This window comes from Lepidochelys kempii, chromosome 25 (assembly GCF_965140265.1).
Source record: "Lepidochelys kempii isolate rLepKem1 chromosome 25, rLepKem1.hap2, whole genome shotgun sequence".
Lineage (NCBI taxonomy): Eukaryota > Metazoa > Chordata > Testudines > Cheloniidae > Lepidochelys > Lepidochelys kempii.
In genome coordinates, this window is record NC_133280.1 from 14,929,493 (window position 1) to 15,069,443 (window position 139,951).

The following is a 139,951-nucleotide window of genomic DNA, read 5'->3' on the forward strand; positions in this document are numbered from 1 at the left end:
CCCCTTTCTCTCTCTAGCGACCAGCACTGCAGATCAGGCAATGAGTAGCTATTACGTGATTGCCTAGACTGTGAACCCCACACACATCACCCCCTCCTCAAAGAAAATCCAAATGGCAGAGGTGGGGGGAATGCTGGGGGGGATGAGAATCCTGCCAGACAGTATCTCCAGAGAAACAGAACTACTCGTAAGCAATTTCCCCCTCTCTAAAGACTCCATCTGGTCCGGATTCTCACCGGTGGATCATATGTACAGCCAACTGACCAAATAACACAGGCCAAAGAAATCCTTTATGAGGCTGAGAGAGTTTGGCACACTCTGTACAAGGTGCAGGATCACAGTGCAATGCTCCCTAGAGGCCGGGGCCATGCAGAATTGCTTAGTGCATATACAGCGAGTGACCTATGGTGCCCCTGGGCATATGTCTGCCATTGAAGCACCTTGAGGCAAGACATATCAGCTGCTCTCCTTAGACTGAAAGAGTCTTGACCTTGTCAGGCCAGCCAGGTCACAGCAGTGTAAAGTGCCGTCAAACAAGCAGGGTCATGCGGAGCACTGGTGCCTACTCGCCCCTCTGTACAATGCTGGTGACGCCAGTTGCCCCCTCCTGCCTCAGTGCACAGGGGAGTCACTAAGTCCCCGCATACAAGGGGGACAGTGGTAGGGGCAGGGGCGATGGGAAGAACCCCTCCACCCCCATACTATTATCACCAGGGGTAGCAGCCTGGGCCTTTCCACTTGGCCCTGGTCCATGGCAATGGGGAAGGGGGTCATGCTCTGAGGGCACCGTTGCACCAATCTCGTGATTTTTTTGGAACGTGACTCATGAGTTCCGACCACTTGGCATTAGCAGCACTAGGAGGCTCCGGATGAAATCAGGGGACCTGGAAACGCTGTGGGCTTGCCCCAGCATCTGCGTTCCTTCCAGGTGGGGGCCCCCAAGGGGTAAGCAGGGGCAGAATTTACAACAGCCGTCGTGATAACCCTGCACATTTAATTCTAGCGCATTCGGGGGCAGAGACACTGTCCCATTATGCCTGCCACAGAAAACCCCTACCTCTTGGGGCTGGCAGACAGAAGCAGGGCTGGCAGCTGGGGGTTGCTGGGGTGGGGAAGTCACACCCTATGGGGCCACACAGCTGGGAGGGGAGGGTCCCACAGGGAAGGCGTCGCTCACTGGCCCCAGATGGTAGCGGCCTAGGGAATGTGCAGTACACAGGGGCGGGCGAGGGAGCAAGAGAAGAGGCGGAACCTCCGCGGCGCCGCGCGGGTTCCGGAGGGGCCGTTTCGAGCGCTGCACCGCGGAGCCGGAAGTTGCCCCTGGCTGGGGTTCCGGGCTGGCTTCGGCGTCTGCTACCCCCCGCCCGCGATGGAGGAGACCGAGATGCAGCTCAAGGTGAAAAAAGGTAAATGGCGGCGCCACGGCTTCCGGCGGGGGCCGTGATGGGCGGGGCACGGGGCGGGTCAGAGGGCCCCAGGAAATGCCCGGCGATGGGGGGGGGGGGTGAGGCCCTTGTAGGGCCTCCCATAGGTGGGATGGGGGAGGGTATTTCCAGAGCCCCAGGGCAGCCCCCTAGGGGGGTATAGGGCCCCAGCTTGCCCTCCTGGGTGGCCATAGGGCCTTCTCCGTATTGGGGCAGGGCAGTTATGGAGCCGCAGGTCAGCCCCGTGGTTCGTGCACTTGTAGGGTTTCTGTGTGGCCCCCGTGGGTGGGTGGTGCGGGGCTGACAGTTATAGCCTAACTGCCCCCCGACCACGGCTACTTTGTGTCTCTTCTCCAGATAAATCTTGATTTTTTTTGACCCGTCCTAAGCTGACCTTCCTGCAGCGAGGAGTTCCACAGACTGCTCCTGTGGCTCATTTAAAGAGCTTTTTTTTTTTAAAAGATACATTTTAAAATGTTTGTTTTGACTTTTTATTTCAGTAGACTGCCTTGACCTCTTGCAGTGTATTAAATCCATGGCTGTCTGACTTGCTGCAGGTCTGTGGTTAGCAGGCAGAGCCTTTGCATGTGAATTAAAACAAGAGGAAGGATTTGGTTAAAAGAATCTCCCTGGGGTTTTTTGATTTAGCTACTGATTTAGCTGCACCAGTGCAGATATGACTTATGTTGCTGCAGCCCAGTTTGAAGCAGACACCTGGAAATTGGGATAAGATGCACTAGTGCAACTTTTTTTGCACTGGTATAAACCATGTCTATGTTGTTGGTTTGCACTGGTGACTAAAACCCCAGTGTTGACAAGGCCTGAACAAGTAACACTTCTGGGCTTTGGTGTTTTGTGGGCATTTGGAAATATACAAAGGCAGCTGAAATGAAGCGGCAGGATGTGCAACAAAAGCTCTAGGCCAGAGATTGAATGTGTCTGTAAAAGCGTCTTGCCACAGAGATCCCCAAACGTGTGAGTCTGGAAGTAAAAGGGATTTCATAGGAAATGCCAGACTGGATCAGACCCAGCATCCATCTAGTTCAGTATCCTGTCTGTGACAGTGGCCAGTGTCTGATGCTTCAGAGAAAGATATAAGAACCTCCCAGTAGCAGATGCGGGCCTGCCTTATATCTTATCTTGATTTCTAATAATTAGAAATTGGCTTAAATCGGAGGCTTGAGGTTTAATATCTCTTCCAAAATTTTTATTAGCATTAACTATTATAACCGTGGATATTCTTGCTGTCCAGACAACTGTCCAATCCCCTTTTGAATCTCACATTCCAGTGCCCTACCATCCAAGGGTCTGTTCATCTGTGCTTAATAACAGTCACATAGATGCTACTTCCTCTTTCTCTCCCCTCCTTGCCATAGCACATTGTGTGAGTCCCAACACAAACATGGCCTCATATCTGCACGTCAGATGAGTAGTGGGTGTCTGTGTCCTTTTTGGAACGTGTAGTTGGCACGTGGCTACAACGTGTTTTGCAAAGCTTAGAATTTATCTACATCTGTATTCAAGCAGTTTGGAAAGTTGGCTAACAGAAAACACTGCAATAACTGAACACTTACAAATGAAACAAAAGCTGAGAGCAGGGGAAGCAAAGCTATTTGCCTTAAAAGGAACTTGTTTTTTTTTTTAAAAATGTATTCAGTTCCAAAAGATCAGCCAGCTCACGCTATGCGTGGGCTCAGGACTAGTTGAGCCATAAACCAGTGTATTTAAATATGGCAAAAAATACCCACTACTTACTTTTGCTGTGATTAAAAAAAAAATAAAATAAAAAATCTACATCCACTATTGAAAGGTTACTCCTGAAAACCCTCTCTGATCTTTCTGTTTCAGATAGCTATGATTTATAAGGGGCTGTAGGTGGATATGGGGCATTGCAAACCCCCAAAGAGGAGGCACTCTCTTCCCCGCAAAAGCTTGCAATCTAATTCACAGGATATGGAGCTTGTGAGCCAGAAGGCAGGGTTCACGTCTCCCCTTTGTGTATGGAGTCAGGCACACTGTCTGTGCTCATAAATAAAACCTTTTAAATCACAAGAAAGGTGTTGTCAATTATTTGTATTGCGGTCGTGTTTAGCGCCAAGACCAGGGCCCCATTGTGCCAGATGCTGTACAAACACATAGTGAGAGCGTGCTCCAGAAAGAGACAGATTCAGGGTGAGAAGGGAAAGGGGTGGATGCAGAGAGGGGATGTGACTTTCCCAGGGTCCCACAGTAGGTCAAGAGCTGGGAATAGACTTCAGGTCTCCTGTGCCCTGGTCCAGTGCCCTACTCACTAGACCGTACTGCCTCTCTAAAGAACATTGTGGGGATATCCATAGGGGAAGGTTTCCTAAAGGTATTGTGCTATTATGAGGAAGAGAGTGGTGTCAGTTTGCCCCAAGCACAGGGGGTGGTGAGAAAGATAGTGCAATGCTAGGAATGGAAGGAGAGGAGGATTGGGAGAAGGATGGGGGAGATCACAGAGGTGGTGGGTGTGACGCACAGCCTTCAGGATTGAGAGCTTGAAAGTAATGCAGCACTTTCAAGAAACAGCATTCAGTGGCTTTAAAAGCTGGTCATGGAGACATCAGCTGGGCTGGAAGGGAATTTGTTTACCTCCTGCCTCAAAGCAGTTTGCTGGGTTTTAAAGCCATTGTGCCCTAGCTGTCTAGGGCTTTTTCTGGCAGGGCAGTCTGTGGTCCAGAGCCATGTCCATACAATGGGTTTGTCACACTGACTGCATGCTACTGTGTGTTCATGGCATACTCCGTTAGGATCCCCATGGGGGCTGTTGAGATGTAAGAAGCATGATGCATGGAACTGGGTGAGCAGCCGGAAGGGAAGCTCAAACCCGAGGTCAGTCTAGATTTCTGTGATGTCAGTACCCCGATTTGCTCCCAGGCTGCTTGGGCACTCCACACAGGAACCAGAGCTAACTTTCCCCTTTAAGATTAATTTAAGGCTCTGCTAATCTGCTGGTTTGGCTAAAATGCCCCAGAATCTGTTCAAAGATGTTACTGATCCCAGAAAAGCCAGTGGTCTTACAGGACTGCCGGTGACCTCCCTGAATGATCTGTGGCTAGCAAACCTGGAAGAGCCAGCAGATTCCAGAGCCCCAGAGGGTATGGTAAACCCTGCTGCTGTGCTGTGAGTCTGGGGGGAAAGGTTCTGAACAGAAATAAGTGCTTTGTTTGATTTTGCGTTAAAGTATCTGCTGATAGGCTAGAAGTGTCAAAGGGGTTTGGAGCTCTGCCTTCTCCCCGTTTTATTCCCATTTTAAATAATGCAGCTGTTTTGCTTATTTTAGTTACAGACAAATTCACGGAGAGCATGTACATCCTGGCCAACGAGCCGTCTGTGGCACTGTACCGGCTGCAGGAGCATGTCAGGCGCTCACTTCCGGAACTCGCCCAGCACAAGGTGAGAGCCAGTCTGGGTCAGGAGTCCAGGGCTGGCAGGAACAGGGTGCAAGCTGCCTTTCTTCCCATGACACTAGCACCCCTGGCCATTTTTTCCTGACTCTGTGAGGTGGGAGAGAACAGGATAATCAAGTCAAGATGGGAGTACGGTGTAATGGTTAGAGGAAAGGGGTTGGGAGCCAGAGCTCCTGGGTTCTATCAGATCTGCTACTGAATTGTTCTGTGGCTTGGGAGAGTCGCTTTGCTGCTCCGTGCCTCAGTTTCCACATCTGTAAAATTGAGATGGTATGACTGGACTTCCAGGGCTTCTGTGAGACTTATCTAATTAATGTTTGTACAGCACTTTGAGAACTTCGGATGAAAGGATCCTCAGAAGGGCAAAGTCGTGTAACATAATAAGCTGCTTCAGATAGTTGCTGGCAGTAGTAGACCCAAAGTGACCAGAACCCCTTGGCCCTCTAATGACTGCATTTTGCACTGCCAGGGGGGAGCCTAGAGTACTGTGTTGGGTTTCGATTCCTTACTTCCTGGACCAGTGAAGGCTGGGGGTTGTCTAGGAGCGATGTGTTTCCCCCGCGTCAGCTTGAATCTAGGAGAGGTGACATGCCTTTCCAAGTTCACGCCCTGAGACAGTAGCAGAGCCAAGAGAAGAACCCAGGAATCTGACTGCCATCCCTTGGCTCTAACCACTGGGTGACAGCCCCTCCATTCCATACATGGAGACAAAATAAAATGAGCTACCTGCCTTGTTTGGAGAGAGGGGAGATCTTAAATCTCATTTCCCCTGGCTGTGCTGCAAGGTGTTTTTATTTCCTGCATAAAATATGGGGAGAGAAACAAGTAAAAAGAGCCCACCAGAGGCAAAGGACACTAATGAATCGCAGCCCACAGCTGCGCTTCCCCTTTCCTCCAAAGCACGGAGTGCTGACACTTTAATGCTAGCCCTGGTGTCCTTCTCCCTTTTCTGCCAGTCATGATTCATTAGGAGTGATGTCTCGTGAATAGATTACTGCTCCATGTGTATGCTAATGCACTGTCAGTCCTCATTTCTCACCTTTGCTTTACAACCTTAGTTTCCAAATTAACCCGGATTGTGGCACTTTATTATTCACTTATTTATTAACTATTTATGTATGTTTCTGTGTGCAGAGGTATATAGAGATATGTACATATGTGTAGTGCAACATTGATCTGGTCACATCACCAGGGTGTGCGGGACATGTTTGTAATACAATTCCCGAGTTGTCACTCACCTTGATTTAATCAGAATAGGCCCAATTTCAGGGAGTGTGTCCTGAACAAAAGAAAACTGAGCAGATTGTATGACAAGCCATGCAGAGGGAAGAGCTTGGGTGCCAGCATTGAACAGTTTGTGCCAAAAAAGGTAGGGGGGCACTGAAACCCTACTGGAAAAGACAGCAGGGTGAATGCTCGAGACACACAGAATGTTGTTAGGCAGTGGGAGCGGGGGGCGTTGAGGGGAGCCTTCTCAATCTTTAATTTACTGACTTCCTCAGCTAGCTGGGGTTGTCTTCATGATTATCCTCAAAACTGAGTGACCTTTCTGGAGGTTGCTTGAGTTCACGTTTGTAGCTACTTGCCGTCCCTCCTATTTTTAGCCAAGATAGCTGTCTTTTTTCACTTTCCTCCCACAGAAAGAAGACTCTCATCTAGCCAGATTTCAGTGACCCAGAGGGCCTTGTCCCTATTTCTGCCCATGCTAGTGTCACAGCTATAAGTATTCACAAGCAGGAATTGAGGCCTTGATGCTCTGCTTGATCCCTCTCCTGCGTTGGCCACCAGTCCTGACTCAGGAGTGACTTTTGCCTGAAAAGGGAGGAAAATAATTTACCTAGTACCTCTGTGAAGGCAGCAGATGAATGTCAGATTGCTCTTCTTTGTCCTCTGCTGGCCAGTATAGATGGGATTTAATAGGTCTCGTCTAGTTCCAGGTCATATGGTTCTCTGGAGATATGGCCTTAGAGATTCCCAGAGAGTTTAAATAGGAATAAACTGTTGGGGGTGATTTAGGAGGAAAGGTTGGTGCAGGGAGAAGGTCACCTCTGTGACTTTCAGTGATTTGATTAAAAATAAGCTTAAACCTTCATCCATCTCAAGCTCTCCAGGCAGACTTAACACCTCGCTGATAAGATACAGCAAGATGCAGGGCCCAGGGTGCCTCGCTGTGTCTGAGCTGCATTGCTAAGCTCTGCTCTTGTGCTGCACAAAGCCGCCTTTTTGGATTTCCCCTGATCTTTCAGGGGTGTAGAACTCCTCGTTAATTTACTGCTGAGCGACCACAATTCATCATTAGTGCTATCGCATATCATTAGCTGGCTTTAGCTGTTAAACCCCACGCAAGGAGATGTCCTGGGAATTCTGAGAGAGGACGTTGTGAAAAGATTAAAAAGACAGGAGCACGTCGGAAAGGCTCTTTTTCCTAATTAAGAACATGAAAGCCCCAGGAAGTAGTGAGAATGCTAGGAACAGACGTGGCCTGGCCTCAGATACAAGGCAACCTTGGAAACCTACTAGTGCTAGGGGATGTTGGGGCCAAAGCAAAGCCGCTCTCTGGAGGGTTGTAGCTTTGTAATTTCCTCTGTTCATCCCCCTAACCCTCTACCTCAGCCACTGTGTCAGCCCAGCCCAGCTCTGTCACCTTTTACTCTTACTCTGTTGGCTTCACAAGTAACTAGAGCAGAGCTAAGCAGAGCAGTGTGGAGCCTGGTTAGTACTTGCACTGAAAATCTTCCAGGTTTGCTAGCCATAGATCATTCAGGGAGGTCACCTGCAGTCCTGTAAGACCACTGGCTTTTCTGGAATCAGTAACATCTTTGAACAGACTCTGGGGCATTTTAGCCGGCAGATTCCAGAGCCCCAGAGGGTATGGTAAACCCTCCTGCTGTGTTGTGAGTCTGGGGGGAAAGGTTCTGAACAGAAATAAGTGCTTAGCTTGATTTTGCTTTACTGTATCTGCTGATAGGCTAGAAGTGTCAAAGGGGTTTGGAGCTTTGCCTTCTCCCCGTGTTGGGGATTCATATACTGGGGTACTTTTCCCTTAGAGTCCATAGTGAGCCTGTGTACCAGAATGGTGCTAAGCAACACGGTGCTGCCGGTTTGGGGTAAGAGCCATTGTGACCACTAGTGATCATTAACGATCCCCTGGCACTTTTTGCAAAGACAAGAGGTTGCTGGGTAAAATTTTCAATGGTGTCTAAATGACTTAGCTAGTTCTGTAAATTTTACCTATTAAGCCTACAAGTTCTGGCCAAATTTAAGCATGGATAATTCCTATCTTCCCCCCTCACTAAATTCATCTGTCTTTTCATTGTGCTTTGCTTTTTTCACTTTCTGTTCTTAGCTGTTCCATAGTGTTGCTGTGTGCTGTTACGTCCCACACCAGAGTTGCTGCTTATCAGATTTGCATGAAGTGATCCTATGCATAGTATGTGTAGCACTTACTGAGCCCTTGAGATGAAAGGAACTATAGGAATGTGCATTATTATTATTAATAGTATAAGTCTTTACTTATGCTCTGGCTCCGAGCGCACTGGGATTTCTTAGCAGACTGGAGGATGGAAAAGTCTGTTTGCAAGCAGGCTGTAAAAATGTTCACCAGAGCAGTTCCTGTGAGATTCCTGAATTGTGAAAGACGCTGATTGTCTGCTTTTCTCTTGGGGCTCTGGGTTGGAGTTGATGGGGACTGGGTCAGCTCGGATGGTAGCCGCACCAGCTGGAATGGACATGCCACCTGCGTGGAATGCTTTGGAACTTCCAGATGATCGGTAGCATTCGCTTTAGCAGCTCGTTGGTTCATCTGCCTCACCTTGACTCTCAGCTGTGTCATGGACGCATTCACAGCCAAGAGAAATTTTGCCAGATTGTGCAAAGTATTTAGCTCCAGGCAGCAGCTCCTTTTAAAAACAAAACCAGTGCACTCTTAGTCTGAGTATAGCTCTCAGAAAAAGCCCCAGCAGCGATGCTAACCTGTAAAATGGGAGAGGGACTCAGAATGTGATTCCCAGCAAAAAGCAGCAGAGGGCAAAGGTTGAAGTGATGTGGGATTCATTTTCTTAATGTGCACAACGTGTACCGTAACCTCAGCTTTGAATTCAGCCTGCCTCCTGTCAGTTCCCAGCTATAAACAATGAGACCTCAAGGCTGTGTGAGACAGGGGGACATGGGAACCTACAAGGAAGGCGACATCTGGCTGTCGGATGTTGCAGTGGATGGCAGTGAATTAAATGTTACACAGAATTTAAGACCTATGTGTGGTATTTATCATTGTCTGAGTAGTGCATTTCCAGTCAAGCCATGATATGTGATCTTACCAGCGCTATAGCGCTTTACAAAGGAAGGAAAACAGCATTTTACATATAGGGAAACTGAGGCCTAGAGAGGTAAAATGACTTGCCCAAGATCACTCAGCGTGTCAGTAAGACAGCCAGGAGCAGAACTGCCAACCTGCTACTCTAACCACTGAACTGCAATGTCTCCCTGCTAGACCACAGGTGGCCTTTTCTTCAGGTGTTCCCTATGCTTATGTAGTGTGTCGGTGAATGGGCTGCATTGGTGCTAGCTGTGTGTGTGATGTGGGTTGTATGTCTGTCTAGTACATAGGGGCACCTTCACTTTTCCTGACAAGAAGTTTCATTCTGTGTTCCCTGTGATCTGCCTTTCAGGCTGACATGCAGAGCTGGGAGGAGCAGAGTCAAGGAGCCATCTATACCGTGGAGTATGCCTGCAGGTACAGCAGGGTGCTGGGAGAGCTTTGAAGTTTGCACTTCTCTGGGGCAGCAGCCCTTCCTTTTTCAAACCTATGGTAAATCAAAGGAGCTGGTGAGGAGGCTCAGTTCGTTCTCCACCCCCATCCTGGTGATTTCACAGTACAGGTGTGTTTTCACTCCCATTGAAAGCACCGTTCAGCTCACTGTGTCGTGCCCAAGGTTTTCCCTGCTCCTGATGGCTAGTGATGAGAAGCTGTGTTGGTTATTTTGGGGGTCAGTTGCTTTGGGGGAAGGGGAAATATTTTAAGAACTAAACGTTAACTCCTATTTTCAAACCCGGCAGGTCAAAGCCAGGCACCTGCACACATGGGTCCTTCGATAAAGGGGGCCTGCCTTCCAGAAAGGCTGAGCTCCCTCAACTCTTCCTGGTGTAATGGGAGTAATCCAGCCACTTGTGTTTAGGAGCCTTATTATGGATTCACTCTAGGCACTTTGACTTGGACATTTTGGCCTCTGATTTAAAACCCAATCAATCCCAAACCCTTCCGTTTATGGGTGTTGCTTGGCTGCTCTCACACACAAGATTCTGTAAGAGCTTCCTGCCCGCCCATTCCACCAGCACAAGACCCAGTTCATCCTTCCCAGCCGAGCCATTCACACCACTGCAAAGTAAGTGTCAAGCAGCAGAAATCAGAATGGTGGCAGTTTGCACTCGCTTGGCACTGGTGTAGGTGCAGGGCAGTGATGAACTGAGCCCACAGCTGGCACTAAGTGGCCCCATCTCAGCAGAGAGTCAGGCCTGCGGAACGCTGACAGCAGGCACAGCTCTCTGAAATGTTACTGTTAGGTCTCGTTCTTTTCATTGAGTCTGATGCACCCTTTGTTGAGGGCAATACAAACCTGCCAGTCTCTCCCAAGAAATCCACCCCTTAGGTAGTGTTTGAAGATGCAAAATTCCATATGTAGCTGTAACTCCTTCTTAGCCATCCCCTCACTGGCGTGCATGTATATTCTAAACCCGTGAAGCTCTCAAAGGTATTAACTGCATCCCCTGTTCCACCTGGTCTGTTTCAGCGCCATAAAGAACATGATGGACAGCAGCGTGTATTTCGAGAGCATCGACAGGCTGCTCAAGCATGCCATCACTGTGAAGGATCAGCTGAATTCTGCTCAGGGCCGCAGGTAGCTCGGGAGTCTGACACCCTGAATTCTGATAACTGCCCTACCGCTTTATAGGAATGACTGTTCTGTGACTGCTGAAGGCTTCACTAGCTGTAACTCTGCAAACTACAGACAAGCCAAGCAGTTACACCCGTAATGTGACTCTGTGCTATTATTTAAAAGAATAAGCTCCTTGCCTTGCAGTGAAACTCCGGTTCACTTTACTTTAGGAAGAAAACCCTCTTGTTTACAACATGTTTCCTGCAAAATAACTTATTTCCATACATTTAAAGAAGGGAGTCGGGGGGGGGCTCTTTGGCTAATATGTAGCATTTTTGTGCAGTGTTAAATATATTTGTAGCATGGTGAGGGCCATAATAATAAATGAATGTTTTAGCGCTGAAGAAAGGAGTGTATGGCCAAGCAGGGTCCCCACCCGGATGGGATACTGTTCATTAGGTTGTTTGCGGGGCTCTGTCTGTGGATGGGATTTGCCACTAGTCAGTGTAGCTGGAGGATGCATTTTGCTGTTTGCAGCAAAAGGAAAGCTACTCCAGCATCTGCCAGTAGATGGGCTGAGTCTAGTATGTTCAGTCCATCGCCCCAAGAGCCTTAATGGCATGAGTGTCAGGGGCTTTGTGGAAGTGAAACTCACAAATGCTGCTCCATATACCTAACAGCTTTGAATTTTCTGTTGCAAGCACATGGCTAAAGCATGCAGAATGCCCGGTTCTGTGCCAAGTGACTTTCTGTGCTAGATGTTTGTGGCTACGACCTCTTGTATTTTGCCATGTTTCCAACTTTCCTGGGGCCATGCCTAATTTACACACAGTGGAGCAAATTCCAACAGCAGTTAGAAGTGAGGCCACAGAGACTGTGGGTCTTGACATCCCAGGAGGCAGGTATGGGGGCCATGTAGCCTCCATTGGCTACCCCCCTGTATTAAAGATGGGCATGTCCAATGGCTACAGTTAGAATTCCATGAGCCACACTTGCCCCTACATTGCAGATGGAGGGCTCCAGACTCAAAGGCTGTAGATGAGGAAGCCCTGGTGCTGCACGCTCCCATGTATACTGCTGTCCTTATCTCCTGGTGGATGTGATTGTTTTCTTACAGCGCTGCTGCCCTGCAAGCCCCGAATCCACCAGCCAGTTCCTGATTTCAGACCAGACTGGCCTTTTTCATCCAGCCCAGGTCAGTGATCTCTTTGGCCAGCTGGAAGGGTGAGAAATCTTCCACCCTTAAACTTTCTGGCCGGTCTGTGTGAGGTTTCTTAGAAGACTATTCCCCTTCAAACTGAAAGGCACTGCAGCAAAGGGCAATGATATTGGCTAGATGTAGTCCTTCCTACGTCAGTGGGAAGTGGTGGTTAATTTTGGAATGCACACGTCCCAGATCCTCAAAGGTAGTTAGGCACCCCAAAGACCTTCTTTAGACACCATAAAGAAGTGGGATGGGAAAAAGGCCTGCACACAGCTTGGCAGTTGGAAAGGGGTGTTGCTTAAGTTTTGTTTTTTCATTGGCGCCGACAACTCCATGTTTCTTTTCAGTGGAAAGGAATTTAACAAGCAGGTCATTTTTCCAGGGCTGGGAAGAAAGGGGCATAAGGGGGTTTGAGATCAGAAAAAAGGTTTTAGCCTGGCATTTCCTGAGAGTGGTGAATGACCCCAAACAATCACACCCCACTTCAAAGAGATAAACTCTGTATTTTAGCCATCGCTGTGTGCTCAGGAACACAGCTGTGTTTTAATAGCGTGATGCACAAGGTTTGTTAATCCAGAAATGTGGCCTCTGTCTCCACTCGCTCCTTGCAAGGCTACACCCATTGCTGTCCTAAAGCTAGCACCCAAATAATGAGACCAGGAGTCAGAATAAATAAATTGCGCTGCTGCTTTGGGCAACCTGGAATGAACCTTGCAGCTGGCAGGGCAGGAAACATGGCTTTAAAAAAACCCTGATTTTACTTATTGCCAGGTCATTGTGCTAGGACTCCTGGTATGAAACACTTGGAAATCAATGGAGTTATAACAGTGAAAGTCACACAATGGTGAATCAGACTCCGTTTAAAGAACTGGGTGGGTCTCACGGTAACCAGCACCATCTGTTGTATTTTTATTTTTTATTGTGCATTTCTCTCTCTCTTGTACTAGTCACGCAGTTGCACCAAACAGGGCTCTTGTTTCACTTGCTCCAGCTCTGTCAATCCTAGCCCTGTCTGTGTAACCACCAATCTCCTGGCAACCCCCACTGCATTTGTCACCAGGATTATCCTTTTCAGTGGGGAAACCAGCAGTAGGGCCAAGTGAACAAAGATCTTGTTCCCTTGCATATGTCCTTTGTAGGCAATTAAAGAACAAGGAAAAGTGAACACAAAGGCTGTTGTTTATGTGCAGGGCCATGTTTCTGGCAAACAGCAGCTGCCTGCATTCAGACACAGCTGTTCATGCTGGAGCAAAGGTTTTGCCACAGGAAGTGATCTTGTTGACTGAGTTGTGTCTGTGCCCAGTCCTGGAGACAGTAAGGAACCTTGGGCAAGGCCAGGTCAGTGAGCAGCGGGCCCTGCTCTCTCACGCCCACCTTCCAACCTCCTCTCCCTCAGTCTAACTCTCCAGCTGCGTCTTCTTCTACCCCTCCCATCAGTGGCTGGTTTTTCCTCTCTGAGTGGAATAGCAATCTCTGCTTCACCATAACATACAGCAGCTGCGTTGGGTGGTGAGTCTGCCATATGAACTGTCTAAACCCCCGTAGTGCTAGCAAAGGAACAACAGGAGCAGGCTGGAGAGGGACCAGCAAGGACAAAAAGCTTGGGGTACAGAGGGGAGCTGGGCTGTGGGAGAAGGCAGCACACAGGATGGCCACTCTCCTATGGCTGATACTGGCTGTTTTTTTGCCCTCTTTTCTCTCACACAACATGCAGCTAATGCCATTCTGCCTTACTGAGCCAGTTCCTGTCTGCCCCTCCCAGCTCAGGCCGACCTGGGAGGAAAGGGGTGATGGGGACTTTGAAGTGCAGCTCTAATTAGACAAGTGACGCTACCGCTCACCCCCACTCCCTTTCCTGCACTTTGGTACCTCTCTGTCCTGCAGAGCTGTCATGGGCCCTGTTCTGTCTCCTGCATCACCCGAGTTGCCAGGGTAGGAGCTTTACTCACAGGAGGGCGATGCAAGAGACAGAATGCAGCAGGCTGTAGTTTTTACGGAGCCACCTTTCAACTCTAATTGCCCACTACAATCATTAGGCTGGTTAACGGCAACCCCAGCCCAGCTGGGAAGGAGCTCTGATATAATCCTCCAGACTTCAGGAGGAGTAAGATATAATTTTAAAACTCTGCACCCCTCTCAAGCCCCTCCATCTCAGTGCAGTCCGGACAGGAGGGACGCCAAGTCCCTTTTATTTGGGTGGGACAGTAGATTTCCCCTCGCCCAATGTCTTGTCGAGTTCCTGGGCAGGTATCTTAGCTGTTCAGGTGGGGACGGAGCGGGGAGTGGCCCATGTGAAAGGCTAAAGGGAGATGCAGATCTTGGCAGCATTGGGATGAGACTTCCCCACTCCAGCCTTCACACCAAAGTTGAATCCTTCCCGGAGGCTCCTGGCTTCCGCGACAAAATATTCCTCATCTCCTGGGTGACGCTGTTCCAGGGCTTGCCCTGCACCTGCAGCAGGCCTGGCTCTGCCGACAGCGTCCTGTGTGTCCGGGGAAGGTTGCAGCAATCTTTCTCAGACAGGGGCCTATGGCTTCCTGGCAAGGTGAAGCTGCCTCTGGCTGATGAGGCAAGGTGGGGCTTCTGCTCTATGTATGGTGGGTAGGAGAACTCTCGGTGGATCTCTGGCCGCGGGCGGGCTGCAGCCATGTTCTTGCTGTTGTTGAGGTCACTGGCCGGGGTGTCACTGCGCCGGGCAGAGTCGTTTTCGTAGAGGGTGCGGCAGAGCTCAGACTGGCTGCGCCGTGAGGCTTGGGAGGCCCTGATGAGGGCGTGCGTCACCGTGATCAGCAGGACAATGATCCCGGAGGACAGGATGCAGGCACTGGTTATGCCGGTCTCGATTTCAAACAGCAGCAGCATGTAGATGGAGAGAGCTGGAGGGGAAGGAGAGCAAGGCAGAAATAAGAAGGCCAGTAGTCTGACACACAAGGGAAACAAGTCCTGGGCCAAGCCCACCTCTTGTGGCTGAGCAAGTGCCGAGCTCTTCGGGAGAGATGTCCCGTTTTGATTGAACGTCCCATCTCAATCTGAGCGAAAGCAGTTTCCTTCACTCTGCGACTGCCTCATGAGCCCGATTCTGGACTTCACTTACCCACAGGGCCCATTTCTGGGTGGGGAGGGGGTATTTTCAAAGGCGCCCAAGTTCCCAGTCCTCAAAGGTATTTAGGCACCTAGCTCCCTTGTGGATCTGGATCTAAGTGAGTTAGGAACTTGAGTCCTGTTTAGCTGGGTGCTTTGGAAATCCCCCCTCATTGAGGCATGCACAGTACCCGGCACGTTCCTGAGGCTTAACCGGTGACTAATCCCTGTGTGCTCTGCCCGCCTGTTCTTGGTGTTTGCTTTTCCTCTGTGCTGCTCTTCTGCTCACTCTTTACCAGCAGCTGGCGCCTGGCCATGCCCACACTGCCTGTTAAATAGTTGGATTAAATTTTTTATTTTGAAATCTTAAAAAAAGAAAAATATAGTGTCTGAATGCCCCACTCCTGAAAGGGCTCCATTAACAGAGCCGCAGCCTGGCCCCTGAAGCCTGGCATCCAGCTCATCAGAGATACAGATAGGGGCAGAAAGGGACTTTCCCTGGGTCCGGGTTATCCCACCCCAACAGCACTCTTACACTTTCCCTTGAGGCAGCTGGCAGCGGCCACAGTTGGAGACGGGAACCTAGGTTAGCTGGACCTTGGGCTGATCCAGCCTGGCAATTCCTTTGCTCCTAGAGGCAGCGAGAGGGGTTATCCACAGTGCTATCACATGGGGGGAGTCCTGGCTGTGCCACATTGAGCCTCCAAGGTGCTCGTCAGTCATGACACTTGCTAGTGAGCTCTCTGCTATTTTCTTGCAGCACTGGATGGCCTGGGTGCCAAGAGAGGACGCTGCCCACACGCCTTGTCTTTGGGGACATGCAGGGATGAGAGCTGCCTACTCCTTTTAAAAGCTTCTGAAGCCAAAGCCACAAGCGATTAGCCAGGAGTGGTGTGTAAAGGCCCAGTGGAGGACTGGGATCTCCTTGGGCAGATGTTGTGGCTCTAGGTGATGTTCTAGATCCCCCTAGCTCATTGACTAATGGCCCTGTTTGTGTAAAGCCAGGGGCTGGGTTTGGGGACTTGCCTGTCACAGCCACACCTGTCACAGGCTCCAGGGAGAACGGAGGTGTGCTCTCCCCACCAATCTCCGGGAGAAAGCCAGCACCGTGGAGGGGCATCATGGGGGTATTGGTGGGGGGTGTCCAGCCTCTCCCTCATAAGACAAATGGCAGAAGCATTACAGTATCTCAAAAACCAGGTCACAAAGTCTTTTAAAACTACTTGCTATTGTCCCCCTTTCCCCCTGCTCCCCCGAATCCCAAAACACCACAGCTGCCTTCTGCTCCTTTCTCAGTGTTATGGCCTCTTCAAAGGGAGAAACTGAGGCAGAGAGAAGCTAAGTGTCTTGGCCATGATTGCACAGCAGGTCTGGCTGTGGCCCCTCTTAGTGTAAGATCTGAGCACTTCCCAGCCTCCCATGAGCCATGAGAGGGCTCTTATCCCTGGTCTACAGATAGGAACTGGGACCCAGAGAGATGAAAACCCAGATCCTCAAATGTAGTTAGGCACCTAATCCCCCTTGAGCTCACTGATCTGGCCTAAGTGACTAGCCCAAGGTCTCGCAGGGAGCCTCCGGCATAGCAGGGAATTGAAGCCAGCTGGCCCTAGTCCTGGCACAGCACTGCTGCACCATCCTTCCTTGGGCACAGCCCTGCCCGGTGTCATGCTCAGGGTCTGTTGGCTGAAGGGCTGTCTAGAAGTTACACTGCAGCCAGGCTGCAAACAGGATTCCGGTCCCACCACTGCAGGAATAAACCTGGACTCAGGAACCTGGGGACGCCAGCTGGGAAGCAAGCGATCCTGGCAGCCTGACCTATAAATAGGTTTTCAGCAACCTCCAAAGCACCGGGGGGAGGCAGGTGCCAGAGCATTCTCGATGAAATGCGTGAGTTCTGTGTGGGGCCGAGCCCTCCCTCCCGGCGGAATGAGATCCCAGCGTTTGCAGAGAAATGAAAATGCTTGCCTGCTAAATAGACGGAAACACCGCAGCAGAACAAGCCAATGGCAAGGTGCCGAATCATCCGGCTGTCCAACAGGAACCAGTCAGCTCTGCAAAACAGGAGAGAGAAACACTTCAGTGGTAAACTAGAGCAGTATCTAGTGATGCCCACTGCCTTTATCCCAGTGCAGTATCATTTTAATCTGATCAGAAACAGCTCTACCAGAGGCCTTTCCTGCACCTGCAAGGGGATTGACTCTGTCCCCTAGTGACCCTAAGATCTTATATTCTCTGAGGCTATATAAAGCAGTGCAGAGCTTCTATACCAAGGCTCCAATATTCAAATAAATCTAAGAGGCTGGGGTTTGGATCTAGTTCGATGGCCCAGGCTAGTGGTTTCTACATGCTGTAAAGCACCTCAGTCCAAAAATCTGGACTTGGGGTGAAAAGTGCATTGGCTGCGGGTTCTAGAGCGTCTCAGAGATGCTGTGATGCATTTTAAGCCCTAAACTTGCCTCCTAGGGAGCCGAATTCTCCTCTCAGCCATGTGCATGGGGCCATCTCCTCTGGTCTCTGCGGCACAGAACACTGATGTTGCTGGAAGTGTCACGTGCAGGGGGAGCCATGTAACTAAGCCCAGATCTGCTGTGGAGCTTGGAGAGGAGAGGATTGCCTGGGCAGTTCTACTGCGATGAGGGGCAAGGCTGTCTTCATTTCAATATCTTTCCTTTCGGTCCCCCCACCCACTGATTTGTTGGCTGAGAAATGAAAACCAAAGACAGACAACCCACAGTTGATGAATGAGCTTGAGGTTCAGCCAGCCAGCAGAGGGAGCCCACATTCACCACCTTTCCAAACACGGATGATGCAACTACATAACAGAAGCAAACAAAGCAAGAGCCGTATTTGCTCAGCATTTCTGCAGGGAGGGAGATAAACCTAAAGAGGCTGCAAGATGGAAAAGAAGGCAGAAGCTGGTGGGAGAAAGAAATATTTCAACACTTCTTAAAGACTATTGCAAGAAATGAAGAGCAAAGAAACAAGATGATGCGTTAGTCCATAAGTCTATCGCCCTTTAAAAGAGCATGAAAGGGTGAAGTGCTGTTGCAGTGAACTAAGCAAAGCCAGGTTGCATTTTCATTCTCGGTGCTGAATTGCTTTGCTTAACGAGCTGTGTTAATTTAGATTCACATTTTGGAAGGGGGGTGACCTTCTTTCTGAACGGTGCATAAAACATCAAAGGCCAGCTCCTATCCAGGCACGTATTCCATGCTCCTCACGGTAGTATCTGAGCCCTTCCACTTGATAGATTCAGCTTATTCCAATTGTGACACTGGATGGTTTCTGTGGGCGCACAGACTCCCTTGAGACTTGCCAGGAGCCCTGCTATTAGACGTTAGTGAGCATGCACTCAATAGCTGTTCTTGTCCACCCTGCGAAAGCTGCTTGAGATTGTTTGTTCCCTTCATTACAGCTGAGGTGACCTACAGAACCTCAGCACTCCTCTTATGGCACTTCATGGGCCATCATCACCGAAGGAAGCCCGCACGTCAGCCTCTTGTTAATTGTGAGAGCAGAACATAGTCATGAAAGGAGGTGACAATGGGAAAAGGACACAAAGTGCTGTAGGCTTAAGCATGGTTAAAGGTTGTGATTGAAAGATGCTCCAGCACAACTGTCTCTGTAGGAGACAAGGAAAGGATTGTGTAGCTCATCCCGGAGAGACAGGTGGCGGATTGTGATGTTGGAATGACTGACACAGGGAGCGGTTTTCACATTGCTGAGCGGGATGGGTTGGCAACCCCTGGGGAGTGGCGCTCTGTATCTGTTCTGAGCAATACACGCACACACACCCTCCTTGGCAATGCGTGCGGTGGCTTTGACACTGAGTAACTGCCCCAGGGGTTGAAGGGCACCTCAGTCTCCTAGGTCCAGCAGTCCTTGGCCTCAAAAATTGGTGGCAAAGGGGCCAGTTAGTGCTGATAGTGGTGGTTATCTTTGTAATGTGGACATCTGTCCATTGGGAATTGACTTGAGACCTAACAACTCGTGACATGCAAGAACCACTGGATTGCCTTCAGCCGGGAATGAGTCTGGGTCTTTGTTCTGAAGTGAGCAAGTGTCTTACCTCGCCTTCTCCCTCCATCACTTCCCTCTTTGGCAAGGACTTGGGAGGGTCAGTGAGATCAGGTGCTGGGAAAAACTACCCAGGAGAGTTTGATCTCTGGCACTCAGCCCTGCTGGTTCAGAAGGGCTGGTCAACCTATGGTGTGTGTGTAGGAGTCCTCTAGACCCCCCCAATCTGAGAAAGCAGGAGAGTAACAGCTCTGCTTGCCTCTGGAGTAACTGCATAAGGAACAAGTGAGAGACAAGGGACTTTAACTCAGTTCTCTAGCCACCAGCTGATGAAAGCAGTGATAAGTCCACTTGAGGACCAGCCACCTCATAGGCAACACCAACGATGCTCTGGCCAGCGTGACCAAAATTGCACAATGCTTTTCTGCAGAATCTGGCTACCTAGGGTTTGCAGGCATGAAAAAGGCAATGGGGGAAAGCCTCCAAATGCTGTCCCTAGAACTGCCCCCGTAGGGAACGGCCCTTCCCCTGGCTGGGATGTTACAAGGTGGAGGAGATGGAGGCCACAGGGTCTGTTCTGTGCTGAACTCCTGGGATGTCTGGGTCTGCCTAGTGCTGGGAGTTTGCAGTCAGGAGCTGTTAATAGAACTTGGAAGGGCTCCTGCTCCTCGTTCATTGTTGGGGAAGAGAAGCCACTTTGTTTTATTAATTACATGATTTGGGAGATTAGCAGGGGGGAGGAACAGCCTTTGTTTAGAGCAGGCTGGGGCTATTGAGCGCAGAGCTGGAAACTGGAGCAGTAATTCAGCGTGACAGGCCCAACGTGGGAAAGCCTCCTGCTACGTGAGCAGATCCCCTAATGAAACCGGAGCCCCAGCTCCCTGCTCCCCTCGGGGGATAGGGCTGTCCCGCAGAGATGGAGATGGGCAGGATGAAAACACAAGTTCCAACATGGGGAGACAATAGCTAATTGCATATCAATGGGGGAGAAGGGGCTGTGAGAATTAACCCTTCACAGGCTGGCATTTTTTAGACTAACAGTATTTTCCATTCTAGGATCTCAAAGCAATTTGCAAACAAACATTATTTGAGTGTCACAACCCTACCGCCCCCCCTCCCCAAGTAGGGGTATAACCCCCACATTACAGATGGGGAGACTGAGGCACAGAGAAGTGATGTGCCTTGCTCAGGATCACCCAGCAAGAGTGGCAGAGAGAACAGGACCCAGGAGTCCTGATTCCAAGGCCTCTGTTCTAACCACACTGCCTTCTCTCAGCCCTCCAGGCCACTCAGCTCTCGAGACGCCCATGCCCTGAGCAGCAGGGTGAAGAAATAACAGCCTCTCACCTTGCTTAAGAACTGTGGTGGGGTGGGGGGTGCGAAGCTAATTTAGGACAAACTATTTAAGCCAAATTGGTTGTGGGGGGCTTTCCTGGAGCCTGGCCCAGTGGCAGCAAGGTGCATGGCCCAAGCACTGGGATTGGATTGGAGGATGGATCTAAATCCCAGGTCACCACCTCTGGTGCACTGGCTCCAGCTGTCCCTTAGGTGGGAAGCCCTTTGCTGAATGGCATCGTCAGAGCCGCTCTCTGCTGCCCCCCAAGCTGTTCTTTTGCCCTCGTGGGCTCAGAATAAATTACTGACAATTAAAAGAACCTGGGACATTCTCAACTTTTATACAGGGAAATCCAGAACCTTTCTGTATTCTGGTGTTAGAAGCAGGCTGAGTCCAGCTAGACGGGTCACAGAAACAGCCTCTGAATTTCCTTAGCTCTTTTAATTTCGAGCTTCTTAATCACATCAGTTAATTAAGTCTCTCATCCCACTGAGACAGATAGTTACTGTCCCTGTTCTACAAACGGGAAACTGAGGCACAAAGAGGAGAAGTAGCTTGCTTCAGGGTCACAAGGTGATTCAGTGGCAGGGCTGAAAATAGAACCCAGGAGTCCTGTATCCCAGTTTGCTGAGCTCAGATGGGCCGCTGCAGCTTGGGTCTGTTTCATTTCCCCTCACAGCGAGGCCACTGTCTGCAGCCGAAGAGGATTATTCTGCCCCTTGGGGATGTGGGATCAGGTGAGTGCCCTGTTTCCATTGTCTGAGGCCTTGCCTTTAGATGCTTAACCCTGTGTAAGATGCACCTGTAGTTAGCTAGGGCTCTCCTCCCAGCCCTTCCCAAGCGGTTGCACTCGGTCTCCCCTACGCAGAAACATGGCAGAGAGCTATGGCTGGCAAGCTCAGAGCTTAACAAGGAACAGAAACAGGAGCAATTGGGACTGGAGCTGGTGAGGGATAGGAGAACCCCCGTCACCCCAGCAGGGTTCAAACGGCAACACCTGCGGGCAGAGTGGGGCAACAGGCAGCCTATGTCACAGAATGGCCTGTGACTGCAGCAAACCAGCCAAATGGTGGCGAGGCACCTGCTCTGCTGAGACCCAAAGGCTCTTGAGTACTGTGCCCAGGACATGAGCAGCCATGTTTAGCCCTGCTTCCTTCTCCCACCAGCACACTAGGTACAAACTCGTCCTGTCAGCCAGTGCTGTGTTCCCATTACCCAGCCAGCCCCTCTTCTACAACCATCTGTCTCTCACTTTGGTTTTAATGGGAGCAGTTTGCACTAGGCTGTAAGCTTGACTAGAAGCCCTACAATAAAGACATGCTTCTTCTGGAGCATCCAAGGGTCTTCACAAACATGGATTAACTGAACCTTGCCACTTGTGTGGGAGGAAGGTGACAGGGGTCTTTAGCTCAGTGGTCTCCAAACTGGGCTGCGCGCACCCCAGGGGGTGCGTGGCAGCAGGAATGCTGCCGGACAGCACTCCGCCATTTTTTCAGTTCGGCGGCAGCTCTGCACATCCATGGCTGGTGTTCCCCTCCGGCGGTGCATCTGCGGCAAGTCTTCCAGTCTTCCGTCGGCGGCGCATCTCCTGCAGGTCTACTGGTCTTCACCCTGGGGGTGCACGAGCCAAAAAGTTTGGAGACCACTGCTTTAGCTCTCCGAGATGAGGCCTAGAAAGGGGACGTGACTTGCCCAGGGTCACACAGCCAGAGAGTGGCAGAGCTGAGAGTAGAACCCAGGAGTCCTGAGTCTCCATCTCCTCTATCCATTAGTGACATTCCATCCCTGTAAGCAAGGATCGAATTACTTCAGGATCATTCTGGTGTGATTAATAGATTTTTAAAAGCCAGAAGGGACTGCTGGGATCATCGAGTCTGGCCTTCTGACAGCACAGGCCAGAGAATTTCACTCATCACTCTCTTTTTTGCATCAGGCCCATAACTTCTGGTTGAGCTAGAGCATCTCTTTTATAAAGACAGCCAGTCCCCAAGTCATGGAGACTCCCCGATACCTGGAGGTGTAGGGAAGCTGTTTCAATAGTTTAGTGAAGGTAGGATAAGAAATAATGGGCTTACTTTGCAGCAAGGGAGATTTAGGTTAGATATTAGGACAAACTTTCTAGTTATGAGGGTAGTTAAACTCTGAAACAGGCTTCCAAGGGAGATTGTGGAATCCCTGTAATCTGAGATTTTTTTAGAACAGGTTGGACAAACACTTTTCAGGGATGGCCTAGGGTTCCTTGGTCCTGCCTCAGTGCAGGGGGCTGGACGTGATGATCTCTCGAGGCCCCTTCCAGCCCAACATTTATGTTTCTAAGATTACCCGCACTGTACAAATTGGGCACCTTATTCCTAGTCTGAAGTTATCTAGCTTCAGCATCTAGCCATTGGATCTTGTTCTGCCTTTGCTAAAGTCAAGTCCCTTCTGCTATCAGAAATCTTCCCATTACAGATTCTGATCAAGTCACCTCAACCGCCTCTCCGTTAAACTAAGTAAACTGGGCGTCTTTGGTCTCTCTCTGTGAGGCAGGTTTTCCAGACCTTGTATTGTTCTTGTAGCTCTTTTCTGAACCTTTCCAACTTACCAACTTTCTCCCTAAAGACTGGACACCAGAACCACTCTCGCCAATGCCGTACCCAAGGGTAAGAACATCTGCCTACATCCACTCAGTGTTTTAATGCATAGACGTTCTAGGATTGTACTTGCTCTCCTAGCCACCATATGGCAAATAACTAACTGAACATGAGCTTGCAATGACCCCTAAATCCCTTAATGAATCATTGCTTTTCAAAATACAGCCCCCAATCCTGGAAGTGTGACTTGCATTCTTCACACCTAGATGTATGACCTTGCATTTAGCTATCTAATTAGCTGATTGACCTGTTTCAGTTTTAATGGGGGATTTCACAGGTGAATTGCAGAGCTTTGAAAATAAATAAAACTTTTAAGAACTGAACTCAGTATTAGGTGCTGGGTCAAATTTACAGATGGTCAGGAATTTTGCCATCAATGTTTTTTCCAATGGAAAATGTGGTTTCCACAAAATCAGACTTTTCAACAGGACAATTTTAGTTTTGCAGAAGTGGTTCAATTTTCTGCTGGGAAAGTCAAATTAAGTTTTGGTTTGAATTGGATGGACCCAAACTGAAATATTTTTGGATTGTTGAACTGACCCAAAACGTTTAGTTTTTCATTAGTTCAACATTAAACTGTATTTCCCTATTATGCAGTTTGTCATATGGGAGTTGTAATTTGGGTCCCATTGTTTGCTATGGGCTGGACTCCCTGGTCCAACTACATATTCCATGATGCAATGCAGTTTTCCCTCCAACTCAGCGGTATGGTCCACCACAAGTGATGCGGCTGGAGACACAGGCTGGGAGATGTAATCTACCAAGGGAGCCTGGCCCACAAGTTTCAGAGTAACAGCCGTGTTACTCTGTATTCACAAAAAGAAAAGGAGTACTTGTGGCACCTTAGAGACTAACCACAAGGCAGAACAGGGTCATGTGGCTTTTGAACTACAACTCCCATGAGGCAATGTGCCCCCACAAGGAAATGAAGTTTAACGTTCAACAGACTTCAGTGAAGCTTTTCAGATTGGTGTAACAATCCACAACAAAATATTTTGATTCGAGAAATGTCAGTTTCATTTTGATTGGAAAGGCCAAAACAACATGTTTCGTCATTTCCAAATTGACCTTTTTTGAAATTCTTTGTTCCACGAAAAATTTAGATGTGTAACATTTTGTCTCGATGTAGGATGAAAACAAAATGTTGAAATATTGGAATTTCCTGCAGGATGGAAATTCTGAATTTCACTCAGCTGTAGTCCAATTGATCCCTAGTGTGAATCCACTGAAGTCCGTGGAGTTAGTTACACCGAGGGACCTATACATGCAGACGTCGATAAATTTTCAAACCAAATATTTGCAAATCGCTTTCTCTTTTTACGTCCCAGCCAAGGTGAGGTGTATGTGTTTGGCCAAAACCAGCCCTGCATCAACCATGCAGGTGACGCAGTGAACCCAGGCAGGGTTCCTGGCAGGCGAAGGAAAGAGGCAGTGTTCAGAAATGTTTTTGCAGATGTAAATGTGCTGGCAATTATTAAGTCGACACGTGTCTCTGGGTTAATGATTTGGGGGTCTTTAGTCGTATTCCTGTGCAGGTTGCCTTTAAAAACACCCAGACACCAATCAAGAGAATCCAGCTTGCCAATTCCTAAAAAATGGGGGGTGGGATGACTTATAAACACTGCAAATAAGAACAGAATTTTGGGCAAGATCTCCAGCTGGGGTAAACAGATGCAGGATCTGGCCAGCTGGCCTTCTTTTCTGACTTTGCACTTCCTACTATAGAATCTGCTAAGTATCTGGGATGCTAATGAATTGCAGTGTTAGCTGTGGGTGTGAGAGGCGGCAGGGGAAGGGCAGGGTATAAACCCTAAGATATCTTCTGTGTCAGTGTAGGTTTGAAGCTGTGGTGCCTTGAGGGCTGGCTGGGCATGGGGTGCTGGCTCCCCTCTCGTCCAGCTGCTTCTACAGGTGCCCAGGCTCTCCACTGCAAATGAGCCAGCAACAGCAGCTAGAAACATGGAAGAGGAGCTAAGCTGAGCCACTGCTAGCAGTCAATGGGCCTGGGACTACCAGCCACCCCTGGCAATCAGGATTCCTGGGTTCTCTGCCACTGACTCACTCTGTGACCTTAGGGCATGCCATTTAATCTCTGTACCTCAGTTTTCCTGTAAAACAGCTCTCATAGCATTTAGGCTCTTGGATGCCTCAGTTCATTGATGAAACAGATTGATAGAGCCAGAAGAGTTCCCAGAAGTTACCTACTACAGGACAGGCCTAACAAAGAAAATAACAGAACGCCACTAGCCGTCACCTTCAGCCCCCAACTAAAACCCCTCCAACGCATTATTAAGGATCTACAACCTATCCTAAAGGATGACCCAACACTCTCACAAGTCTTGGGAGACAGGCCAGTCCTTGCCTACAGACAGCCCCGCAACCTGAAGCAAATACTCACCAACAACCACATACCACACAACAGAACCACTAACCCAGGAACTTATCCTTGCAACAAAGCCCGTTGCCAACTGTGCCCACATATCTATTCAGGGGACACCATCACAGGGCCTAATAACATCAGCCACACTATCAGAGGCTCGTTCACCTGCACATCCACCAATGTGATATATGCCATCATGTGCCAGCAATGCCCCTCTGCCATGTACATTGGTCAAACTGGACAGTCTCTACGTAAAAGAATAAATGGACACAAATCAGATGTCAAGAATTATACCATTCATAAACCAGTCGGAGAACACTTCAATCTCTCTGGTCACGCAATCACAGACATGAAGGTCGCTATCTTAAAACAAAAAAACTTCAAATCCAGACTCCAGCGAGAAACTGCTGAATTGGAATTCATTTGCAAATTGGATACTATTAATTTAGGCTTAAATAGAGACTGGGAGTGGCTAAGTCATTATGCAAGGTAGCCTGTTTCCTCTTGTTTTTTCCTACCCCCCCCCCCCCGATGTTCTGGTTTAACTTGGATTTAAACCTGGAGAATGGTCAGTTTAGATGAGCTATTACCAGCAGGAGAGTGAGTTTGTGTGTGTATGGGGGTGGGGGGGATGTGAGAAAACCTTGATCTATGCAGGAAATAGCCCGACTTGATTATGTAAAGAGTTGTCACTTTGGATGGGCTAGCACCAGCAGGAGAGTGAATTTGTGTGGGGGGGTGGAGGGTGAGAAAACCTGGATTTGTGCTGGAAATGTCCCACCTGTTGATCACTTTAGATAAGCTATTACCAGCAGGACAGTGGGGTGGGAGGAGGTATTGTTTCATGATTTCTGTGTGTATATAAAGTCTGCTGCAGTTTCCACGGTAAACATCTGATGAAGTGAGCTGTAGCTCACGAAAGCTCATGCTCAAATAAATTGGTTAGTCTCTAAGGTGCCACAAGTACTCCTTTTCTTTTTGCGAATACAGACTAACACGGCTGTTCCTCTGAAACTGCTTTGAGATCCTCAGGTGGAAAGCACTACAGAAGTTTAAAATAGCCAGTGCTCAGCTAATGTATTGCCCCTCTCCCCCAGTCTACAAGGGATTGGGTGTGCTAATGTCTCCGCTAGCCCTCTGCTGATGCTCCAATGTGGTCTCTCTCAGGCAAGCATTGCTGTCTAAAGACTGGATTACATATTACAAGCCAGATCCTCAGCTGGTTTCAGTTGGCATCCCTCCACTGAAGTCAACGGAGCGACACTAATTTACACCAGCTGAGCATCTGGCCCTGGTTATTTATGCAAGTGCTGGGGAAGTTAAATACTGTGTTAATGTAACCAGATATAAAGGCAGCTGTAAATTTGCTCAGGTAGTCAATAAAGTTGCTAAGCACAAATACACACACATGGTATTAAATGGGTTACAATCCACAACCAGACACTCACAAGATGAATGTTGGCATAGTCAGGTAGCTAATAATGATGCTAAGCAATGTAGCTCATCCAGGAACTTATCTGGCCCCCATCCGTATGCTCTCCTGTGAAGCAGGGCAGGGCTGGGATCCCCATTATAAAATGGGGAAACTGAGGCAAAGATCCAGTTACTTGGCAGTGTCAGAGCAGGGAGTTGGAACCCAGATCTCCTGAGTCCTGGACCAGGGCCACTGTTAAAAAGACAGGGAGTGGGAATTGCATGGGTGGATTCTGGGCAAGTGGGAGATGGCAGGCTGCCGGGCCTGGCAGTGTAGTTCAGTGACTGGCTTTGATGTGGGCTCAGCTCAAAGGGCTCTTTGGGGGACTCTGCATCCTGCAGAAGTTGCATGAAGCTGCAGAGGAGGCTGGAGCGGAGGGGAGAGAGCTCCCATTTACCCCTTGCCAAGGAAGGTCTTTAGCATCTCGGAGTCCTCCTGCCCCTCCCCTCTGCACACCTATCCCGGGCAATCTGGGCGCCTTTAAACAGGTCAACTCCTCCAGGGGCTCCGCACGCAAAGTTCCCCAGCGGGAGGGTGACGATGCCCGGCCCCAGGGGTTCAATTCCTCCCGACTGGCAGGGGACAGAGCCCGGGGGCCTGGACCCAAGATGCTCCCCGCCCCTTTCCCCTTCCAGCACCAGGGGACCCTGCGATGAGCCCAAGCCAAACGCATCCTCCCCCGCCCAGCCGCTGCTCACCTGTCCGGCTCCGGGTCTCCCCGGCCCACCTCGGCGCTGAAGTAGCTTTGCAGGAGACAGAGCAGGAGGCAGCTGAGGTTGAGCACCAGGCACAGGGCGGCCAGCACGGCCGAGACCGGCCGCAGCACCCCCGCCACCCGCTCCGAGACGGCGCTGGGGGAGCCGGCCTGGGCTCGGCCCGCCTGGAGCTGGAAGAGGAGGATGGAGGCGAGCACCGCCATGAGGGCTGCCAGGGTGCCGAAGAGCAGGAGCACGGCCAGGGAGCGCTGGGTGTAGACGGAGGGCATCGCGGGGCGGGGAGATAAAAGAGGGTCCCAAAAAGTTTTGCTAAACTTTCCTCCCCCCCCGCGCGCCCTGAGCCGAGCCGCGCCGCGGACCGGGGAGCGGCGGCTGCCGAGCCCGGAGCTGTCCCGGGAGGCGCTGAGCTCCACGCGCGCTGCAGCTGATCTCGCCCCCCCGGTGCCGAGCTGTGTCTCACCCCGCCCGCGGAGCCCGGCGGTGCTAATCGCGCTGGAGCTTGTCTCTCTCTCGCGCACACACCTCTGCCCACGTGATGTTTCTATTAATTAGGGATTTCAAACTTTCCTGGCGATGGAGCGAAGCTCCCTGCGCGAAGGAGGCGTTTTCTCCAGCCTGGGAGCGAGGGCTGCCTGCCCCCTCCTCGTGTGCAGTTTGCGTCTGCTCAATTTCACTCCAACTCTCTGCCCTGCCCAGCTAGCTGCGTGGAAAGAAAAGCTGGTGTTTTAAAGGGGGAGCTAGACAGAATCTGTGTTGAAAGATCCAGCTAGCCCTGCACTTGCCCTCTCTGCTTCAAAAATCTTTTTTCAATCCAGCCAGGCCTTGTAGGATGCAGCTGTGTGCTGCTGGTGAAAATCTGTTTTGCAGAGAAAGGTTTGTTTGTTTTGTTAAAAGGAGAATAAGGCTGGAATGTTCTTGATGGGACCTTTAATTTTGGGACCCAGGATCTGCTCGCAGTTACCCCAGCTTTTACAGCACTGTAGTTCTATCCAGTTTAGCTGAGTCACTTCTGTTTGACATCAGCGAAACAGACGGCAGAACGGACCCCTTCGTTTTTAAAAATCAAGGGCCAGATTCAGAGGTGGTGTAAATTAGCATAACTCTGGATAGAGGTATGTTGATTTACACCAACTCCAAATCTTGCTCCAGGCACCTATGGTCTCCTGATCCAAAACTCATTGAAGTCCAGGGAAAGTTTCCCGTTGATTTCAACGGGCTTTGGATCAGGTACCGTGGATCAGGATTTGACACCCATTTAGCCAGTGCACTGGGCTCTTCCACAAATCTGGCTCTTGATGGCTCAGTGAGAGCTGCTAAGCGAGGAGCTCTTGAAAACCTGGCCTAGTAGTCTTCAATGGAGCCCTACAGTTTGTTCCTGGCTAGTGAAGGAGAATTTGGACCTGGTTCACCATTAAAGTCAGTGGAGTCCCATTGGTCTTAGGTCAGAATCAGGCCTAGGGCCTTTAGCGTAATTGAGCCAGAAGGCAGCGTCAAGAACCTTTGGCCTGTGTAGGAAGTGGGGTCAGTGTTACCTTCAGTTGGTTTGTTTTATCTATAACGGGCCAGATCCTCAGAGGGGTAAATCAGGGAATATCTGTTGGCTTCACCAGAGCAATGTGGATTTGCATCAGCTGAGGACCCCTGACCCATGTGCCTTTCTGTGTTGAAGGGGGAGGAGAGAGATGATATTCAGATGTCCAGGCTGCCACCTGGACCCCTGGCTGCCTGTGCAATGCACAGTGGCATCTCCAGCTCCTCTCTCCCTCTCACATTCTTCCATGTGTCTCTTTGTGCAGCCCTTAAGCTTCTCTCTGAAGTTTCTTGTCCACATTTTTTCCCTGCTATTCCCATGGCGACTCAGCTAACCCCGATTTCCTGTATGGTGAGAAAAGGCTCTCAAGTTCATGAAGGACTTGGATCAACCCTATTATCATAACTCAAAGGTCTAGGGCTCAGCACTTCTGCATAGCTAAGTGCCTGTGAGTAAATAGCCCCAGTGGACACCGGGTGATATTTAGTCCTGGGGAGGAGGATGGGGTAGGAAGAATGGAAAATCTGTCCTGACTCCTTTGTGAGAACAACACAATAGCCTAATCTGCCTTCCATTGGTAGTGATACAGCCAGTCATCTGGGCTCCTGAATGTATCGGGAGGATCTCAAAGCACTTTGCAAGCCATGGGCTCCATTCTGTAGTCCACAATCAGGCAAAACTCCTACGGTCTTGAACATGTTTTGCTTGGTTAAAGACTAAAATGCAGCCATCTCTGGGGAGGAGCATGGGAGCTGCCTACTAGCTTGCAGTGACACTTCAGTGTCATTTAGAAACGGAAAGGATTAATACAACGTATACGTCAAACTCCAGAGGGAATTTAAAGGCAGAACTGGGTTATTCAAATGGGAACTTGGTCAGGAATGTTCCATGCTTGGGTGGGTTCCGGTTGTGGGTGTGGTACTTGTGGCAAAAGGTGTCCAGTTCCTGCAGATACTAGCAGCTATTTCAGGAGGCACTGAGGGATAAGCCACTATTTCCATGTCTGCTTCCCTGCAGGTTGTATGTATTGTCTTTCCATGTGTCCTGTGCAGCATTAAGAAAGCCACAGAACCGTCATGTACAGTAGGGGGCAACTGGAAGGAACTGCGGCTGTGGAGGTAGCAGGGAGAGCAATACAGCAGTGCACAGACAATCCAGGAAGTTTTTGGAAAGTGCAGGGGACAATTTCCTGGTGCAAGTGCTGGAGGAACCAACTAGGGGCGGAGCTCTTCTTGACCTGCTGCTCACAAACCAGGAAGAATTAGTAGGGGAAGCAAAAGTGGATGGGAACCTGGGAGGCAGTGACCAGGAGATGGTCGAGTTCAGGATCCTGACACAAGGAAGAAAGGAAAGCAGCAGAATACGGACCCTGGACTTGAGAAAAGCAGACTTTGACTTCCTCAGGGAACTGATGGACAAGATCCCCTGGGAGAATAACATGAGGGGGAAAGGAGTCCAGGAGAGCTGGCTGTATTTTAAAGAATCCTTATTGAGGTTACAGGGACAAACCATCCCTATGTGTAGAAAGAATAGTAAATATGGCAGGCGACCAGCTTGGCTTGACAGTGAAATCCTTGCTGATCTTAAACACAAAAAAGAGGCTTACAAGAAGTGGAAGATTGGACAAATGACCAGGGATGAGTATATAAATATTGCTCAGGCATGTAGGAATGGAATCAGGAAGGCTAAATCACACCTGGAGTTGCAGCTAGCGAGGGATGTTAAGAGAAGGGTTTCTTCAGTATGTTGGCAATAAGAAGAAAGCCAAGGAAAGTGTGGGCCCCTTACTAAATGAGGGAGGCAACCTAGTGACAGAGGATGTGGAAAAAGCTAATGTACTCAATGCTTTTTTTGCCTCTGTCTTCACGAACAAGGTCAGCTCCCAGACTACTGCACTGGGCAGCACAGCGTGGGGAGGAGGTGGCCAGCCCTCTGTGAAGGAAGAAGTGGTTCGGGACTATTTAGAAAAACTGGACATGCACAAGTCCATGGGGCCGGATGCGTTGCATCCGAGAGTGCTAAAGGAATTGGCAGATGTGATTGCAGAGCCATTGGCCATTATCTTTGAAAACTCACGGCGATCGGGGGAAGTCCCGGAAGATTGGAAAAAGGCTAATGTAGTGCCCATCTTTAAAAAAGGGAAGAAGGGTGATCCTGGGAACTACAGGCCGGTCAGCCTTACCTCAGTCCCCGGAAAAATCATGGAGGATGTCCTCAAGGAATCAATTCTGAAAGCACTTAGATGAGAGGAAAGTGATCAGGAACAGTCAGCATGGATTCACCAAGGGAAAGTCATGCCTGACTAATCTAATTGCCTTCTATGATGAGATAACTGGCTCTGTGGATGAAGGGAAAGAAGGGGACGTGTTATTCCTCGACTTTAGCAAAGCTTTTGACACGGTCTCCCACAGTATTCTTGTCAGCAAGTTAAAGAAGTATGGGCTGGATGGATTCACTACAAGGTGGGTAGAAAGTTGGCTAGATTGTCGGGCTCAACAGGTAGTGATCAATGGCTCCATGTATAGTTGGCAGCCAGTATCTAGCGGAGTGCCCCAAGGGTTGGTTCTGGGGCCGGTTTTGTTCAATATCTTCATTAATGATCTGGAGGATGGTGTGGATTGCACCCTCAGCAAGTTTGCAGACGACACTAAACTGGGAGGAGTGGTAGATACGCTGGAGGGTAGGGATAGGATACAGAGGGACCTAGACAAATTGGAGGATTGGGCCAAAAGAAATCTGATGAGGTTCAACAAGGACAAGTGCAGAGTCCTGCACTTAGGACGGAAGAATCCAATGCACCGCTACAGACTAGGGACCGAATGGCTAGGCAGCAGTTCTGCAGAGAAGGACCTAGGGGTGACAGTGGACGAGAAGCTGGATATGAGTCAACAGTGTGCCCTTGTTGCCAAGAAGGCCAATGGCATTTTGGGGTGTATAAGTAGGGGCATTGCCAGCAGATCGAGGGACGTGATCGTTCCCCTCTATTCGACATTGGTGAGGCCTCATCTGGAGTACTGTGTCCAGTTTTGGGCCCCACACTACAAGAAGGGTGTGGATAAATTGGAGAGAGTCCAGCAAAGGGCAACAAAAATGATTAGGGGACTGGAACACATGAGTTATGAGGAGAGGCTGAGGGAACTGGGATTGTTTAGTCTATGGAAGAGAAGAATGAGGGGGGGATTTGATAGCTGCTTTTAACTACCTGAAAGGTGGATCCAAAGAGGATGGCTCTAGACTATTCTCAGTGACAGCAGATGACAGGACAAGGAGTATGGTCTCAAGTTGCAGTGGGGGAGGTTTAGGTTGGATATTAGGAAAAACTTTTTCACTAGGAGGGTGGTGAAACACTGGAATGCATTACCTAGGGAGGTGGTGGAATCCCCTTCCTTAGAAGTTTTTAAGGTCAGGCTTGACAAAGCCCTGGCTGGGATGATTTAATTGGGGATCGGTCCTGCTTTGAGCAGGGGGTTGGACTAGATGGCCTCCAGAGGTCCCTTCCAACTCTGTTATTCTATGATTCTATGACTTCTCCAGAATCAGTGGCTCTATAAATACCATTTTCCATTGCTCGTTGTATTTTTAGCAGGGGCCTTTGCCTGTACTGGGTATGTTTCTGCATGGCCCTCCTGCCCCATAGCGGCAGCATCACGGGTTTAGAAGCAGAACCAGGCGTGGGGGAGGGTGCAGAAGGGAGCAGGCAGAGTGGGTCAGTTGATAAAGGCTGGGGGGATTGGATGTTTGGACTCAGGAATTCCACTGCTTTACCAATCCCTTCAAGCTGCCTGGCGCTGCAAAAACCGGGCTAGAAATGTGACAAGGAGAGAGGCTGTGGGGAAACTCCCAGGGCTTTTGGCTGGGCCGGTCTCATGAATTTCCGCTGCTCGTGGGCCTGCTCGGAGCCTGGAAACACAGAAGCAGGAGCAATAGCAGCAGTCAAATGTCTCGTGCTTCCTGCGAGTTTGAGGGCAGCTTTGGGGTGCTGGTTATTTGATCTAAATGGATTCACCTGCCCTGTCATTCACCAAATCCCCCAGCACTTCAAGCTGCTCTGTGAGAAACCGGAATGAAAGCAGAGAGGAATTCTGGGAATGGGTTTCCCTCCTCTGTCTTTTCCCGTTGGTTGCATGATCTTGTGCTTAAACCCATTGCAATGCTCTATTTGCCTTGCTCAGCAGCGCCGGCTGAGACCTGCCCTCTGTCCCCACTACATATGACAGTTTCACTCCAAGGGGGGCATTTTTTGCAGGTCCCCAAAACAAGTGGGTAAATACTTCTGTCAGTCCCCTTCTCCCTTCCTACTCTGTGCAGATGAGATGTCTGCAGATTAGACTGCACCCTAATGCAAGGGAAGGGGACTACCCACAGCTTTGTTTTGTGTCTGTTTTTCTCATGCTTTTTCTCCCTTCCCACCTCGTCCCCTTTGTACCAGGTGTTAATTGCAAATGAACACTGCAGCTTGGGTGTCATTCCTGTTACTGATTAACTGGAAGCTGTAGAGAAAGAGGTGGGTTCAGGCATCAGCTGCTCAGCCAGGAGTCTACACGTGAGGAGCAGGGTCACCTCTGGCACGCCAGGGGCCAGAGCCCCAAAGGGTCTCTCATGCTCCCAGTGAGGCAGGTGAAATGTCTGAATGCTGTACAGCACCACACAGAGGCATCTGTGCACACAGCTCTTTGGGAGGACACAAAAATCAGGGGCACTGACTGCCCCCATCCCTCCCCTTTAATAGAAATGCCAGGAACCCTTTGCTGGTTTCAGAGCGGTAGCCGTGTTAGTCTGTATCAGCAAAAACAACGAGGAGTCCTTGTGGCACCTTAGAGACCAACAAATTTATTTGGGCATAAGCTTTCATGGGCTAGAACCCACTTCATCAGATGCATGGAGTGGAAAATACAGTAGCAGGTATAAATACACAGCACATGAAAAGATGGGAGTTGCCCTTTGGATGCTTCAGCAGTGGACACACAGGCATTCTCCTTAGCATGAACTGACCTAGGTATTTATATCGCCAGAATCACCAGTGTCCAAGCTCTGTCATTTAGCTGGCAGTCTGGAACTCCATAAGGAACAGCAACCCTTTGCAGTGGGGAAATCACTGGGTGGCGATGGCGACTCCTGTCCCATGAGATGTGGCTGTGACCAGCCGTTGTGACACAGGATGTGACAGGGCCTTACTCCTGCTGTGTGGGTGCCCGTTGTGTGGGCCCTTGGATGTGTATAATGAAGACTGACTCTCGGTACATTTCTGATTTTCCCCATGCTCTCCTCCTAGTTGCTTTTTCTGCTGTGCCCACAGCAATTTCCACCTCATTAAGCGCTAGAATAAATTGCCTAGGGAGGTTGTGGAATCTCCATCGTTGGAGATTTTTAACAGCAGGTTAGACAAACAGCTGTCAGGGATGGTCTAGCTAATACTTAGTCCTGCCTTGAGTGCAGGGGACTGGACTAGATGGTCTCTTGAGGTCCCTTCCAGTCCTACAATTCTATGATTCTCCAAGAGTCTGGTGCATTTCATTTGGACTTCCTTGCGGTACCAAATACAGTGCTTTGCTGCTTACCCTCACACCTGTTTGAGACCACTTTGCACTTGGGGGTGGGGGTATTTTGCACCCAGGAGGTTTAGGAGCACGGTGACTCTCAGTGGAACTCATGCTTAGGTTCTTTTGAAAATCAGACCCTTGACAGACATCTCTTCTTGCTGCTACACACAGCCTGGGGTATTATTACTAGTCTATTAAAAATGTCAGGAGCGAGCAAGGGAAGAGAGCCCTCAAGATACATCACTGAGCAGTGAGGCTAAAAAATGACAGGTCGGGACCTTGGCGTTCACTCAACAAAAGGCCCACTAGAGCCGACGGGTTTGCTATCTCTTATAAATATCTCTGAGAAGCAGCAGTGCCTTTCCCCTTGGGATAGCCCTCCTGGCTGATGCTCCCAGGAAATCACATTCTTCAGTGTGAAAGCATCCTTCCTCCTAGCAAGGCTGACCCTTCAGCAGAGAGCGGGATGTTTTTATTGCCCATAAAGAAAAGGAGGACTTGTGGCACCTTAGAGACTAACCAATTTATTTGAGCATAAGCTTTCTTAAGCTACAGTGAAGTGAAGTGAGCTGTAGCTCACGAAAGCTTATGCTCAAATAAATTGGTTAGTCTCTAAGGTGCCACAAGTCCTCCTTTTCTTTTTGCGAATACAGACTAACACAGCTGTTACTCTGAAACCTGTCTTTATTGCCCATAGTTCACTAGGAGTTTTGGCTGATCCCAGAAACAGATCCATGGTCCTGGTTCTGCGGGGTTGTGTCTCTTCGGGGGGTGAAACTCGTCTTCCTGTTGTGTGATCCCTGGAAACACATGTAAACATATTCCAATCACTCTGACTGAGCAGAATCCACAAGCTCTGAGCTGTGAACTACTGGAATGCCGAATAAGCAGGAAGGATGGTGCGATGCTTAGGACACTGGCCTGGGCATTTGGAAACCTGCCACAGATTTCCTGTGTGATCTTGGGCAAGTCTCGTTGTGTCCCTGGTCCCGTCTGTACAATGGGGATATCAAGAGCTGTTGGGAGGATAAATACCTTAAAGATTGCAAAGGGCTCAGATACTCTGGTGATGGGGGCCAGAGAAGTACCTAGACATAGAATGGGGATGCCCAGAGTGCTGTTTACAGGGAGCCTTGGCCAAAGTTCTTTCATTCCTAAAAGGATCCTCTGTAAATCCTAGCCCAGGAAATAACTAGCACAAATACTTCCCACTTGACTTCTTCAGCGTATGTCACAAATATTAGCATTGCTGGGGGATGGGCCATTTTATAGAATAGGAAAAGTGAGGCCAAGAGGTTATGAGATGCGTCCAAGGCCACTGATGGAGTCAGTGTGGGGAGCAGGGGTGCTGGAGCTCTGTAGGCACCTCCTCCTTTCTTTGCACGGTTAGGCCATGTTTGTCTCAGAATGAATCTGCAGAGGAAATGTTGTTCGAAGGCTGGGGGTTCAGTCATCGTTATTGTCCTGGCATCATGTCATGCCCCCGGATCGAAGATGTGCCAAGGAAGACACTTGCTGCTGAGATACTTGACACGATCCATCCACCTTTTAGGCGGTCTGACTCTGGGTCTGTAGGCAACCCAGTTTCCTAGCATCATCCATCATCTGACTTACACAGGCCTTGTCCAAGCTGCCTCTGGTTGAAACCTCTCCCCCTGAAGCTGCAGTGATCTGGTTTGTATGCCAGGATGGAACTATGCTGCAGTAACACCTGATGTGTCAGTATCCTGTTCACCTGCTTAGAGAATAGGATTGTATATTGGGGGGGAGGGCTGATTCTGGTGTAGTCACTTACACACTGGTACAAGTGACTACTCACGGTGTAGGGCAGAATCAGGCCCAGTGCCTTTCAGATTCTACCCCTCTCCATCCCCCCTGCAATGAGCAGGTGAGTGGCTGGGGCCAAAGGCAGCAACCATTGTGGGCCCAGTGGCATCTCACACACAACATTGGATCATGCTTTACTGAGAGGAGGAACGTTGGCTGGGACTCCAGGCTTGTCTCTGACTCTTTTCTAAATGTACCACATAATCGCTCTGTCCATGCAGGTAACCCACCAGAGACAGGGAGGGAGCTCAATTTAATGCCTTATAGTGATAGACTCAAGGAGCTAGATCTATTTAGTTTAATAAAGAGAAGGCCAAGGGGTGACTTGATCACAGTCTGTAAGTACCTACAGGAGGAACAAAATTTGACAATGGGCTCTTCGGTTCAGCAGACAAAGGTCTAACAAGATCCAGTGGCTGGAAGTTGAAGCTAGATAAATTCAGATTGGAAATAAGGTGCAAATTTTCAACAGTGAGGGTAATGAATCACTGGAACAACTTACCAAGAGCTGTGGTGGATTCTCCATCACTGATACTTTTTAAATCCAGATGGGATGTTTTTCTAAACAATCTGTTCTAGTTCAAACAGGAATTAATTCAGGGAAGGCTGAAGTTCTGTAGGCGGTCACACTTTTCGTTTCTGGCGATACAGCCATTGACAGCCTCTGGAGGCCCCTTCCAGCCCTGCATTTCTGTGACTGCACAAAGCTGTGGCTTGCATTGTACCATCAGCATGTGGGTGTGAGCCTCAGTCTTCATGGGAGATTTGAACCTGTGACTTCCTAGCTGAGAGGCAACAATGCTACTAATTGTGTCAGTGTAGAATTGGTCTCACCTGGGTGTGTAGCACGGTACCAGCCTGCCTCTTTCCACCTCTGCCCAGCAAAAATAAGGTTCTTGGACTATGTTGGAAGCCAGCCTGCTGACTTTGGCAGGAAGTCTGTTTTAGCTCCTGTTAATTTCCAGGCCTCCCTACATTTTTGCCCCGGGGGGATTTCAGCTCCTTGGCCTGTGTTATTGTGACATGGCCCAAGGTCATAGACCCATAAGCCTGTGCTATTTATTTCCCATCCCCTTCACTGCCATCTGCCTCCTGCACCAGACAGCAGAGCCAGGGCTGTCTGGGACAGTCAGTGGCAAGATGGGAGCAGAGCCTCCGAGTCTGCCTGAAGAAGTCTCAGTGATTTGGGAATATTTGGGAATATTTGTCAGAGATTCTGGTGGCCCTGGGGCATGCCAAGATTTACTCCATTGCTGTCCAAGTTAACAGCCCAGGGTCCGGCAGCCCATGGGAGGGCGGGTTTAGCAAAGTGACCAGTGGTCAATTGGATTTGCTTCTTTCTGACTCTAGCTGCGCTGCTTCTCTTGCGCAGTTCGGCCACGGGTCACAGAACCCTCTGGCAAAGAAAGGCCACGACCCAGAGGCTCCAGGGCATTTTGGCACAGAGAGCGCCCCCCCCGGAGGGAGAGCCTAAATGGGATGTTGTCCGAGTTCTTCTGGGTTTGGCCAAGGCTGAGAACACGGCGTGTAAAACAATCTAGGGGGACAGACTAGCTGGTGCGTGGCAGGGCTACTCCATATCCTGTCCTGGTAGGTGCCTGGAGTCAACCAGTGCAACTCCGTTGGAATCAGTGGAGCTGCGCCTGATTGAATGGCAGGGATAAGTTTATCTCACTAACTATAAGCACCACAGTCTGCTACTGACTCTCTCCTCCTTTCTGGATCAGCCCCTTTTCTACCCCTTCTGCCCTCTATCGTGCATGAAAACCCGCTTCCCTATTCTGAGTCTGGGCCTCTTTCGAGGTGGGTTAAGGCCAAACATTTGCTTAGCTCACTTCTCGGGGGAAAACTCCCAGCAGTGAGGGGCCCCTGATAGGCATCTTAGCTGTCTTCATCTTGCTAATTTATCTCCGTGATCTGCTGGCTCTCACTGAAGAGCAAAGATCTAGAGACAGGAAAGACCTCAAGAGGGAGCCAAAAGCTTCTGAGCACAAGCTCCAAGCACCAAAAGGCAGGAAGAGCAGAGACTGGGACTTGCAATGAAATGACTGGCCAGAGCTTTCTGAAAAAGCAGCATTCCCAGGCCACTAGATCGACAAAGCAGAGAGAGCTTTCACCAGCCCACCATCCCCACCCACAGCCTAATGGCACAAATATTGCAGCTAGCAACCAGCTCTGACCCTCAGGGACACACCTCCGGGCCACCCCAGGTGTCCACATTGCTGTGCCCCCTTTGCTGGCAGGCTAAGGAGAGATCAGACTGCCTGCTGTGGGTCATAGGGATTGAACTCCGGAATCTCAGGCCTGCAAGGGCAGGGGCATCTCAGTGCAGGTCAGAGGCAATGGGGTTCTCTCCAGGCCAGAGGCTTATTCTGTGGTCCAAGCAGCTCTTAGGAGACCCCAGGATACAAGGTGTCATTCCACACATGCTGACATATCCTCTGCACTCCCTCCCCTTCCAGGATCAATTAAGATTATGAGCGATGCTAATTAACACCCTGCTAATTGCACTCTGCAGCCCTCTATAGATCACAAGATTTATAAGCAGACAGCAGCCACAGGCCTAGGAAAGATGCTGCTCTTGTGTACCCAGAGCTGCCTGTAAGGTGAGCCTCTCCCAGTGCTCAGGATGGAGAGACCTTCCACCTTGCTCCCCTTTCACTCTCCCTGCTGCTCCCAGGACTGCTCCTTCATCCTGGGGCAGTTCATGGCCTCTCGGGAGGATCCCACAGAGTTCACCCAGTATCTGTGTTCAGGACATGGCCATGAGTGGCTAGGACCAAAGCCCAGCAGGAGAGCTGACTGTTGCTAGACATGCTGGACATGCCAGCATAGCAGGAGGGATGGACCCAGCAATCTAGGGTGCCCTCCTCATCGTGAGCGTCTGAGGGCAGCAGGCAGAGAAAGGTCCACACCCCGGCAGAGCTCTGAGTGGCAGCCAGACTTCCCTCCGCTCAGCAAGGTGATACTTGTGATTCGGAGTTCAGCAGTTTGAAACATTGCACCGACAGTTGCCTCTGCTCCCTCTTCCCCTGCCTCCGCTACCACCCGTTCAGGGCAAGAGAGCAGCCCCCGGGGCCCGTTCAGTCTCTGCCGTGACTTCCTATAGGGAAGCTGCCTTGTGCCACTGGCAGGTCTTTTCTGTGGACATCTGCCTGGCTGGGAATTGGACTGAGCTCCATCCGCTGACGTCACATAGGCCACCTTTCAGTTGTTTGGCATTTGGTCACTACCAGCACACCAGCTGGATTTGGACTGGTGACTTAGAGGTGTCCCTTCCCCTAAATCCTGGGCCACCCAGTCTCCCCATCACTAACCTTTCTAAGGAAGGGTCAACAGACCCTATTTTGGCCTTTGGAAGGGTTGGTTTGGGATGTCCCATAGGAATTTTGCCCTGTTGTTTATCTACCCAAGTTTATTTGCTACATGTGGAAATTGGATGAGTCTCAAAGCCATTGCGATAATGTGCCCGTGTCCTTTAGAGTTTTACTTTCAGGGCTGGGAAGTTTGGGTGAATGGGTAAGGGCATTCATTATGCACAGACTCTCCCTGGAGGCAGGAGCCATGTCAGCCCAGTGTGCCCTGCGTGGAGCTGGGGAGAGAGTTTATTTCCTGACAAGCCCTTTCTAATCCAGCATCCCACCTGGTAGCTAGGCAGCTCCTATCGCGTAACTAGAGCCTAGAAGTTGCATCAGTTCCATTTAGCTGCTGTAAACAGGGGTGTTCTCCAGGGCCCCCAGTGCTCCCCCAAGGCTTCTGAATCCAGCTGCCAGGACAGCTCCTTACTGCTGTCTGGAGCAGAGCTGGAGCCGTGCTGAATGCCCTGTGCAGGGGAATGGGAAGTGCCTTTCTGGCCAAACCCGTCAGCGTCCAACAGCACTCAGTGTAGCTCGCGAGGCCAGTGCAGACACACATTTCCTTCCTGGGGGGTAAGCAGGGTCTGCCGGACGATGGCCAGCAAACCAGCTGCTTTGGGTTTGTATGGCCTGGGACAAACCTATTCTCGCTTCTGCCTCATGGGATTGCACCTCCCCCAGACTGCAGGTCTGCGAACGCCCGAGGACTCAAAGTGAAACTCCACCAAAAGCCCCAGTTCCTTTCCCCCAGCCAGCCCCACCCTGAACTTCACCAGCCTCAGCCCAAATTTCAGGGTTGTAACCACATCTGAACCAAGAGTGATCACATATATTACAGTCACACCCAGAGGCACAACAGCCATCAGAACACCGCTGAGTAGGTGCTGCGCAGACACAAAGGGCTACCCAGTCCCTGTCCCAAAGAGCTCACAGTCTGCGTAGACAAAGGGTAAGAGGGGAAATCGAGGCAGAGAGAAGGGAAGTGACTTACCCAAGGTCACCCAGCAGGTCAGTGGCAGAGCTGGGAGTAGAACCCAGGTCTCTTACACCCTTGTCCAGGAACGAAGGTCCATTTCAGTTGCTCTCGGGCATCACCTGGTTGACTTCCCAGCTCTTGTAAGAAGCCTTGTCTGGAGCAGAAGCCAAGAGTTGGGCCCAGCTTTGCTTTCACACAGATGGGGGATTATTTCATTCACCAGCAACATACTGCCCTGGGAAGTCCAAACTTCCCTCAACTCTCAAATCCTCTGTAAAGTTCCCTGTCACCCAGCCCTGGCTCCCTTTGGGGCCTGTCGGCATTGGGGATCTTTGCACTGGTGTCACTGTGCTGATGCAAACCCCCAGTGTTAGAAGCACTTGATTGCTTTCAGACTGGAATAAGCTGCCTGGGTGGAAGTCTTGGGTCATGCTGGTGCAGCACATCTGCCCTGGGGGTGTAGCTACCTCAAAGCAAATATCCACCGTACTGATAGACCCTTGGGCTTGCTGTTTGGTTCAGACTTTTTGTTCCATGTGTGCTTGACATTCGTGTACTGATTGCCATCCAGCTAGTGGCCAGATGCCAGAGGGGTGGAAACCCTCTTGGCCCCAGGCTGGACCTGCAAGCCTGAAATGAATGAGGGCTCATTGAGGAGGTGATTGCACCAGAAAAGCCAAAGGGGAAATGATCCCGGGGCCTGAGCTGATCTGGTCAGGAGCTGTGCTGTGAAGTCACTCTGTGTGGCTTGAAAATGGTGCCTTGGGGGGGTCTCACATGCAGGCCATCTTCTTTTACTAGACAGCTGGGGGGAAATGTACCACTGGGAGAGTAGGGCTAAGAAACCAATCAGCCCTGTTATCCCCATGTGTCAGCGAAGTGGGCAGGGCAAATTTTGCTGGTGCTAAAGTTTCTTGCTGTGACTCTTCTCCCAGATCGAATCACAGGCCATGAATTGAGACTGGTGTCAGGGTAGAATTTTGCCATTTCTTTGCATTCGAGGTGGAGGGATGTTTTGCTGTCCAGAACTGACAAACTTTTTGCCTCTCTCCAGATTCTAAGCACCAGTCCTCGGGCGGCGGGTGGGAGATTCACCGCTCATGGTGGGAGTGATCATGGTGAGGTTTCACACAGATTTTATCTGCTTTTAACCTGATTAAAAGCAGCATTAGAAAGAGGCTGCCTGGGAAAAGCAGTCATGGATTGTAATATCCATCCCATCTGGGGCAGGATTCATCTACCCTACAACATTCCCTCCAAAAACCTTGCCCCACTGTGTCCCCCCCAAACCTACCCTAGGGCAAGATCACCGGTAGGACTCAGAGAGGAGTTTGAGTCATAGACCATTCATGGAGATTTGCTTTTGTTTGATGTCCCATCACGAGAGATGCTCAGGGCTCATTCTTGATCAGCTCCAGATTAGGTCCTAGCAGGATTCCAACAGGCCTCTCTGCAACAGCTTCCCCTCTCATAATATGAGGATAATGAGACTGACCTTCCTTCATGGTGCATTGTGAGATCCAGGGATGAAAAGCCCTGGCTGAGAGCTAAAAATGAATGGGGCACACCTTGTACTCAGCTTCTGTTTATAAAGGGTTAATAAAGGATTAGTAGATGTTTCTATAAATGGCTGATCAATTACCACAGGTCACTAGGTTACTTACAACCACAGTTGTAACCATCTGTATCACCTTCTACTCATGTCTAGCATGCTTCTATCCCCTAGACGTGTGACCTATTATTGTCATTAGAAAGGCTCAGTCAGTCTGCTAGTAATGCTGTGTAAAGTGTGAGGGTCAGAGATGAATGATGCAATAATACAAATAATAATTAATAATCATGAAACAGTTGTGTTAGGCACTATTAAACCTGGCCAGTGCAGGGTTGTTCCTTACACTGGGCCCGATTTTCCCATAGCCCTGCACCATTTCCAGTAATTTACCCCAGTGCAGTCTGAGTGTAAAACGCAGCTGTTCTGATCTGACAACACTTTGCACTGTTGTAAGTGTCTGCACAAGTTGGAGGGCAAAAGAGAATTTGGCCCATTAGATGTAGTGCTTTACCTAGCTGAGTTTTAAATGTCTCTGGCCCTAGAGAGAGATGCACTGATAAATACCCTATAACATTCAGAAGGGAGATTTCAGCAGTTTCAGCCTCAGCTATTCCACTGTGACTTTGCCCTGGATTATTTAGATCTCACTATTGTGAGGCCTTGATTGCAGTTTAGAACAATAAGCCACTAAAAATGGTTTGTGGCAATAATTAGCTCAGGCTTTGCCTTCGCTCTGGGCATATCCCTGGGAAGCCGGCTGGATCTTCCCTCACTGGAGAGCAGCAGCTTTCTGTTTGGTCACTCAGCCCATCTCTGGCACCCTCACAAAATGTACTTTTAAAAAACCCCTGTCCATGTTGCATTACTTTCTGGGCCCCAGAGGGGAGGAGGGGGTGGTGCCAGGCCAGGTCCAGGGTGTGTCTGGGACTGGACCTGAAAGCAAAGCGGAAGGGTATGGGTAGGAAATGGCTTTAATTGAAGATAATAAGGAAGTGTCGGTGTTTGTTTCTGCATGTGTATTATTATTTACATGTATTATGGTAGCACCGAAGACCCCCAGTTATGCCCCAGGACCCCAGTGTGCTAGGCACTGTGCGAACATAGACCAGAAAGAGAGTCTGTGCCCCAAAGAGCTTCCAGGTTCAGTAGGCCCATGCAATTGTGTCTGTCGGGGATTTAGTTCAAAGAATCGTGTGGCCCTTAGCACTGTGAAAGGGGTCGGACTGACAGCTCTGAAGCACAGAGCCCTGTTTGCACCACCATGGCACAACACAGATGGTGTCAGGGCAAACTGCCCTCTTCATCCACAACCTCCCCTCCGCCACCCGCCGCATTGCCTCAGCTTGTGAGTCCACTTTTAGGAAGGACAGGGGAAGTCAGGCCTGAGGGCGGCTCAGACCTGGATGTCAGCTCAGACTGCTGCCAAGGAGACAGTTATTCTGGCATTCCTGTTGTGAGGTTGGTCCTTGTCGTGGGCTGAGATCCCACCAACTCATTGCAGAGTGTCTGGCAGAATTTGAATGAGTGGCCGACAGGTGAAAGGCTCCACCTCCCGTTCCTGAGTTGGAGGCTCTGTTATTGTACCAACAAAGACCACATTGTTTGTGGGAAGGGGAGGGCCCTATCATTCCTTTGCTTGGTGGCCAACCCCATGTCACACAGCGAAGAGTGCCAGGATAGAAAGGAGGAGATTGGCTGCCAGGCGTTTTGGCATGGGCCCTGCTGGAAGGGGAAGGGAAGTCAGAATGGAGGGGGTTGGAGTGGGGCTTAAAGAAGGAGCAGAAATCCCAGGTGCTGATAAGATTTTCTGCTTGTTTCCAGCATTTTCTGGGTCTTGACTGTGTGTGTGTGGGGGGGGATCATTTAAAATGTAACAAAGTCAAAGAACAATAAGGCCCTGGCATTTGTGTCACCCTCCCCAGGGTGTTTGCAAATCTGGATTACACCTCATAGCCCCCCCTTTCCCCCCCCACACACTTGCTGTATAGGGAAGCTGCATTACACCCACTGTAGAGATGGGGAAACTAAGGCAGAGAGAGGGACTTGCTCTAGGTCTTGACTTCTATTTAATTCCAGAGCTGACAAGAGAACCCAGGTGTCCTGAGTTCCAACCCCTCTGCTCTAACTACCAGACCACACTCTCTCCCACTCAGAGGAAAGCACCCAGGAGTCCTGAGTCCAGTCCTCTGCTCTAAGCAATAAAATCTGTGTCCCACCCATTTCCAGTGCTATAAGCTGCCCAGTAAACCTAATCAAGTGAAGCACAAGGGCCAGATTCTGCACTGTGATGCCAAAGACATTTCACAGGGGGTCAGTCAGCCTTGGGTTTGGCCCCCAATGTGTAAAGCTGTGGACTCTGGCAGAGTTCAGATTCCCGACCAGCTGCTTGACAATGGCTCTGTGGCATTCATGATGTATATGTAAGCAGGGCTTTGGAGCGGAGCCCAGAGCCGGAGCACGGAGCAGCTCCGGAGCAGTGGAGCTGCAGGTTTTTGCCTGGATCTGGAGCAGAGCCGGAGCACAGCTCCAAAGCCCTGTATGTAAGAGGGGCTGCCAACTGCAAGGCTGATGCATTGATTCACTGAGACGTGGGGGTAAAAGTACGGAGATAATCGCAGCACGTCTATTGTCCCTGGAAACTCCAGGCATGAGAAGAGCTGGCCCAGATTTTCAGTGATCTCTCTGATTTGGGGCCTGTGACGCATGGATCCCTGGTTCGTTTTAATAGTGACTCCCTGGAAACAGACACCCTTCAGCAGCCTGGGCGCTTTGTAACAGACATGCCAAACCTGCCAAAAAAACCTGCAGAAACTGGGCTTGTTTTTGGCTTAATTGGCTTGTGAGTTGCTTGTTGGCTAGTTTTTGGCTTGTAGCTTGTTGCTTGTTTGGCTTGTAGCTTATTGTAGCTTGTTGCTTCTTTTCTTGATCGGCTCCCAGTAAGCAGGGCTAAGGGGGAGAGCAAGCAGGGGCAAGGGGGGGAGAGAGTCAGGGGTGCACAGCATGCCCACCACTGTCCCAGACTGCAGGCCGGGGGGATCTAGTCACGTAGAGTGTTGGGGTTTTTAGGGACTGGCTTGTTTTGAAATGGGATTTGCTTGATTTTTGGCTTATTGTGAAAGTTGGGGTGCTTATTTACTGCTTGAAAATTAGCAAGTGTGCTTTGTAGCTACTAGTTCCACTGCTCATCCTTCAAGCTTCCTCTGACACTCCCTCACATGATGTCACCACGGCACATCTGCCCCCACTCAGGTTTCCTCCTACCGCGGATCAGTATTATTATTAATCATGTTGATTATGGTAGTGCCAAAGAATGGAGCCCCATTGTGCCAGGTGCTGTACAAACATGGCATTGCAGATGGTCACTGCCCCACAGATCTTACAATCTACATCAGACAGCCACAGGGCAGGAGGGGAAACAGAGGGGCAGAAAGGGAGGGATTCACCCAAGGTCAGAAGTGGGCATAGAGCCCCATTCTCCTGGCTCCCTGGGGCTGGGGGAAGGAATATAACACACAGGCAGAGGGAGCAACTGTCATGTTAGTTCCACACTATTTTTTGACGGGGGAGAGGGGAGGTTGTCACTTGGGCGGGGTGGGGGGGAATAAGTTACATGGAAGGGAAGGGGAAGGAGTGGGACGGGGCAGGTGTGGAGTTAAGTTCATGTGACTAGGCTGCGTGGGAGGGGAAGGGTTGGAGCGAACAGCCAGTGAGCTGCAAGGGAAAGTCCAGTGTGGCTTCCTGTGGGAAGTTCTCTGAAATGACCAGAGGTCCTTGCTTTGGACCCCAGACTCAGGACCCCCCCAGATCCAGAAATCCCTCCCCGACCCCTGATCCAGAACCCGCCCCCCTGGATCCAGGCCCCAAGGTCCAGAGCCTCCAGCCCCCTGGATCCAGCCCTCTCCCCGGCACACAACCCGCCCCAGCCGCAGGAGTCATTCATGAGCGGGTCCCAGCTGCCTTGCCACAGCGCCGTCACGCTGAGGGGCGGAGCTATGACAGACACTTTTCCAGCCAGCCGCCAATTGAAACACCGCCCGGCCGTTCTATGCAAATAGCCTGCCGGAGCTTCTCCAATCAGCGGGGCGGGAGGGGGCGTGGCTATGCAAAGGACGGTCCGTGCCGCCCGGGAGCCAGAGGCAGCCGCGAGCAGGGCAGCCGGAGCCGCTGTGACTTTTCAAGCGACTTTTGCAGTTCGGCTCCCGCCAGCCAGTGACAGCGCCGGGCCGAGCCGAGCCGAGCCGAGCCGGGGCGGGGCGGGGCTGCGCTTAGCCTCCTCGCCACCCAGCCGGGGCCGCCGCCCTGCGGGAGCGGAGCAGCCGGGAAGGTTCGGGGCAAAGCCACTGACCAGGTGTGTGGGTGAATGGGGGGCTCCTTGGGCTGGGGGCACCCTGCGCCCCTGCAGGGTGCCCAGGGACGGATGCATGGAGGCGGGGAGATGATAGCTGATACCCGGGGCAGCGGCGCTTCCTCGCCTACCACATCCAGTCCCCGCGGACGTTAGGCCGGGCGTACCTGTCTCTGCCGGGGTCAGCTGCAGACCACCTGCCCCCCGGGAGCCTTTAACTTCCTCCCCCGCGTCTGCAGGACGCAGCATCTTCCCGGGTCTCTTCTGCCCGTCCCCGAGGTGCGCGGCTCCCTCTGGGTGAAGGCTGGGGAGGGTCCGAGCCTGGCATCCCAGGAGGCGCACACACGAGTTAGGACCTTTGGCGATACCTAGCCAGGCGCTGAGCCAGGAGGGCATTCACACCCGTTTCCTTTTGCCACGCAGATGCGGGTGGGGGTGGGGTTGATGCTGATTCTCCTTTGCAGAGCTCGCTTCCCCGTGCCCAAGAGGTATATGATGTGATTTATGCCTCAGGGTTCAGAGTGATCGGAGGGCAGAGGGACTAGTGGGAGTGGGGGGGTTGCTAAAGCCCAGTCTATGTTCCCTGTGGGTAAACTACAGAAATGCGATGGCACAGAAAGTTTGAGCCCTTGGTGGCCAGGCGCTGTCACTGAAACTATCCGAGGGACAGTGATGGCACAGGGCAGCCTGCCTGCTCCAGCATCACCGAGATACCCCGGGGAGCTGGGGTGATCCTTTTAAAATGCCATGCCTGGTCCCATCTCCTGAGCCTGCCCTGCAGGAGAAGGTTTTAACCATTAATCGCACATTTCCTCGCTGTCATCCCTACAGCTATGGCTGGGCTTTGGAGACCTACAGCCAACATTTCCACTAGTGACCCGGATTTTCCATGCCTTCCCTTTTGGGCAGCCCTGTAATGAGAAACCCAGGCCAAGATTTTCACTAAGTGGGGCCCATGTTTAGCCTCCTATATTGTACGCAGGCACCTAAGGGAGCAGCCGGATTGTCAGAAGTGCTAACACCCAGTATCGCCGGTGGGACTGCCTGGGAGCTGCTGGGTGCCTCTGGAAATCTGGCTATTTAGGTAGGCGGCTCTCGTCAACTTTGGCTGGCGTTTGGTTGCTCAGCTGCTCTGGAAATCCAGAACAAGGGTCTCTAGTTGGGCATCCAAAGTCAGTGCTATGAAAGAGGATCCAGTATTTAAACTATGTGAAGGTTGGACTGAGCAGGAAGTGGTCCAATAGAAAGGGGCCTGGCTGGGCACTTCTGGGACCCTGGTTCTGCCACTCACTGCTGTGTGACTTTAGTCAAGTCACTCCCCCTCTCTATTCCTCCTCCTGGTCTCTACCCATCAAGTCTATTTAGACTGTAAACTCTTTGGGGCAGGGGCTGTCTCTTACTTAGGATGAAATCCTGGCTATTAAAATCAGTGGGAGTTTTGTGATTGATTGTAATAGGGCTGGGGTTTCACCTGTTTACACAGTGCCTAGTGCAATGGGGCTCCAGTCTCAATCGGGACCTCTAGGTGCTACTGTTTCAGAAAGCTGGAGGCATTTCTGAGGCTACCAGATTTGCTGCTAAGTGCTGGGAGTCAAAGGGACAGCCAGAGGTATTGTAGCCATGCCAAGGCCTTGTAGCTGTGTGTTTGGGTACTACTTAAAGTTTTGCTGAAATGGCCTGTTGTTTTATGGATTGTGTTCTAAAAAAAGTCTGTGGTTAGCTTTGCGCTTCACAGTTATTTTTACTTTTGTGTCTGCTCAGAGAGGAACGTCTGAGTTTAACCCAAAAGTGCAGATTGTCGTAAAAACACAGTGCCCCTCTGTTAGTGCCATTTGCCATGGGTCTCCAAGCACCTTAGAGACCATAACTAATCAGCTAGGCCTCTCGACCTCCCTGGTCAGCTCTGCCACACCCATTGTACAGCAGGGTAAACTGAGGTACAAAAGGTTGACGGTATTTGCTCAAAATCACAGATATGCTAAGGCAGCAGCAGATCTGGCTCCCAGACTCCTGCTCCGACCACTAAACAAGACTGTCTGTCTCCCACTGTACACTACGCATCACTGCTACTGCGAAACTCAGATCACAGAGCAGTTGCTCTCCAAAGAATAACCTTCATGTCCTTTGACTTCCTTGGCATTATCTAAACACACAGCATGTAGCGTGTTGTAGCAGTAGGGGCTGAGTTGCCTTTGCTTCCTCCAGGTGTAGGTCTGGCCCCAGATGACTTACAGGTATCACAGGAAAACATTGAGGTCAAAGGTTCTTTATACTGATTCACTGATTTATTTTTTTTCCCTTGATTTCAAATGCCATCTGCTGCACTGGGCACTTCCAGTGGTAATTAAAACACACACTAGAAAACCATGCTCCCCACCTCACCTCCATAGCAATACTGACTCCCTTCTCCAAGCATCCTGCCACGCAGCCCTGACTTGAACTCCAAGGAAAAAGGGTGGCTTTGCAGGCAGTCTGGCCTCTGGCAGGCTAAAGGTCAGATACCTAAGGCCCTGATCCTGTCTCACGCTCACCTAGAGCTACCCCTAAAGCCTGTGCTGAGTCCCATTGACTTCAGAGGGACGCAGGATCAAGGTTTCATTCTGCTTTAATTTATCATCGTGGGTTGTGCTGCACAAAGAATATTGCACGTGCCCAAGAATCCACTTATAGGATGTATTAAGTTGCTGGTGGGACCAGCTTTGCTTCCCTGAGCAAGTGTTTACCTAGGGTCTGTGTTAGGTGGGCCCAGAATCTGGTCCACGGTCCTCTGTTTATTATAGGTATATGAAGTTTCCAGCAGAAGCCCCCGCTTGTCTGGTACAAGTGCATCTTATTACCTTAAACTTCCTCCCTGGGGACAGGTCCAGCAAATCTTCTGCTGTATTCTGCTGCCCACCTGCAATTGATTTCCGGCAAGACCCTGTCCCCGAGAGCTTTACTCTTATAGTGATGGAAAGTTTCCTAGGGCTGCTAACTTTAGAGAGGGGTTTTCACGGGTAAGAAATTAATTTTGCAGCTTGCTGGTGAGATCTGTGCAGCGTTTGGAAGGCAAGAACCTCCTGCTTCAGAGCTTAAACCAAACCCTAGCTATTAGACACCAGGATGACACCTCGTAGGTCCCATTATCCCTCATCTGCTTCTGCAGGGTTCCTATACCTACCCCTAAAGCATCTGATGCTAGCCACTGTCAAAGACAGGATAGACAACTAGATGGGCCAGTGGGCTGACCCAGTCCAGCAATCCCTGCATTCCTATCAGTGAATCAAACTGGTTACAAATCGCATGCAGTTCAGCTACACTCTGTGTACTGGGGAGACTTACGTTTAATCTTGTGCCTGCAGGATCAGAGCAGCTGACTTGGGGACTGAATTGGGGTGGGAGAGAGTGGATGACTCTGGGACTGTCCTGGGAAATTCTGGGCACCCTGGGGCAAAGGGAGGCAGTCAAGGCTGGCAGGCCTCAAATTTGACTTAAACTTAAAATAGTGTTTGGGGAAAAAAATCTTTCCTCCCCCTCCCACACCTTGAAAAATCTCTTTGGTTCCTCAGCTGAGTGCCCCCTTTTCACCTCTCCCAGGACACTGGCCCAGCCAGTATCTGTGGCAGCTCACCCTGTGACACACAGCACCTGGCTCTTTCAGTGCTGGGGCCTTGCCCAGCATGACACCCTGGAGTGAGCAGGGAGCAGCTTCTGCTGGAGACCAGGCTGGAACAAGGAGCTGTCCCTATATCCCTATAGGGACCATGAGACTCAGGTTCTGTGTCTTGAGGAGGCCCACGAGGTGAAGTGGAGAAACATGCAGCCTTCAACAGGGGTCTGCATGTAAAGACATGGAGTGAAATCCTGGCCCTGTTAAAGTCCAGGGCCAAACTGCCATTGGTGTTAAAGTGGCCCAGGATTTCACCCATGGAGCTGAGCAGAGGAGCCCCAAGCTCAAGGCGAGTTTGCAGTGATCAGGACAACCCAGGAGGATTCGCTCTGCGGGGCTCCTGAGGGAGGCGGGAAGTCTGATCAGCCAATGCTGGTCGGGGTGGTGGAGGGGCAGAGAATGAGGCTGGGCACCAAGGTGATGGGTGCATTAGAAACAGGCAGCCAGGGGGTGCTGGGAGCAGAGAGCTAGGCAGAGATCTCTGCTGTAAGCTGGCTGGCAGATGGGCTGTATGGCTGAAGCCACAGGAGAGAGAGGGAAGTGAAGGAGGTGTCAGGGCTGCGCAGAGGAAGGGAGGGTGAGGAGGGGAGCTGGGAAAGGCAGGAGGAGAGGACCAGAGTTTGGGGGTTGGATAAGCTTCATCACCAAACTTCTAAGGGTTCCCCCCCCCCCCGCACACCCCGTGACTGGTGACCTAGCTAGTAACAAACTAGCCCATGGCCCAGCGCCCATAACCTTACGATAACAAACCAGCGTGCACGGCCCAGTACCCATAACCCTACCATAACAAACCAGTGTGATGACCCATACACCTCTAACACATTGATGTGCTCAGCCCCTGGCCAGAACTCTACAACAAACAAAACAAAACTCCCGGCTGAAACATAGAAGGTCCCTGGTGCGCTATGTGCTGTACAAACACAGAACAAAAAGACAGTCCCTGTCCCAAAGATCTAATACTCTGAGGTTGTGTCTACACTACACGCTAGGGGTGTGATTCTTCTGCTCACGTACATGTGCTCGCGCTAGTGTGAGTATGAATAGCGGTGTAGCTGTGCTCGCGGGGGAGCAGCAGAGGAGGTGTGGCTGAGCTGTGCTGAGTACACGCCTGCCTGAAACCAGTGGGTACGTACTTGGCATGGCTCAGCCATGCCTCTGCTGCCACTACTCATGCGACCACGGCTGCACGGCTAGCTTAAGTATGTGTTCACAAGGAGGAAAATCGCACCCCTAGCTCGCCGTGTGAAGGCAGCCGAAGTGTGTGTGTGTGTTTATTTGGGTGCGTGTGTTTCATCCATTTCTAAAAAGACCAAGCCTTCTCCTTCTGGTACAATAGAATCCTTCCTGCTTTGAGCAGGGAGTTGGACTAGATGACCTCCTCAGGTCTCTTCCAACCCTAATCTTCTATGATTCCATCGCAGTTATTTTTGTAACAGAAAATACTCCGCCCTCTGCAGAAGTTTCACTGTAAGTGATTTGCAATGAGGCAACCGTGATGCATCGAAACAATGTGGGACTTTCATTCTGCATCACTGTCAGCATAGCTGGGCTCCTCTGTGCAGGCACCCCTGTGTGACCAGTGCAACACTTCACTGCACTTCTGAATGTGTGTAGCCATCCAGCAGCCCCTGCTGAGGAACAAGTGGTGGTGGTGGGAGACGGGATTCCGTTTTGTTGGCTGTTGATCCATACGATGGATCAGGATTTTAAGAGAGAGACTGTGGTAGGGGAAGAGCCAAGATTGCTCAGTCTATAGAGGTCTCCTGTGTGGGGGATGATGGATTTTGAAAAGGCTTTTTGGACCTGATTTTTAAAGGATTCTGCAAAAAAAAGTAAATGTGAATGCAAATCACATGTGCCCTGTTAGCCAGTCTGGCTCACAACCTGGGCTGTGGGTAGACGCAGGTGTCCCATGCAATACCCTGACCTCCTCTGATATTTTGCTCTTTTATTATTAAGTGCTCCCACTTTGTTTCGTCAGACTGAAATATTTGGGGGTTCTGTCAAGCGCAAAATGGGCTCCAGTTTCTTTAAAAGAAGGGAATAAAAGGATTGATGTGTATCTAGGGCCTATCACCCAAAGATCCTACAACTATAAAAGGTGATTGCTTTGCCCACTGCTGAAATGCAGCCACTTCAGGGTTGTTTCCCAGCTTCTCTGTAACAGCGCACAACAGTGCTACACAGCAGTCTCAGGGAGGCAGTGAAGGGTGTGCCCTGTATCCAGACTGAAGTGGGTGGGATTCTTAGGGAGGCAGAATGTAATTAGCATGTTGGAATTTGGCCAGGGCCCCACGATTAATGCCCTGGCTCTTGTGAAAATTTCTGGTGCTGCTTGAACATGTGTGTGTGAGAGCGAGAGAGAGTCCTTGCTGGAAGACAGAATATGTGCGGTCAGTGCATTTAACACTAGTCAAACTCCCAGGATCTGATCTGTGAGGTCTAAGCCCCATCTGTGCAGTAAAGCTATTAGATTCAAATGTTTTAGCATCTGCAGAAGTCGCTTTAATTTTTTTTTTCGTAGGCTGGAATCTCAGTAGCACTGATTTCCCCCCTCTCTCTATCTGCACAGTTCTGAGCTACATTTCAGACTCTCTGGTTGATTCTGGTTTGTTGTTTAAACAAGCTATAAAAAGCAGGAAGCCCTGTCAAACTCTAGCAAAAATGCTGGTAAACTTTGACTTTTCCTGAGCTGGACTTGGGATGCTGTTTGCATTATGAGGCCTCAGAAACTGAGAGCAACCGTCCCTTTGGGACTGTCAAGAGAAAGGAGCTCTGCTGGGTTGCAACATCTCTGGGATATGAAGGGACAGTTCAGCAGAGTCATTGTGCGGGGGATAGGAGCTAGGCAGGGATAAAGTGCTGCTTTAAGCCGAATTCGGTGTGAAACTCACATTAGGAGATGAAGCCCCAGGTGCAAAGAAGCCGATCAATAGCAGAACTTTCCCGGGGTGTACGGAGGGTTCAGATCTGGGTTTGATTCAGGCCCAACTCAACTAGTCAGCCCCCAAATGAAGCCAAAGATCCGTTTGGCATGATCGCCAGGATTTACTGGTTTTGGCTGGGAGTTGTCTCCCTCTGTCCGGGCTGGTGAAGGAGACTAGAGCTGCTTGGGAAATCACTTGTTTTTCCCAGCAAAATATTTTGACGAAAATTATTTTTTTTCTCATTTTTGTCAACGTTTTTCTTTGTCATTTTGAGGGGTTCTTTTGTAAAAACAAAACAAAAACAACAACCCCCCAAAACTCCAGGCCCCCCTCCAACAAGAATTAGTTTAAAACCAAAAAATCTTCAGGTTTGGGGGTTTTGACAAAAACCTGAACACTTGTGGCAAAAAAATTACATTTTTACTGAAAATTGCTTGTTTTTTCATAAATGCCGTTTTCCACTGAAGCAATATTTTGATGGAAGAATGTTGACCCAGCTGTAAAAGAGACACTGGTTTGATTTGCCAAAAAGTTGCTTTTTGCAGATGTCACAGAAATGCCCGTTTTTGGCATTTCAGCATCGGGCGTGTTAGGGAATATCCTGAGTGTGTGTCTCTTCTTGTTCTACCTTTCCCCCTGCCCAGCCCTCAATGTCAGAGCTGTAATCCTGGGATCTTAACAACAGGGAGAAACATGCAATTTCATCTCTTTCCACCCATAAGAGAGAGAAATGAGCTAAGAGAAAACTCCCCTGGCTGAATCCCACTTGGTGCTCTCCCTGGCTGTGCTGGAGAAATGCGGGCACAATGCAGGGTTTACTGGGCAAGTAGTTTGAAAACCAGAACTGCTGATCGTGACAGTTGGTCACCAGGTGACACACTTGCAAAAGTAAAGCCACTCTTGGCTAGACACCAGACTCATGTCTGTCACGTCCTGGTCTCTTCAGTCGGTGGGGAGCATTTCAATGGACAACCAAATAGCTGAGAGTTTTCTGCCGAGGATGGTGCCGTGTTATTTTGATAGGAGCTGTGGGATTCCGCAGGCCTTGGATTACCCTCCTGGCTGTTTTTGCTGCAGTTAGTTGGTTACCGCAGGGGATGGAGAGGGGCTTGGTGCCTCGCATCCATCCCTAGAGACAGGACTCCCTTCCTTTCTATTCTTGTGGTTTGCTCATTTTTTCTCGAGTGGTTTCCTGCAGAGGAGCTGCTGATTTTCTCTTTGTTGTTTTGTTTCTTTTCACACCAGAGGTGGCTTTTGTTTCAATATCCTGCTTTTCCTGGGTGATCTGCTAAAGCTCCAGGATCGGCAGAGGAAAAAACCTGCAACCCACTAAAGGAATTGGGATTAAAGATAAATAAAAATCTCCCCTGGCCCTCCCAGACAGGGACCCCAGCTCCTGTGGGGATGTACAATCCAATTCATTGTTGCCTTCACCTTGCACAATCATTCCCACCAGTGCAAAATGCTTCCGGTCTGATCTGGAAGCCAGTTACACCCCACTTCGCGCTGGTGTAAATCATGGGTAAATCAAGGATGAATTGGGGCCCCCAAATCCTCCAAAAATATAGGATCTGACTTTTGTTTTTAAAGGTGACTGGGGATTTAGGCTGCCTACGTTTTTGGACACCCCGGATGGGACAGCTGAAAGGGACCCGGTGTTCAATGCTGAGCACCTGCCCCTCAAAACTCAGGTGCCTCGAGCTTGGCGTCCAAACATCGAGGTGCCCCAAAATTGATGAGTCATTTGTAAATGTTTTAGACATGTTTTCTGTCCCCAAACTATGCAGCAGTATGCGGGAGCTGCCCAGGGCCTGATCTCTTTGCTAAACTCTTCACGGGACCCTATCTGGGTTGGGGAGGCTGAGATCTGGGGGAGATTGGGTAGGAGTTCTGGATCCAAGTGAAAGCTGTTGAGCTGGGTCCACTCAAACTCGATACAGAGGGTGCAATGCCCCAAGGACCAGAGTTGGCACCGCAGCGCCCACAAATTCCAGGGGATCAAACCTATGGAGCTTTTCCCATTATGGTCACCAAAATGTGAGCAGGGTTTACATCTACAGGGCGTCCCTGGCTCCGCTCCTTGCTACCTGTGACAACGGGACTTTGCTGCAACCCATGGAAAACCATTGCTCTCCTCAGGGGGCTCAGGCGCATCTCACAGCACTAATTAGGGCTTCAGATAGGAAGCTGATGCACTCTGCTGCGATGCAAATGACCCATCCATGCACACTAGATCTTCAGAGTTAATATTAATCCTCGTGGCAGCAGCAAGGCCATGGAATGATGGGTCGCGAGTTTTGGGACTCCTATGATGTTTCCCTGTCCCTGTAGAGCAAAGCTCAGAGCGAGGGGCAGAAGGCCTTGGAGCTGGGGCACGACTGTGTGTGAAGAGCTGCAAAAACTACAGCGCACATGAGAGTCAGCTTTGGTCAATGGACCTGTCAGCACGGGGGGTGGGGGGCACGTTGATCAGAATCACGCCTGCGTTTGACATCAGCCGGTTCGAACTGAGGGTGGAGACGGGTTCCAGCGGGGACTCAGGTGGAGTAGCAGAGGGATAGTGGGGGCTGGGGTGGCATTCGGCCCCGGATCCCCATGACCCAAGAGGCTAGAGAGAGCCAGGCCCAGCCTTTTTAAGCTTCAAGGACGTGCCCCGAGCTGTGTGGGGCAGCAGGGTGGAGCGCATGGTCCCTGGGGCTCCTGCTGGATGGGGGCACTGAGGCAAAATGAATCCACTCTCTGCAGTTTGCTGAGTCAGCATCCTGCCTTCAGGTTGTGTTCCGCCAGTTAGAGGAAGTTCTCATGATGTAATGCTTCCATCTTCCACTCTGTTGGCTGAGTGTGATGTCATTCAGTGAGAACTGGGCGGGAGGAGCTCCTCTGGAGCCAATCTGGAAAGGGTTGAGCGCTAGCTCAGACCAGGCACCAGTTTGTGTCCTGGAATGGAGCTGTTAGGAACTGCCTCCCCCGGCCCCCAACTTTTTACCCCAACTCGCTCAGAATTCCTGCTCCTCCAAATGCACCACGGATGAGCCTTTCTGGAGGGAATTAAAGGATGGGAGAGGCCACAGGATAGCACGAAAGCCACCCTCACTCATGCCCCCTGTGAGACGCCCCCTGCGAGACACCCCCAGCCCTCCGCACACCCGTCTCCGGGCGCTGAATGGCACGTTGAACGGAGACGTGCATTGTCTGCCAGACCCAGCCCACCCATCTGCTCACACCCCGCTTTGTCCTTTTACCCCTGGCCGTGTTTCAAGGCCACGGCCATCGTCATCGATAGACTTCACGCTCAGAGCCGGGGAGGCTGGGGTGAGCGAGCATGTGTGACTGCCGAGTGCTATTGTTATTCTCGGATGGGGCCGGTCCCTGGCTCCTCGGAGCAGTAGCCCTGCAGCCAACGCCCTGGGGGACTGTATGTGGCTGTGAAATGGCACGGCCGCAGGGCCCAGACAATGCCTTTTGAAAATAGGCTTCCGAAGGGCTGCTCAAACCAGAGCCCTCGGGACACCTCCGTCCGGGGAAGGGGGAAGTAGACAGAGCAGCTAAAAGGAGACGCTCTAGCATATTCTGAGTCTCCAGAGCAGAAGTGATTCAGCTTGCATCCGGGCTCCATTTTGGCCAAACCCACCGAGGGATTTATGGCCTCTGAGCTCGACCGGAATCTTAGCTGGACAAAATCAAGTCAGCAACAGGCCCTGCAGCTGTTTGTCTGGTAAAGTGGAAAGCCGCGTCTGCTCCGGGCACAGGGGCTGGGGTTAGCTGCCCCCGTGCAAGCCCCTAGGTGTCGACACAATTTATACGGGTGAAACTCGATAAGCTGCACAGGTGCGAGTGGCGCTGCCTTGGTGGGAATCGTGTCTGCACGAGGGGCTTGCATTAGAGTTTTGTATCAGCAGCTTAAGTTCCAGGGCCCAATGCTCAACTGGTGTAAATCAGTTTACACCAGTTGGTGCCTGCTGCCTTCGGAGCAGACGAGGCCTATGTCTGCTGCACAGGGCTGGGCTGGGAGCTCTGGAGTGTGGTGTCTCCTGGGACTGGCTCAAGAGGTTGACCTGAGCCATGGTAGCTGGGAGCTCTCATCCCAGCTCCGGCACCGACTCCTCAGTGCACAAGGTGCTTCTCCCTCTGTGGGCCTCGGTGACCCCAAGTGCGCAAGGCGGAAGGTATTTGTCTAATGCACAAGGGTGCCATGAAGGGTCTATGACCTTTGTAAAGTGCTGCTAACAAGGAGAGCTGAGGCCAGCCTTGGCGTAACCCCATCACACCCCTAAGAGTCACAGCAGGGAGGGGAAGGATTAGGGCTCAGGAGTAATATTGGCCCCAGAACAGCTACATCACAGGGAACAGGCTTCCCCACTCCACGTACCTCTGAGCCACAGCCACCTCCTCCCAGTGCGGAGCGGTGAGCTGGTCCTCAGGACCCTCTTCCAATTAACACTCGCCCGGAAGGTGGCTGCTGTGATGGGCATGGGCTGAGACCCCCCGAGCTCGTTCCAGGTAGGGGCCTCCCTTCAGCAGAGAATGATGCTGGGTCTCTAAGACCTGGAGTCTGAAGGTGATAAAAGTGACTAATTCTCGTTGAAAGTCAGTGGGACTTGGGGCCTGCCCGTGCTGCAGCAGGAGGCATGGCGGCAGCTCAGGTGGGCAGGCCCAGGCCAGCTTTAAGCTAGCTAGCGTGGCTACCAAGAGCAGGAGAGACATGGCTGGTGCGGGCCAGGCACTGAGGAGGTACCCACGGTTCCAGCCTGCGCACGTCTGTGCTCTTGGGGCGTTGCTGCCGATTTTCATAGACTATCAGGGTGGGAAGGGACCTCAGGAGGACGTCTAGTCCAACCCCCTGCTCAAAGCAGGACCGACCCCCAACTAAATCATCCCAGCCAGGGCTTTCTCAAGCCTGACGTTTCGCCCTGCTTGCGCAGGTGTGCTAACCCGAGCTGCACACACCTCTGATTGCAGAGTGGAGATACCGGCAGGCGTCTCGGTTGCTTTGGGCATTCGCCACCGCCTTCACTTATGCCTTGCAACCCTGAGCAGAGCAGTACTCAGTGCCTTTAGCCATCTGGGCCCACCTGAGCTGGGCTGGCTGGATTAGAACCAGTGACCAGCCCCGTCCCTTCTGTCCCCGCTCCTTGGTACGGTACATTTCATGGGGAGTCTACCTCCCTGCTCCTCCCCCCCGATTCACACTCAGCCTGTCCCTTTTGCACCATCTCTCTGGCTCCCTGCTGCCTGCCCTGGCCCTGTTTGAATGGCAGCAGCTCAGGGGGCGTAACTTCCAAAGCCGGGGTGCACTGGGGTGATGCTCTTCTGCACCTCAGAGCAGGGGGCTCCCCTCCGACGTGAGTCGCTCTTTGATTGGCAGCCAGGTGGCCCCCTCCCCTCAAGTCCTCAGTGGCAGTCTCTCTAATGAGGAAGCTGTTTGCCTGGCAGCAGGGGAGAAGGCTGCAATTAGAAGCAGCAAGGTTTCCCTTGGGGTCTATTCCCCACCCGCTCCCCTCAGTCCATGTTGCTGCCAAGGGGTTTTACGGAGCTGGGGTCCCCGAGGCTGGGGGACATTCCAGGCACACTTGGGGCTTGGGGCAGAACATCGCACCCTGCTGCTTTTTCACACCCCTCTGCGTTCGTCTTCAATCCCCGCCCTGCCCTATCCCGGTCACCACACCCCTTCTTTGCCCCAGCTCCCAAACAATTCATGCCCTGTATAATTTGACCCCCTGCCACTGGGCATCAGTGAGCAAGTGTTGGGAGTGGGGGGCTGCTGAGATGCTCCCAGCATGCACTGGGATAAGCAAAAGTCTAGGGGGAGAGGCAGTAGGGCTTCCAGGATGCACAGGGATGAACTCAGTCAGGGAGGTTCTTAGCATTCACTTTGGAGGACTCGTGGTCCATTCAATCCATGGCCTCTCTGCTGAAACTGCTCGGTTTGTGCCAATTGCAGTCTAGGTGATGCAGTGAGGGTCCTAGCTAGCCCTTTGTCCAATGGGAGCTGGAGTGTGATCCACCAGCCCACAGAACAGCTTTGGAACGGCACGAGTTATTCCTGAGCTGGGGCTGGACTGAAAGTGGCAGCCTGGAGGTGAAATGCTCTAAGCCCAGCCATGCATTGAACACCCGCTGCAAGTATCTGCCAGCACTCAGAGCTACGGGCTGCCCAGCAGGAGCAAGTCTGGAGTCCTTGGCACATCTACACATCGGTTGACGCTTGGAGGATCCTGCAGCCTGAAAGCCATGGAGCTGCAAGGTGAGGTTCAGAGAGCAGCTACTCCCAATAATCTGCCGCACCCCGCTGCCTGGAGATGGGAAAGGCAGCCTGGGCCTCTGCCCTTCGTGCGCACAATGGGATAATTGCCTGAGCACTAATGCTGCTTATCTGCTTATCAGCCAGGCAGGCGGGTGAAGCAATTAAAATCTGGAGTGAAAACATCTCCCTCTTTAATACCTGATGGAGCAAAGCCAACAGGAATACAGCCCTGGGGCCCATTGGGAAAGTGAACCAGAAACCTCACCGCAGTGACATGAGCTCGCCACAACATTAAAACAAGAGCGAAACCTCGGGCCTGCTCCAGACCACAAGAGGAAGAGGACAATGGAACAAGGAATGATCTTCAGGGGATACCCACTCCCTCCCACACTCATAAATGGCCACACTGGTCTGGTACCCTTCCGCCCAGTTCCAGGGTACCAGCGCAGACCCACCAACAGCCTGGTATGGCAGGAAGGTAGGAAATGGGTGGACAGGCCGGAGGTTTGATCCCAGGGAGGTGGGATTTCTGAGGCATGAGCCGCAGATTGTGTGCAGGGTCCTGGCTCTCCTGTCACTGATTTGCCCAAGCTGCGCCAGTGAACCAGCGGGTCCCAGCACAGTTACAAGGCTGCTGCATGGCCAGGCTGTGCGAGCGGCCAGACCTGTGGCTTTGCACCGGGGGCTACGCTGAATGGAAGAAGGAGGGGGTACGCTCACTGCACCAGGCAGACTCAAGAAGGAAGGGAGAGCAGAGGGGGATGCTGCTCACCAGGAGAGGATGAGAAGCTCCCCTCTGCTTTTAGCACAGCGTAGGAGCTTCAGTCTGCCCCCTTCCTCCCCCGCCGCCTCTTGCACCCTGATGGGGGAAGGGATGTAAAGGGCAGGGCAAGCTGCCGGGTGTTGTCATGGCACAAGAAGGTACATGCAGCTCTGCTGACTGGTGCTTCCCAAGTGTCCAGCGCAACCCCCTGCCTCTCCCACCAGCTAACACAGGGGTTTGCAGCAAATATCCTGCACTAGCTACACAGCTGGTCCTTGGCACCAGGGTGCTGGGGCTGCTCATGCTCATGAACGGATTTTTCTCTTCCCGACCCCAGGGAAGGGCGACCAGGGTGCTGGCCTGGGAGCTGAGAGAGCCACATTCAGTCCCCAGCTCTGCCCCAGGCTCCTGCTGGGACTCCTCCCTGCGTGGTGGGAGTGAGAGCAGGCTGCGGGCCTGGCAGGGGCCCTACGTTCTGGACTGGGAGGTGCTCAGATCCTGTGACAGGAGGGGCCAGGTCTGCACAGCATTTTGGAGCAAGCCTCCCAGTCTGGGCTGACAGCTACGGGGAGCTGCCAGCACCTGGAAGTTGCGGCTGGTGCTGGACTGCAAGCTCTGAAGCCGAGGGATGTTGTAGCTTTGGAGCCCACCCCCTTCCAAGCGCTGTCTCCACGGCTATTTTCAGAGCACTAGCACGAGCCCTGCTAGCCCAAGTCTGTTGGCCCCGCGACTCGCTCCCACTCGCTCCCAAATGCCATGTGGACAAACGCTGGAAAGTGAACTCCTGCTCTGAGACCCAGGGTGCTCATGGTCACACAGAACATCTCTGTGAGAGGCAGGCATTGAAACCGGCTCTCCTGATTCCCAGTCCAGTGCCCTCTCCGTCAGGCCACCCTTCCCTGCCCCACTCCCTTGCCTCTGGACCGACTAGCTCTCCTCCTCCTCCTCTGCTTCACCCCCCTCCGGGAGCCAAGTGGTGACTTTGCTTCTGGTGGGAAATCGCCCTTTTCCCAGGCTGCCGTGTGTTTTCCTGGTGCACATGCAGGACCCAGCTGATTTCACAAACCTCGGCCCCATCTGGCCTGTTGGTCTAGATCAGAGACACCCCACAGGCAGCCAGGCCCCACCCCTGCTGCCCCTTGCTGCCTGAGCATCAGTGAAGCTGCAGCAAAGCGGCTCCCTCTGCCCTGTAATGAGCTGCTCGGGGAGGCGGCTGATGAAACCAGCCTGCTTGTTGCATGAGCCCTCCCCATCTGCGTTATTCAGTGAATACCCTGTAGGTGATGGGAGCTGTGGGGTGGGGAGAGAGATGCAATGCCCAGGGATCGAGGCAGGACTGCGATTAAGATCCATCCTCTCCGCTCTTTGTCCTCGTGCCCCTTTAGCTGCCCTGGGTTGGAGTTCAGCTGCTCTTGGCTTTAATTTGCCTTGTCACTAAATACCCTAGGCCAGGCCCCGTGTGGCTCTGCTGAAGTCCAGGGCACGCTGCGCTGGAGATCCCGGCCTGGCTGGCGTCGCCCCAGGGCTGCACCACTCCCGCTCTCCAGCGACATCCCATCCCTGCGTGGTGGCTGCTGTAACTTCCCCTTTCCTCACTTTAGACTCCACGTCTCCTCCCCCTCTTGCAACGCTCTTGTTGTGATGCCAGCAGACCCTGCAGTTGCTGGTGGGTCGGGGGCCAGGGGACGTGACCTGTCACTCACAGGGCATGGGGTCATTTGAATCCCTTCCTTCACTGGGTTCTCCTGCTCTGCGGGAGAGGAAAGCCCGGCCCCAGAACAGGGTGGGCATAGGAAAACCTCTGGGATTTCCATGCCTTCGTGACCTTTAACTCGCTCCACTGGCCCTTGAGATGGAGGGATTGGTCCTTCCTAAACCCACTGACAACCAGCTACTATTTGTGTGATTGAATAGTAATATGATACATTTATCTAGGGCCTTTATCTCAAAGGAAGTCAAGGTGCTTTGCAAGAGTAGCAGGGAGATGCAGCCACCTCTGGGGAACAGCAGAGAGACGAAGGGAAATGTTTGGCCAAGGATAGAGAGGCAAAGGCCTAATTTGCAGGTCTAGCACCTGGGGGGTTGGGATGTCTGTGCAGGGCAGTGCTGTGCCCAGGAGGTCAGTTACCTGTACTGGAGTCCATGGGCCGTCCTCTGAGCTGGCCCTACTAGGAATAGAACATTGGGTCCAGGGAGGCTGGGCAGCTCAAGCCTGGGACCTGATTTCTGGTGGTCGTCTTGTCCCTGTATACCGGCTAGGCTCGGGGCTTGAGGCAAGCAGCCCAGGGCACAGTGGGCATGCTGGGGTGGAGAGTTTGCATGTAGAGGAGAAGCTGGAGGAGGCAAGAGTGGGGTGGACCTTCATGCTGGGGCTGGTGCAGTCTTGCAAAGCCCCACAGGGAGCCAGTGCAGCAGGGGGGCAACTTAGGGCAGCCTCGAGGCTGCTTTAGTCTGCGCTACCAGCCGCTGACTCTGGCGTCACAAACTGCATCCCCTCTACCCTGTACTGGCTCAGCAATGGCTCTGCCCCCTGATGCTTAGATAGCCCACTCCTCCCAAGCCGTCCCCTGTGTCCTTATAGCTTCTGGCCTGCCTGAGCCTGTGTTAAAGTGACCCACTGGCTCGAAGGGCGGAGGGGCAGATGCAGTCTGATAGGGGAGGAAGGAGGGACCAGCACACACAGGATTAAGTGAGGGGAGAGAGGAAGCCCTTGGGTGAGGGGGGAGAATTAATTAGCTGCTGTTACTTTAGATCTCCAGGCCAGATGCTCTCTGATGTCAGAGGGGCCCTTTGCCACCTCTCCGCAGATGCCACCAGAGTGATCCCTCCTGAGTGTTTGTAGGTGCTGGCAGGAACGGGGCTTGGAACTGGACCCACTCACTGTGGAGGGTTTTTTACCCTGTGCCTTTGGCCCAAAAGCATATTTAGACCCTGACGGTGATAGGAATGGAGAGCCAGGAGCATGCCGAGCATATAAACTCCTCCGGGTCTCCGGAGCTGACCAGCTCTGTAGGAGAGGAGGATTGTTTGGCTGGGGATGGGGCTTACGGAGTTTACAAGCACCCGGCTTGTGGAGCTTATAACCTAGTGGCTTTGCCTCCTCTTGTGTCCTTCCCCTGCTGGTTCTCTGGCTGAGGGGTGGGCTCTTCTGTGGGCTCTTCTGTTTATAACTCTGCAGGTTCCCTTTGAAAATCAATATGATGAGGTGACCCCAAGCAATGGCACGAGAATAAACATGCCAGACTCAGTAGCTTTGTGCAGGATCTGAGTCCCTCGTTTATCGTGGGATTGATTGCCTTGGTGTGGCTATGCCAACGCCATTCTCCTGGTGCAAATGCACTGCAGTAGTGCAAGCGAGGACACCGTGAGTCATGCTGGTGCAAGCCCCACTGGGAACAAATATAACGTGTCTATGTAATGGCCACCAGTTTGGCCAATCAGCCTTAAGCTTAGCCACAGGAGGCTGCAACAGACCTGCACCTCAATGACTTGGCTCAGAAGGGGACATGTAGCATTGGAGTGAGCTGCGTCTGCAGTAAGTGTTTGAACCGCAGTGCAGTGTCACTAGCCTAGACCTGCTCTGAGGGCCTGACTCCCCACGGCCTTGCATCCTGCGCAGCCTGGATGTAAAAGGCCACCACTCCTGGCCCTGCACCCTTGCTTTTCACCAGTGCAAGCAATTGCACCCAGGCAGGGCTACTGAAAGCCAGGTCCCTTCGCCCTTCGCAAGCAGAAGTAAGTTGGGAAACCTCCTGAAGTTTTCACCAGGGAATATCTGACTTTTTCCGGTAAGTCCCTTCCCACCGGAGCCGGAGGTCCCTAGCGCTGAGGTATTCTCGTCACCCTGGGCATACCTTCATGTCATGCGTGGGCTGAGGACATAGAATGGCAGTCGGGTCGTGGGAACTACAGCATAATTTCCTTCCATAAATTAAAATTAGTTTTGATCAGCTAAATATAGCAGCCGAGGAAGAGGGTAAATGGCCAGGGCTTGTGAGAAGGAAGCAGGATGAGAAATGGCATTCGAGTGAATGAAGGGTGGTGTGGGATGAGCCAGCCCCAGCATTTCCACCCCACCCAGAGCTTTGGGAAAAGTCCCAGTCGCTGCATTCAGGGGAAGGGGGCATGGGTGGATTTTCTGCACAGTGCCTCTGGGGAGCTGGGAGCAGAGCTATGGATGCTTCAACAAAGGACCATTCCCCTGGGAGTTCTGGCCTGGGAGCAACCTGCAGAGGTCCCCAGATCGAGGGTCAGACTGAGGAGGTTTGGGGAGTTTCTGTACACAGCTCTCAAGCCCAAACTGACCCAGGTCTAAATCCAAAATAGGAAGGAAGGTTTGGAGATGCCTGGAAGAAATGAATACAAGAATCCCTGCCTCCAAGTATCTTCCTGCCAGCTGCACCCTGGTCCTTTCTCTGTCGGTTTCCCTCCACCCTATCCCCTGGGGTTAGCAGCAGGTCAGCATGCACAGACTCCTTCCCCCACTTGGGGAGAGCTGGTCCACTCTGGCTGGTTTGCTTGCCCCATGGTGGTATAGCGGGTCCCAGCACTGAGGGATTTGCTGGGTCTGTCCCCAGACTGTTGTATAGCCGTATAGTATTCTGGGACTCCTGCAGCTCCTCTCCCGTAGTGCTCAGGGTCTCGTGGGAGGTGTAATATTGTGGGATGGAAGAAACAGCTGAACTAGGGAAGTTGGGAAGCTCATGGCTTCCTGGCCATGCTGAAAACCCCCACAAGTAGCACCGATTCAGCTGGACCTAGAATCATAGAAATATCCGGCTGGAGGGGACCTTGAGAAGTCACTGAGCCCAGCCCCCTGCGCTGAGGCAGGACCAAGTAACCCTAGACCAGCCCTGACAGGGGTTTGTCCAACCTGTTCTAAAAAACCTCCTGTGACGGGATTCCACCACCTCCCTGGGGAGCCTGGTCCAGAGTTTAATGACCCGGAGAGTTAGAACATTTCCCTAATGTCTAACCTAAATCTCCCCTGCTGCAGATTAGCCCATTGCTCCTTGTCCTGCCTTCAGTGGGCGTGGAGACCAATTGATCGCTGTCCCCTGTATAGCAGCCCTTCACAGATTTGATGACTGTTCTCTGCTCCCCCCAGCAGGTTTCTTTTCTCAAGACTAAACATGCCCAGGGTTTTTAGCCTTTCCTCAGAGGGCAGATTTCTTACCCTGTTATCAGTTTTGTTGCTCTCCTCTAAACTCTCTCCAGTTTATCCCCATCTTTCCTAAAGCGTGGAGCCCAGAACTGGACACAGGACCCCAGCAGTGCCGAGCAGACCTCCCATGTCTCACATCTAACACATCTGTTATACACCCCAGAATATCAGATGTTCTCCTAGCTGCATTGCATTGCTGACTCATATTCAATCTGTGATCCACTGTAACCCCCAGCTCCCTTTCAGAAGTGTGACAACCCAGCCATTCTGTAGTTGTGCGTTTGATTTTTCCTTCCTAAGTGAAGTGAATTTCATCTTGTTGATTTCAGACATTTCTCTTAAGTTGTCAAGATCATTTTGAATTCTAATCCTGTTCTCCAAACTGCTTGCACCCCTCCCAGTTTGGTGTCAGCCACAGATTTTATAAGTATAATCTCCACTTCGTTATGCAAGTCATTAATGGAGGTATTGAGTAGTACCAGAGCCAGGCCCGACCCCTGCAGCACCCCACCAGATACCCCTCTCCGTTTGACAGTGAACTGTGGATAACTACTCTTTGAGTATTTGTGGCACCTTAGAGACTAACAAATGTATTTGAGCATAAGCTTTCGTGAGCTACATGAAGTGAGCTGTAGCTCACGAAAGCTTATGCTCAAATAAATTGGTTAGTCTCTAAGGTGCCACAAGTCCTCCTGTTCTTTTTGCGGATACAGACTAACACGGCTGCTACTCTGAAACCTATTCTTTGAGTGTCTTTCAACCACTTCCACTCGTACCTTATAGTCATTTCATCTAGACCAGTGGTTCTCAACCAGGGGCACACGTACCCCTGGGGGTACACAGAGGTCTTCCATGGGGTACATCAACGCAACTAGATACTTGCCTAATTTTACAACATCTCTACAAAGCAAGCACTAGAGAAGTCAGGACAGACTAAAATTTCCGACAGACGTTGACTTGTTGATACTGCTCTGTAGACTATGCACTGAAATGTCAGGACAATATTTATATTCCAGTTGATTTATTTTAGAATTCTATGGTCAAAATGAGAAAGGAAGCAATTTGTCAGTAATAGGGTGCTGTGATACTTTTGTATTTCTGTGTCTGACTTTGTAAGCAAATAGTTTGTAAGTGAGGTGAAACTTGGGGGTACGCAAGACAAATCAGACTCCCGAAAGGGGGACAGTCGTCTGGAAAGGTTGAGAGCCACTGATCTACACCTCGTTTCCCTAGTTTGCATATGAGACTGTCATGACCTGCACTATTGCCCTCCCCCCCCGGGGTCATGACCAGCTGCTACAACCAACGCTCCTAGCAGCTGCTGCATGTGGAGGCCGGGGGCTTGTTAGGGATACTTGCAACACCTCTTTTACTTCAGCTCAAGCCAACTGGCTGCCATTGGGCCCATGGAGCCAGAGCTGAAACTGGTTTGGTCCTGTGTACACTAGCACTTTGGCCACTTTCAGCACAACTTCGTGGGGATTCATCATCGCAACAAGTCGATTTCTTAGCGTGGGCCAGGACCTTCACTGGAGTCAACTCACACCAGGGTCAGTACCAGGGACCTACTTAATGGAATTGACAAGATTTCAGGACCCAGGAGTCCTGCAGGAGTTAGTCATATCCTAAGGGGGATATGAAAGAAGAAAAGGGTCCCTGTTCTTTGGGGCAGCAGGGAGATTTGGGGTCTTTCTCTCTTCTGCCTTCCTGATCCCCCCCCCCACATGTCTAACAAACACACACAATGAAAGAAGTGGGTGGTTTGCATTTTACAACTTCTCATGCAACCACTTCCTGACCTGAACATGTCTGAGGTCAAATTTAGTCTGTATGTGAAAAAAAAAAAAAAAAAGTTGCTTAAAAAAAATTGTAAACCCCCTCCGCCCCCCCATCCCCCGCCGCAACCTAAAAACGTCCCCTTTGTCCTGTGGAGAACCCCCCCCTCCCCCCAGCCAGGTCAGTGTTCCTCTGTAACCGTTCTCCAAATAACCTAGACTCGGGAGTCAGTAATAAAAAGCTGCAGCAGATTATCTGGTGCAGCTCAAGAGGAAGCACACTGCTATTCTACACTGGGGCTGGAGTTTTGAAATGCAAAGATTCCCTCTTCTGGGGACTCTGGGTTAATAAGGCATTTTCAACTGCCTCGGGAGGTTAGGTGTCCAAGTCCCATTGAATGTCAACAGGCATTGGGTGGAGTTCAGCGAGACCCCCTTGGAGACCCTCACCTTGTGGGGTAGAGGGATTGACGCCGCTGGTTGTACATTGCCAATGATTTTTATGGGCATTTTGAAAAATGAAATATTTTTTGTCAAAATTCCCCAAGAAAAGTTTTCAAGTTTTTGATTAGCTGAAAATCATTTTTGGTTTGGATTCTGTTTTTTCATTGAAAAATTTCATCAAAAGTGATTTTCCCCCCTGAAAATGTCCTTTTGTGAACTCCATTGCCAGCTCGCTCTGGTGCTTGGCAGAGCATTCTAGGCCTCCAACCCAGAAGCGAATGGATCCAAAGCATCTCGGCCTAGGAACTGGCTCTCTTGGAGAGCTGTGTTAACCCCAGGATCACCTTCTCCACCCAGGTCAGGTTTGGATTTAGATCCGAGCCCCCACCTCATGGCCCAATGATGGTAGGCTCAGAAACCTGGATCCTGTGGTTCTTAGCACTATTTGCAAAGCCTGGTCTAACGCTCAGTGGGCTGCTATCAATGCAGATGCATCAGTAACCATTTCTTTCTCTATTCCAGCATCCCCTCAAAACAAGCAGTGAAAAATGGGCCGGAAAAAAATACAGATTAGTCGAATTTTGGACCAGCGCAACCGTCAGGTAATCCCCAGCCCCAGGGCCCATCCAGAAACTGGTCTGGGAAACACCGGAGGTTGGGCAAAGGAGTTTGGATTCAACGGTGGGGAAAGGTGCAAGATTGTTGGCTCTGGAAATGTAGCGCGCACAGAGGCAGAGTAAACTGCTCCTGCACTGCATCCCTTAGGCACTGAGCCTCCAGCCTTGCCCGGCAGGAACCCCCAATGAGATGCTCAGTCTTGCATTAGCATGGACTCTGCACGCTCATTTGGCAACTAGACCCAAGACCATCAGACAGGGGCAATGTCCAATCCCTACCAACCGTGAGCAGGATTGGAGTCACGGGGAGATGTGCTGTGTAGCCCACCACAGTGCCCTGAGCCAGCCAGTTCCTCAGCCTGGGGCTGGGCTTGACCCAGCGACCTAGTGGTAGCAGCCTCCAAAGGCTATTCCCAATGCACTGCAGCCTCTTGCCCGTCGCGTGTTACGGAGGGTTGGCCCAGGATGTGCCCCGGGTCGTTATGACAGCCATTGATGTGATGCATCTCCTCGAGCGCTGTGAGGAGCATGCAGCGTGCGTGGCCGCAGCTGATGCCGGGTCACCCTTGCTCACGTGACCTGAGGTCCATAAAAGCTGCAGGCAGCACGAGAGCCAGTGATGCCACGGGGCAGAGGTTTGCCTGGCAGTTCCAAGGCAGTGGGCACCGTGCCACCAATGCTATTCCAGAGCGGCGTCTGGAGAACACCTCCCAGAGAGCTCAGTTGTGTACCTAATGAGAGACGATATTTATAATGGCGCTGAGAAGCCACCAGCAGCAGCTGGCTAGCAGGAGGGGCACTAATTTAGCCCTTTCGTTGGGCGTGGCTGCTCCAGGTTCTGCCGGGCTGCATTCTCCCAGAGGACACTGTCCGTTCTGGGTGAGGGCTGGTGCAGATAGACACCCAGAAGCTCATCTGCTTAACTGAAAGAGCTGCACCTCAGCGGCCCCAGTCCTTCACGGTCATTTACCCCAGCGCCAGGTGGGTGCGAAAGGCTCCCCCGTCACTGGTATAAATGGCTACACAAGGAGCAGGGCGGTGGAGAACCGCGCCCAAGGTTCGAGCTGCTTGGGAATTTTTCAGTGAAACGAGGTTTTGTTGGAAAATGCCGATTTGCAGACTCCAATTGGCAATGCCCATGCTCTCTAGAGCTCTGATCCACTGAGAGCATGTCAGCTCTTAGAACGGGCTGCGGAAGCCATTGCTGCCCCCTTCGGTGCATCTGTGCACAGAGGGACGTGTTGTAGCCAGGCCGGGATGATACGGGGACTTGGCTGCTCTAGGACAAAGGGTGTGTTCTGGCCGTGTGACAGCCAACCCGTGGTCACTAACCCCCGGGACCACCCTAGTGAGGAGAAGTCTGCAGGTCCCACACCCATTGCTGCGTGGGATAAAGCCACCCTTCCCCCTAGGGCTTGCCTCACCCTGCTAGCGCGGCAAACTGCCTCGTCTACACTAGGATCTTACCACCGTTTTTCTAAGGCTTGGTAAAAATACGCCCTTTGTCCTAGCATGGCAGTGCTGTGTGTGCGTGCATGTGTGGGTGGTCACAGCAGTTGTGCAAACTGGACACGCTGGGGGTGTGTGCAGCACTTACCAAGGGGAGGCTCAGGCTAAGCGCCGAGCGCCGAATTTAGTTCTCAGTGCTCTGAGGTCGGTGCTAATTATACTCCCAGCTGACGGCGGGTCCTGTGTTGTCAGCCACACACGCACAGGGCCAGATTTTCAGACGCGCTTCCCACGCTGGGCGTCAGGCCACTGAGTGCCTGCGTCCCAGTAGGAGCAGCGGGGGCCGAGATGCCTACGTGGCAGTGGAGGTCTGTGGAAGGGGTGCCCAGCACCTGCGAATCTGGCCCCAAGCACTCGGAGAAATACGTCCTGCCACTGCGTCCCGGCAGGGGGGCATTGGTGTGACCCCACTCATGTCAGGGGAGTTACGCGGGTGTCAGTCTGGAGGCCAGTCCAGTGCAGCAGTCTGCAGGGCCGGCGCTCTGGTGCCTTGTGCTTGCCCTGAGCCCTGTGCCCGCCCCTCAGGTGACCTTCACCAAGCGCAAGTTCGGGCTGATGAAGAAGGCCTACGAGCTGAGCGTGCTGTGTGACTGCGAGATCGCCCTCATCATCTTCAACAGCACCAACCGCCTCTTCCAGTACGCCAGCACCGACATGGACAAGGTGCTGCTCAAGTACACGGAGTACAGCGAGCCGCACGAGAGCCGCACCAACTCTGACATCCTGGAGGTAACACCACCTGGGCTCGCAGGGGGCTGCAGGGCAGAACTGATGCTGGTTCCAGGGCAATTAGAAAGGCAAAGCAGCCAAGCTGGCCCGGCAGGCAGCTGCTGAGCAGCCTCTGCATGAAACGGGTTTTGCAAGGTCTCAGCCTAGATCCTAGCAGACAGATGACCACTGGCAGTAACTGACCAACCCCTTGCTGGCAGCCCCAGCCGAGAGGCCAGGTGGGGAGAGGGCCTTGGAGACGCAACTGCAATGGGGCAGGCAGGGAAGGACACAGTTGTGCCCCACATGTCCCTCCTGCCCCAAGGCAAAGCCTGAGTGTGCAGGGAGTGGGTGAGGGGGCAGCTGCTGTATCTGTGCCAGGGTCTGGGGGGAAGGAAGCTGTGAGGAGAATGCAAAGCGAGGGGTGGGGCAGGGCGAGGGGGCAGTAGTGGGAGTGGGGAGGGGCAGGGCGAGGAGACCCTGGGCACTTTCCCCCCACTCTGCCTGCCAAGGGAATCCCTGCTGGGCCTCCTCGCTCACAGGCTCCTTCCCTGCCAGACGCTGAAGCGGAAGGGCCTGGGGCTGGAAAGCCAGGAGCTGGAGCTGGACGAAGGGCTGGACCCCATGGAGAAGGTCCGGAAGCTGAACGAGGGGATGGACCTGACGGTGGCGCGGCCCAGGCTCTACGTGAGTGGCCGGATCCCCGTTCCCTGCATGGGATTGAGACCATGGCGATGCCTTGGCATGGCAAAGATCCACTCATTGCCCTTCCCCCACCCACCGGGGCTGCCTGGCAAGGTGATCCCCTCCCCCACGGGCCCCACTGTGACCCCCACGTCCCTGCTCTCCCTTTCCAGTCGTCAGCCCCTCTGCCCAGCCACGAAGCAGCCTACGCGGGCACACCGCCCTCTGGGAGCGACGGAGGGCTCAGCAGTGCCAACGGGTCCCCGCAGCACCAGAGCCGCCTGCCTGCGTTCAAGTCAGCGATTCCCAGGCACGGCCAGCCTTCGGGGCGCTCCCCGGGGCCACTGCCTCCAGGTGTGTTCTCCCCGGGTGGCCAAGCACGGGCAGAGGAAGTGGGGCTCAGCCACGGAATCCGGGGGTTGTGGGGGGGAGGGGGTGCTCGGCCACAGAATCTGGGGGTTGTGGGGGCGGGGCTCAGCCATGGAATCCGGGGGACGTGGTTTGGCTTCTAGAGGCAGCACTTGAGTGTTGGGTTGCTCAACACAGCCGCCTTCAGGTTGACGAAGGAGCCAACACCCAGTGAGTGTTACCCAGTCTTTGCCCTTCTGCGGTGGCCTGTGGAAACGGCCGAGTGCCCAGGGCCTGGATCTCCCCTGGTTAAAGTAGCTGGTCAAACCCAAGGGTGTCATGGTCTAGCGGTTAGAGGAGCCGGGGCTCTGTAGTCAGGACTCTTGGGTTCTATTCCCAGTTCTGCCACTGACTTGCTATGCGATCGTATGCGAATCTCGTCTCCCTCTGCACCTCGGTTTCCCCGTCTGTACCTTGGGGGATCACGACCCTGCCTCGGGCGGAGAGCAGTCATTCCACTGTGTGGGGGATTTCAATATCTTGGAATCTGGTTTCATTCGATTTTGCAACAAAAGCCAAAAATGTTGGAATTCTCTGTGAAAGGGGAGTGGAGCCCTGGCTGCGGCGTCTGCCTGGCTGGCTACCTGGGAGTCACCGACCCTGGATGGCCTGGAAGCCCAGACTGCTGAGAAGCCGTGAGCATGAGAATCAGGCTTCCAGGCCTTCTAGTGTCCGCTTGCTGTCAGGCTGCCAGGAGCGCTGCTGAGGAGCCAGGCAGGTGAGCTCGCAGAAGCCCAGCCAGTTTCCATTATAACATTGCTGAAATCGAACCAGCTCCGTTAAACGGTTTGATTCTGACAAACCGGCAGGTTCCGAGGACAAAGTGTTTTGTTGGAACTTTTCCGCCTGGCTGTAATCCTGACCTCTGCAGGGCGCTGGGGGATCCTGAGCTGGAAGGCGCTAGGGACATGCAGAGTGTTTATTACTGTAGCTTCTCCTGGGTAATCAACGAGCTCAAAGAGTGGACAGCAGGGATGGGCTAAGGTGCCGTCAGAGCCTGCAAAGCGACTGTAAAAATGGCCCCGTCTCACTCCATACAGCTGCTTCCTGTGTTTTGCTGAGTCATAAGTGCTGATTTTATGCACACTCACAGGCATGCACATGAACAAGCACCCACCTGCACACTCACACTCACCTGCATGCCCGCTCACACGCGTGCACGCGTGCTCACATGCCCACTCACACGCGTGCACGCGCGCTCACATGCCCGCTCACACGCGTGCACGTGCGCTCACATGCCCGCTCACACGCGTGCACGCGTGCTCACATGCCCGCTCACACGCGTGCACGCGCGCTCACATGCCCGCTCACACGCGCATGCATTTCTGATGGTGATGGGCATTTCCCAGCTCCCCTGCATTTTGGGGGGGTTTGAAATGTGCCCTGCAATCAGGATCTTCGGTTCCCCTTGGCCCCTTTCCCCAGCTCAGAGGGGTAAGCAGGGCAGGGTGGGGGACAGATGGAAACCTCAGCTGCTCTCAGTACAGTCGGGCTTGGAAGTGACTGTCGGCTGGAAAAAATGACTGAGGCTGACCAGTGGAAACTCCCCGGGCGTGGGGGTGAGGGGAAAGGGGGGTGGGTGACAAGGGTGTTGGTGGGTAACATGTGGCTTTGCTGCGGTCACGTAATGCTGGAGCCCGAACTCCGTGGGCGGGGCTTGTGTGATCTGTGCAGGGCCCTCGCTGCGTGCGGGGAGGTCTGATGTAATGTGCGCCGAGGAGGAGGTTTCCAACCACCCGGCCTGTGGCGGGGTCGCTGATTGGGCCGGATCGCGCTGCACTTTCCCCACGCCGCCCTGCCAGCCCTTGGCCCCGGTCTGGAGGGGCCCAGCCAGCCCTTGGCCTCTGCGCTGGGGCTGCCAGCCAAGAGGACAGTCATGAGGGGGGCCTATGTGATGTGGATTCTTGTCCCTGGGTGCTGGACTGAGACCCCCAGAGCCTGTCAACCAGCCGTGAGAGCGGGGCCCTGCTGCACCTGAGACCCTCTCCTCTGCCTTGGTTGTGGGGGCAGCTGATGGGGGGTTCACCCTGGCTCCTGCTGCCCTCTGTTCCTGAGAGCAGCTCTCTCCATCTTCCCATGTGTTTGTCTGCCCTGGGGCCAGCGGGGAATCAGGGTGTTTGTGGGAGATGCGCAGGGAGTGACGCCCTCCGCCACTGCAGGGCTCCATCGCTCCTCGGCGGGTGAGATAACGGGTGCAGAGTGGGTAGCAGCTCCCAAAGCAGCCCTGGGTGCGGAGCTCACGGGGGGCGAGGAGGAATGGGCGGCAGGGAGCAGCACTGTTGCCCATTCTACGTCTGCGTGTGTTGGACGGGGGGGCTGCCACCCTTGGGAAGCAAAGATCCTGGGAATTCCTGCCATGGGGATGTAGTACCAGCCTGGCATGAGTGCTGCCCGCTGAGCAGGGCTGCAAGTCCCAGGCTCAGAGCCCAGCAGCCGGGCCCACTTTAGCAAATCGTTTCCGTTCCTTGCTGGCGGCGTCATGTCCCCCACACCTGACCCTGGTGTCCCGGCCACAGACCAGGTGCAGTGCTGCTCGGAGGAGCCCCGGGGCCCGGCCTCTCTCAGGAAGTGGGTTTGCAGTCACAGAAGCAGAGGAGGTTTCCGCCAAGCTCCCACCTCCCTCCCCTCACACACACTTCTTAGATGAGTGGCCCTGCTTTCAGGCGCCGCTCCAGGAACTCAGGGCTTTCCGACCTGGCTCGGCCAAGAGACGGCATCCGCTTCCTCCCAAAGGGCCTGGGCGTCACTTCTGCTATCTGGACTGAGACTCCCAGAATCCTTTGCTTTCCAAGGGTGACGTTCACCTCTGTAAAGAGGCCTGGCACGGGGTCTGGGCACTACTGAAGTCCTGCCTGGGCTCCTTGTGCCAGCCCCTTTATCACTAACCCCAAGTATCCAACAATGATGAATCATGAGATTGGCTTAAAAATCGTGAGACTTTTCAAGCAGTGATTCAGGGTTTGGGGAGTGTTCTCTCTCTTTGAGCCCTTGGGCTGCGCTTGGGTCACAATTCCCAGCTTCTCTCCACAGACAGCAGGGCTAGACATTTTATATTTTTTAAGGAAAGCTGAGAGCCTCACCTAATCCCCTGACTCCCAGAGCTGGGGCTTTAAGAAAACCACCACGTCTTGCGAGACACCAGAGTTGGCAGCTCTGCCACCTTCCTAGGTTGTTTTGTAACCAATCCTCCTGCTCAAGTGGCATCTCTTCTCTGGTGGAGGTTGGGTGTGACGACAGCTGGGGACATAGAAAAGTAGCTATGAATTAAACACGACCCTGCTCGGAAGGAGATCTCTCTGGCCATGCCCCACGAACAAGGTCGTCGCCTCCAGTGCACTCGATCCCACTTCTGAAGGGTGAATTTGCCTCAAGGCGTGTTATCCTTATGACTATGCATAGGAAAGAAAGCGCACTGTGCCAGGCGCTGTACATACCCAGAGGGGGGCTCGCAGCTATGCTGTGCCTTATCTCAGACTCCAGTGCATTCACCTGCCATTCCCTGAGCTGGGCTCTCACCCCAGTGCTTCCCAGATGCACTAACCTTGGCCTGCTTCTCCCTGCCTAGGCCTCGGCTACCCTCTCTTCTCCCATGGCAACCTGAACCGAGCCCTGGCTACCAAGACCCCTCCCCCCCTCTACCTAGGGGCAGAAGGCCGCAGGATGGATGTCCACAGCAGTTTGTCCAGCGCCAGGAGTAATCTGACATCAGCGGTAAGTGACACACTCGGTGCGTCTGGTGACGAGGGTCTAGGAAGGGTCCTTCCGAAATACAGATGCCTGTGAGAGGCTGTATTTAATACATGAAATCCCTTGAGAGCTGCCCACTGTGCTCCAGCTTCCCCCACCATCCAGGCAGCAGGGCCCCTGGCTGGCACTGCAGAAGGCTCCCGGGTTGGGTTTAGGAGGAGCAGCACAAGGTTGTCAAGGGGGTAGTGGAGAGGGAAGGGTTAACAGGAGGAGGACACTGTTCTGAGATCTCACGATGCTCCAGCCAGGCTGCAGCTCTGCCAGGGGGTAAATCCGGAGTCGCTCCATGGGTGGATTGCAGCAGCACTGGGCAGATGAGTGAGAGGAGAACCTGCCCCACAGGGTGCAGAGGAGTCAGAGCGTAGGGTGTGCATAGGGGGTAAGGGGGCCGAGCACTCCTTTTGCAGGTAGTTTAGGGATCCCCAGTTTCTTGGTTTGTACTGGGGGAAGCGGGAGGGGGAAGGAGCAAGGCTCCCTTGGGAAAAAAACAGATCTCTGCCCGGCAGCCCCTTCTATGGGGAGCTTGGAGCTCTGGGGGTGAAGAGGGTCAGTGATGAAACCGTGGCTTTGAAATAGCCCAGAGTTTGGGGACGTAGTTCACACTCACTCATTTGCACTCACAATGTGCAGGCACACACACCATCTGGCACACACATGCAAGTTGCACACTCACCCAGCCACATGCATGCAGACAGGCCTGTCTGCACAGCCAGATACACGTGCCCAGTCATGCTCACACAAGCTCACACGCACATGGTCACGCACCTGCCCAGTAACCCATGCATTCTCACACAGCCTTGCACACCCATGCACACTGGACGTTTCCGGGGGGGTGAAATGGGAGGGGATGGAGGAAAACACTCGGCCATTCAGGAGGGAAGCGATCGCGGGCCAGGGGTCAGAGTGGCGTGGAGGGGAGCTGGGGAAGGACCCGAGCGGGGTGTTTATTGGAAGCCTGAACAGAGGATGCTTGTTTGTCTCAGCAGCGATCGCTCTACCCTGGCCTGCAGACGGTGAGCCCAGTGCTGCCCACCGGCAACGGCAGCATACCAGCCCATGGGCTAGGGGGCTTCCCCTTCCTCTCCTCAAGCCAAGCAGGTAGGCCCTGGTGGATAGCTCCTAGCCTGACGCCCCCGCTCACCCAGTACCTAGATGTCTCCCCACACCTTGCCAGGGGCTGCAGTTCGGATCTGGGTCGCCCATGACCCTGCAGGGAATCCCCGTCCCAGAGCTGAGCTGGTTTGTGCTCCTCACTCACTGCATGACCTCAGCCTGCAGTGGCTGCTGGACACCCTGGGGAAGGGAGCCAGGCACCCCCAAATGGCCAGATGGGAGCCCCGTGCCCCTGGAATCTCTCCCATGGGCTCAGTCCTGGTGTAAACGACACAGCAGGTGTAAACTGGCTGTGGACACGGAGGTCCCTCCACTTTCACCCGTTAGCCCTTCTCCTCCTGATGTCCGTCTGCTTTCTCACTGGCAGAGTACGGGCCCGGCGAGGCCTCCTCGCACCCTGGCTACCTCCAGCCCAACGCCATTGCCTCCTGGCAGCACCACAGAGACATGGCAGCCTCCGCGCACCTGCCACTAGGGTAAGAACCACGCCCAACTCCCAGCCTCGGCTAGGGGGCTGAGTGGGACTTCTCTCTGGGGGCAGGAGCCTGGGCTCCCATCCCTTCCCCAGCCTCTCTCCCCACGGGCCAGCAGGGCTGGGTGCAGGAGTTAGATCTTCACGACTGCATCCCCCCTCTCCCTTTCCCCATTTCTCTTCCTCCATCTCCTTTCCCCCGCTCCCAACACTGGGTCCCAGGTCCCCAGAGGGTTGGCCAGTGAAGCCCTAGCCCCGCTCTGAGGGTAAAACCCAGACACAGGCTGGGCAGGCGCCTTCTCCTTGTAGCTTCTGGTGCCACCTGGTGGCAGGAGCTCAGCATGGGTTGGTGACGAGATTGGTGCCTTCTGCCTGCTCCCCACCGGGAGTTTGTTACTAGCCGTGTTCCGGACACTGGCAGCCGAACGGAGGGAGCTGGCAGGGGGCCGCTCCGCCAGCGGCTGGCTGCAGCTTCCGGTGGCTCTGGCTGCTGTGCTGTGAACGCTTGGACTGGCAGATACAAGCGCCCTCTCCCTGAACGCAGAGGACAGCACAGCTCCCCCAGCCTGGGCAGCCGCTCCCAGCTCCTCGGCTAGGATGTCCCCAGGGGGAAATTGGACCCACGTCTGCCCCAGGCCTCGGGAGCAGCGACTCTGTGGCATGGGCCCAACAAACCATTGCGATCGCAGCTGGGCACGGATGGCCCTGTTTGGGGGTGGGAGAAAAATGCCCAGGGATTGGTTCGTTTCCAGAGCCCCCAGCTTCCGGGAGAGCCCCGCTCCTGGGAACACCCCCTGCCACCTTATCCCAGCAGGTCCGGGATGTTTGCAAAGCCTATTTAAAACTGGCTGTGCCCAGGGGACGGTGCCCCCCATCGCCTGAGCCAGGCTCCCAGCTGCTCTCCCAGGCGCGTGGGTGGGGGAAGCGCTTGGGAACCTGGTGCCCCAGTGGGTTGCACCTCGTGGGCCGCCAGTTCTAATCTAGCTCCGGCCAGGAGTGAGGAAGTCGTTAGTGTCTGGCGGCTGCTGGGGGAGACATGTTTGGTGGAGCTCAGTGTCTCCCTGGCACCAACGCTGCCCAGAGAATGGGCACAAACAGGCCACCCCTATCTGCAAGGGCTGCTATGGGCAGCAACTTCCTGCTAGAAGCCGGGGAGCACTTGCAGGGGGGCAGCGTGTGGGAACCTCGGCCCAGGGGGAATAGCGGGCACTGCCAGCACGCTGGCCACATGAGACATTTCAAAGTGGGCGGGGACAAAAGGGGATCTCCCACTAACCTGGCTTGTGGGGTCACCCTGCTGGTGGCTCTTGTAGGGAGGGAACTGGATCGCCCCCCACACACAGCTGGTTAGAAGAGGAGCCGCTCCTCAGTGCAAAGCCCAAGTGGGAGCATGTCAGCAACCCCCATTCCTGAGCCAGGGGATTAAATGGGGGAAATGCCCCCTCCCCCCACAAGCAGATGGGCTGTTGCAGGGTTGGCTATCTGCAGTCCAACTTCCTGCGTGGGATGGGGGGTGGGGGTGGGGGAGGGTGGGAAATTCAGCCAGGAATAAGAGGACATTTTTTTAAAGATCGGCAAACTTTCCCCCCCTACCCCCCAACCCCAGCCAATGAGGGAGTGCTCCGAATCCTGGTCAATGGAGCGGGTCAGTTCCGGTTGCCTTGGGATGGAGGCAGGAGTCCGAGAGCAGCCACAACCTAGCTGCTTGGGGCCGAGAGATCCCCTGGTGGCTTCCTCCTTCGGAGTCTCCCTCTGGCTCCCAGCCTGGCTCACGCCCTCCTCTTTCCTTCCCCAGGGCGGCCGGCAGAGGGCTCCCCACCGAAGAGGCAGCCCCGGCCCCCAGCAGCTCTCCCCAGCACCAGGCCATCAGCATCAAGTCCGAACGGGTCTCCCCTGTGGTCAGCTGCAGGTCAGCCACCCCCCAGCACTCCCTGAGCGGCCTGTCCTCCCTCAGCGACGTCCCCAGAGGGCCCGGGGACCCGCCCCAGCGAGACGAGTATGCCAAGGCCTATCACTACCCGCTGGTCCTGTCCCGGCCGCTGGCGGAGGAGCAGCAGGGGGGCGTCCCGGTGCGGCGCCTGCAAGTGACGGACGTTTGGCAGAGATAGTGGGGCCGGCTGTCCGGGGTGGGGGGTCGCCCGCGCTGTTTGCGTGTACGTACCGGCAGTGGCAGGCCCAGTCTGTCCCATGCCTCCTCTTCTGCTCAGAAGCACTTGTACCTTTCTCCTGGGGTCCCCTGCAGCCACAACCACCCACAGGCAGGAGGTGGTACCACAGAGCATGGCTGAGTGCTGCGGGAGGCGGGGGGATCCCAGAACCCCATGGGTAGTGACCCCCTCGCTGCCTAGCCCCAGAACCCCATGGGCTATGAGTGCTTGGGGGAGCCCCCTTTTTGCCCAGCCCCAGAACCCCATGGGCTATGAGTGCTTGGGGGAGCCCCCTTTTTGCCCAGCCACAGAACCCCATAGGCTGTGAGTGCCTGTGGAGTGACCCCCTGGTGCCCTGCCCCAGAATCCCCTGGGCTCAGAGTGCCCACGGGGAGCTCCCTCTCTCGGTTTGAAATACATCCCTACCCTCTTTCCCTCCAACTCTCTGATTTCATGTTAATCACATGTTTGGGTGGAAGGTCTGTTCCTCTGAGCTGGGCTGGGGCTCCCGTGAGCAAGGGGCACCCCCCCCACCCTCGCCTGCCCCCCACCTCTGCTCCTAATGCCCCAGACCAGCTGCAGGTGCCTCAGAAGCTCCTGTCTGTCTTGTTAACCGTGCCCACGTCAACACCTCCCAGCCTTCTGCCAGCACCAGTGCAGTGGGGCACAGCCGTGGCATGCCAGCGCGGGCGGGCACTGGCCTTTGAACCCTGCGCAGCGCAGGCTGGGAAGGTCTGCGTTAGAGCTGCCCCCCCGTGGATTCGCAGTGTTCAGGTGCCACTCTGGATTATTTTCTATTTATTATGTTATATCCAGCCGCAGGTTCAACCAATAAAGATTTGGGTTTGTCCGGCCCCCCGGGGTGATCTTATTGCCCAAGCGGCTGGGATAACGCTGGCTGGAAGAACGGCATGTGAGGTGCGTGGGGAGTGGGGTGGGTTTCCTCTCTCCTCTCCCCCCTCCCCCCCACAATCAAGTTAACAGCACCTGAATGTGGGGGCGGGGGGGGGGAGAGGAGACCAGCGGGGCGTTGACAGCCCCGGGGCGTGTTTGACTGTCACACAGAGCCCTGGACAGCCCCAGGGACGTAACCTGGCATCTCTGCATTTCGCAGGCACCGAACCCCACTTCTCACAAATACTTCCGGGGGTGACACAGCGGGGAGCGTCCAGCTATTGCCCAGCTGAGGGCATGGGGGGTGGGGCAGGATGGGAGCAAGACCCTCGTGGGCTGGGCTTGCCGTAGCCTGGCACCCCCGTTTGCTTCTCTTTCTAGTGCTGGACAGACGGGTGTTGTGAAGAGCTGGGGGCCTGCTCTGGAAGCCAGGAGTCCCAAGGGATGGGCATGTTCTGTGTTAGAGCACCCTGCTGGTGAAGCCGGTGTCACGGCCAGCGTGCGTGATGCAGAGGCCTGCCCAAGGGGACAGCAGCTCTGCCGTGCCCAGAGCAGTACAGCCCAGTACAAGCCAAGAGACAGGCATTCATGGCCCTGGGTAACTGAAACCTGGAACCCCATGCACCAGGTCGCCACGCCACTCACACAAATTTGGCCTGGCCAAACCTGAGTGACACTGTGACCCCAGAGGTTGCAACAGAGTGGGGAGCCGAGCCCCACAAGCCCCACCGGACAGGAGCTGCCGCTGTGGTGTTTAGTACCTATTACAGTGACGTGGCTGTGATCGATCCTGGGTCAGAACGAGTTACTAAGCAAGGTGGTTTTTACCCTAAATCTATTTACTGGGTGGCAACAGGCCATCAAGGTTTGCAAATGGGTCCTGAGCCCCACGGCTGCAGAATGTCCCAGCGCACTCAGGCCCAGCACAGACCCTGCCCCCAGGGCAGAGGCCAGGGCCTGTCACACGGGACGTTCAGCAGCAGCCGGGAGGGCTGAGCATGGGGTGCAGAGGTGCTGAGCGGCTCGGGGCCTGGCACCTGAGCAGTTCAGTGATGTGGTGGCAGAATGGCCAGCCGGGGTGGGGAGTGGGCCCATCACTCGGTGTGTAATGCCCCGCGGCCCGGGTCTGGCATGGGTGAAAACAAGTCTGGCGGGACGTCTGGACCTGAATGGGGCGTCCGAAGTGGTGACCTCAAGGGCTCAATGGGGCTTGTTCTGGGCTGGCTGCAGTTCTTCACTTTGCTCACCAGATGTCGCTGTCTGCTGAGCTTTGGTGCCCTGACACCCCAATTCCTTCATCACCGCTGGCTCAGGCAGCCCTGGGCGACTCTTGGAGGCAGGGAAGCCTCGGGGGGCTGGAGCTCCTCAGGGCGGGGTTTCTCCAGGCCACTTTCAGTGTCCGGCCTCAGGCGTGACCCCAGGGAGGCCTGGTCCCAGCCGCGCCTGGGAAAGGATGGAGCCGGGCGCCCATTCCACAGGCTCTCCAGGGTCACCCTCTGTTGTCCTGGGGGGAGCCAAGGCTGCGGGTGGGGAGAGCTGCTGCACAAGCCACTTGCCCTCCATCCCTGACCTGTAGCGAGGCTGAGCTGCACACGGGATCCTGCTGCTGCCTGTCAGTGCTGACACACAGTCCCCCTGCTGGTCCAGGCCCAGGCTCCCCTCACCCCCCCGCCATGCCCCTCAGTCCTGCCCTGCAGCCCCCTACTAGTCCAGCCCTGGGCTCCCTCCACTGCAGCTGTGCCAGGGCCTCTCAATCCTGCCCTGCATCTCCCTACTCTCCCAGCCCTGGGGTCCCCCCTCACCTGCAGCCATGCTTCTCTTCCAGTTCTGGGTTCTGCCCAAGCTCTGCTGGTGCCCCTCAAGCCTGAGCCACACAGCTCTGTGATGCCCCGCCAGGCTGACCAGCTATGCAGCTCCCTCCCCCTCCCTCTGTCAATGCACTGCAGTCTTGATCTGCAGCACCCCCTGCGAGGCATGAGCCCCACCCCCTGACAGGCCAGACCTGGATCCTTCTCCATTTGTCCTTTTTTTCTTTTCTTTTTTTAACATGAAATCAACATCATAAAACAGTCATTTGAACTTTGGCCACCAAAAATATGTCAATTTCTCTGTGAAAATGGTGCATTTCTACCTTGGTCAAACTCAACCCTGCTGTGTTCACTCCTATGCACCACCCTGGGCCTCTGCAGCTTGTTTCAATCAGCATTTAGAAGTTTGGCTGCTTCTCCAAACTTCACAGATCTGTAAAACGGAGCTGGAAAAACCACCCTGCCTCCATTGGACATCGACTGGCCCCCTGAGCTTCCCATCATGGCCTGGAGCACAAAGAAACAACGGAAGAAACAAAGTTTGAACCAAACTTTGCCAAACTGCATAAATATTTGGCTCGGGTTCAGTAACGTGTTGGGTGAAGGTTTAGGGCAGAGTTTATCCTCATAGCCTGGTGTCCTATCTCCTGCGTCCATAAAAGAAGGAGGGTCAGCAGATTGTCAGGTTAATTCACAGGCTCCATGCTCTGCCCACAAGTCAGAGGTTTGGAAATGGGGGTTGGCTTGGCAGAATTCCTTGTCAGTGCTCTGCTGGAGGGGGCTGCGCAGACCAGCCACCTCTGCCTGCAAAACTAGATTCTCCCCCGCCCCTCCATGTCCTTGGAAGCGATTCCATACTGTGCAGGCACCAGGCTGGGGTGGTTGTTGGCAGGACAGCAGGAGCCTGGCTGCTGGAGGTGCGGGAGAGTTAAATTGATCCCACAGCTGCTCTTCCACCACCCATCCCAGCCAGAAGGTTCTGGGTTCAGTCTGGGCACAAGCAATTCAGCTGATGTAATTCGGAGTTACAGATCCTGGCTTCCCTCCAAGGATTGTTGGTGTACAGAACAGGTTAAAAAAGCCACAGAGGAAGAATTGCTTAGTATGAATATCTTCATAGCTCTAACATTGCAGGATGCTCGTGTGGTCAGAATACAGGCCAAGGAATCACACCTGGGTTTTCTTCCTGGGTCTGCTGAGACGTCCTCTGTGACTTTGGGCAAGTCACCTCACTGCGCGGTGCCTCAGTTTCCCCATCTGTGGTGGAGGGTTAATAACACTGACACCTGGAAGACTGCCATGATGTTAGTGCTTGGAAAGTGCCATGGGATCCTCAGACAGAAGAGGCTACAAGAACAGAAAGAGTTCATATTATTTAGTGGATCATCGAAATTATAACTGGAACAGGCCTCTGAGCTCATTTTATCTATTCCTTTGCACCTGCTGAATCTGATCTAGTCAGGCAGAAGACATGTCCCCTGATACATTGATATGACACATGGCCACTTCGCCAGCCACCAAACTGCAACCAGCTCTGGGGAAGTGCAGCGTAGTTGCTATTTAAACCGCATACAGCAACCCCTCGCAACAGCTTCGGCACCAGTGATTTTTGATGGCACCCGTGCTCCAGATGCAACGTTGGGATTCCACCAGCCCTGCTAGCCAATGACAGAAAAGTTTGAGAGGCCCAGGTTTTATTTGCATTATGGTAGAGAGCTTAGGTTCTAAACAGATACGAAGCTAGGACAGCTAAGTGATCTGTCCAAGGCCTCTCAGCCAGTCAGGGGCACAGCTGAGATTAGAATGAAAGTCTCCTGACTCCCAGCCCAGTGCCTTATCTACTAGCCCACGCTGCCACCCGTTCATTAGCAGCCTTTATGTGCTGAGCCCCTGGAAGGGTGGAGAGCACGTCTCTCTTCATACACGCACACTGGGCCTCTCCCTGCACTGATTACATTTTAAAGATGACAACCCATCCCATGTGGCAGCAGCTCACACCAGGGGTGACTGGGCTGTCAGATCAGGGCCGGATACTTTAAAATGCGAATTCGGCCATTTCTCTCCTGCAATCTGCCGGGTGACTCATGAATAGATTATTGGTAATGGTACCTTGAGATTAAAACAGAAGGAGGATTAATCCTGGGAAGAATTTGTGGAGTTTAATACAAACCCAGAGATTGACATAAATCCTTAGACCAGATTTGGCAGAAGCTGAGAGCTCTGCTGACATCTCGGATGGTCGGGAACCCAGGACAATCCAAACGTAGCAAGCTAGGGCCAGATCCTCAGCTGGTGTCAATCAGTATTATCCTGAGCTATACTCATTTACACCAACTGACCCATAGAATTTACATCCCGTGGCTAGAGAGGACCCAAAGCTGAGCCCAGCGCATCACCTCACTCTTTACCCAGGGCATCTGAAACCAGCGGAATGACAATATTCATATTATATTATTTCCAGACCAGCTAGTCTGACCCGTTGCATAACACAGGCCAGAGAACTCCAGCCAGTGACTCTTGAGCCTAATAATGATATTGTGGTAGAACCTAGATGCCAAAGCCCCGCAGCACTAGGTGCAGTACAAACATAGAGCAGATACAGACCCTACCCCAAAATGTTGTATAAATCTGCAGACAACAGGCGGATGCAACAGACAGGCAGGGGAGCGCACAGTAGCCAAGAGCTTATCCTGAGCAGCGGGCGGTGTTAAAACCGCAGAATTGCAAAACAATCTTGAAATCAGAAGATGAAATTCCCCAGGAGACTCAGATTTTATCGATTATCTTAATTTTGGTCTCTGGGAGAAAGAAAGAGCCCCAAGATGTCCAGCAGATTCCTATCAAGATGACTTGGTGCATGGTGACCGTTGATTGGAAATGTATTTTGTTTTCTGGGGGGAAAAATTAATGAAAATTGAAAATGCAAAAAAAATATTACTTATTTTTTCAGAATGTGGATTTTCACTGAAAAACACCCTCCCCCTGCAGACTTCGTGTGTGACAACTGCATGGCAGGGGGTGGGGCATTGGACTGGGAGGGGGGTTGGGAGGGAAAAAACCCATTTTGTTCAAAAGTTATCAGCTTTCATCACAAAAAGTCCGTGCCATGTTTTGAAGGGCTCTAACCCGTGGCTGTGGTGTAACTAACTAGCACAGGCTGCAGCAAACTGCTGGCCTATCAGGACTGGATGCTGCCGGTAGACGGGTGATGGGCACCAAACCCCGAATATGGTGCACAGCCCTGAGCTGGGTGGATTGTCCCTTCCCCTGCTTAGGTCTGTTCGGGTAGCTCTTCACTGCAGAGTTCACTTGGCTTCAGGCACTGGGGATGGAGGCGCAGGTTAACCAGGCTGGCTATGAGCAGCCACAGGGCGGAGCTGCGTGCAGGTCTCACCCATGTAAACATGTCCACACTGGTCCAGCAATAACCTTCATAGATTCCAAGGCCATTGTGATGGTCTAGTCTGACCTCCCTGATCATGTGCTAGGATTTCTGGGGCTATATCCCATGGTTCTTAGTGTGATGCCAAGGCACCACCTGCGGGAGCTCTGATTGGAGGATCGCCCGGCTCTGCTGATTGGTCCAACTACGCTATTTAAGACAGGAGGCGGCACAGGAAGTTTGTCCAAGTAACAAGGTAGTTTCCCTTCTGGCTGTATTGGACCCTGCTTGCATCTGCCAACAGCCTGGCTTCTGATCTGGGCTCGATTCTTGTCTCTCCTCCTGCCCTGTGCCTCACCTCCAATCCTCTGTGACCAGTCCTGCCTCTGACCCTGACTTCGGCTTGACCCTTGGCTCTGGCATTTGGTATCTGACCTCGGTGCTGACCCTTGGCTTTGATTCCTAATTCTGACTCTGGCTCGACCCCTGGTTCTAGTAACTGGCTGTTGACTCTGGTGCTGACCCTTAGCCTTCATTCCCCAACCTGGACACCTGCTCTGCCCACTAGGCCAGACCACCTATGTCCCACTCCATAACACTTAGGCGCTCACTAACTCAAGCCACTCTAGGAGTTGTTTTTCAGTGTGTTGTAGGAGGACTTGTCGGTTCTAACTGAGCTCTGGTGCAGAAGGGTTCTTAGCCTGCCAACACAGCAAACTCCAGTCTATCTGACTCTGCATGCACCTCACTCTTGTCCCTTCTGGATGGGGCCAAGGCAGGGATCCAGGTGAGGACAATGATGGATTCCTGCTTTTGGCTGCACCACAAATGTAGCAGGATGCAGGCAGAGGGTACAGACAGGGTGGAAGGCACGGGGGACTTCAAATGCTGTGTGTCTGGGACACTGCTTTAATGCTAGCACCAGGATAGCAGTGTTACAAACAGTGCAGTGTAGACAGAGAGAGAGCGAGGGATGCTGGCTAAACTTGTAATGCTGCTTTGAATCCATTCGTTAGCGGTAACCAGTGACAGCCTACCTAGAATGAATCACTTGCTGGATTTTTCAATTTTGTTCCTTGCTTGGAATACGTCTAGGCTCACATGTTTGGGCGGGGGGTCCCAGGAAGTTGGCATGGCTTCTGTTACACTCGGGCAAGGCTGTGCACACCTGTCACAGTGCTAACCTTTCTCTGAATGTGAACTGGCCTAGAGAGAGAGAGAGTGTGTGTGTGTCCCATCAGCCAACTCCCCTGTCCCCTTCTCCACCGGATCCCAGCCAGCGAAGGGAGATCAGGGCAGAGTCTACTCAGCCAATGATACATAAGGCAAAGTTCTTAATGCAGAATCTTTATTCCCAGTGAGGCTGGAAGTGACCCAGTAAAACTGGCTGGATTTTTACACACAGCTGCTGGCAGGGGAGATGGGCTCAGCTGATTTGCAAATGGCACTCAGACATTAGTTGTGTATTAATGGTCAGCGGCGTGCCAGGCCCAGAGATGCAGCCCCTGCCCCACGGATGCATTGGGAGGGTAGAATGCAGATACACCAGGCAGGGAAGAGTGAGTCCCAAACTCTAGTTCATTTCAAGTCCCTTCGCTCAGGGCTGGCTCTATCAACACAAATCCATTCCAAACCCTTGGTACCAAACAGCAGAGGCCTTCCAGACAGCTGGGTGGGGAAAAGGCTCACCCGTCTCACCCAGGAGCCACTGATGCAGCATCTTTCCCTTTGCTTTTCCAACCCTGCATCCGTCAGCCATGGGCTAGACACATGGGGATGGAAGTAGCCCCGTTTATGCTTTGTCCCAGATGCCAAGCTGACGAGGATAACTTGGAGTGTGGGCCAGGGAGCGCTGAGTGGCTGGGGGCCAGTAAATGAAGGAAAGGCAATGGCCTGGTGCACTGGGCTGGGAAGGTCACAGGGTGACCTGCAGGAGATGATGGAGGGCTGAGGATGGAGGGCTGGGGATTAGGAGCAGAGCTGGAGATGGAATAGGAGAGCTGGGAAGGCTTTCACACCTATTGCCGGGGGGTGTGGCGTCCGGGGCACATGGGCGAGGCGTGCTCATTTCAGAGGGGCTGGGGGAGTGAGATGAGGAAACGGGGATCCGGAGCAGTACCCATGGCAGGCCCCAGCTTTGGGAGAGAATGAACATGGCTAAAGTGCAGCTGGCAACCAAGCCACCATCTCCATGGCAACTCGTTCGGATGTCTCCAGACAGGAGTCCCAGCCAGCGCACCTCAGCCCGAGTGGGAGTGAGGGCACTGAGCTTGGGGAGAGGGCACATGTAACAAGAGCCCCAGGCCCCCCTGGGAGAAAAGGCAGGATCCTGATTCATTACAATCCTACCCCCTTCCCCAGCTCGGCACCCCTTGGAGGAGATGGGCCTTCCTTCCAGCGCGGCCCTGCCCCCCACCCCAGGGTTTGCCAGGACAAAAGCAAGAAAGCTGGTGAGGGGCTCTGATGTTATGGTGATGTGGGGCCAGATAAGCACCTGAGAGATTGGACACCAGAGGCTTCCTGTGCAATCCTCCCACCCAGGCCCTGGTGTAACGCACCAAACACTGGATTAGCATGATCCAGTGCTCTCAGTGCTACAAAATGTGCCTGTGTGAAGGGGCCTTCATGGCTTGAGCTGAGACAGATTCTGCTTTTTACATCTTGTAGGCAAAGGCAGCAGTCTGGGGGGAGGGGAAGGGCTGGGGCAGAGGGTGGGGGGGTCTTAGCCCATTATAATGTAGTTCTAATCATAGACTTTTTTTTTTTAAATAAGGAGCAGCAATGGCTCGTGTAGCAGGAGCCCCGCCAACCCCTCAGGGCTGCCCTTGGGAAAGCTACTCCAGAGCCAGCAAGGGACGGACGAATGCTAACAGGCAAGCTGAGAAACCTAGGGAATGGGGGGCAGAATAAGGCAGGGGACGGGGTGAATTGTGAGACACTGATTGAATAGCAATGACTGCATGATTTATGGTTTGCATTATTGCATGGTTCATTTGAATATATGCTAATCAGGCTTTTCTCCTCGTTTTGTTTGTAAGATTTAAATTTGCTATGGCAACCTACTGGCATGGAATGAATGCCAGGAAATGTCAGAATGAGGTTAAGGCCGAGATGGCGTGCTGGAGCGGTTGCGGCCGCAGCTTGTGTGTGTGGCGGGGGATATCCTTCCAACCCAGCCAAGGGGGCAGGAATCCTGTCTTGAAAATATAAAACACAACAGCACGTGAAGTATTGGTGGTTCCTGCCAGCAGCAGGGTCTACCCAGAGAGCAATGCAACAGGCCTGGATCCGCCTGGATTTCTCTAGGTAAATTAACATCCAGCTATGTGAAACGGACCCTCATTCTAAAATGATGTGTAACTGGGTGAGGGCTGTGCTGTTAAACACAAGAAAACGTCCCAGTCCGGGTCCTTGTGATGATGGTTGGAGGCGTCTGGCTCCTGCAATTTTCACATTTCCCCAGGAAGTTATTGGCTGCTGGTTCCCTCCATGTTTGAACTGAATTTCAGGCCACCTTCCCTTCCAGGCTGGGTTTGCCCAGACACTGGGAAACCGAAGGCAGTTGCTTTCTCGGTGGCAGGGGCTTGTCTCCATGCAGGCTCAAGACGGGCCCCAGTCCTGTTCCCGTTTGACAGCTGCCATCGGGGCACTGGAACAATGTGTACAATGGGGGTGCTGGAAGCCTGTAAACTGTAAACCTTGCATATGATGGAAACCACTTCTAGCCAGGGGGTGTGACAGCACCCCTAGTTCCAGCCCCTATGCTACCATTGTCCCTTATGGGTTCAGGCTGTGGGCCTGCATCTGTTGAAGTCAATGGAGTGATGTGGGTTTAAAGAGGGGCACGAGGGGAATCGAGCCCAGTGGCCGGGGTGCCCTAGAGAGAGGTTACTCACTTTGTCCCCTCGCTTCCCGCCTAGAGGTGCTACCTCCTGGGACAGGTGCCGGGGTTTGTGTCCCTCAGCAAAGCCCTGCTCATCTGCTGTGCCAAAGGGGGCAAAGGGGTCTCGCATCTCATGGAGGAAATGGTGCTGTCTGTGTAGCCAGCTTATGCACAAACCCCTCTCCAGACCCCAGCCTTCCCTGCCTCCCATGACTGGTCCTCCCATTAACCTCCTCAGATTGACGCCCAGATACTGGGGCTGCAGAGCGGCTGTCTGTATGCACCAAGCTCTTTCTCGCTGGGGTTTTGTGATAGGATGCGGGATGGATGGATACTCCCCCACCCCACCCCAGGGATGGACACACAGAACAGACACACCCCCTCACACTTCCCTCTGCCAAAGTCACACAATGGTGTGTCTGTGTGTTCACTATAAATCCTGCCTCAATAGCTTCTCCCTGCACAGTGGGGTGGGGGGGGTGAACCATCAGTTCTCAGAACAGGTAGCAGCTTTGTGGGGGTGAATGATATATTCAAGGCGTTACTGATAGACTTTTCTCAGAGGAAAGCCATGGGAAAGTGACCGTCCAAACTTGTCTGGAAAGGTTAGCACATTTGGGGGAGAGGTGGGTTATGGCTACACTTTCTTCCACCCCCGAAACAATCCAGCCATGGCTGCAGAGTAAGGGTGAGGAGTGCAGACAAATCAATCAGTCGTTCAGTGATCAGAAAGGGAATTTTAAAATAAAGTATCGTCTCCTCCCCCCAATAAAATTCCTAATGCATCAGCTAATATCAGGAGAAACCCCCTTTCTCGACTCTCCAGAGCAGGGATTTTCTGGAGAAGAAAAAAATAAAATACAGAAAATCAACTACAGAAAAATATCCTTAAGGGAGCAAAACGTTCAAATTTTGGGGCAAGCCTTTTGGAGTTTGAAAAAGGGCCCAGCCACAGATACAAACTCCCCCCTCCTTTAAAAAATAACCATGAGCTGATGGGATTGTGTAAAATGATTAACAATCCCTTCTTATTCCCGAACCCCCCTGGCAGACCTATTGTCATGTTATTGGGGTTTGCCCTTGCCAAGCCTTGTGGGTATAGTTTTGGACCTGGCTGGCACCTGTTCCAAAGAGAAGTAGGCCTGTGGGAGGAGGGAGGGGACAGATTCAGCTGGTGTGAATTGTCCTAGCTCCATTGCAAGCCCTGATTCTACTGAAGGTGTGGTAGCTGGATCTGCCTGGGAAGGAACTTCTGCTTGTCTTTATGCAACTAAATTTGGTGTTTGTTTGGGAAGAAATAGAAAGGCCAAGTGATTCCTGCAGAGCCTTCCAGGTTAATGTAATTCCCTAGGAAAATGCTAAGTGCAGGTGGGGATAACTGGGACAGTTTAAAAAAAAAAGCAGATGTAGGGATTTAAAGGAATGGTCTCATTTTCTGTGTCTCTTGTTAATTTCAGAATGAATTTGGACAGCAGACTACGCTGATCGTCAGAGCTGTCTCCCTGGAGCTGTCCTGGCCCTGGTCTTTCTAAATGCAGCTTTAGAAATTAATTAGAACTGATATTTCCCATGAAAATATTTTAAAAGAATAAATAAAGACCCCCCCCTTCAAAAGTTTCATTCCAAAACGAAGTTCTAGTTGCCCAGTAAAAGCATTTTCCAAAATCTTCCCCCCTTTTTTTGTTTTATTTTCTGAAGTAAATCAGTCCATTTCCCCTAGATACAATCCCTGTAAGAACAGGGCTTCAAAGAACAAATTGCTTAAGGAAAATCCCTTTCCTACAGAATAGTCCACATTCGCCATTTACTAGGGACCTTGACTCGTGTCTGGACACACAGCACCACTGCTCCACATCGCCTGGTAGCCACGACTGGGCCGCAGCGGTTTAATGTGAAAAAACAAACCGGTTTTGCTCAGACTCCTGCACGCGGAGACCAAGACAAATCTTCTGCAAAGCGATGTTCGGGTGCGGTTTTATCGAGCATCCGAGGAGATGAAATTTACAAACTGGTTGGTTGTTTTTTCTCTCCCAATAAATAAATACAGACGGTAACGACCGGGCGTGCTCATGGGCAAGCTGAGGCTGGTTGAGCTCGGAGCGGTCTCCCGGGGCTCCCTGGACTCGAGGCACCGTCCCGGGGGTGGGTGTGAACCCGGGGAAGCCCCAGGCCTGACCCAGCTCCAGCAGGAAGGGGAGGCAGGGGTGTGAACTTTGCACCGTTACGTTTGTAGCGGAAATAAAGGATCCTGCCTCGGACACCGCATGTGGAGAGGATTTAACAATCCAGCCCAGCCGAGCGGGGCCCCGGAACGAACCGATGCCTGTCCTGACATTTCCCACGGGCAGAGCTCACGCCTCTGTTGGGCCGATCTCTCCCTCCTACAGCCGCAGCCCTTCTCCACTGGGGGCCTGGCTGCGGCCTAAGCTTTTCACTGTCCGTCCCTGGGAGTTGGTGCCCCCCCCCCCAGCATAAACCTCAGTCTGTCTGTAACTAGGACACAGAGCAAGGGCCACTAAAGCGTCTTCTGTGAAGCCAGACACAATCTGCTGGTGCCAGGGCGTTTCTGCAGCCTCTGCGTCTCGCGGGGCAAGGAAACAAGGACGGGACGGGGGCACTGCGTGTGATTTTTCAAAAAGGGACGTGCACGGCCAAGATTTACTCAAGACAAAATCAGTATCTTCTCCTCCCCTGGGCTCAGAGGAGCCTGGGCAGTTCTAGGCGCAGGGAACAAAGCGCGGAACCACCCAGGGTTCACGGTTCTTTTCTTTTCAAAAGGATCGTGTGAGTTTCTGCTTCAGTGTGGGACGGAGCAACAAAGTAAAACTTGATAATGCAGCATCAGCATCGCATCTCCTCTACAGCCATTTCCTGGGGATATTTGCTACCCATCGAACTTGGCATTACTTTGCTTACTGCATGTTCTTTTATACTAGCTATCTAGCTACCTAGCTATCCATCCATCCATCCCCAGGCACCCATCTAGCTATCCATCCGTCCCCATACACCCCCTCTAGCTATCCATCCGTCCCCATACACCCCATCGAGCTGTCCATCCGTCCCCAGGCACCCATCTAGCTATCCATCCGTCCCCAGGAACCCCCCTCTAGCTATCCATCTAATCAAGGTGATAACATTTGTAAAAATGACCTTTATATTAACTTGAAATTAACCCCAGCACATGATGGGGGAAACACAGATGTTTCCCACTATTCCTCTTGTTAGTCCACGTTCAGGACCTGAATGGAACCAGGTTGTGCTTTTCCATAGTTGCAGTTTTGCTTGTTGGTTTTTATCATCTCTCGCGTGGCGTTGGCTGGCTGTACAAGGAAACATCCATCCCCGCGTAGCAGGGCAGGTGCAAAGCGCGTGTTTCGCATGGGGCCTGCGGGTCGCTGGGAGACAGCAAAAGATCTTTTAGCAAATTCCCGTCATTTGCCAGTCAAATAGCGCCCACTGTTTGTGCTCCTCCCAGGAAAGACATCGGTCTGCAAGATTAAATATAACGCTAAAATCTGATCTTTGCCAGGTGCCATCTGGTTTTTTCTCTCTGTCTCCTTTCTTCTCTTTCGTTTCTGGGTGTATTTCCAGATGCGCCTCCTGCACTGGAAGAAGCTGTAGCTGACGAAAGCTCATGCTCAAATAAACGGGTTAGTCTCTAAGGTGCCGCAAGTCCTCCTGCTCTTTTTGTTTGAACAGTATAATTTTAATCTTTGCATGACGATAAAAGGGACCTGGCGTAGATCTAACATCTGGCACTTTGTCTTGCTCTCTAAACGGTTACATAGCTGCAAGGTGTGTGGATTTGAACAATGAGCAGCTCCCTGGAATATGATCGGTCCTGAAACCTGCTTGTCCCATTGTTGTGAGGATACTGGGGAAACAATACCTTTGCCCTCTTCGATCTGTACAGACAAGGTTCCTTATATTCTCCAGCGTGTCCGGGGTCTGCAGGTTGCATTGCCACGCAGTTTAACGCTATTTTTCTGTAGATCTACACTTTCAAGTGATCCCCTTCTCACCCTTATTCCAGATCACGTATGAGGAAAGGCAGGGAATGCTGATGTTTAGGACAGCATGTATAGACCAGGCTACGTTGAGGTAGCCGAGTAGGTAATCTGATGAAAAAATACACTCGTAAGCAATTCAGAAACAGCTATGATTTGGCCAGCTCTGACCCTCATCTATTTATCGCTGAGAGGATAAGTCGCTCAGTTTCCCCCCACAGTAGAATAGGTGTCGGACTGTCTTTATTGGTTGAAAATAAGTAAAGGTCTTATTTCTTATATGTATAACTGCCTCCACTGGGACAGCTGGGGCACACGAGGGGCGGAGACCGTGTGGGGAAGACTTAGGGCTGGATCCTTGCAATGTGATCTGGGGAAAGAGGGAGACACAAGAACAGCGAGAGAGAAATGGCCCTGTGTTGAGCCTCGCCGTATAAACATTCAGCGCTCCCGCAACAGGAGGTCAGTTTTCGGAGGGGGGTTCAGTGGAAAGGCAATGAAGGGTAACATCCTCCTTCAGGGAGGGTCTTGGGAGGGATTAGTTGGTTGGTTGTTTTTTGCACGCCATGTATATATGGCAGGTATCAGCCCCAAGCCCTCTGGAGCCCCGTTGGCTCCTGACCAATCTGGGAAGTGGCTTGAGCTGCGCTCCGGTCTAGTCCGTATGTCAGGCCAGGTGGGTAGTGAAGGTTCCTGGACGGGTAAAACGGCACCAGGTTGAGTAGTGCGAGATCACAGATGTTCCATCGATCGCTAGTGGGATGAGGGCCGGGGAGGCAAAGTCGCTAAAAGTGATTTGCAGCGGGACTGCCTGTAACTTTCTCCCCACTCCGGAATTCTCTCTATTGACACCCGAGCCCCTTCTCCTACGTGTAGATTGTGTCCAGGTTACGCTCTCCAGCTGCCTTTGCCGGGGGATCTGGTGTCACACGTGCGTTGGTTTGTTTTATATTACAACAGAACTTGGAGAGACCCGGGGATCTATCTGGTTCCTGGGGGTGGATCGGACCTACCAGCCGCCCCTGTCCTGAGCAGGGTAGCTTTTCCTTCTCTAGTCGCCTTTGTGAGAACAAAATATTCGGTGTCCTCACTTATGTGGGTGCCCACAATTGGTTTTCAAATCTCAGCATCCAGGCATGGGCCCCACCCTGTCCCAGGGACCTTCAGGGACAGAGTTTTCACCCCAAAGATCAATGTGTTTTGCGTGACGCATTAGACGCAATGGCAGGGCCTGGTTCCTGCGGGGAGGCGGGATTGATAATGATTTTATTTCCCTTTGGTTCCTTCTTCGAAACTCAGGACCCATGTAAAGATCACCGTTCAAACCCGAAGGCAGCGGGTTTAGTTGATATCAAGACCTATTTTAAAGGAAATGTATTTACACCATGAGGATGTTTGTGGACAGGAGGCAGCTGACTTCCCAAGGGTCTGTCTGCTCTCCATTGATACTCCAAATTTACTCCCAAATCCAGTCTGAAAAGAAGGGAAGCGGTGTTGAGACTTGATGTGTAGAGCGCCGGGACATTTGGGCATATTAAATAGGTCTTAAAATATGAAAACAGCCCAATGTACAAAGTCCTTCTTCCTGGCTCCACCCCGGGGGCGTAGGCAGGTCTCGTGCGCTGAGTCTAGGCCCGGAACGGTCCTAAAGGGCAGCTGTGTCCGCTAATGACCCGCTTAGTTGTAAAGCGAGTGTGTAATTGGGCACGTGACTCCACACCAATCTGCACAGAAGAGGCAGGTTGGGGGGGCCTGAAATGCAGCTCAGCCGCTCATGGCGGCAAAGAGGTTAGGGCCACGTGTTAACAATGTGCTTGGAGCTGGAAGAGGGGGTGCAGGAGGTGGGGTCTCTAGGCAGGAGGAGAGAGCTGGGTACTGACTGTGCGTCAAGAGGCTGTCTCGGGTTGCAGAATATAAAGGGTTTAAAGTGGTGGAAAACAGCCTCGATCGACAGGAGAATTTGCAGCCCCATACATTGGGCTGGCGCGAGGGGGGCTGTTGCACCCCCCGGCTTGAAGTAGTTTCCATCATATGCAGGTTTGCAGTTCGGTTCCAGGGCTCTCAGTACCCCCACTATACACACTGGACCCCGGCCCTGGGGGGTGTCCGCTAGCTGGACCCCGGCCCTGGGGGGTGTCCGCTCAGTGTTTACAAACGGTTCGCTAACCCCAGTTAGCTCCAGTAACGAACTCCAGACTAGAAACCCGGTGGCGAGCGAGCGTGAGAAGAGGGGGTGAAGGGAGGAGGTGTAGAACTGGAAGCAGGGGCGGGAGTGGGGCAGGTTCTCAGCCGAGCGCTGGGAGCTGGCGGGCCCAGGAACTCCGGGAAGGGGGAGGAGCAGCTTGCGGGCTGGGGTGTTCCTCGAAAACCATTTGCCACCCGAGACCTGGGGCCAAGGCCCGGTAGAGTCTGGGAGAAGCGAGCCTGGTTCTGTGGCCGAGACCTGGCGGTCGGGTTACGAGTCTTCTCCGGGTATTGGCCGGCGGGGTTTCGTTGCTGGCCCATGGGCTACGCTGCGCAGGGAGAGTGGAGTAGGCGGTGGTCGGTCCCAGCTGGGAGGGGGCGTATTCACCGGTTTCAGTAGAGTAACCCCCCCACCCCAGGCCCAATGCATGTAAGTGCCCGAATCTTTCTTGGAGGAAAAGCTGAAGGAGCAAAGCCGCTAGCCAAGCCCTCGGGGCGCGCCCAGGGCCCAGCTGCTCCCACCCTCGCTCCGACGGCTCGAGTCCGCTAGAAGGGAGCTGCGGAGATGTCCGGGTTCCAGCGACACCCGCAGACTAACAGTCGTTGGATGTGTGGGGGCGCCCTGGTTAAAGTGGAGACGGGGGAGAGCGGTTCCCCAAGGCGGGACTGGCTAAGGTGAGGGCAGCTGGGCTCTGGCTTTGCACGAGGGAAAGGCTGGTGCCCCTTCGCTGCTAGGCAGGGCAGTAAACACAATCCCGGAATCCCACGCGACACTGGGTTTTTTGCAGACGTGAGGATGATTTTTTGTGTGAGCTGCAGCTGAGTGTATTTAAGCTCTAAAGTGCTGCAGAGCCCCCCAGCTCCGATCTCTGCCCCGTCACAGTCCTGCTCCCCCAAAGGTGTCACTTGAAATAAACCTTTCTCCCAAGATCACTCCTAAAGTTCATAAAACTAGAAATAAGGACAGGGCCCCTCTCTTATGACTAAATACGTTTATTTCCAAGTCCTGGTGTTAACTTGTGTAAGTCCGGAGAGAACCGACCCATTGTTTCGATGACAATAGGCTAAAGATTTTGTGGGTTTCGTTAGTTCTGGCTTTTCCGGGGGTCGCTTTGTGGTCACTTTCAGGGAGGGGAGATTTGCGATTGTTTCTCCAAGGAAATTTGGTCCCTTTTTGATTTGCTGTTGGGGGTAGAAGTCGGTTCCGGTGAAAACCGCTGACCATGGAACCGCACCCTGGTTTGCTCCTTGGTTTGGCTGCGGGGAGGTGAGGGGTGACTCCTCTCCGGGTGTGTCCTGGAGTGGGGAGCAGACATGAGGCATTTTCCCCTGCCAAGAGCAACAGACACCGGCGGGGAACGATTTCGATCTGCTTTTCTGCTCACGCAGATTTGGGGCGTCAAGGAACTTCCGCAATCGATCGGGATCTTCCGGAAACTGGTTAATTTCGGGTTGTTTGGATCCTACGTTTCACCATGCCGGGGGAGGAAAACGATCACAAAGGGACATCTCGAGGAACTGGGGAGGAATCAAAGGAAAAATGACGCTGTTTCCCTGAGTGAAACGCAATAATCTGTCCTTTCCTCTCCTGCCCTGCCCTGCCCTGCCCTCCGATCTCAAGTCTTTAAGCTGGATAATGACCGTCTGGGAGGTGGTTTAAATATTTTGGGGGGAAGGGCGGGGGATAACACTGGGCTCATTTCCAGAACAAACCAGCTGATTGCGCCAGATGTGACTGGGGCTAACCCAAACTCCCCCCGTGTTTCGCTTCAGCCCAGGGAGCGGGGCAGGTTCTCAGCCCCGGGGAGACTCGGTTCTCGGGGCCGCTCCCCGGAGCTAATGTCTGCGGAACGAGAGGGCCGTGAGCGCTGAAGCAGGGGATTACGGGGAGAAGGGGTCAGACTTTAAAGGCGAGGGCGGAGGGTTTTAAATACAGGTGCGCGAGGCACAGGGCTACACCAGGGCCATGGGCGGAGGGGCTGTATAAACAGATCAGACCTGGCTCCAAACTCTCCAGCTCTTCACTGGAATAATAAACGGCGCTGGCCCGCGATGGCCCAACCCCCCTCCTCCGTGTCCTGCCCCGAGCAGCTTGTTAATTGCCCCGCTCTGTAACGCTGCCTTAGCGTCACAGCCCGGGTGTGTAAAAGCAGCGTCCCCGTGGGCTCGGAGCGCCGGGTAGAAGCGCTCAGGGGAAGGTCTGGGTTTCCTGCCTGGCCTGGGGGGTTCCGATCTGCGAGGCGCTGCGACCTTGTGGGAAAGGTGGCTGGGTCACCAGCCTGGGGGTGTGCACTGGGGATCAGAGCGGGGGCGGGGGGCAGCAGGACAGACTCCCAGGGTGGCCACCCACCCAAGCCACCCCTGAAGCAAGGGTTCACTCCCCACGCCCGTCCACACGGCCAGTTGCTTTCTGCAAGAAACTGACAGGCCGGAGGTGAGTCTCACCCAACCCCCGCCTGCTTGAATCGCCAGGTTTCTGACCCTTGCGCCGCATATGGCCCGGGCCCTAAACCCTTCCCCTTACCAGCCCGATTCCTTCCCATGGCTGGAGCGACCCCAGAGCTTTTCATTCCATCTAGGGGGCGGAGGGGCCTTCCCAGATTAAAAAAAATAGCCCCTGACTCCTCAAGGCCTTTGGCTGTGCTCCACGGGGTGGGGGGACAGGGGCCACCTTTGCAGGGGGTTGGAACACTGTGTACAGTGGGGTTGCTGGGAGCCATTGAACCAAACTTCAGCCCCCAACTAAAACCCCTCCAACGCATTATTAAGGATCTACAACCTATCCTAAAGGATGACCCAGCACTCTCACAAATCTTGGGAGACAGGCCAGTCCTTGCCTACAGACAGCCCTGCAACCTGAAGCAAATACTCACCAACAACCACATACCACACAACAGAACCACTAACCCAGGAACTTATCCTTGCAACAAAGCCCGTTGCCAATTGTGCCCACATATCTATTCAGGGGACACCATCACAGGGCCTAATAACATCAGCCACACTATCAGAGGCTCGTTCACCTGCACATCCACCAATGTGATATATGCCATCATGTGCCAGCAATGCCCCTCTGCCATGTACATTGGTCAAACTGGACAGTCTCTACGTAAAAGAATAAATGGACACAAATCAGATGTCAAGAATTATAACATTCATAAACCAGTCGGAGAACACTTCAATCTCTCTGGTCACGCGATCACAGACATGAAGGTCGCTATCTTAAAACAAAAAAACTTCAAATCCAGACTCCAGCGAGAAACTGCTGAATTGGAATTCATTTGCAAATTGGATACTATTAATTTAGGCTTAAATAGAGACTTGGAGTGGCTAAGTCATTATGCAAGGTAGCCTGTTTCCTCTTGTTTTTTCCTACCCCCCCCCCCCCCAGATGTTCTGGTTTAACTTGGATTTTAACTTGAAGAGTGGTCAGTTTGGATGAGCTATTACCAGCAGGAGAGTGAGTTTGTGTGTGTATGGGGGTGGGGGGGATGTGAGAACCTGGATTTATGCAGGAAATAGCCCAGCTTAATTGTCATGCACATTGTGTAAAGAGTTATCACTTTGGATGGGCTATCACCAGCAGGAGAGTGAATTTGTGTGGGGGGGTGGAGGGTGAGAAAACCTGGATTTGTGCTGGAAATCACTTTAGATAAGCTATTACCAGCAGGACAGTGGGGTGGGAATAGGTATTGTTTCATATTCTCTGTGTAAATATAAAGCCTGCTGCAGTTTCCACGGCATGCATCTGATGAAGTGAGCTGTAGCTCACGAAAGCTTATGCTCTAATAAATTGGTTAGTCTCTAAGGTGCCACAAGTCCTCCTTTTCTTTTTGCGAATACAGACTAACACGGCTGTTACTCTGAAACCTGTCATTGAACCAAACTGTGACCCCTGGGTATGATGGGGTCCCCTTCAAGCCAGGGGGTGCGAGCAGCGCCCCCAGCACCCCTAGTTCCAGCACCTTGCTTTCTGCGCCCCACTGGACGTCAACTGAACCTTTGGTATGGTGCGCCAGGGGCCTTGTTCTCCCGGAGCTGGGGACGCTCGGCGGGTGGGGGGGTTCCCTGCTCCGCCTTGGTCTCTATTCAATTAAGGTCTGGGGCGGTGTATCAGTGAGAAGGCTGTCTGCTAGCTGTGACCCACACACACTGAAATCCGGGCCCCACTGAAGTCACTGGCCACCCCCCGTGCTGTTGGTTTGTGTTTCACCCCAGAATTAGCAGAATCCCAAGCCGGGGAGTGACTCCAGGAAGTCAACCCCCAATACAAGTACAAGGCGTTAGTGCAGGGATGGGGATTCCGCCTCCTCTCCGGGCCCCCCCCCCATGCCTGTCAATATCTGGAGGTCACTGCAGCACGGGGCGGAAGGCAGGGCCCACGCGGGTACCTGGCCGTGCACAGCGGGGTCTTTTCCACCTGTAGCTTTGCTGGACATTGGGAACCCCCTCCATTGTCAATGCAGCCGGTATGCTGGGCGCGCTCGCTCGCTCTCACACACACCCCGCCTCCTCTTTATTCAGATTTATGCCTCGGCTCCCCCACCCCTTCCCTCCTCTCTTTGTTGTTTTGCAAAAGCACTGAAATATTCATAACTAGCTGCAATGGAGATTTCTTTTTAATGAATTTTTGATCAAAACATTAACAGGGAGTCAAAATACACAAGCAATTTCCACCCACCCGCGCCCCTACCTAGGAGGGAATTCAGTGAAAGAGGTGGGTTTTAAAGAGGTGGGGGGGTGACAAATGTCCTCCCCCCCCCATCCTCCTTAAGTGGAGGGAAAGAAGGAATTTCGTGTCTGGAGATGCTTACTGGTTTCAGTTGCTCTCAAAGACAAATGTCAGAACCCACTTTGCCTGTCTCCTGCCTAATTCACCAACATTTAAAACCCTTAATACTGGATCGGGCATGAGGGCGAGGGGAAGAGTCCGTGGTGGGTAGAAAGCAGAGCCGAAGAGGTGGGGAAGTGGTTTTTCTTTGGGAAGGAAGCTCCGATCAATGACTCACTCACCCACCTTCCCCTGGCCAGGCCTAGGTGGGAGGCAACAGGACAGAACAGAAGCTTTTCGGAAAGGGGGGCGGTGGGATCTAGTCTCCTTTGTCCCGATCCCTGCATTGTCTGTGTTTACAAGATGCCCAGACCTCACCCTGGAGTTTGTCCTTAAACAAAATCAAAAAGGTTTTGATCGCCTGATGAATTCCTCCCCCTGCCAAAGACTAGCCAAAGAGTCGGTGCTGGGTTTATCGGCTGCAGGTAGAGAGAGTCCCGGGCCCCAAATCTCCTCCAATACAGCTCCCCAGTGGAGTAAGTGGCTCCCGGGACTCAAATCTTTTCTGGCTGCAAAAGGGGCTTTCACCTCCGGAGACAGCTCTGAGGGAGAGTAAAGTCAGGTTTGGAGAGGGGGGAATTTATCTTCTCTTTTGTTTTAAGAAAGTGCCATGCATTCAAAATAAACCGTGGAAGAGACCGCTCGCTGCTGCTTCTCGGCGACAAAACCTACCTTGCCATGCCTGGGATTGGGGGCATTTTAAGTTAATTATGTCTTTTTAAAAATTATTTCTTTTAAAAAATGTCTATAATCTTGCTCTTCTCCTCTGGGTGCAAACTCGGGAAAATGCAATATTGGAAGCCACGCAAGAGAGGCTTTGAGCCCGAAGTCAAATGCTTCTCTTTGTAAAACACCTTCTCCTAAGTGGACTGCAGAGTCTAAGCTGATTTCTAACACCCTGAGCCTTGTGTGTGTGTGTAAGAGAGAGAGAGAGAGATGGCTGCTCTGTGCATGAATATTAAGTACGCATAATAATGTTAGAGCATAAAATAACAGCCTCATCTTTGTTTCAGGGAAGGATGTGGCCACGCAGCCTGGGACCGAGAGCGGAAAGGAGCTGGGCTAGCAGATTCACCTTAAGAATGATGCACAGACAAGGGGGAGTTTATCCCTTTTTTAAAAAAAAAGGCAAGCCTTGGACTGGGGAAAGATTTTACTGGCTTTGCCTTTCAACATCTAATCAGAGCGTTCTGCTAAATATGGGTCAGAGGCGCCTGTTTTAACTACGGCACCCACAGGGGGGTGATTCTACTTCTGCCCAGTCCCACATGAACAAACCGCAGTGGCTGCAGAAATCAGCCTGGTGGGTTGGTTGGTTTTTCACAGCTCTAATAATGTTCTGACTATGGCAGGGGAGGGGGAAATTATCTAACCCGCCTACAGGTGTCGCTGTTTTCCCGGTTTACTTTTGGGTTACTTTTGGGGTTTAAAAGACCCGGTTTACTTTTGGGTGCTCTCCTTTAAAGTGACCGGGTCGAAGGTGCTCGTGGAAATGAGACCGCTAGGAAGGTCTGCGAACCTGTTCCCAACTGAATCCTTGGTGGCTTTTCCTTTCTTTTCTATTGTATTAACCCCCCCCCCCCCCACCCTTGTTCGTAGCCTGAGTCAGGGCGCAGGTAGCCTCGCGGGGCTCCAGCCCCTGGTTCAAGGATAAACCCTTCCGACAAAGCTTATTTCAGCTGCACTGAGGCTGAGGGTCCTGAATAGCCCAGAGCGTCCACTCAGCTCACAGTCTGGACCGATATTCGTTAGCTAATAAATGCAAAAGCAGGACTCATTAGGGAAGTAAAACCTTCTACCTGCACAGGTGGGACCAGAGGAGTCTTTTGGGGAATGACCTGCGGGGGTAGGACTGCAGTGTGTAGCTCTCGGCTAAACTTGGCCTGGCTGGGATTTTCACGCTGGGAACTCCGCGCTGCGTTCCCCAATGGGCTTTCTCCGAGAAACCCGGCTCCGGGTCACCCTCTCCCGGGGCATTGCGCCCACGTGTCCTCGCCGAAAAGCTGCACACTCCGAATCAAAACTCGGGCAGGGGGGGTGTCTGCACCGCAGAAATGAGCCCGGCGTTTGAGGACATGGTTAAAGTGTAATTGCCCCAGGCCCCCGGAGCCAGAGGTTCGGCTCCCTTTGGCAGGATCCGAAACGGGATTTTTTGACTGACACGCTCCAGACTCCCTGAACCGCTAGATCCAGCCGGGTGTAGGGTGTGTTACAATGGCCTGGATTGTGTGTGGTACACACTTACCTGGATAACTGCCAACGCAGCCATACGTGTGTACCTTTACTGGATTGTGTATCTTTGTGTGTGTCCGGCCACACAGGTACAAGTCACTAAATATAGACACGCGGGTGTATCTATAAAATCCATATCCGGGGTGTATTCTAGCGCGAGGGGATGTATATACCCCTCAACCCAGTACAACGTGTGCAGAACATAGACCGGAGTGAATTCAAACCGAGACCACGCGGTTTCTTTTCCAAAAGAAAAACATCTCCGCCATTGTAATACTTCTGTTGCCCTTGTTCCTGCGCCGGTACCCGAAAGACCAGCGTGGATTGTGTGTGTCTGTTTGGGGGCTGGAGTGTAACATTTTAAGGAGGCTGAATTGCAAATCTACGTATCTTTCTTTTGCAAACGTTAAAAACATCAGGGAAATCCAGCCGTTGCTACACTCCTAGACCTGCGCCTGGCACCCCCCATTATCAGCCTAGGGTCTCTTCTTTTAAATGCCTCCAATCCCTGAAAGAAGTCGCTGTGGATTTTACAGCTTGGGTTTTGTACCTGTGTGTTTTTTTCCCTTAAAGCTGAATGCTTTTCCCCTCGGGCAGCGTGGTGAAATCTGTGGATTTTTAACGACGCTAATTAACCCTTAAGAAACTCTCCTGTGTAAGCTGTGAGCAATGTAAACACAGGATGAAGGGCTCCGTTTGCATTTCGTGTCGGGGGAGATAAGACATGCAGGAAACCTTCAGCTCACCGGCTGCTTTTCTAGGCTAGTCAAACACCCCAAGGGCAGAGCCAGCAACCTCCTTGGATTTTGTGGGACGGCCAAAAATAAAATAAAAAAAAACCCTAAAAGCGATTTTGGTCCTAACCAGCGAAAAGGCCCCCGAAGGTTCCGAGTTAGGTTGTGGCTAATTTGTGATGAGCAGGAATTGCTGTTAGCGACCGCTAATCTACCGACCGTGTGGCGCCAAACTGGCCCGGCAAACTTTTAACCCAGGACACGGGAGGGGGTGACACACGCATGGCAGAGCCTGGGTCCGGCACCCCGGCGTAGCCACAAAACCCCGAGCAGGCAAACCCGCCTCGGGCTCCGTCCCAGATCTCTCCATGTTCACAGCTCAGCCGGCTTCCCCAAGGCGTTTATCGTCCAGCTTCCTTCCTGGGACGGTAAAACTTGGGTGCCGCCAAAGAGGAGGGTCTGCGTATGTCAGGACTAGAGCTCGACACGTACCTTGTTTAGATTTACGCTTAGATTTTACTTTCCTATCGCAGGTCTCTCACGGGCTCCAGTAAAGGCCCTGCGAGCCTCGGGAGGGGTGGGAAATGAGACCGCGTTTAACAAATGGGGGCTGCATCTATCTGGCCATTTTCTTTCCCTTCATCTCTAAAAATCTGCCCTTTATTTCTCCGCTAATTGCCTAGCATCTTGCTGATCTGAAATAAAAATCAAATAAAAACCCATCTGCCTGCAGCTTGCCGAATGAAACCCACCTGCCGGTTCTTTACCAGCATCTCGAGCGCCCAGTTGTTTGTCCCGGCAGCCTGGAGGACAGAACCCGCCGTGCGTTCTGCATTTCCCGTCTGACCAGGGATCTGGCTGGCACCGCAGCCCTGCACCATTGCTAGCGGGCTGTTCCTCGTCAGCCCTGGTCTGGTCTCGATCCCGGAGCAGGGCACGTCTCCTCCGCACCCCGGGCTCTGGGCACTTGGTCAGGGCCGGGCATCAGTAGCCGCCTGTGTGGAAAACACCGCGCGGTCCCCCTGCACGAGTTGACACCAACTCGAAAGCAGGGGAGCCCCCCCCAGACACGCGGGTGCCCCAACATTTTAGTGGCTTTAGAGCAAAGAACATACCCCGCGAGTGACGGAGTCTGCCCCAGTAAATACCGCCTGCGGCTCTGGGTATTTTTGCTGCCTACAGAAGGGAAGAGATTTATTTTCTTCTAGTTCAGGAAACCCGGTGTTTCCTTCCTCTGAACTAGTGTCGAAATCGAGCCCCGCTCCTTGCGCAGAACAGCCCGGGGGGGTGGTTAACATTTCCCCGCTGGGCTGCCCCAGTCTCTAACTCGACCCTTTGCAGACGGGCCCCAAATTCTGCCGCTCGGCTCGTTCCAGCCCGCTGGTGCGCGGGGAGCGGCTCGGTGAGGCGGAGCAAGGCGCACGCGGGCGTCCAGCTGTCCCGAAGTCTGTGCGTATCTGCAGATGCCTTAAACACCGCTCAGCAGCCGGGCCCCGGGTGCCGTGCAAACAGCCTCGGCTTCCAGCGGGCCCCTTATCCCAGGCTGGGGCCCGCGGCCAGCAGCCGGGGGTCTGCACCGGCGGAACGTGGCGTGTCCACTTTCCCATCGGAAACCTTTGACAGGAGCCCCCCCCCCCCGGTGTAAAGGCTGGGAGATGTGGGGCTCTCTCCGCTGGGAGTAGCTGCTTTGACATCTCCTTCCTGGCCTGTTTGCAGATATTAACGTTTGAAAAGAGGTTTCTCGTTTAACCCGGCTTTTTCCGCCGTTAACGCTGCCCGGTGAGCGGCCCCCGCTGCCCCGGGGCTCTTGGGAAGGATCGTTAGAAGAACCAGCTACTCTAAAATACGGATTTCCAATTTCTAGACACGATTCTGTAGATGCCTGGGAGATGCCTTGGGTGGAAAGCGCTTACAACACGTTAGGACCGATTTTGGAAAGCAAAGGGTTGATGCAGAGACTAAAACGAACAAACAGAGCGTGTTTTTAAAGCGTCCTTTCCTCGGTTTGTCCTAGAATTCACCTTAGTTGCGAAGAGAGACTACGCTCCGTTATGGGGGGGGGGGTCGTGTTAGTTTCACTCTTTGGCTAGCCACGTTCACGACCTTTAACAAACTTTTGCGAGTGGTCTCGGGGCCCACTCTGCCGGCTGTGGTTTTTATAGCCCGAAGCCAGGGTCTACACTTCAATCCGGTGACAAAAGTCGCCACCGGTTCAAAAATTGCTGGGGTTTTTTTTTTGGGGGGGGGGGGAGCTGTTAAAAGAAAAGAGTAAACGCATACGAGCAGGAGAGAGGGCATGGGAATTGTTTTGCAAATATTATCTTCCTATAAAAGCTAGGCTATAAATAGACAGCGTCACCCCCGACAAACACACAGGGAATGAGCAGTGGGAGTGCTCCCTTCTCGACGTGATTTATTTTCTGTCTCTTGGGAGTTTAGAAATATGAACTAGCAACAGCCAAAGGAAACCAGCCCACGGCTGAAGTGCCAGGGGACAAGGTGTCTGTTCTCCGCAGGCTCAGAGGTCGGTCTGTGGAACACACCACGATCCCTTGCACCGCAGCCAGCCACGCCTCGACAACGCGCCGGCACCTGCGTCCCCAATTTACCTGGTACCGTGAACAGGGACTTCTCGGCATGGCAAGAAGACCCTGAAATGCCCCGGGTAGCCAAGCACCTTCGCTCTGCTGTGTCTCCGAGCAGCTCCAGCCCCTAGGCGGGCTGAAAGGCAGAGCCCCCCGCTATTTGAATTGTTCTTCTGTCTGTTCTGGTTTCTGAACGCTGCTTTAAAGCTGCCCTAGGAACCTGATCAGCTCCTATCGATCAGGAGCTGAGACTAATCAAGGCTGAGACAGTCTTACAAAACAGCTGGGCTAAGACCCCCACGGGGGGGATTTATTTATTTGTTGGTTGGTTTTAGATTAACCGTCGAGGGGTTATTGATTTATCCTGTACTAGTATTTTAAGTCTCCACCGTTCTGAATTTTTCCTCTAGAAGATCAGACATGCAGCCTCGCCTTGACCCCCCCCAGCAAAAAACCATTAAAATATGAATGCAGCTAACCTATCCTGCTCCGCAACGTCACGACGTCATGCTTTACGTAGTAAAATATGGAGCAAGGGGGAGGGGGGCATTTTCTCTTTTCTCTTTGCCTCCCATCTCCGTTTCCAAAATGGACAAAATGGATGTTTGGGTAACATTCCTCTCACGGGGCCTGTGTGCGGGGCCGTCATGTGCCTCCCCCAGGTCGGTCTAGGCCGCTGCCAGACTCCTCCAAAGGCCCCCATTGCAATGCCAGGTATTGGGGCGGGGGCGGGGGGTGACAAGCGGACGTAGCTATTTAACCCCACGTAAAGACAACGTGACCAGCAAGACTCAGCTTCCAATACCTCTTTGCAGCCCTCTCCCGAGGCGAGAGCTGCGGCTGGATCTGCTCTTCCCTGGGTGGATTGATTTTGGTTTTCTTGCTTCCTTCGCAGCCAGCGTTCTGAGCTTCCTTTTCCCAACCTAGACCCTGGGGGTCTGGCTTTTCCCCCCTCTCCCTTTCTCTCTGCTGAAGCGTTAATAGCTTTGAGGGTAGTTGGGGTGTGTGGTACCTAAATCATTCAGGATGCAGATGTGGGGCGTGTAGGAGGTAAATACCCTCCTCTCCCCCCCCCCACTCACTCCCCTTTCATCTTTTCTTTCTGGGTTTTTTCCCCCTCTCTCCTCTTCTCCTGCTCATCAATCCACTCGCTGACTGATGCACCGTGAGAATTGCTGGACCGCCTGCCTTTGCTGGCAGCCTGAAAGTTACAGACACTCCCGGAGTGGGCGGCGGGGGACCCGAGCGCTCTGCTCCTAGGCAACCCTCCCTCCTTTAGCACCTCGGCCAAAAGTTCTGAAGTTGGAATAAAAGGGGGAGCGAGTCGGAAGAACAACCCGAGCCCCAGCCCAGCCCAGCCAGCCAGCGTTCAGAGCTGCTCGTCTCGGCTTAACAAGTTGTCTTCTAAATGAGAGGGACCCTGCGAGGCTGGTGCTCGCTGTAGATTCTCTGCCGGCACTGCTGGGGGGGTTCGGATTAAACTGGGGCTTCCTCTGTGATTTTTTCCCCACCCACCCCCCATCGAACTCAGTGTGTGGGGGGGGGGGGCGGACACCAAAGGCGTGAAAACAAATCCTCCCTGCAGATCAGGCCGAGCTCGGAACAATGGACCCCAATTCACTGTGGACAATGACCGCTGGGTCTGCTGATTGGAGTGCTGGACACGTTCACAGCGGCTCGGGCCGCTTTGGGGGACCGACAGCAACGGACTCCGGGCAGAGACGCTCCCTCCTCGCCCCTCGCTGGAGCTGTGAGAAAATGTGTGTTGGGGGGGGGGGGCGGGGAGTGGGGACGTGGCCGCAAAGTTTAGGAAAGTGTCTCCCCCCCCCATTGCTTCCCCGCTTCCCCGCCCCCCATGGCTCAGCCCAGCCAAGCACAAGGAAGGAGCTGAACAGCTCTGGCGGGCCCCGGACCCTAGAACCTGCCGCGGGTTCTGCTGACCCGCCTGCAGCCTTTCGTGACGAGCTTCAGGCTGCGATGGGCTTTTTCCAAAGTTTTTTCTTTGGAAACCTGATCAAAGAAATTGCAATTTGGGGGGAGGGGGGGTTGTCCCCCCCCGCGCATGTATTAGTATTTGGAATCAACAAGTAAGTAACTATGTTTCACTCCCCCCCCCCTCCTTTGAATTGTAGGTCTCCTGGCCCCAGGGTCAGTTTAGCTGTTTAGGACAGTCTGTCCAACGCCACCTCGTCTCTGGGCGCGTCTACACAGGGTGCAGGGAGTGGGGGGAGGAGCTGATGGCTGGGGGGGTTATTTGTATTTTTCTTTTAAAGTGCTCTTTCTTCTTCTTTCAAGGGCTGGTACTTTTCTCTCTCCTTCCCCCTCCTTAGGTTTGGGGGGGGGGGGTTGTAATGACCCGCCCCTCCCCAAAGCCTTCATTATGTCTTGTTATCATAAGGCAAACTCCATGCCCAAACGTTGGCATGTGTAAGACAAACAGTTGTGTGATTGTTAAGGACCCTGGGAAAATGTGGCTAGCGGTGTGAATAGGGGACTGCCATGACGCCAGTCCCTCTTGTTGAGGAGACTTCTGTTCGCTCAGACTTTATTGTTATGATAATAACCTTCCCGCATGCTGTTGAACTTGATGTTGACTTCTTTTCTTTGGGGCTACACGTCTTCCCGGTCACTTGTTTGTGGGAAAATTTTCTCTGGGGCTACAGTGTGAAATTAATTAATCAGGGCCTTTCTCTGGGAAGGAGACACAAAAGGGGAGAGACGGGCACTCTGGCAAACTTACAAAGGCGACCCACTTTTGATAACCTTGATGAGTTCCCAGGGAAGGAGCCCCCATCGGTGTGGTTACAGTAGGGAAGGTGGCTCGAGGGAGAGATTTAATTCTACTTGCTGGGGGTGGGGGAGCGAGGTGTAAGTGTGTGTGGAGAGCGGGGGTTTGCAGTTCGGATTTCGGAGGCTGATGGGGATGAGGTTAGTACACTGGATTTGGGATGGCCAGGATTTGGCTGCTGGTGTATTTTGTGTGTGTTTGCGCGCGTCCTTCAGTCCGTTCTAATTCTCATTGAAATGCCTGCCGTCCCCTGCGCCTTCATTGGTAACGCTCCTGGCTAAAGAAAGACCAAGAAACTTTTTTTTCATACCGCGAGGGAGAAGCTTTGTGTTGGTTTAGACACCCCAGGGGGCCAGACGAGAGTATCCCGGGTCATCTTCGCACAGACGCACTCTGCTGCTGCACATCTCCTAGATGTCTAAGGCTTTGATTTTCTCAGCAGTATTTACCGATCAGCTGCCCTGCAGCAGAGGGAAATATCCTGCTACAAGTTTGATTTTTTGTTTGGGTTTATGATTTGATTATTAATGATGGTCTGAAGTATTAAGTGCACTGAATCTTTTAGGACCAGTTGGACTGTCTGTCCAGCGTGTGAGACACAGATATTTTAATGCACTCGCTGGAGCAGGAACCGATTGCTCTTCAGGGAAGTCAGTCTTTTGCCAAGCATGCAGGCGCAGGGAGAATATTTCTGCACAGAAGAGGCCAAAATGTGATCGTCAAATACCCTCCTAGTCTTTGTTGCTAAAGCACCTTTCGGCTGATCAGCTGTGGGGGTGCGCGAAACCAACCCACCCCTCCTGCTAGATATATAGTTTATGGCAAGAGCTATATTTCCAGTCTCGATTTTGGGGATATATTGGCTTAGGCTCTGACTGAAAACCTCTTTAGCCTGTTTTTGTACGCTGTTTCTGAATAAGTTGATCTGCACAGAGCCATTCGCGGTGAGTGATAGTTTAAAAAATGGAAATAATAATAATAATAATTAATAATTAATTAATAATACGCAAAATGTTAAAATCTCTCTGGAAAGGTACCAAATTTTAGCTTCAAATGAGCTGATAGGATGTGTTATGTAAACCTGCCTGTACCTTCGCAGAAGTATTAGCTGCCTCTGAGGAGAGATCTGCTGTGGGATCTGCTAGATTTTGGAGAGATTGACAAGCAAAGCAATGTTCATCCTGGATGTCTGGGTCACAGTTCCATTTGTATATGTGTTATTTACAATGGATCCTACGTGTCGCCCCGAATCCATTCGCTCACTGTTAACCCTGGAATTCTGCCGGGAGACGGGGATAAAATTGCACATCAATAGTTTTCAGTCTGTATTTCTGTCTTGGAGAAATGTGTCGTATAAAAGGGAAAGGAAATACCACTACACGTGGCTTTATCCCCCACCTGCCTCCTCACTGGCGTGTAGGCCCGAGCATATTCCTGCTTTATGTATTTATTTTTCCACTATTGTCATTTCACCTGGCTGTGATGCTGGGGCAATTTCCATACACGGAATCCCAGGGCTGGTTTTATTTCTGCTTTTTAAAATATCATTTCCCCCGGCTTTACCCTCTGGAAGGGGTGAGATTTCGGATCAGGAAACTCCTTGGCTGTACTGAATGAGATTCTAGCTAGCCCAGTGAAACTGACCTGATGTGGTGAGTTAATAATCTGCCTCTGTGTTTGTTCTGAACCAAGTTCTGTGACTTTCCTGGTGTCATTAAGAAAGAACCGTTCATTCAGGCAAAGGGGGCTCTTGAGTTTTTTACAGCTAGCTGTATTTTGATCACACCCCGAATACGTTTGGGAAATGGCACATTTACTGCTATTGACAGTCGCTGTTCTGCTCCTATAACCACCGTGAGTTACCCCCGAGCTAATGGTTGGTTTTTGGTTGTTTGGTTTGGTTTTTGGTTTTCTTTTTGTTAAAAAATATCCCGGTATTTTTTAAAATAAATGCTTTCAGTTTACATCTTTCTGTGAAAGTTAATCCAAGTTGGAGCATTTGCTTCTTTGGTATTATAGCAGCCCCCCCTCCACCCCCATCTCTCTCTCTCTTTAGGTAAGCTCAGAAAAGGAGACCACGTCGTTACATGTGCAGATAGGATCCAAAGGTAATTTAGAAACTGTGGGTCTCCTCTCAAAGGCAATTAGACTAGATGGCTGTGTGTGTATCAGTAATAACTCGTGCACAAGTGTACAAATTGGTGTGTGGGAGGGGTGAGAACCCTGCCCGAAGTGTTATAATTACTGAAGCAATTGAAAATGATTTAAAGGTTTTTGGATTTTTTTAAACTACAGCAGTTAACGGATTCAGAATACCCGTGGGCAGCCCGCTAGTATTTGGTGACAGAAAGGCCCTTTTTTGCGATTTGATTTCAACACACCAGGCTATTACATTTTTCTAAATATCCGTTAGACTAAACTGCTGTCCCATTTTTCATAAAAAGTCATGTCTCCTCCTCTGATTCTGTCGGTTTTGGCTCTCCTTTATTTGCTGATTGGATACATTACTTCTTGTGTGTGTGTGCTGTGTTTACACCAGAGGCCAATATGGCTGCTGGAGTGAAGGTATTTTGCTTCATAAGAAGGTTAATTCTGTCTGTCTGTCTGTCTATCCCCAGACACCCCCTCTATCTATCTATCTATCTTCTGGAACATATATATACATACATACACTCACACACCAACTTGCCCATTTAAATGACATAGATAGGTATGCAGGAGAAATTATGCAGGTAAGTGTCAAATAGGAAAGGTCACCTCTTGGCCCGAAGCTTGTGCTGGTATGGATATACATTTGCTCCATTGTTATTAATTTTTAAAACTGCCTAAAAGCTTATTTAAAACTAAAATGAGTGAGTCAAAAGGATGGAGAGGACGTGCCTGGCTGTCTGACAGCTCCATCGGGGAGAGAAGGAAAGGAAACTGACCGGGACAGGGGTTTGGTTTTGGTTTTTTCAGTCTTTCCCTGGTCCTTCCCACCCTTGCCTTTCACGGTGGTTAAGAGCAAATATTGCAATAGAGAAGGTGTTGTTTGTGAAGATCTGTGTGAAGACGTAGCTAAAAGCAAGCCGGGACTCTGACTGGAAGGCAAGGACAAGCCTTGGGGAGCTGAGCTGGAGAGCTCTCCCCAGGGTGTTTAAAGTCCTGGCGAAAGGATTTAAGGGGGAACAATTTGGGGATCCCCTCAGGGTTTCCTAGAGACTATTTCCCTGTCTCCAGTCACGTGTGGCAGCCCTTACATTATGTGCAGAAGGGAAATTTGGTCTGGGCTGTAAAAGTGTGAACTTCCCGCAGCAGCCCATAGGTAATACATGATCAGAGCAGCCCATCAAGCGGTTTCATCAGTGCAAGATAAAGGACTGGGATTTGTTTTTAATGTAGGACCCCCCCCAGCCCCCACACACTTCCTCATGGTTGAGAAGTTTTTAGCTCCCCGCACGTGGCTCCTTTGGCAGGCCGGGCCTTGTTTAAGCGGGGATCAGGTATCTCAAGGAATTCGGAATGTGTCCCCAGTCCCTTGAGCCTTCCTGGGGAATGTTTTGGACCCCTGTCCGAGATATACCTGGAAGGTAACTAGCAAGAAAAGAGGCCGGATGTCACGTGTGCGGCGGGTGTCTCTTTGTGAGACAAATATATTTAAAAATAATCACCCTGTTTTTTTTTTTCCTGGAGGTTACCTGTTTCTCTCTCTCCCTATTAAATAAATTCAGCTCTAGGCAAGCCGCGCGTGTATTCGGGGGGGGGGGGAACACAGGGAGCGAGATACCTTTTTATTTCACCAGGTGAAACTCTCTCTCGGTGGGGTCTTGCAGTAGAGACAGCTTTTGCGCGGGTTTCTTTACATCTCGGAGTCTAAGCGTGAGCCCCTTCGCTTCTCTGAGGTAGGCTGCAAACATCTGTGCATGGCGATGTAAAACGGGGGAGGGGGGATAAAAAGGAGAGAAGAAAAGCCCGTTCGGAATGTGTCCTGTTTCCATTTGGAATTCGACGGTAAATGCTAAACAGATCTTAGCTCGTTTAAGGAGTGTCCAGCCTGTGTGTGTGTGTGTGTGGAGAGAGACGGGAATTAGAAGGACCATTATTTATATATTTTCTCTCTCTCTCTCAAAAAAAGGCCCGACAATACAGAAAGTGACATTTTGAGCCTCTGCTTTACAGAGAGGATTGAAAAGAAAGAGGGTTGCATGGTGCAAGCAGTTGCACTGATTTGGAAACAAATATATTAAAATTCCCTCTGCTCATTAAGGCTTCCCAGTAATATTTTCTGTATTTACATGCTTAAGCCGAGTCCTGGAAACCATACCTAGAAAGGCGTTTGCAATGAACCATGCACGAAACACTTTAATATGCAGATAGGACACACGTTTTGTACCTGTATCCACTTTCATCACACTATTTGTGTTATACGTTTACGTAAGGCTACATCCTATAGATGTATCTTATACATATGACATCATTAATTGTATATAATAAACACATGAAAATAGTGTTAGAAAAGTGCGTGTACATATTGTATAACAATATTGTTGATGTACTAATTAGACACTCCTGTAACAAACACCGCAGCAATGGTGTTATAAAATACGTGTAGGCTTTTATAACCATATTTTGTGTGTCTCTTATACGTGGGTTTAATGAGCACAGCAAAAATATTGTTATAAAAATACCTACACGCACATATACCCAGACATTAGTGTGTACACAGACTTCTGTGTCAATAGTATCGTGTGTGTAATACACACCCATAGTGTATAGTGTCTAGCATAGTGCGGCGATGTAATTTCATTCCATATTTAAAAAGATGTACATTATGAATGAGATTTTTCTGACGTTATTCTATGTGTGAACCTCTCGATCCGGAGCTTCTCGGGGCCTGTGGGAAGAAGATTTATCCACAATAGATTCAAACACATTTGATAGAATTGTTTTCTGTTTAGAATCGCACAGTCCAGCGTGTGGGGTAAAAACTCCACCCCCGGCCCACGTTCTAACCCGTGCGAACACGAGTGTCAGATCAGGCTGAAGACACTTGTATCAAACAAAATATAATGCAAAATGGGTCTCGGCTAAGGCAAAGGGCAAGTGACGTTACTGGGAGTTTTGTCTGAGGAAGGACAGCAGGCTCAGGTCCAAGGTGTGGTCCTGCCATTTCTATGTAAATAGTTTGAAATATCTGAACAAGGGGGATTATAGAAATGTATGGTACTTTACACTACTGCTGTGTGCTGGTTAAATGTGTGTGTGTGTGTGATATCACACACACACATATAAACATACACTATGTATAATGTTATATATTCTGTTTGCAAATTATATATAGTCACCCAGAACACAGAGTCAAAATATGACACAGTGAACTATTCTAAATAATCCGTATTATACACACATTGTATTAATATGTGTGTAACGTATAGCCTTGTGGGGGATAGTTGGCATGTACAATTAAGAATATAACAGCTAACAAAAGAAATGGCTGAGACTATGAGAGATGATACATAGCACACACACACACACACTCTCTCTCACACACACACACACACTCTCTCTCTCACACACACACACACTCAGATAATATTTCACATTTTCAAAAATTGTCATTTTGGAGCATTTTGTTGAACGTCAATGTCATGGAACAGCCTAATGTGTGCGTCTACACATGACGCCCACGTGTCTCTGAGACATGGAACGATCTACTCCGGGATATTTAAATTCTACAAATGCAGGGGGTGGGGGTGGGGGGACGGGGAGGAATAATAAGCTAACTAAACAACAGTTACCTGGGCAACACCAGTCTCTCCATTCAGTTCTGTTTGCCTTTTAAAAATAAATCTGACAGTAATAATTAATGAATGAATTAATAAGCACCGTACGGTACACAGTGAAAAAGAAATATCCCCTCCCGCTAAAAAACAAATTCAGGACCCTCCACTTGCCACCTCACGTCTTTGAAACTAGGAAGGTGTCAACTAAAAATGCAGCCCCCGGAGCTATAGCAGCACGGTATGCACCTCCGTGGGGTGTGGGAGTTTTGGGGGACTAGTTTCCAGCAAAGGCCCTGTGTATGTGCCGACCCCCTTTCCGGGTGTAGTCTTCCTTGTCCATGCAAAGTGCAAACCAGCCTTGCTGTGTGGGTCAGGCGCTACGGGAAACGGGCAGGCAGGGACCTGCATTTCAGCACCATGGACAGCAGTTTCCCAGGTCCCAGTCCCCGTGCGGGTGTCCTGGGCAGAGGGAGGATGGGACCCCGCATGGTGACACTCTGCAGCCGGACGAGGCGGGCAGGAATCTGCCAGCTCTTCAGATTATCGTTCCTGCCTTGTTCGGTGTTCTGTTGTTTGTTTGTTTAAAAGAATAAATGAATCTGTGGGGCTGATTTAACGCCTGGGGGGGGTTTAGTGACGTTGCTCTGTAGGATTTATTTTTAAAATGTGATTCCCATGTGGGAAAGAGCTAAAGAACTCCGCCGATTGTCTGCAACGGTAAAAGGGGGGCACACTACCAACCCCAGATTTTCTTCTGTAGCCCCGAAGTCTGGGTTCTAAGAAATTCGTCTGGGTCTCCTACTCGGGGAGAGTCGCTCATCCCCCTACGATTTGCCGCCGTCCCGTCCTGGGAACAGACAGAGCCAACGATATCTAGGAGAGGCCTCGGCACCGAAAGATTTTATGGGGCCAGTGAGGCCCACGAGAGCAGGATCGATGGCAGTGCACTTTGGAGAGAAGTCTAGTGGATTCCTCTAACCGGGTCGAATGATGAAAAGCAGAACGAAACCGCCGCGTGATTCCTAAGGAATCGCCCCGGGTGACAGGATTAATGTCCTCGCCGTGTCACGAAGGGGACTGGGTTAATCATCTGTGCTAGCTTTCTACTGCTAGCTACATACAGAGCTAGGAAGGGCTGCAGCCCGGGTGGAACAACACTCTTCAATCTGTAGGAAGCGCGGCTAGGGAGAAAGCCCGGGGAGCCCGCAGGCTGCCCGGGTCTTTGGCTGGGTTGGCTCTGTGCTGTCTCCCCGGAGAAGCCGCTTGGATTCTGGGATCAGAGGAAAGGCATGAAACGAACGGCTTCCCCGGGCCCTGAAACTCCTCTCTGAAAAGATCCCTAAAATCTGAAGAAACAAAACCCCGCCCACCCCCAAACCTGCGGGCGCTGCCCCGGCTAAGCCCCGCTAGCCTCCGAAGTCGTTACGACCAGAAACCGAACATGTGGACGTGGCGACGAGTCGGTCTCTGTAACGTCTTTGGCGCAGTCAGTGTCCGTCTCCAGGAGACCTTTGGGCTGAAAATAGCGTGTTCGCGCCTTCTCCCCCAGCAGCGACTCGTCTCCGGGGGGCGTGTGCGTGGGGCTGGCTTCCCCCTTCGCCGCTCACGGCAGACGGGCAGCCTCGGTGAAACAGATCGGGGCGGTTGGCAGGATGCTGCCAGGTCTTTAGTGATGTATGTCGGAGTAAGGCAGTTGGGGAGGGGGGTCTTAATTGATGGACTGCGTGTTGGGTTGATTTGTATCAGGGTTTCTCTAGAAATAGGTGGAAAGATCCGGCATTTCCATCGGGAAGGGTTTAGAGCTGCCTATGTCAGCTGACGCCGGCAGTCCAATGGCGGATGCAGGGGGTTGGCAAAAATAACAATACAGCCAGGCCAGAGGAAAATTTAGGAGGCTGGGAGACGGATAAGTTATCACAACAGTGTGTGTGATTGCCTGGGTGTGCACGCCCGGGTGTTTGCATGGGTGTGCACGCATGGGTGTGTCTGCATGAGAAGGATCCTTTGCTTGCTTTAGTGTCATTGTATCATATGATTGTTTTATTTTGTTTTTGTTTTTTTAATGTGTTTCTCCCTTAACAAAGTGCAGGAGAAAAATGCGGAGTCCCCAGCTCTGGAATCCGGGCTTTCTTTATGTCTAGTTAGACACGGCATGGACAGTGGGAGATCAGGCTTCCCCCAGCACAGCCCTCTCCCTGTGTGGCCCGGTTCTGACACCCTCTAGGAGACAGAGGGCAGCTCAGGTCCCAGGGCTCCTTCAGCCCTGGCCCTGTCTGGTGAGCCTGCTGGCAGGGGGGCAGCTGGCTATTGTAACGGGGACACCCGCCTGCTAGGGAATGGGCTGGAGCCCACTCGCTGATTTCACACACAGGCCGCCAGGGACGGATAAGCTGAAGGGACATTTCAATCCTAAGGAAGGCCTGGGGATTCAAAGCTGCAGTGTGATCTCCTCCTGTTGGGCCTAAAGGCTGCAGCGGGCTCCGACCCCTTTCTGCAGCAGGAGGAAATGCTGCCTCTGAACCTGGCTGTTCCTCCATGCTGTGTGCCCTGAAGATGTTTCTATTATTTCCCTTCCTCCGCCCCAAAGGAGAAACTCCTCCCCCCGTGCCCATGGGCTTCCTGGGCCTAGGCTTGCAGCAGGTCCCAAGCCAGCAGGATGTGTCACCCTAGATTGGAGAGCTGGGCAAGGCCTATTAGGTCAGCCGCTGCTCCCCTCCCTGCTCCTTCAGGGCTGTAATAGGCTTAGAATCACTTTCCCCGCAGAGCCATGAAGCCTATTGTTGAGACCCTGCCCCTGACAGAACTGTGCAACTCAGTGGCGAGGGCACCGGCCTGGCAGAGACAGGGTGTGGCTAGTATTTCTCGCTCTGCTGTGTGACTTGGGCAAATCACTTCCCCTCTCTAAGCCTTTGCCTCCCCACCCCCGCTCCAGACCCGTCTCTCTGTATTGCAAGCCCTTCGGGGCAGTGCCTGGGTTTTGTGTTTCACCTGGCACCAGGGGTCTCCAAGTCCAAATTCTCTATGTGCTGCTGTGTATAACATTGAATACACTTATAGACCAATATGACATGAATTAGTTAAGACCTGCTTAGCCATGCGCCCTTGCTTTGTCAATGCCCTCATGGTGCTATAGACAAATAGATGAGAACAAACAGTGAAATTTTTCCATCAATGAGCTGATCATGTTTGCTTTCATGTAATATCCCCAACCCTACTTTTTGTTTTTATTTTACAATTATTCCACACTGGGTGCGGGTTTGGAGACTTGCTAGGATCCCACTGGGTGTAGCCTCTTTGCTGCTGTCAGCTTCCCCCCTAGGCTGATGGACTGTGGCAAAGTGGGAGGACTAGAGGGCAGGAGTCAGATCATGTTTAGGAAAAGTTTCAACTTCTTATTTTCTTCTCCTTTTTTTAACAAGGTTCAAAGTGTCCTGAGTCACCAGCCTTCCTGCTGAAAGACAAAGGGGTTTGGTGACAAGGCTAGAAAGGATCCATAATGCAATGGTTCTGCTCTCTAAGGTCACAACCCCATTGAAGTCAATGGGAGTCGTTCCACTGACATCAATGCAAGGTGCAATAGTTGGCAGGTTTAGCACTTGCTTAAGAGCTTTGCTGGATCTGGGCCTGAGCACCTTGGAGGAATGAATTCTAAGAATCTGCTCCCATGTGGATTGCAGCATCCACTAGGATGTGGGGGTTGCACCATGGTGGGCATGAACAGGTTTCAGGGGGGCAAAGTCACCCTCCCTCTCTGTATGGCTAGATGGCCTGGGGACACTGACTTTAGTACCTTGTAACTTGGGGCTTTGGTGGGGGGTAATGCAGAGAAACCCTGCTCTGGAGGGTGCTCTCACCACAGGAAGGGTGCTTTCTATTTAAAGAGACAGGATCTCAGTTTAATCTAAAAGCCCAAGTGGGCAGATTTGTTCAGATGGCTTGGAGATGGACTTGTGGGTCTCTCGCCCTCTTACACCCCCTGGGATGGCAGAGAGAACATTTTTTCCCCTTATGACTGTTCCATTTTTTAAAAAAGTTTGCCTCTGATCAGAAATGTTCCTGAAATACCAGCTCTTCCGGGAGAGCCGGGGGTTACTGGCGTGTAAAGCCAGCCGGGACCTTGATGGTTACCCTGGGTGTAGCTGTCCTCCCCCTGGAGGTTTGGCAAAGCTGCGGTTGAAGTGGACAACTTGTTACTTTTCAGGAAGCAGCTGCAGGCTTTGAGGCTCCTGCAGGGTCCTAAAGCACATGGATTAAATGAAAACTGGAATATTCGAGTAACAAGACCTGAGGATAAAGGAAAATGTCTTTTAAACATAGGGACGGGGATTTTTTTGGTCAGACCCGTTGAATTTTTTAAAGGGAGCCTTCGCCAGTGCAGGAGGCAGGTAAGACCCCATGGATCTGGCCTGTGCACGCTCGGGCACACAGACTTTGACAAGATCTTTATGGCCACATGCTTTGCTTCTGCTGTTTCTTCCATCAGTGCCTATACAGGGAGTGTGTGTGTGTGTCACAGATAGGTGTGTACGCATATACACGTACATAACACCATCCGTATATCTCAGCCTCTGGCCCATAGCTGGAGGTGCCCGCTGCACTCTTTCAAATGTCCCTCATCGGGGTACAGGACAGAGGCAGCCGCATCAGCCCACTTAATACCAGTAATTGGCCCAGACGGGAGGCGACTCTTCTCCTTGCCTGGTATTAATGGCACCCAGCCGCAGAGAATTTCCGGGGCACGCTGCAATGGGAGCCGAAAGGCTCCTAGTCCCGAGGTTTCGGGAGACTTTGTTTCCTCGTGGGTTTGTTTTTAAGACTCTCTCGGGGAATTAGCTTGTCCCGGTTGCGGTGGGAATACCCAGGACAGTGCGTGCGGCTCTCTGCCCCTTCCAGCATGTGACTGGCGCGTCCCCAGGCGGTTCCTTGCACAGGGCTCAGCTCCCGGCTCCGTTAAGACCCCTGGAATATCCCCGGGGTCGGTGCGCAGCGAGGGCCCCGTCCTGGCTGGGTAGCACCGGGGATGCTCTGCTCTGCTCTCTGCACCGAGGCGGCGAGCTGTGCGATACTGACGGCCCTTCAGTGGGTCACTGCCTGGTCTCCGCTCCCATTTCCACCCGAGCTCGGGCTCTGGCCCGGTGCTTGCTGAGTTCTGCAGAGAGGCTAGGACATGGAGCGGGTGGGAGGGGGGTAGGAGGCAGGTGTTGGTTTTGGTGGAGATGAAGATTTAAGGCTGGCGCTGGCTGCTGTGGGTGCTGACCCAACACAACCCAGTGGGTTCGGGCGCTTCTTGTCCTGGTGCATGTGGAGGGTGTGTCGGAGGGAGATGTTTGTGTGGTCCATTCGGTTTGTTTTGTCTCCCTCCCTTCCAATTTATACGGGGGGCTCCTTAAAAAGCAGGGCTGAGCCGCGCTAGGTCCAAGAAGAAGTGAGGAAGGAGACCGCAGGAGGGGAGCCTTTTCAGGGAGTGCAGATTAAAATCCGACAGCTGCAGGCTCCCCTCCGACCCCCCCAAGTTTCTGTGTTGTGCGTGCCAGCGTCGGGGACCCCAGCTTTCAAACTGAAGAGACCCAAGGGCGCCTTTAGGTAGAATGGGGGGGGGGATTTTCCTTCCCACGCCTGCAAACCCCTCTGTGTTCCCTTCGCTGCTGGCGGAAGCCCTGAGCCTGGTTCATCTCCTGAGGCCGGGGCGGAAAGAAACTGGTGGGTGAATAACTCGGTCTGCGAATGTCTCGGCCCCAGGGGAGCTGCTGCGAACCCAGGCTCCAAAAGCGCTTCAGTCCCAGCGAAGGGAGGGCGGGGGCTGGCTCTGAACCCCCCTCCACCTGCGGGGGAGTAGAGCGGGGGCGAGGGAGCAGATCTGGCTGCGCCCGAGCTCAGCTGCGCCTCCTTTGGGGGCGTAGACCCCCGTGCCCAGGATCTAGCCTCAGGGGCACAGCCTGGGGGATCTGTGCTGCCATGGCCCGGCACAGGCCCTGCCTGACTCTCACCGGGAGCCTTGCGAGGGAGGGAGAAACTCCGGGGCCGCTTCCCAGAGGGTGGAGACCGTGGCCGGGTGCGCGTCACACCAGTCACTCCACTCAAATCCGGGACGGAGGAGAGTCTGTCCCAGGCCGGGTCCCCGAGCTGCCCACGCAGCCTGGCCTCCCACCTCGGGTCGCTCCTTCTGGGCCTCCCGGACCAGCCCACTCTCCTCTCTCCTTCCCCCCGCGTTTGTGCCTCTCCTGCCCCAGGGCATCTGTCCAGGCCGCACCGGTCCGGGGGTCCCTCAAGTAACCGGGTTAACACTGGGTCCCAGCGGCAGCTGCTCAGTGTCCCCTTTACCCGGACCTACAGGGCTTCCAGCCCGTGCCCCCTCTCGGGCGGGTTCGACACGCCAGCACCCCCCCCGGGGGTGGATCACAGCTCGGGCCCAAGCTTTCTTTTCTTTTCCCTTGCAGAAGAATTTCCCATCAGATACATCAATTAAAAAAAGCCACCCAGGCTACTTCACAGGGGGAAAAAACCCGGCCCGGTTCCTTCTGGCTCTCACCAAACGCGTTTCTGATCGTGACCGGATTATTCTCAGAAGTAGGAGCGAGGGGGAACTGGAACTGAAAAGAACATTGTGGACATAACCGTGGGTGACCCGGGGAATTATTACGTTGAATGCCACTTCTCTGTCTCCTCCTTTGAAAATAATGTGGCCACATAAAAACAGCATTATCTCTATCGGCCAATGCTCGGAAATATATTTTGATCTAAAAGTTCCCCCCGTCCCCCATCGAGTCTTTCTTCTTCCCCCCCGCTGGAAAAAAATCCCAGTTTGCTAAAGAATCCCAAATCCCTAAATCTTTTCAAGAAAGGCTGGCGAGAGTTAGAGGACCCGGGCTGGTGTTTTGGCAGAAATGGCCATGGAAATGGAAGTGGCATTTTGCGGGTTTCAGAAACGCTGACAAACGCGGTCCGGGAAAGGGGAAGGGGAAGGGGAAAGGGAACTGCCCTGACAGGCTTTGGAACCGCTCTCTCTTAGAAAGATTTGTTATAAATAAAACACACGCGCGCTCGCCTTCCGAATAAAGTGACTTTTAAAGAAAATGACGCTGAAATCCCACCCCGCGCTTAGCGCAAAGGAGGCCGAAAGGGGAAAAGGGGAAAATCCGCTGGGCTGGCGAGTGTCTCTTTCTGCGGGCCCGGCTACCAATTTTCTGCAGCTGTAAATTCCCGGCGGATTCTGCCCCAGGAGCTGCACATGGGCTTGCAACATACATCGCGGGGCTGGAACTGCACAAAACGGGCATTTCTGTCAACCCCGCGGAGGGCGAAGCGTCGCGTCCGGCAGGTGAAGTGTGCTGAGCACGTTACCGCCCAAAGCGGGGGCCTGTGGCTCAGTGGAAGAAGCAACTTCTTGATTAATGCAAATTAGCTCAGTGGAGAGCCGAGGAAAGACGGTTAAACGAGCAAAAGACCGGAAAGGAGGCAGTCGCTGCAGAAGAAGGCTGCTGGAAGGGTTTGGGGCATTTGGTTTCTAAATGTTCCCTTTCAGATGCAGAGAGAACAAGGGACACGTGATTTTTGGTTTTGAATCTGTGTTCGTCGGGGATCTGCAGTCCGGGGAGGGGGGAAATCCAGTTACCGGGGGGGGTTAACGTTTCAAAAAGGAGTGGAAGGGTTTCCATCTACCTCCCTTTAAAGCCATCGGTCTCGCTGCCAGGCAGCGGGTCTGGCGTCCTTCGCCAGGCGCGGCGGAGTTCAGGTCGGTGTGGCCGGGGACACAGTGCGGAGACCTCTGGGGGGATGTGAAACCGGAGAGCCTCAGAAGGGCAGAAACCAGAGCGGGCCCCTGCCGGGCTCTGTGACCGGGGCGTCCATTCCCCGAGATCCCGGGCAGCAAATGCCGTAGCCGCGGCCAGCTTTGATTTAAAAGGCGAGTTCGGTTTTTTTGGGGGGTGGGTGGGGGTTTTTTTGGTCATCGGCGATAGCGCCACAAAAACCCTGTCCCGTTTTATGCCAACGTGGGAGCGAAGGGGGCTCGATCCTGCAGCCGGGTTAGGAGGAGTCGTTGCCTTAGTAAACGGTGCGTGTGCGAGAGACACGCAGGCTCGGCTGAGAGTATGACATGTGCGGTTGTGTGTGTAGAACGTGCCCTGAGAGCCACCGCAGAATCGGGGTGTGTGTGTGTGTGTGTGTGAGAGATATTTAGGCCTGTTGCCGGGGTCTCACTGCCATGGGTTTGAGACATTCCCCTGGCGGTGGCTGGTGTTTGCATCACTAATTTGCTTTTTTAGCAAACCGAGAAGCAACCTTAACACTGATCCCCGTGGTGACTGGACGGACAATCTTCAGCTTTCAGCAACTTCAAACCCTGCCCCTCCCCCTCCTCTCCCGAACTTCCCTCGCCCCTTGTCCTCACGGCCAGCTGCATCCAAAACCAGCGTAAACCTCCCAGAAACCCGTAACGACCGCAAACGCCCAGACGTGAGGCGGGTGCACGTTTTCGGCCTGATAATTGTCAAGCGCTTTCCTAGCATGACTGGATTAGAAATCGCTGAGCTGTTTGGTTGGGTGAGGGCGGGGGATTCAGGGTGAGGGGGGGATTCAGATGCTCCCCCTAAGAGAAGGGTCTTGTCTTGCAGTCATACAGGGTAAGAGAGAAACGATCTCTTGTGATAAAACCACATAACAGACCGTCCCCCCCCCCCGCGTCTGACACTTCCCCATGGCAGGCTGAATTCTGCTCTCCGCCCCCCACCGCTCACACTCCCCCGTGCGCGGGCTTACCCCAAGGGCACAGAGAACAGAATCTGGCCCCCCAACATTTCTTAGCCATTAGGGGCCCTTTGAGACGGGGCAGCACCTTGTGCCAATGGCTAATGGGACCTTTTCCATTTCGACGCGGGGAGTAGGATTTCCAGGGAGATGGGGGCGGGGGGGGGAAACTATTTCCCTGAGTTAAAAGGCGCGCAGGGGGGGGGGGCTGGATAAACCGATCCGCTCCTCTAACAACTGTTGTGAGCAGCTCAATTACTGCCCCTTGCAAGGAGGCAGAATGGGAGGGAAACACCCTGCAACTGGATCCCATGTCCCAAGGCGCGTGTGTGTGTGTGAGAGAGAGAGCGAGCGAGCTTGGGGTTGCAATCGGTTTAGTTGTAATAAACGACGTAGGTCCCAAACTCTCGCAGTCCTGGCTCAGGCAGAGAAGCCAACGGGTGTTGGGGCCGGGGGTGAATGCTGTTCTCTGCTCCTCACCCCCGATTCGGGGTGTGCCCCCCCCCCCAGGGCCTGACACAAAAGTCCAATTTCGAATCTTTAAAACAGCGGCCAAGCAGGCGCGGGGCGGTGGCTCTGAGCAGGCTCCGGCCCGGGCTCTCCCGGGTTCGGTGCGGAGCGATGCTCCCAGAGCTCGCGGGATGCTCCGTCAGGGTGGGTGGGTGGGTGGGAGGGGGGCGCCTGGGTGCACTTTCTGACCCCGCAGCGGCTCGGCGGGGGAGCTGGTGTGTCTGAGACGAAAGGGGGCTCGGAAGAGGGGCTGGGGCGGGCGGCAGACCACACAGAGCCCCTCCCCGGTACCCTCCAGACTTCCACTTGCTCAGCCATGTAGCAATAAGCATGTCTAATGGTCCGAGCCCGGGTGCTTGACCTCTGCCCTGTCTGGCTGCTCCCCCCCCCCCCTCCAAGAGCCGGCTTTCCTCGCAGGTTGGCCCAGCCCAGAAAGTCTGGCTTTGTCCCCTGCCGTCGCCTCTAATACCCCCCCGCCCCCATCCTCAGACTTTCTCAGACCACTTGTCTCCCTCCCCTCCCCTCTCCTCCCCTCCCCTCCCCCCCATCCATGTGCACTTTCCCGGAGCCTTTGGACCAAGTTTAGGGGGAGATCACAGAAGTGCCAGGCGCCTGCCTGAGGCCACGTTATGCTGCAGCCACTGGCGGGTGTGTAAGGGGTGGGCGGCGGCGGGGGGGGTATTAGGGGAGGGGGCTTTTTGCCTAGAGTCCAGCAAGCTTTTTCCAGAGATACCCACCCACCCTCTTTTTCTCCACTCTCCAGGGCGTGGAAGGGAGAGCAGGGAGCTCCCCGCCGCTCCCAGCGGCAGGCTGAGACCCGCTGACCCGCCGGAGGAGCCGCGGGAGTGGAAGGTACTTTTCTTTCCTTTCCCGGCGTGTCAGGACTCCGGTTCTTTGGCTGCGAGGGGGCTGAGCGGGGAATGAGGCGGGCTGTATCCGGTTGTGTGGTTCTCTCCCTTCTCACTGACTGAGACACAAAACACACTCACACCCCCTAGTGCAAAGCCAAATAACCCATTTTCCCCTACACAAAGGGCAAATACAGCTGCTCTGGACCCCCCCGCTCCCCATCGGTCCCTGACCTGCCTATTTGCTAATTTTATCCCCCCAAATCTGGGCCCTGGGAGTAGCTTGTGCAGGGAGGGGTGGGTGAGAGTTTCTTTCGCCTGCCCTTTTGTTAGGCTGCTTGGGTTGCAGCCTTTGCTTTGGGCTGATCCTTCTGCTTGTGGCAGACCGAGAAGCGGGGTCGTTTTTGAACACTCCTGCTTTAGGACTGGCTGAAAAACTCCACTGGCTCCCCCCTCCCCCACCCCCACCAGGCCCGACCTGGGGCAAGGGGAGCAGAAATCGCTTCAAGAGAGCCACAGAGGTGCAAAGATGGGGGGTGGGGCAGGAGGAGCCAGAGGCGCCTCGAAAATCCTGGGAGGTCCCTTTAAGAGGAATAATTTTTTCCCCTCATCTGAGTCCTCGTGACTCAGCATTTCTCATGTCAGTAATTTACAGTAATTACAGAGTCAGAGCCCAGCACAGTGAGAGGGGCTGGAAGGTACATTTGGGTGTGAGAAGGAAGCAGATCTCTAGGGAGAAGGGACAGTTTGGGTGACGTTAGCTGTGACTATTGCATCCAGGGTGTGTGGATTTGCGTGTTGCACTAGGATGTGTGTGTGTGTTGCACTATACACAGGCATTAGGATGCATGGAATCAGCCTGGATTCCTACTCTCACAACAGTCAGGCTTCCTATTTAAGAAAAATATAAAATGGGAAAGATCTTGAGAGGCAGGAACCCACTCTGTAGATCTAAAAGGATTTGGTTTTTATTTCGCACTGTGCTGGGTGCATGAAGCAGGAAGTGGCACCAGGATACAAGCAAGGTGTGTGGCATGTGTTGTGTGCATGGAATGACCAAGGCCTATATTTAAAGGACTGGGTTGGTTTTTGTCTTTGGTTATCTAGCTGTATGAGTGTATGTGATATCATAAAGCTAGAGAACCGAATGTAAAAACTGATTCACTATTCTCCAGGATTTCCTACCAACTGAGAGCTCTCCCTGTACTTAAACAGGGGAGTGGATTTCCACATGCCACTGGCCTCTCTGAATTATTGGCAGCTTTCTAAAGGGAGTGCATGCATCTTTTGCAAAAGGAGAGACATTTAAAGTGAAATGTGCTGTGTCTGTTCGGTTGAAATTTCAGCGGGTTTTTGTCTTTAATCATTTATTGAGGCCAAGGGATCACATCTGTTTTTCTGGTGATTATTTCCATTCCAGTCTAATGGTCCCTGGGCCAACTACAAACTCCAACAACTTCTTGTTTTTCCACAATGGTTTTAATCTTCACATTGACAATTAAATATTGTCGTTGTGTTACGTACAGAGATAAATATAACAGAGCCCGCTTGAAAGGGACCTTGAGCAAAACTTGTGGTGAAGTAGAAGGAAATGTGGCACAACAAGTGAATTGTAACGTAGAGTTAAAGCCTGAAGTCCATGCGGAGTGGTTGATCTATCTCTTTGGGAGGAAAAGAAGTCAATTTCAGTAGAAGAAGGTCCCATTGTTTGTCTGTGTCTATATGGATATTACAGTGTTGTTCGTAGCATTGCTAGACTTAAGTCTGAGAAGCACGTTCCATTCTAAACACTTCTTGTCATTTCTGGTCTCTCTGTCAATCTATCTTGCTTCACTATTGTTAATATTTCAGAATATCTTGGCGACACCACCACAATGCCTATTGTATGGAGAATTATAATTACGTTATTATTACTACTAATGAGACTGACTCTGTAGTCCCTGGTGCAGAGACATTTCTCGGAGTTTTGTCTGTGCAAATGCTGGAGGACGAAGCAATAGCTAGGTGTGTTTGGGTAGTCTGCAGGCTGATACAGTTAAATCCGCAAGTACATTTTAGGTCTGCACTTGCAGGAGGCAGGGGTGAGTGGCTGGTTGTCTGAGTGAAGGCAGCAGCATTGGCCCCTTTGTATTTTAAGGCCCAGTCCCACAGTCACATATGATTTATTCTTCATATTGCAGTAGTGCCTCGAAGCCTGCAGACACAGCCTAGGCTTGGGAGCTGTCCTGTTTACTTCCAATTGGACAGGTTACAGGGGTAAAATTAAGCACATGCTTAAAGTGTTGCAGGATTGGGGCCTAATTATGCAGCTTAAGCAATGTTCATGTGATGTCAGAGTGGGGATACAGCTCATGAGTATTGTGGTGATGGGCAGCATCCAGAAACCTTGTCTGTGTTCAATGCTGCCTTTTGGCCGGGGATGTGCTCCTATTTAATGCACCTCTTTTTTCCCCCTGAGCAGTAAGAGGGGAAAAAATCATTTATTTAAAAACATCAAATGCCCCCCAAGCAATTTCCAGCCCCTTTAAACCTGTTCCCATTCTGCAGAACCCACCTGCTATTTATCTCACGCTTGTTTTGTTATAATTAGGCCTCTCTTCTCTCCCCCTACTTAAAGCCATACCGCTGGAGCCTGTACATACAGAGCAGTTGTAATGCTGAAGATTTTGGGAGCAGAGGCACCTTTGCAGGGGGCCCGCTGTGTGGTCATTTGAGACGGCGAGTTCCCTCCTCCAGGGACCTTATGTTGCATGGGCCTGATCTGGCATCCTTACTCCTCGAGCTGCTGTTACATCTCTAGCTGCAGTGACCGTACAGGGCTGCATGTCCTGGACATTAAGTTAGGCAGGTACCGCGTGAAGCTGACGTCCTGACATGGTGCAGGAGGGAACGGGGTGGCTACTGTCTTAAAACCTTTCCTGCTAGTGTCACCGTTGTCCCGGTGTATCTGTAATTTGATGATCAATGCATCTGATCCGCACGGTGGCGAATCTTGGGTGGGGCCTGGTCATGGGCAGGGACCAGCTCCATGGGCAGCCAGTATCAGAAGAAGTCCCTGCATGTCCCAGAGAAAGCAGCCCTGGTTCTTGGCAGCCAGCTGGGGAGCAGCAGAGGTTGGCTCGATATTCAGCGCCCAGGTGAGCGAGCTGCCAGGCAGGGGGTGTTTTAAAAACGTCATCACACGATTTGGGTATCACTGCCCACAGGGCTGGGTCTCCTAGGCCCTGCAGATTGTATGTAATGTAAAGAGAAAAACGGTGTTCTCACTGGAGGAAGGACAGGGTCTTGTCCATTTCCATCATTAACCCCCCCTTCCCCCTGGAGTAATGAACTCGCTTTGTCCACATCTCTGGCTGCGAACCTTCTCCATGCGGGGGTGGGTCTAACTATCATCAAGGGACCCGGGGCCCAGGCCTTGCCTGGGCAATGGGCCCCACTGAAGCCAAGAGGACTATCTGCAAGAATAAGTGCTCCTCCCATGCGTAAGAATGGCAGGCTCAGCCCCCAGTTTGTGCAAGTCCCGTCCCAATCGTGTCTGTTCAGTGGGGCCACGGGAGGCAAGTGTTTGGCAGCCAGCACCCCAGCAATCACAGGGCAGCGTGAGGAGTGCCGCTGAGGAGATGGCAGGGGACATACCTCTGGATGCCTTGTTACCCCGTCAGTGTTCTGGAAAGGAAGGGCCAGAACTCACTCCCCAGCGAAGTGGCCAGGGGTTTTGCCACTGGGGGCTAACAGATTAGTAACCCGCTCCCCACTGAGAGGCAGTTTGAGGCCCCCTTGGGGTGCTGGGGGTGGGTACATTAGCACCGAGCATGGGAGGAAGAAGCTGGTGTAGGAAGAGGCCAACCTACAATCCCAGTCTGTCCGCGTCTAGCTCCTTCCTCTGAGCAAGGGCAAGATAATAAGTCCCCAGCTTGCCAGTGGGGTTCTGCCATTAAGAGCCAGGCCTGACGATGCCTTGTTGCTGGCTGGGCCGGGCTGTGCCCTGGGGTGGGGAGGGCTCTGACCCCGTTCTGAGAGCCATTCTTTCACACGTCAGCAACTCGCTCCTTTAAGTCACAGTGTTTAAGGCCAGAAGGGACCAGATCACATGGCCTGAGTATCATGGGCCACTGGCCCAGCCCAGCCCCCGCACACTGAACCCAGCAACTGAAAGAAGAGCGAAGTATCGCAGCCCCTAGGAGGCTTGGCCACAGGCAGAGAATGGTGGGACCGCGGTGCACCGGTGCCTGAGGCCCCGAAGTGGGAGTGAAGCGTGGACATTTCCTCTTTCTGAGCATGCTTGGAGGGGGCCCGCGGCACGGGTATTGGTGCAAGCTCTCTCTGGCCAGGGCCTGCGCACCGTGTAGAGCGTTGGCCTCGCCAAGCCACCTAAGGGGGTCGTGTCACCCGCCGCCCTGTTCCCCTTGAGATTGCAGCACGTCCACCGCCAGCGTGCTCCCTGCAGCAGGGATGGGATTGCGGCCATGCCCTGTCACCGATAGCAGGCCGCTAGTCTTGACCTCCTCTTTGTCCCCTCCCCGCGACTCTGCCCCCTTTCAGACCGTCAGCCACGGGCTCGTCAGTTCATCGATGTGGACCCTGGCTTCCAAGGTGGTGTGATAAGAATCTCCCTTTATCTTGCACCAAGGGCCAAATTCTCATCCCATTTATGCCAGAGTAACTCAGTGCTTAATTTGCGCCAGCAGGGCTTGCCATGGCTGAGCCCTGGCACCTCTGGGCTGCATCAGTTATGAAAATAAAAAAATTACTTGAGCCCGAGCACCTCTTTCATTACAAATTAAGCCCTGGGGTAACTCCACCCTCTGGATTTGCACTGGTGTAACCTTGCCTCTCTTTCCTCCCTCACTTGGGTTTCTGCCTTGTAAATCTCATGCTAGGTTTCCATGAAGAAGGTTCACGCCCTTTTAATGTACCTTTCTCCCTAAAGGAGGGTCCTCCTCCCCACCTCTCCATATACCTTGTGTCCATCTCAAATGGCTTTTCCATGGGCTCGAGGAGTAGAATTTATATATCATGTTTTCTTCCTTCTGCCCTGCTGGGAATATAACTGGTTTGGGCTCTGACATCAAAGCTGGCCCATGCACTGGACTGGGGGTGTCAGGAGCCCCCAGCCAGAGAGAGAGAGAGAGGATCCTGCATGTGGCTTGTTTCAGATTATACCAAGTGCAGCTTCGACTGATGTCCACGGTTAAGCCAACAAAGAGAACGAAAGGAGAAAAACATCTGACAGCCCCTTGGTTTGAAGGCTGCAGCAGAACTGTGGCAAGGGAGCGGCAGGAAGGGGGGAACAGTGGAGCGATCTCAGACAGACGAGGACTGTTTTCAGCTGACAGCGTTGCTGGGCTGGTTACTTAGCAGTGGGGTCTATTAATAAACAGCCACCAAAGACACTCCTGTTATCCTGGCCAGCATAGCACAGAGGGCTGCCTAAGGGCTGTGCACCTTAGTCTGGGGTTTCAACTGTTGCTGGCGCAGGTGGCTCTGGCCACCAGGTGACCCCTTTACAAAGGCCCTGCAGGATGTTCTGGCCAGTCCAGCCCCATCCTGGGGGTTTTGTTGTTGAAATGTGGCCCCTAGACCGACAGCTCCCCCCGCCCCTCCCCCCAGCGCTGCAGGAGCAGAATGACAGAGGCTGGGTGCGTGTTGGATGGAGCACCCAATTCCCTGACGGTGGGGGCCATGGGGAGGGGGACAGGAGCGTGGGATTCTGGGGGAAATTCTTCAGTGCCAAGTTGAAAGTTCTGGCTGCCGCACTCTTGCGTCTTGAGGTCCTTCGTCCAGCCGAGATTTGAGTGGAAGGCAGGCAGGCGAGTCATGTCATTAGCTGGCCTTTCAACCACAGATCCTCGGGAGACAAAAGTGCCCTATTGAGTCGGCAGGAGCGCGTGGCCTTCGCCTCCCACTCTGCTTTGCCAGCCCGATGAATTAGAGGAGACAAAGGCTCTGAGGACCCCGAAGGAGAGAGGGGTGGGGAGGGTTGTTCTACACTCAGAAAATAACCCATCCCCGCGCCTTTGTATAGGTAACATAATACACCTTTGGATTTGCTGTTGGGAGGCCAGGCTGAATCCATTTACTTCAAGTATTTCCACTCACACATTCTCTGGGAAATGGTTTGCTGAGGGTGGTTTTCACTTCTGCTGCACTGGGTTATTGTCTGGGGCTGCTGTGAAACCTTCCCAGAAGCCGCATTCATTTATTTCAATGGCTTGGACCTTGGGGTCCCTGACAGAGGCAAGGCTTTCATTGACTCCCGTGCGAGTCTGGCCCGAGATTTTTTCAAAGATGATTTTCAGAAGGGTTCGGTGTCTGACTCCTATTTAATTCCAGTGGGATTTAGGATCCTAACCCTGGTAGATCCCTTTGAGAAGCCCAGCTTTTTTGCCACTATAAGATCAGGACCCTGTTCTTGCCTAGTTCCCATCATGCTGTAGCCTTCTACTATCAGGGTGCAATCCTATGAAATTGACACATTTCGTATGTTTCATGTTGTCTTCCTGCACATCACTGGTTAAACTGTACACTCCTGCACCCCAGGCAGGGCAGGGTCAACTCAGTGGAAAGAAATGGAAGCTAATGATGGTGGAAAATATTTACAGTGTCTGTGCAATACTCCTATTGTCATGTTAACCTGTCAGGCGGTATTTATGCCGCAGCATAATCCAAAGGAATAATGCAACATGGTTGATGCCTTATCTTCCGATTCCTAGCTCCCTCTGCCATGGGTGCCCAGATTGAAAGGGAGTCTTTGCAGGAAATATTTGCTTGGTGACATCTATATTATATATTATGGAGAGGAGGACCCGAGAAAGCTCTCCAGGAATGCTGGTTTCTGGAAGCTTTCTTTTTCCTGCCGACTCCTTGTAAACCAGTCAGGAAGAATTTCTTAAAATAGGTTCCACTTTAAGGACTTATCTGCTGAATGCCATTAATTTTCTGGGGTTCATTAAAAGCAAACTTGGTATCATAGCAACTGAATCTATTCCAGGAAATCAGCCATTGGAAAGCACTTTGTGTGCAAGGGAAGGCAGGAGAAAGGAGCCATTCAGGTTAATTCCTGGGCATGAGTCTCAGTAAGTGAAGTTTTAATTTTCAGGAGGTCACTCCCCTTTTAATTTTATTATTATTATTATTTTAGTGAAGGGGTGAGAGAGAGAGATAGAGAGAGAGAGATTTCCCACAAGCCAAAAATATTTAAGACTGCCTCATTTTACCAACCAACTCCTTTCCGTCTCCCCCAAACAAACAGAAAACCTCACCTCAGAGCAACCCCCCAGCCCTCACTAAGGCCTCTGGGCTGTAACACGGGTTCTTAGTCTATCACATACTCAGGATCTGCACATAAATAACAGGAGCTAAATGTACAGGCCATTTTATTTTCTACCTGTAAAGAGTGGGGCCTGGGAATGGTCAGGTTGAACCAGACCACTGGGTCTCTCTAGCCCAGTACCCTGTCTCTGACAGGGACCGGCATCAGCTGCTTCAGAGGGGGAAACCCTGCAGCGAAGGAATAAAGCTCTTGCTGGGAACATTTCCACTAACCCCAGCAGTGCGTGGGTGGCTAGTTGAGGGGTACGGCAGGTCAGCTGAAGGGCAGCTTCTCTCTAGCAGTTACTTACAGGCACCCCAGTTCAGTGTCCCTGACGCGGACAGCTAAACTCTGCTCTCTTACGCCCTGGCTGACCCATTTGCTGTCACCACTGGAGTCCACAGGGTCTGCCCAGGTGTACCCAAGGCCAGTGCTGCAGGGACTCGGAGAGCATAGGGATGGGCCATGGAACCAGCTCCAGAGATGGTATTCGGCCTGCTGATGTACTTGGTTTTCCCCCACTCGCCCCAGGAAGTAAGACTCTGTGTGTGCATTGGGTTGAGGCATTTTTCCTGCAAGCTTGGCACAGGGCATGTTGCCAGCCTGGGAGAGTGAAGCCCTCTGTGCCCGCACTGATCTGGGACAATGATAGAACAAGCTAGACCTGGAAGAGCCATCTCTTTCCAGAGATTTTCATAGGCTTTTGTATTCACCTTCTGGTTTGGTGGGGGGCGGGGGGGGGTTGGGTTGGGAGTCTGGCTTCGAGGGATCTGGATTTCCAGCTTTCCTCTGCAACCACGAGAGCTAGAAACTTACCTTTTTGTTTCTTTTAAAATGAAAGCTGAGGTTCTCAGGCAGTCATCTGACTCCAGGAGCTGGGGCTTTATGAAAAACACCAGATATCCCAAGAATATAGTGACAAGAGTTGGTAACAGTGGTGGCTCATCTGCCTGAGAAGTCAATGGGGCCCCATTTGGGCACAGGGGTCGGCCCAAGTCTTTGAAGGATCGGGGCCTAATGGTAAAGAGGTCTTTTAACCCTCTTCTCCCCTCCCCTCACTGTCCTAGGAAAGGGACTGACTCATCCCTTCTCTTTACTCTTTTCCTTCCAGCCTTTACCCACAGCTTCAGTTCTGGTTGATTTGGGAAGTTACACAGATACTGACCCTGCGTTGTCAGGACTTCTAGGTTCTCCTCTCAGCCCCTCACTGTGTGAACTTGGGGCATGTCACTTCCCTTCTCCCTGCCTCAGTTTCCCCATCCGTAAATCAGAGTGGAAGTTCTCACCTCCACCCAGTTCTCTGAAAGCAGCTGGTGATTTTCACTCCATCTTCACCATTTGTCTCCGAGTGCCATCAAAGCAGGTTCTGACTAATCCTGTAAAAGTAACTCCGGGGGTTGGGGGGGCAGCTGCTGCCCTCCCACCCCACACCGACCCCTGGCAACAGGAGAGAGACTGAAAGGGCCTTCCTGTACCCTTGCTTTGCAGGCTTTTGTGCTGGGATCCTGGCACTGAGAGGAAGGAAGCTGGGAAAGGGACTATGCCAGCAGCTCATCAAAAGGCCTGGCTAGGCCATTAAGGAGCAGGCTTGGGGGAGTGAATGGGAATGGGCAGCTCAATAAGGAGCCCCCTGCACACCCAGCAAGGCTCTTTCTGCCCCTCTCTGTGCCGTCAGGAAGATGCAGTAGTTCTGCCAATTGCCACCCCCTTAAGTGGTCTGTTTTCATTGGGAGCTGCCAGGATCTGGGGCCCAAGGCTTGGCTACTAGGCCCTGTCAGCAATAGAAAGAGGCCTTTGTCATGTTCCTAGGGCTGGTGGGTGCGTGTTAGGCTGGTGTCCAGATGCCTCCCCGGCTAAACTGCCTCTGAATCAGCCGACCTGCTCTCTTGATGCTCCTGGCAGAAGGATGGATCCCGTGTTGACTGTATGTCTTTGCTGACTGCTGGTTGTTTCCCCTGGGGCTGGGGCTGAGTCCTTGGGCAGTGGGGATCATACAGAGCCGCTGCATCCCATCTTGGTTCACATGGGGCTTGAATTTTCCAGAGTTTCAGGTTTAGTTGAACCCCAAGGAGCCTCCTTCTGATCCTGCTGCAGCCCCATTGGCTTTAGTGCAGGCGTACCTGACTTACGCTGGGACAACCAGAGCAGAATCAGGCCTAGAAACTCACCACGAAGAGTGGCCCAAGATGCCATATGTTTTGCCTGGTGGCCGTAAATCAGCCCCAGGTCCCCCCCACCCCCCAGCAAAACTCCGTTGATGTGGGGAGAGGGGGTTGGGTTCACTCTGGATCTTTGTGGGGGCTTGGGGGTATGGGGGCTTGTTGGGTCTTCTGAGAGGAATCTAGGGGAGGTGGGAGGGGTATTCTGGATCTCAGTGGTGAGGATTCCAGAGGAACTTCCAAGGGGAGACCTTGGATCACCCCGTTGTTCTCACGCTTCAGGGCAAGTTTGAGTTGAGGGCTCCTGGGCCAAGATTTTCGCAAGTGCCTATTGATTTTTGGGTGCCCAACTGAAGATGCCTTCAGGGTGCCTGGTTTTCAGGGGGTGGGCACGGGGCACTGTCCGAACACCGGGTCCCCTTTGGCGCAGCTCAGGATGGACGCCCAGCATCGTTTGTTGCTTTAAAAAATCCTGGCCTAATTCATTCCCCTTCCCAGAGGTCCCTTCTCCAAATGGACCCACGTGTCGTCATCACTGGAGTCTGATGCCCTTAGGGAACTGCAGGATATGTTCCCCCACTGGAGAGAGCAGCTGGGGGCTCCCTGACCCCATCAGACTCCCTGACCCACTCACTTCTAGGCCCCTGTGGGGAGACGGGCAGCAAGGGCGGGAGGCCTTGTTTAGTGTCCGCTGTCCTGGTGAATCCCTGCCTGCTGGGACCCAGGATCAGCCCCACAAACCAGGCGTCGGACGGTAGAAATTCTCAGCTAGTCTGCACCTGGGCCAGACATGGCCTAGAGGTCAAAGGCATCCCAGCCCCCTTCCCTGGATCTGGCTAGTCTCCCCCCCAGCCCCCAGTGCCTGGTGATCTTGTATTCCACATGGCAGTTCCGTGGTGCTCAGGGGACGAGGTGTGTGTCGGGTCTGTGCCCACCCCACTGGGAAGGCGCCCAGCTCCTGGGAATCTCTCACTCTTCTGCAAGAGAACAGCTCTCTCCTCTTACAGCACCTATCGCATGAGGGGGACACTTCTCCCTTCACTTGAAATAAGCATCTTGTAGCCCGGTGGGCTAGAGGATATCCAGGACTTCTGGGTTCCCTTCCTGGCTCTGCTGCCCCTGACTAGCTGGACCCTTGGGAGAGCTACTAAGGGTCACGGTCAATGACTCTGCTTATGTGAGGAAGAGCTGTGAAATTAGGCCTGTTGCTGCTCTGTGACTCAGTTTCCCCTTCTGTAAAATGGAGTTAATCCCTGGGCGGGGGCAGCTGGGAGGCTTAATTCATTAATGCAGAGAAAGGGCCTCGAGATGCTGAGATAAAGGGTGCTAACCATAAGAACATAAGAACGGCCATACTGGGTCAGACCAAAGGTCCATCCAGCCCACCAACAGTGGCCAATGCCAGGTGCCCCAGAGGGAGTGAACCTAACAGGTAATGATCAAGTGGTCTCTCTCCTGCCATCCATCTCCACCCTCTGACAAACAGAGGCTAGGGACACCATTCCTTACCCATCCTGGCTAATAGCCATTAATGGACTTAACCTCCATGAATTTATCCAGTTCTCTTTTAAACCCTGTTACAGTCCTAGCCTTCACAACCTCCTCAGGCAAGGAGTTCCACAGGTTGACTGGGCGCTGAGTGAAGAAGAAGTTCCTTTTATTTGTTTTAAACCTGCTGTCCATTAATTTCATTTGGTGGCCCCTAGTTCTTCTATTATGGGAACAAGTCAATAACTTTTCCTTATTTACTTTCTCCACACCACTCATGATTTTATAGACCTCTATCATATCCCCCCCCCCAGTCTCCTCTTTTCCAAGCTGAAAGACCTAGCCTCTTTAATCTCTCCTCATATGGGACCCGTTCCAAACCCCTAATCATTTTAGCTGCCATTCTCCGAACCTTTTCGAATGCCAGTATATCTTTTTTGAAATGAGGGGACCACATCTGTACGCAGTATTCAAGATGTGGGTGTACCATGGATTTATATAAGGGCAATAAGATATTCTCCGTCTTATTCTCTAGCCCTTTTTTAATGATTCCTAACATCCCATTTGCTTTTTTGACTGCCGCTGCACACTGCGTGGACATCTCCAGAGAAATATCCACGATGACTCCAAGATCTTTTTCCTGATTAGTTGTAGCTAAATTAGCCCCCATCATATTGTATGTATAGTTGGCGTTATTTTTTCCAATGTGCATTACTTTACATTTATCCACATTAAATTTCATTTGCCATTTTGTTGCCCAATCACTTAGTTTGGTGAGATCTTTTTGAAGTTCTTCACAGTCTGCTTTGGTCTTAACTATCTTGAGCAGTTTAGTGTCATCTGCAAACTTTGCCACCTCACTGTTTACCCCTTTCTCTAAAATATTTATGAATAAGTTGAATTGGATTGGTCCTAGGACTGATCCTTGGGGAACACCACTAGTTACCCCTCTCCATTCTAAAAATTTACCATTTATTCCTACCCTTGGTTCCCTGTCTTTTAACCAGTTCTCAATCCATGAAAGGATCTTCCCTCTTATTTCAAGACAACTTAATTTACGTAAGAGCCTTTGGTGAGGGACCTTGTCAAAGGCTTTCTGGAAGTCTAAGTACGCTATGTCCACTGGATCCCCCTTGTCCACATGTTTGTTGACCCCCCTCAAAGAACTCGAATCAATTAGTAAGACATGATCTCTCTTTACAGAAACCATGTTGACTTTTGTGCAACAATTTATGTTCTTCTATGTGTCTGGCAATTTTATTCTTTACTATTGTTTCAACTAATTTGCCCGGTACTGATGCTAGACTTACCGGTCTGTAATTGCCAGGATCACCTCTAGAGCCCTTCTTAAATATTGGCGTTACATTAGCTATCTATTTAAAGGACAGGTTACAAAAGGCAAAGTATAATTATTCAGGAGCCTTTTTGGTTTAGGGCCAGATTCGGCGCGGGGTGACACCCTCTTAGGCCCACGAGAGCTGCCCAGGGCAGAGTGTAGCCCTTGGTGCTGTGGATTCACAGCGGCGTGGCCAAGCTGCTGAGGCTGCATGGCAGGACTGGGGAGGGAGGGCAGCAGACAGGCCAGGGCCACAGAGACTTCGCCTCCAGCTCTGAGATCAGAATCGACGGGCAGCTCAGTCGGAGCATGGCGAAACCCGGCGGGTAAATGCGACATGGCAGGGCCGGCACCCAGCCTCCCAGAGTGCTAAAAATAGCTCCGCAGAGAGGCTGCCTCTCGCCTGCATGTGTTTAAAATATTCAGCGGTTGAGCATTTTCAATTGGTCATCGGTGGGGAAAGGGGGAGGGGAGAGGAAAGATGGTGATACATGCTGCCTTTCTGAGGCCCAAACCTGCCTCTGTAACGGTCCTGAAGAGACGCTGGAGCCCACAGCACCACGGATGTGTGGATGCAAGGCCCTTGTACTTAGCCTTGTACACTGGATGTAGGCTAGGGAAGGTAACCAGTTAATTAATGCATGTACTCTTACTGCTACTGTGTATCTAAGGAGAGGGGGTTGGGTGGGGAAATCCACACCCTGGCAAGGAAGCATCCGGAATCTGTCACTTGCAATGTGATCTCGTGCCCCATGAAGGGACTGGAAAGCTCCTGTCAAGGGCGTTGGGTCAGCCTCTTAGGAGGGACTTTCCAGCCGGGCTCAGCAGGGTCCGTTCTGATCTCGTCAGCCAACAGTTCCCATTAAGAATGACACAGGAGCCATGAGCCCTTTTGAAAGCCGGGAGGAGCAGGTCTGAACCTCTGGCCTCTGGTGACTTGGGCTAACGTGACCCACGTGTTTCCCTTCCACAGAATTGTACAGTCACTCATGGGCTGGCTGGGAAATGACTCTCCTTGTGTTCTTCACACAAAATATAAATGAAAACTATTCCTCCCCCCCATTTTTGTCAATGTTTTTCTTCAATCTTTTTGTTCAGGTTTTTGTCAAAAAACGGAAGTTGGGGGGGAATCATTTTTTGGACACAAAGTCTGTCGTTTTTGACAAAACCTGACATTTTTTGTGAAAATTTCTATTGTCCAAAAAAAAAAAAAAAGCCTTTTTGTCCAAACCAGTGATAATAAAATTTGGTAAAAATCATTTGTGGCCAGCTCAAGTTGAGATTCTCTTTGTGATCTGAGGGGTCCCGCATAGCCCCCAGGGTCCATGGCCTCATGGCTTTGCCATCTGTTGTATGAAAAATTCCCTAATGAGGGGGCAGGGGTGGGGGGTGGGCATTACCCCTCCATTAAATCAAATTGAATCGGGTCCTTGGAGTAGGATTTTTTCTCTGCTCTCATCATGGGCAGGAACTTCTGATGTGAGCGCTTCGTCCTTCCACTTGCTTCCGAGCTGGAGAACAAACGTAGATGATCTTTAAAATCCACCATGTACTTGATAGCAGGGGAAAAAGTCATTTATGATTAAAAAAAATAAATAAAAAAGCCTGACTTAAAAAGATGGACAGGGTAAAAGCCCTGGCCAAAGCCATGTCCCTGGGCTGGAGACAATGAAAAACAGGGATGTGTTTAACTGTAGGCCATTTAAGAGTAACCATTAAAGAGGCAACAGTAACTAAGCAGCCTTTCCAGTCAGGTATGTCCTTGCAGCTGTGAAGCCCCTGTCCATTGCCCCCCAGCTGGAGGAGAACGGCCCAGGGAGCTCTTGAGCTGCTAATTTTGATAGATGTCAGGCCGAAGGCTGCAAACCAGCAGCTGGAGGTGGAGAAGACGATATGGCATTGCTCAAGGGTCCTTCACTCTCCCCTCACAGTCGTGTAGTCAGGGCTGCCCATGGGTTCACAAGCACACACATTTCTTGCTGCTTGCTGACGTATCCAAGCCAGCTCAAGCGTGCATTCACACCACAGCACACTAAGATCCACACTCATTCCCATGCACACTGCCACATGCACACAAAGGTTCACAGGCATGTAAACACACGGGTATTTGCACAAGGGTTTTGTGCTGAGTGGAAAATAGAGGAGGTGAATTTGGTCTTTTTGTGTTTAGCAGCTCGCCAGTCTGGCTCAGGCCGGCATTCAGGGGCCGACTGCACCTGGGTACAATGCGATGGGCAACACAAGCCTCAGACTTTGCAGAGTGATGCTCTCTGGCCCGGGTTGTGCAGGAAGTCAGGTGAGATGGTCAGGGTGGTCCTTAAAAATCTTTGTCTCTCTGAATAAGGCCAGATCGGGGCCCCAGGTTTGGACAGACCTAGCCTGAGCTTAGCTGTGGCCTGTCTCTGGTTGCAGCGCCACCGACATCCTCATGGCAAAGAGCCGAGAGGCAATATTCAAGCTGGGCTCCCCCCCAGGACTGGAATAATAAAATTACAGAAATGTCGGGCTGGAAGGGACCTTTAGAGGTCATCACGTCCAGCCCCCCGCGCTGAGACAGGACCAACTGAACCTAGACCAGCCCTGGCAGGGGTTTGTCCAACCTGCTCTTAAAAACCTCCAGTGACGGGATTCTGCCACCTCCCTGGGGACCCTGGTCCAGTGCTTCACTGCCCTTAGAATTACCCTACTCTGGATGGAGCAGGACCGGGAGGGCAGATGGGGCTGGGGGATTTGCGCAGTGTTCTGGTGGGAAACCATGAATACAAGCAACTGCTCCCCCTGCTCCACTTCCCCCTGCCCCACTCAAAGCTGCTGCATGCCTCGTCTTACCCAGACCCACGCTCCCCTGGACGGCATGAAGCCGTGCTCTTTGCAGTCCCCATGTACTGTGTGTCTGTACACTCCCCTGTGTACAATTTTCCAGTTCAGTCTGCAGTGGGGCTAGCCCTCAGCCTCTGACGCTAAGCAGAGAGCTGACTTTAAAGATCAAGGAAACAAGCCTGATCCAGAAGAGGGTGCTGGGGAGAAGAGGCAAGTAGGCTAGGGCGGGTGGTTACTGAGGAAAGCAATGGTATCAGATTAGAGCTGGGGTTGGGGAGCCAGGACTCCTGGGTTCTATTCCCAGATCTGCTGCACTGCAACACCTAGGGCAGGTCACTGTGTGTCAGTTTCCCCAACGGAGATAACGACACTGACCTGCTGGAGCCTGGGGCAAGGAGGGATAAGCGCATGTGTGTTAACGCTTAATGATTCAATTGGTGCTTATAAAGGGCCCGGAGAAGCCCATGTAAGCAATGCTGGTCAAGAGCAGAGGGTTATTGTCACTTCTAACATATTGCAATGACCAGCAGTCCTCGTATCACTTGTACACTCCTGGTAGAACATCCCTGCTGGGCTCAG

At 52.3% G+C, this 139,951-nt stretch overlaps 3 protein-coding genes and 1 long non-coding RNA gene across 11 annotated transcripts; 2 read left to right on the forward strand and 2 right to left on the reverse strand.

The window, feature by feature from the left end:
- The first annotated feature begins 1,137 nt into the window (after positions 1-1,137).
- Positions 1,138-21,039, forward strand: BORCS8 (BLOC-1 related complex subunit 8). Of its 2 annotated transcripts, none has more exons than XM_073324634.1 (5): positions 1,138-1,406; positions 4,729-4,841; positions 9,523-9,587; positions 10,642-10,749; positions 15,774-21,039. In XM_073324634.1, the coding sequence occupies exons 1-5, from the start codon at positions 1,205-1,207 to the stop codon at positions 15,841-15,843; spliced, it is 558 nt and encodes a 185-aa protein (XP_073180735.1). In that variant the 5' UTR covers positions 1,138-1,204; the 3' UTR covers positions 15,844-21,039. The 2 variants fall into 2 exon arrangements, with proteins under 2 accessions (XP_073180735.1, XP_073180734.1); XM_073324633.1 differs by lacking the exon at positions 15,774-21,039 and adding an exon at positions 11,846-15,765 and having other exon boundaries at positions 1,146-1,406.
- On the reverse strand, positions 11,318-28,088 carry TMEM221 (transmembrane protein 221). The gene is made up of 3 exons (XM_073324632.1): positions 27,552-28,088; positions 16,979-17,064; positions 11,318-14,808 (listed from the first exon to the last, which is right to left on the reverse strand). The coding sequence occupies exons 1-3, from the start codon at positions 27,836-27,838 to the stop codon at positions 14,288-14,290; spliced, it is 894 nt and encodes a 297-aa protein (XP_073180733.1). The 5' UTR covers positions 27,839-28,088; the 3' UTR covers positions 11,318-14,287.
- On the forward strand, positions 11,846-91,041 carry MEF2B (myocyte enhancer factor 2B). 7 transcript variants are annotated; one of them, XM_073324625.1, is made up of 12 exons: positions 11,846-11,923; positions 68,185-68,264; positions 70,314-70,517; positions 71,055-71,183; positions 71,354-71,534; positions 75,154-75,299; positions 76,319-76,433; positions 76,816-76,924; positions 78,716-79,985; positions 87,925-88,024; positions 88,190-88,457; positions 90,492-91,041. In XM_073324625.1, the coding sequence occupies exons 2-9, from the start codon at positions 68,211-68,213 to the stop codon at positions 79,026-79,028; spliced, it is 1,251 nt and encodes a 416-aa protein (XP_073180726.1). In that variant the 5' UTR covers positions 11,846-11,923; positions 68,185-68,210; the 3' UTR covers positions 79,029-79,985; positions 87,925-88,024; positions 88,190-88,457; positions 90,492-91,041. The 7 variants fall into 7 exon arrangements, with proteins under 7 accessions (XP_073180726.1, XP_073180732.1, XP_073180727.1 ...); XM_073324631.1 differs by having other exon boundaries at positions 76,322-76,433; XM_073324629.1 differs by lacking the exon at positions 11,846-11,923 and adding an exon at positions 30,119-31,562.
- Positions 91,042-96,202: 5,161 nt separating this feature from the next.
- On the reverse strand, positions 96,203-104,120 carry LOC140903224 (uncharacterized). The gene is made up of 2 exons (XR_012156187.1): positions 103,772-104,120; positions 96,203-96,743 (listed from the first exon to the last, which is right to left on the reverse strand). It is a non-coding gene; the product is annotated as an uncharacterized lncRNA (long non-coding RNA).
- Positions 104,121-139,951: the final 35,831 nt, after the last annotated feature.

What these genes read in the sequence shown, in the direction of transcription:
- BORCS8 (XM_073324634.1), top strand. Translation starts at nt 1,205, where the DNA reads ATGTGCAGTACACAGGGGCGGGCGAGGGAGCAAGAGAAGAGGCGGAAC. An exon ending in ACCGTGGAGTATGCCTGCAG is followed by an intron (nt 9,588 to 10,641) that starts GTACAGCAGGGT and finishes GGTCTGTTTCAG; the next exon opens with CGCCATAAAGAACATGATGG. An exon ending in AATTCTGCTCAGGGCCGCAG is followed by an intron (nt 10,750 to 15,773) that starts GTAGCTCGGGAG and finishes ATTTTCTTGCAG; the next exon opens with CACTGGATGGCCTGGGTGCC.
- TMEM221 (XM_073324632.1), bottom strand. Translation starts at nt 27,838, where the DNA reads ATGCCCTCCGTCTACACCCAGCGCTCCCTGGCCGTGCTCCTGCTCTTC. An exon ending in GGAGACCCGGAGCCGGACAG is followed by an intron (nt 17,065 to 27,551) that starts GTGAGCAGCGGC and finishes CCTGTTTTGCAG; the next exon opens with AGCTGACTGGTTCCTGTTGG. An exon ending in TGTTTCCGTCTATTTAGCAG is followed by an intron (nt 14,809 to 16,978) that starts GCAAGCATTTTC and finishes CTTCCCCTCCAG; the next exon opens with CTCTCTCCATCTACATGCTG.
- MEF2B (XM_073324625.1), top strand. Translation starts at nt 68,211, where the DNA reads ATGGGCCGGAAAAAAATACAGATTAGTCGAATTTTGGACCAGCGCAAC. An exon ending in CCCGGGGCCACTGCCTCCAG is followed by an intron (nt 71,535 to 75,153) that starts GTGTGTTCTCCC and finishes CTCCCTGCCTAG; the next exon opens with GCCTCGGCTACCCTCTCTTC. An exon ending in TCCGCGCACCTGCCACTAGG is followed by an intron (nt 76,925 to 78,715) that starts GTAAGAACCACG and finishes TTCCTTCCCCAG; the next exon opens with GGCGGCCGGCAGAGGGCTCC.